Source organism: Manis javanica, chromosome 2, assembly GCF_040802235.1.
Source record: "Manis javanica isolate MJ-LG chromosome 2, MJ_LKY, whole genome shotgun sequence".
NCBI lineage: Eukaryota > Metazoa > Chordata > Mammalia > Pholidota > Manidae > Manis > Manis javanica.
This window is the reverse complement of record NC_133157.1, coordinates 32,022,799-32,166,977: the sequence shown is the minus strand read 5'-3', so window position 1 is coordinate 32,166,977 and position 144,179 is coordinate 32,022,799. Positions and strand designations below refer to the sequence as shown.

The window sequence follows — 144,179 nt, the reverse complement described above, 5'->3', positions numbered from 1 at the left end:
ATCTCAGGCCCTGCCCCAGATCTACTGGATCAGAACCTACCTTTCAACAAGACCCTCAGGTGATTCATATGCCCTGGGCAAAGAGGCAGAACTTCAGAGAAATGGAAAAAGAAAATGTGTTATGTGACTGAGATCACAGTCCCCAGAGTAACTTTGAGAGGCCTCCTGTTTCTGACCAAGAACCCCAACAAGTGATACAGTGCTACCTTGTGACTCTGGCTGCAGAGAGGAGAGAGGGCTGGGTGGCAAGGGGACACAGCTGGTGTGGAGCGCCTCACTTCCTCCCTGGGTGCACCTTCTGAGCCTTGGAATCCTAGTCCTTAGGATACATCTCACCTCATGTTCCCAGTCTATGGGTGACTCTGACAGTGACATGCAGTGAGAGTTTATCTGATAGCATCTTGAAAGCTGGGGTGCCAACTAGAGCCAGGCTAGGAACCAGGCTCCTGACTCCTAGCTGAAGCACTTTGGAAGCTTGGGTTCTGGTCTCCACACCCTCCCTATGCAGCGGTCATTTGCCCAAGTATGAAGAACTTGGCTGCTGATCCCTCAGCTCCAGCCCCAAGTCTGAGGTAGTTGAGGGTTTAGGAGGAAAATGAAGCTCTCTTCTCAGGACACAATAGCCAGAAGGAAGGGGCTTCTATCTCTGAGTCTGTCTGAGCAAAGGGATGCTCTAAAGAGAGCATTTTATGTGCCCCTTGGTCAGCCCAAGATCCTGGGTGCCTAACGAATCCTCCTCCACCCCAAATACATACACACACCTCTTAATAACTTGGTTTCTGTTCCCAAGAAATGCTGACACCTGGGTGGGGGTTGACATGACACAGTAACTGGGAAAAAAACGTCCCTGAGGAAAAACAGTTCAGACATGTAGGGGGAATGTACCAGGAAGAACAGGGCTGGAGTCCAGACTGGGCAAGCACTCCACCCAGGATCACACAGCAACTCAATGGGAGAACCAAGACTCATCTTAGCACTCACGTGAGTTAATAATAGGAATAAACAGTAATAGTGTGAGTGTGTGTAGAGCTTCTGTAGAGCTACAGAAGCGACACGTGGCTTACCCAAGATCTCATAGCTGTGAGTGTCCAAGCTGCACTAGAACATATGCCTCCTCTCAAGGGAAACTGCATTTGATTATTGTCTAAATAAAGGCGATGTGGAAATGGAAGTCAGTAGATGGGGTGAAGATGGGCATTGGGGGTTGGGGGTGGAGTGCAGCTTGGGGGACTTGTCTTTTATTGTATAGATGGGTAAACTGAGATCAGGACTGGTTAAATAGCTTAGAACTACCTAAACAGAAACCGGTGTGGCTAGTGCTTCCCAGCCCAAACTGAGCACCGAACTAAACAGGCTGGGAAGGAGGAGGATAGAAGGTACTTAATGAGTTTGGGTCTGGTTTCTCCAGCATCTCTCCACACTTGAGACTGAAACTGGCCTTTGCAAAGCTAATTTCCAGAGTGGCCCTAGCTGTCTACCTCAGGGCCGAGCTCCCTGTGCCCTCTGCCAGCCCCAAAATTCCTCTTCTGAGAGCTGAGCCTCAGATCCAGCTCGGCCCAGAGGGGTTAACCAGGTGCATAAGCACGTAGTCAGGGAGGCCCAGGGATCAGCTGTCAGTCCCTCCCAGGGTAAGGAAGAAGAGATTGGGAAGCTGGAATCAGGGTGGATCTCCACCCTGGTGTAGAGCACCAGTTTATCTTGATATCTGAGAAGCCGAAGCAGCTTCTCTCCAAGAGAGTGGGCAGAAAACAGCCTCAGCCATGGTTTCTCAGGCATGGAGACACTCAGTAACCAGAGATAAAGTGTGAGAACCACAGCCTCATAGAGACTTAACTCTCCGCCCTACTCTCACTCCCAGCAGCCAGCCACTGTCTCCCCATGGGTGCTTCTTTCTCCTCCCTCCATCCACTGTCAGTTTCACTTCCTGAAGCTGAGCTCCAGTCCTCTGGGAGCAGGCTCCCTGCTGTCTGCAGCAGGAAGCCCAAATTACTCCTCACCTGGTACTTAGGACCCTCTATGATTCCTATGCCAACCCTCTTCCCAGCCTCATCTCCCATAGCTGCTCTTGCTGCACCATTAGGCTCTAAGCTGCTTTTCCCCAGACGGCCCTATGTGTTCCTGTCACCATGAACTGCTCTGTCCATTACCTTTCCAGGAACCACCTAACCTCATTCTATCTGGGTACCTCCAAGGCCAACCCAGTCGGAGCTTCTATCATCTCTCTCCTGGATCATAGCACCAACATGCTAACAGGGCTCCCTCCATTGCTCCCCCCAGTTGTTCCACACAGCAGCCAGTGTGTGACCCAGCTTGAACATCAATGGATTATGTCACTCTCTCCCAGGTCCAAATCTCAGGACCAGGGAATGAGAACAGGAGCATGATATGTCCATAAACAGCCTTGCAAAGGGTTTCTTACACTATGAGAAAGTTATATTTAATATGAGCATTTTCAAAATTTCCCCCTCCCATGTTAATCACTTTCCTTTTACCCTAAATTTTCATCAAAGCCTTTTACAACTATTCAACCTTGTATGAAGTGTGGTCTGTCCACATTTTCTCTGCACTGGTTCTTAAAAGAAAACAGTGTCCTATCATGGGGACTGGATACAGGGGTCTTGATGGTGGAGCTGAGAGCACCAAAATGGGGCATACTGAAGACAACCATAAAGCAATACATGCTCTTTTTGGTATATATCCATGAAGAGGGTGTGCCAGACATTGTTAAGTTGTCTACCCAACCATTTCCCCCATTCTTTGCTCAAAGACCCTGATTTTGTTCAGATTTCAGTTGGTCCTGGGGAACTCTTATCCCTTGGGGTATGCCTGGGCTCAGTCTGGACTTTCTAAGGTAAAGGCAGTGATGATTCCATCACTCTTGCCAGTGATTATTTAGAAATGGGCACATCATACTTTCCAGGCCAATGAGATGTCCAGAAAAGTCTGCCAGAGGATTTGGGAAACATTTCTTTGTTCCTAAAATGAGACAGGGAAAGAGAAACAACCCCTTTCTTCCTCTGAATATTGTTTGATTGTAACTCCTGCAAGTGTGTCAGCCATGTTGGACCCAGAAGGTGCCAGCCTAAGAGAACAAACCAACCTGCTGAGGATGGCAGAACAGAAAGGTAGAAGAAGGTAGGCATCTGGGTGTCTGATGACATCACTAAGCTGCTGAAAGAACAAACCCTGGAACAATTCACTATAACTGTAGGTGCCTGTTGTTAGGAGAAAACAAATGTCCCCTGAGTTTAAGCCTCTTTTCCTTGGGTTTTCTGTTACTTGCAGCCAAAGAGATCCTGATACAGAAGGTGACCCTTACAAGGCAGGCAAAAGCTGATCCTTGGTTTATTCCCTGTGAGATGTTTTTGTTACTCTTATAAATAGTGCAGCTGTTCCACCCTAGTTTTATAAAAGGAGAAACCAAGGACTGGGGAAGGGGAACTTTCCATGGTCACAGAGTGAGCTAACATCATAATGGACCCAATGCAGGGCTCTCACCACACCATTGCTCTTCCCCAGCTTCAAGTGGCTCAGCAGTAGCACAGCTGACTGACTGCATCCCTGACATTATCAAAGAGTGGCTGTTCAAGATGTCCCAAGCACTTCCACATATGTTATCCTTTGGAGCCTCACTATTGCCCTTGGAAGCAGCAGGTCTCAGCTGTGTTTTTTCAGATGTAGAAACTAAGATTGCAGAAGAGAGGACAAACCCAAGGTCACATGACCTCTGCATGGGAGGGACTCAACCCAGGTGTAAAAAAAGTCCATAGAAAAATGAATCAGATGCCCAAAGATTTTTCCTCCCTGGATATGGGAATTGGAAAACTTGCTTTTGGGTCTGATTGGAGCTCTAGGGAAGTCCTCTCTCTTTGGGTCTCTGAATAGAGTGGACCCTCCATGCCCCTGACTATCTTTGAACTTTTGTTCATGGCTTAATTTTTATCATCTCCACAGGGTGTGTGAGGCTTAAAGATAATGTTTGTGAAGTGTGCAGGTCTGGTTGCTTCAGATCCTACAAAATGGGATGGTTAGTGCCAAAGCTGAAAGGGACTGGTGGTTGGTTAAAACAAGCCTTACCACTGTGGACAGTGGCTCCTGTCACTGCACCCCAACCCTCCCAACTTGAGCCTATGTTGGTCCCACTAAGGCAAAAGCTGCAGGAGCAGGCCCATAGTTTACAGAACACCTGGGGGAGGCTGTGGGCAGCTGGGTAATTTCCAATTTAATTGTAGGAGAAACCTAACAAAACAATCTACAGGTTAAGCATCCTGGGAGCTCTGCCGTGAGACTGACAACCTGGAATCCAGCAAGTACAATGCCACCAACCACAGACAGGAGGGCCCTTCCTCCTTGTGGGGAGGAGGGCTGACTTCCTTCCAACAAGGGCCCGTCTGGGCCTGTAGTGGGCCTGATAGGAGAGCAAAACCCCAGAACTGAAACAGTCTTTCCACCCAAATCCCAAACTACAATTAACATAAATAGCTTTTCCGAAACACTAGTGTAAGGTTGACTGGCCCAGTGAGTTATATGTCCTGGCAGATACCTTGCTTAGCAAGGTCTCATTTTAAAGATTTCCTCCTAAATTCATCCTCAGGAAACCTGGGCTGCCCCCCTGCCCCTGTAAACTAAACAAACATGCCCGAAATGAACCTGGAATCTATGATATATTATGAATAACAGTCAAAACTTACTTTTGTTTGGTACTTTCCTGTTTTCCAATAGGCTTCCTGCCTTTGTCAGAAAAGTACTGGTTCAAGTCCTAGTTCTGGTACCTTGGCAAGTCTCAACCTCAACTTCCCCAGCAATAAAATGGGCACAACACTGCCTTCTCTCTTTAATACCAATTACAATAGCTAACATTCAGTGAGATATTTGGCAGGCACTGTTTAGTGCTTTTCAGTCTCCACAGACTCTCCTGGGAGGTAGTAACCACAAACTAGGAAATAGTAGGAGTAAAGTCTGAAGTCCGACCACCAGGCTCCAGAGCTCCTAAGTGATAACATTTTGCAACATGAGTCTCCCAGTTCTCAGGGGGGCATAAGTCTAGAAGTCAAAAAACTCAGGGCCTCACCCTTCTACAGCCACCAACTGTGTGTGCGGCCTTGGGTAAATCCCTTACCTTTGGTAACCTCATCTGTACACTCCGTAGATGTGTGTGGCTGAGGACAATCAGATGGCCTCCAGTGCCCTTTAGCGTAACATTTGGTGAGTCTGAGTCCCCCTCCCCTGGTCACGAACATGAGGATAGAATAGCATAATGTTAAAGTTTTTTTAAATTGTAGTATAGTAGTTTATCTCCAAGCCCTTCCATGTCATTATTTCACGAAGTCCTCAAAACAACTCCAGAGTGAGACGGGAAAGTCTTACTGCACTTGTGTTTAAAGCATGGAGAACTAAAGCTCAAAGAGGGGTCATCAGCAAGTAGGGTAGAGGCTAACTAGACTTGTGATATGACTCCAGGCTCTGACCCAGTGCTATTGCCATTACACTGTATGATTTTTTGCAAATGAATGGATACCCACAGCACATTACTGACCCAGGTATAATGCTGTGCCTGGAATTGTGCCTTACCTGCAGTGAGTGCTCACAGCATGCAGACCTAGGAAAGTGGCTTGGTAGCATGAAGCGAAAGTGCCAATTCCCGCCTTGGTTACTTAGCCTGGGCCCAGGGGGCTTGGATTAGCACCCTAATCTTATCAGTTGCTCAGACCCAGAGTTCCCCAGGGATAACCTGGGTCCTCAAGCCCCTGCTCTCTGTCCACAACTTACCATGCTCACCTTCCAGATGGAGCACTGATGGTTGTCCCAAGCCTGACATGCCTCATACCCCATCTATCCCTCCCTTCTGCCAGCTCCATACAGTCACACAGTGTGGTTCTGACATGGCTCCCAACAATCCCCCATCCTTGTATTCACAGCCTGTGTAATCACCCCCCATTGAGTGTGGGTTGGACCTATGACTTGCTTCTGATGATCCAATCTAATATGGCAATGTGACAGGACATCCGTTCCTTCCATAATTAGGTTACAAGAGAATGTGACTTCTGTTCTGCTAGTGTTCTCTCTCTTTTTTCTCTGAATGAAGCAGACTACCATTTTGTAAGATACCATGTGGAAAGGCCTAGATAGTTAGGAACCAGGGACTTATAAGAAACTGAGACCTCAGTCCAATAGCCTGTGAAGAACTCATCCTGGCTGACACCACATACGTGAGCTAGGAAGCAGATCCTTCCCAATCATGCCTTGAGATGACTGCAGGCTTGTGAGAGATCATTAAGCAGGGGACCAGAGAAACTGTGAGATAATAAATGTTGTCGTTTTAAGCCACTAAGTTTTGGGATAATTAGTTATGCAACATTAGATAAATGATAGATAGGAAGTGATCTGGCCAAGGAATAGTTGCAGACTCTGGAAGTTAGAAGAGACAAAGAACAGATTCTCCCCTGGAGCATCCAGAAGCAGCCAGCCTTACCTATACCTTATTTTTGCCCAGTGACTTCGGACCTCCAGAAATGTAAAAGAATAAATATGTGGTATTTTAGGCCACCAAGTATGTAGTAATTTGGTTTAGCAGCTATAGAAAACTAATGTAGTTGTCTATAACACTCACTTCTAATATAGCAATATAGGCAAGTTGAAAGTAAAAGGACCAAAAATATTTATCACGCAAATGTTAATCAAAAGAAAGCAGGAGGACTGCAGTAATATAGATAAAGTAGACTTTGGAGCAAATAAAATTACTGGAACAGAGAGGCACATTATATAACCACAAAAGGGTAAACTCACAAAGAATACTTAGCGATCCTAAATCTGTATACACTAAACAACAAAGCTACAAAGTGTGTGCAGCAAAATAGATAGAACTGAAAGGAAAAAGAGACAAATTCACAATTATAATTGAAACTTCAACACCCCTCTCTCAATAATTGATAGAACAATTAAACAGAAAATCAGCAAGGGTATAGAACAACTCAATACCATCAAACAACAGGATCTAATCAGCATTGTAGAATATTTCACCCAACAATAGCAAAGTTTTCAAATGCCTATGGAACATGTACCAGATTAGATTATATCCTGGGCCATAAAACAGACCTCAAAAAATTTAAGAGAATTAAAATTATACGGAGTGAGCTCCCCAAAGTTCTCTGAGAATGATAAGAGGAAGACCTCTAAACACTTGAAAACTATACAGCATATTTCTAAATAGGCTATGGGTAAAAAAGAAAGTCTCAGAAAAAAAACTTTAAACCATGGAAGTGAATGAAAATAAAAATACAACTTATCAAAAGTTGTGGGACACAGCAAGAGCAGTACTGAGAGGGAAATGTATTGCACTAAATTCATACATTAGGAAAGAAGGAAAATCTAAAATCAGCACTCTAGGCTTTCACCACAACATGGTAGAAAAGGAAGAACAAATAAACCTAAATGGAATAGAAGGAAGGAAATAATAAAGTGAAGAGCAGAAATCATTGAAATTCAAAGTAGAAGAACAGAGACAATGCAGGAAACAAAGAGCTTGTTCTCTGAAAAGATGAATAAAATTGACAAGCTTCTAGCAAAACTGGTCAAGATAAGATACAAATCACCAATGTCAGGAATGAAACAGGGTAGCACTATAGAACCCACAGACATCAAAAGGATAGAAAGGAATTCTACAAACAACTCAAAACATAAACTTGACAACTTAAACAAAATTGGCCAATTCCCCCAAACAAAAACTACCACAACTCACCCAATATGAAATACATCATTTGAATAGCCTTGTAAGTATAAAGAAAATTGAATTCATAATTTTAAAAAATGCCCAAAAAAGAAATTTCCAGGTCCACATGATTTTACTGGACAATTCTACCAACATTTTAAAGAATTAATATCAATTACATAATCTCTTCTAAAAAACAGAAAAAGAAGGAATAGATCCCAGTTGATTTTATGAGGCTAGTGCACCCCATTCACAAAATGAGATGAAGTTAATACAGAACAACAATGGTAACAACAACAAATGAACAAAGGCCAAAATTCCTTATAAATACAGACAGAAAAGTCTTTAGTAAGATATTAGCGATAGAATTTAGCAATATGTAAAAAAAATTATACACCATGACCAGAGCTATTAGACACCATGATCAGAGTTTATTTCACATGCAAGGCTAGTTCAACAAACATTAATCATTGTAATCCTACTGACAGACTAAAAAGAAGAAAAAAAATCACATAATCATATCAATCAATGCAAAAGCACTTGACAAAATTAACGCCCATTCATGATTTAAAAAAGAAACTCTCAGAAAATAGGAACAGAGGAAAACTTCCTCAACTTGATAAAGAATATCTAACAAAAACTACAGCTAACATTATAGTCAATGGTGAAACACTGAATATTTTTCCCAAAGATCAAGATCAAGGGAAGGATGTCTTATTCAACATAGTACTGGAAGTTCTAGCCAGTGAAAAAAGACAAGAGGTGAAATAACAGATATACAGATTGGAAAAGAAGAAATAAAATTGTTCCTATTTTCAGATGGCAATATTACCACACTGAAAATCCCAAGGGCTCTATAGAAAAAAAAAAAGGCTCCTAGAACTCGTAAGTGAATCCAGCAATATCACAGGATACAAGGAAACATACAAAAAATTATATTTCTATGCACTAAAAGGAAAATGCTGACAGAATTACAAATAAAATATTATTTGCAATCATTCAAAAATAATTTAGATACAAATCTAATAAAACATGTGCATAACTTGCATGCTGAAAACTATAAAATACTTATGAAAAAATCAAAGAAAACCTAAATAAATTGAGAGATATATCATGTTCATGTTTGGAAAACTCAGCATATGAAGATATCAATTCTTCCCAAATCAACATACAGGTTTAATGTAATCCTTATTAAAGTCCCAGCAAGAGCTTTTGTTGATATAGAAAGATTATTCTAAAATTCATGTAAAGTCAATGGAACTAAACAATTTTGAAAAAAGAATACAGTATATCTTGGTCAGTTTGGATGGCTATAACAAAATACCATAGACTGGGTGGCTTGTAAGTAACGAAAATTTACATCTCACAGTTCTAGAAGCTGGAAGCCTAAGATCAGGGTGTCAGCATGGTCAGATTCTGATGAGAACCCTCTTCAAGACTGCAGACTGCCAACTTACTGTATTCTCACATGGTGGAAACAGGACAAGAGAGATCTCTGGCATCCTTTCATAAGGGCACTAATCTTACTCATGAGGGATCCACCCTCATGACAAAGTTATCTCCCAAAGGCCCCATCTTCTAATACCCTCACATTGGGAGCACATCAGGGGTTAGAACTGCAACATACCGATTTCAAGGGGACAGAAATATTTAGTCCATTGCAGAGGGAGAGGAATCATTTACACAATTTCAAGACTTCTCATATACTACAGGCACCAAGACTGTCGTATTGATAGACCACAGACATATAGATCAATGAAAAATAATAGAGAATCCAAAAATTGACCCACACAAATATAACCAAATGAGTTTTGAAAAAGTGCAAAAACAATCCAGTAGAGGAAAGGTAACCTTTTCAATAAATGGAGCTAGAGCAATCGGACATCCACAAGCAAAAAAAAAAAAAAAAATAGAACCTCAGCCTAAGTCTCATACTTTATACAAAAGTTAATGTAAAATGGATAATGGATTTAAACATAAAATACAAAACTATAAAACTGTTAGTAAAAAACAAAATTGTTGGGATGTAGAACTAGGCAGGCAAAAAATTCTTAGACTTATACTAAAAGCACAATCCATAAAACAAAAACTTGCCAAATAAGACTTTATTAAAATAAAAAATACTTGTCTGTGGAAGATCCCAATAAAGAAGAAAAGACAAGATACAAAGTAGAAGAAAATATTTTGAAACCACAGATTTGGCAAAAGACATAAGTAGAATATATAAGCAACGCTTAAAACTCGACACTAAGAATATAAAGAACCCAACTAGAAAATGGGCAAAAGAGATATTGTACCAAGGAGGGTATACAGATGGCAAATAAGCAAATGAAAAGATTTCCAACATCATTAGCCATTAGGAAAATGCGACTTAAAACCACTGTGAAGTATCACTGCATACCTATCACAATCACTAAAATTAAAAAAAATAGTGACACCACTAAATGTTGGTAAGGAGTCAAAGAGACTGGATCATTCCACACATCACTGGTGGGAATGTAAAAAGGTACTGCCCCTCTGGAAAACAATTTGGCAGTTCCTTACAAAGCTACACATGCAACAACCATAGAGCTCAGCAATTGCACCCCTGGAAATTTATCCCAGAAAGATAAAGACTTATGTTCACACCAAAACCTGTACATTAATGATTATAGCAGTTTATTCATAACAGCAAAAAAAAAAAAACTGGAAAAAACCCAGATGTCTCTCAATATTAAATCATGGGAATACTACTTAGCAATAATAAAAAGGAATTAATAACTGATACACACAATTTCCAGAGAATTATGCTGAGTGAAAAAAGTTAATCTAAACAGGTTACATGCTATATTATTTCATTTATATAACATTCTTGAAATGAAAAAATATATATATATATAGTAACAGAGAAGAGCTTAGTGGTTGCCAAGCAAGTGGTTAGGAGAGGATGTAGATATGAAAGCAGAGCATGCTGGATCCTTGTGGTGATTGAAATGTTCTGTATCTTGACTATAGAATGTTGCTGTTCTTGTATTATTATACTATTGTTTTACAAAAAGTTATTATTGGGGGAATTTGGGTAGAAGGAACTAAGGATCTCTCTACATTACCTCTTACAAGTACATGTGAATCTACAGTTATCTAAAAGTATTGAGTTTTTTTTTAAGTATTGAGTTTTAATAAAAAAATGTATCAGGTTAATAAAATAAGCCTTGTGTAGCTGTCCTGGTATCAGACAAAATATATTTCATGGCCAAAAAAAAAAAAACCTCACAAGAAATAAAGTAAGTCATTTTATAATAATAACCCATTCAAATCTCCAGGAATATAATTCTAACTTGTATGCACCTAATAGCATAGTTTTAGAACACATAGAGCAAAAGTAGACAGAACCCAAAGAAATCTTAACAAATATACCATCACACACATCTCTCTCAATTATAATAGATCAGGAAAATAAAAATATTAATAAGGATAGGGAATACTTGAACAGCTCAATTAATAAGCAGAAGGTCATTCATGGAATATGGCACCCAATGATAGAGGAAAACACATTCTTTGTTAGCACACATGGAACATTTCTAAGTATTGATCAGATGCTAACCCATAAAATGTGCCTCAAGGATTGGTGTCAGACAACTAACTCTGACCACAATGTATTTAAGTCAGGAATCAATCAATGAACTTAAAAAATAACTAAAGAATTCTGTGTATTTGGAAAATTCAAAACAATTCTAAACAAACCAAAGAAAATATCTTAATAGAAATTTTAAGATATTTAAGATCACACCATAACTAAAATATTGTAAAAACCAAAGGGATACAGTTAAGGAGGTATTAGAGGGAAAATTATAGCCTTAATATTTACCTCAACAAGAAAGTATCCTAAATTAATTAGCTAAGCATTCTGACATAAGAAATTAGGAATTATAATAATGATAAATCTAAAGAATGTAGGAGATAAAGATATAAGAAAAAATTAATTAAATAAAAAATACAATATAGAGATATTAACTAAAGTAAAATCTGTATTTTTGAAAAGCTGGGTGGCTGCTGTGTAGTGATTCCGAGACCTCAGGATCTGGGTTTTCATCTTACTGTAAACATAGACAGCAAAAGGGGAAAAAGAGCATGGAGAAGGCACCCCTCTTTTTCACAGCTTGGCCCAGAAGTGATACACATTGCTTATGCTCACCTTCCATTGGTGAGAACCACTCCCAAGGCTCTAGCTCACTGTAAAGGGGTCTGAGAAATGGAGTCTCTGGCTGGCCCGCTGCATTCTAGTGATTACTCAACACTGTGGAACAAGGTGCACCCATTTTTGTGGGCAGCTAGCTGGTCTCCTCCACAACACCCTATCATGTGATCCAGCTAACCACATCTCTGAGGTAGCTCTGAGTAGAGAAATTCTTATCTACAATGTATTTTCAAATCAGCATGCTCTTCTCAGCCCTCCCACTCTTTGCAATTAGACAAATGGTAAAACCGAGAGGAGAAAGACCTACTCAAGATTACCCACCAAGTCAGGGGCAATACAGGACTCTGAGCTGCCTGCACTAGGCTGGCAGCAGTGGGGCCCATCCACCCACCTTCCGTGGAAGAAGCCCAGGGAATTAGTGCTGATGCCAACACCCTGTTCTGAAGTTCCTGACACCTCTTCTTGGATCTAGGCCCTTTCAAAAGGAGCATTTCAAATAGGAGCCATCAACACTTACAGAGGGTGGGTCTTAATCCATAGAGGATCATTAGCTTCACCCAAGTGATGGGACATCCATCAGCACCTCCCAATCTTCCACCAATTATCTATCTGCTAATTATCTGGGATTAAGAATTGACACGGAGCGACATGGTCATTAACCACATATTTGCACAGCTTATTCATGTTAGTGGGGATGCTTGGTCTCACTGAGTCTAGTTAGACCCGCCCACAGCACTGCACAACAAATCGACATCTGCTGACAGCCAATAAAGGGCTGCAGGATGTGTTATTTCCAAAAGGACTTGGCTTTTGGCAAAAGCTTTTTTGCAGGCATGCTGGGTGTCTTGGCTTTCTGGCAGTATGAGAAGCTTAACTCAGAGTATGCATTCAATTATTTGTCAAACATTTGTTAGCTCTAGCACTGTAGCAGGCATGGCATTGGCCCCAGGAGGTTTACCAAGATGAATGAGACACTGTTGCTACCACCTTGGAGGTTTATCTCCAGTCAAGGAAACACATGCAAGCAGAAAGAGCTAAGAGCAACAAGAAAGAGAAAAGCAGTATGGCATGACAATGCAACACCAGGGAGAGATTGATTTGGTCTGAGAAATCAGGAGAGGCCTCACAGAGGAGGTGGCATTTTCAGCACAGAGCCAGATGAAGAGAGGAATTTTAGGCTGAAGGAATTGCAAAAGCAAGGGCAGAGAGATGTGTAAAAATGGGGGTGACCTGGTGTGGATGGCACACATGCCACAGGTGGGAGGGGGGTGACCTGGTAGACTGAATCATATCATAGAGAACACTGAATGTTTTGCTAGGGTTTGGAAATGTATCCTCTAGGTATGAGGAACTGGGAAGGAATGTTGTTTTGGTGTGTATGTGTGGGCAGGTGTGTTTCAGTAAACTGTTATTTCAGTATAATATACATACAGAAAAGTGCAAACATTTTCACAAACTGACTGCACCTACATAAATAGTACCCAGATAAAGAAACAAATCATTACTAAAACCTCAGAAATCCCCCCTGGCACCCCTTCAGGAGAAAGTGCTACCCAATTACAGGAGAAATCACTATCCTCACTTTAACACCATAAATTAGTTTTCCCTGTTTTCTTGCATTTGGCTTCTTTCACTCAAGACTCATCCATATCACTATACATAAATGTAGTTTGTTCTTATCATTGCTAATGTCTCTTTGTGTAAATGCATCACATTTATTAATAAGCATTGTATAGTTTCCAGTTTGGGGCTGTAAACCTTCTTGCACATGTCTTTTGGTGCTTTTATGGATGCATATTATTGGGTACATATCCAGAATTGGAATTGCAGGGTCATAGGGTATGTATATATCTACTTGAATAGTTAGTTTTCCAAAGTTTTTTTGTCCATTTATACCCATCCATAATGCATGGGAGTTTGGGTTGCTCTATATCCTCTCCAATACTTGGTATTGCCAGGCTTTTTATGTTTTATGCTTGTTTATTTGGAAGTGAGTGACATGATCCCACCTAAGCTGAAGGGCAGTCACCAGCAGCATGGAGTGTAGTGGTTAGAGAAGAGGGAGCTGGCACAAAAGGACCAGTCATGAGGCCAGGGAGAAGGGTAATGAAATCAGTGGCAATAGAACTGGAATAAAAAGGGCTGATAAAAAGAGGCGTTGAGGGGTAGAGTATGCACGATGAGTACACAGTGTGGAGGTGGACTTAGAGGGAGATGGAGTAAGGTTTCTGTACAGGGTGGCTGGCTAAGTGACAGGTGTCAGGTTTGAAGGCAGGATAAAACATCCTACTTTGGGACACAACATGTTTGAGATATAGGATGATGAGATGATGTCCAATAAGCTGTTGGTTATAGGAGTTTGTGACTAAGGGATGATGAGGTCAAGGCTAGAGACAGAGTTAGGATTTGCCATCAACAAGGTAGGGGTTGAAGCCAGTGGGTGGTTGAGATTTCCCAGAGGGGCTGTGTGGAATTAAAGAGAGGAGGGCAGAAGACCAGCCGCCTACAGTTAGGGGATAAACAGAGGAAGGAGAATGAGAGACAACATCGCTTCCCTCTGAAATGCTGGCAGGGGTTGTGAAGCGTGAGTCAGGCCCTTCAAGCCCCAGCAGCAGCCTGGGGTCTGTCTCACCAGCCACAGTTTTCTCTTGAATGAACTTGCATCACTAACCTCAAAGTAGCATTGCGAAATCCGCATCAGATTGTGTACATCTGGCAGCGTCCTAGGGACAGGGGGCACCAAAGACTCAGCATCTCAGGGCTGGGAGTCCTCCTCAGCACCTCCACAACATCTCCACCAATTAGTTATCCAGCACCCCAGGCAGGTAACTCATAACTTCCCACGGCAGCCCATTCTACCATTGAGCAAGTGAGGATTTAAGAAAACCTTTCCTTACAAATGCAGTCTCGAGATGTTAGAATTCAAAGGCAGCAATAAAGCTGCACAAGGTAATGACCTTGAATAGGGTAGGCTGAAAGGACTCTGTAGTCTGGAAAAACTGTTTCTATTAATGTACCCCCAGCATCTTCCTGCTGGTGCTGGGGTTGGGGTCATGGTGTTTGACTCCCCACCAGAAGCTGCAGTGATTTCACCCATTGGCACACTGGATGGGAATGTGCTCACCATTGCAACCATTTCTCTGGCTTCATCAAGCAGTGAGTACTGCCCTGGAGTGTGGCCAGTCTCTTGGGACTGAAGCAGTGCATGCTACAGCACAGACCCACCAGGCTGGATACATGGGAAGAATGAGCAGCTGCTAGCTGAGAGCGAGTCCACTGCAAGCAAGGTCGGCACAATGCCATTCTGATCAACACTTTTTTCTAAATATTTAACTGTACCTAGTCCTGTGTGGGCCTCTGGAGATCAGAAGAAGGAAGATAGATATACTTGGTAAAGTACTGGTTCCCTCTTTGAGACAACTGATGGAAGAAACAAGGATGCAAAAAGGAAAGGTGACTGAAACTTTTTTTTGTTTCTTTTTTACAAATATATTTACAATACACCCATCTAGAAGCCTCTGCCTCATTTGAAATATGGAGATTCAGTTTCTGGAGAAGATGTGGGAGGAAAACCGCCCTTGGGCCTCAGTGGGAAGGGTCTTATTAGCCACTATTAGCAACTGATATAACATAAAACTACAAAATGTGAATCCTTGTACACAGGTTTGCCAACTGAAAAGACATACCTCACTTTCTCCTGACTACAAAACATCCATTCCATTAGGAGGCCTCATACTGAGGATTCTTAGGAATTGTCCAGAATCTGCAGACAATGGAAATGAATAGCTTCTATCCAAGATAGGGGACAAAACCAACTTTCTGATTCTACAGAACCCTTTCTCTTTCCCTTTGCTTTACCACTCATCTTGCCTATTACTGTTCATTGACACCCTCTATTTTCTGAATATGATTTCATTATCTTCATCCTGTTACTTTTGACTCCCTTTGGTCATAAAGGTTGCCTGATCCACAGGCCATGAATCCCATTGAGCATAGCACATGACCAGGGGACTCCCTTCACAGTGAACAAGGTATTGGAATGAGCCCATGGGCATGGGATGTACTGTTTGATATCAGATAATGTACCTGGAGGCAACCGCTCACACAGAATGCTGACATGCCTTCTCAAGGCACAACTGATGTGCCATCCCTGAGGAACCACCCTGAAGGGTAGAGTACCAGCCTTCAGGGTTGCAGTGCATTGACTAAAAAATCAGAGGCCCCTGTATGGTGGTACACACCCAGGAGGAAGGATAGATGGCCCAGGAACCAAAGGGTAGAACCAGCAGTGGCTCCACTAATCACCAGTTTCAATGACCTAATGTAGGACTCTGTGTTTCACATCTCCCCATCTCTGGGCTCTGCAGGGCCACACTTTCTTGATCTCATAGGATTCTACCAGCATAGGAATACATATTACAGTTAATCAGTTGGACTTCTTCTTGACTGGAACTTACTGTTTTACTAGAAAATTTGTTGATTTGCTCATCTTCTTGATAGTAGTGATGGTTTCACTGGTATATGTATATGTCAAATCTCATCAAATTGTACGTTTTAAATAATTTTACCTCAATAAATCTGTAAAATTTTTAAAAGACAATTTGAATAGTTACATTAAATACATGATCTCAAGAGAAAAAAATACTGAGATTTCAAGATTTTGATAAAAATATAGAGTATCCAGAAAAATCAAGAAATCCTTCATAGAAGTAACCATACGTATGATTCAAAATTAACAAAATGTATTTCAATATATAACTATAACTGCTTTCTTTAAAAACTGGAATATCTTAAAAAGGTCTTTCCTACTCCTCAAATTAATGTGGGTTTGCATATGTGCAGATGTGGGTAGGGCCTTGGGAGAGAGGAATTGCTCTGTATAATAAGAGGGAAGAATCATGATGCTTGTAAAAGGGAGGCACCTGGAGACAGGAGAGAGGGACCAGCAGGGTGGGGCACTGCGTAGGCTGAGGAGGGAGGGCTGAGAGCCTTTGAGGGGCACAGCAACACAAAAAGGACTGGGAGAAAAGGAATTGGGATTTTTAAGTTGTTTGCCATGGTGTATGTCGTGGGCCTCTGTCTCTGTGGCCATGCCTGCACTTAGAAAAGGCTGCATTGCTCACTAGTTCTTTGATGTGAAAGTGGATCCTTCTGGGATATTAAGGGGTGCAAGGATGAGCTGTATGTCTGTGCTGGTGCAAAACAAACACAGATCAGAGAAGTTGGAGTTTAAGACTCCAGTATAAATCCCTGAAATGAGCAAAAATTTCCAGGTGAACTTCAGGCTTTCAAAGACTGTGGATTGGTGGGGTTCAAGCTGAGTTCTCTGAGGGGTGGAGAAGAACCCCACTAGTATATAGGTTCTAGGTGGGAGAAATAGGAAATAGCATAACATATATATTTGACATGATTTGGAAAGATGGGAGTGGAGAATAGGAAAGCCTAGAGAAAGGTGGAGGGATTTAGAAAGAGCTGGAGGGTTGGCAGATGTCCCAGGTTATGAGTTCACCTTACACTCTTCACTCCCCACCCCCATCCTAAAGAAACTGAGGACCAGCCTCCAGCAGAGGTACAGTCTTTGTTATTTCCTGACCCTCTTCTCATTTTTCTCAATCAATTATGTTGGATCAGAGAAACACCTGAGATGGGAACTCTCAGGAGTAGAGTACCATCCTTATAGGCAGGGAGGGGTCACAGTAGAGACTAAGGCTTCGATCCAGTGCCCACACCATCTGTCTGGGTGTTGTAGACGGGCTCAAGAAAACTGAAGAACACGTGCCCACCAGTCACCCTGCCATCCAGGTGCGTTGGCCCAGCCTTTGCTCTGTTACTGCTCTTCTAAGTAACAGTGCTGAGCCTCTGAAAGCTTCTCACCAGACACTGGAGCCCTCCTGCTGTCCTCATGGAGCCAAATCCTGTCAGATTTTGTACCCTTCCTCAGGAGTGGTCTTCTAATTGAAGAAAGTCAACAAAGGACCCCACTCAGAAAACAGTGAGGTTTTTCAAAAAAAAAAGAAAATAGAAAATATTTTAATGTACTTCACAAATGAATAAAAGGGAAGTAACACAGAGCTCCACTGATGCAATATAGAAAGACTAGAGAGAGGAAAAGATGGCGGTGTGAGTAGGGTGGCAGAAATCTCCTCCCAAAACCATATATATTTTGAAAATACAGCAAAACAACTATTCCTAAAAGAGTGACCAGCAGATACACCAGCCAGGCTACATCTGTGAGAAAGCAACATCTCACGGAAAAGGGTAAGGTGCAGAGCTGTGACCCGGCGGGACCCGAGCACTCCCCCCATCCCAGCTCACCAGCATGAAGAAAAGAATCAGAGTGGGGAGGGAGTGGAAGCACAGGACTGCTAAATAACCAGCCCTAGTAATCTGCCCCAGGAGCACAGACACACATTGTATGGTGCTCTGGATATTAGAGGAGCAGAAAGCAAAATTTGAGACTAAGACTGTGCACAGGTTCCCACAGCCAGCTGCCCTGGGACAAAAAAAAAGCAGGCACTTTAAAAGTCTTAAAGGGACAAGAGTTCAACAGGTGGACAAACACATCCTGGCACACTCAGCCCAGCAGGCTGGGAACGTTAAGGAACTTCAGGGGCCCTAACCCCTTGGTTGGCAATGCAGCTCCAAGGCCCCACACTGCGATGAGCTGCCTGCCATTCCTTTGTCCCTGCCGGCACTGCAAGAAAACTGGCTGACCCACCATTACTGCAGAGCAGCTGGGGAGCAGCCCTGCATAGAGCAACCACATAGCTTAACACAGAGGTTTCTCCCTACATGCAGCTAACTGGCCCAGACCCAGAGGCTGCCCCCTGCACACGGTTGACTGGCACAGACAGTGGAGAACGGTGCAGACTCTGGAAGGCACAAAGGGGATCTGTTCTCACAGCAGAACATGAGCTGCTCACCTGCAACCCCCAACAGTGTCCTAGGCCATCCCGCGGGCCACCCCACACATGGCGGCTTAGGGGATTAACCCAGAGGCTGCTCCCTGCATGTGGTTGATTGGCACAGACAGAGGAGATGGACGCAGAGTCAGGGAGGCATGAAAGGGCTTTGTTCTCGTGGCAAAACACACGCCACTCGGCTGTGACCCCCACCAGCACCCTAGGCCATCCCAAGGGTCGCCCTGCCCATGGCAGATTAGGGCATTAACCAAGAGGCTGCTCCCTGTGTGCGGTTAATTGGCACAGACAGCGGATACAGGCAAGGTGACTAGCAAGCAGGAAGGGACTTTGTTCTCCCAACTGACACAAGTACCACTTGCCGGTGACCACTCCCATCACCATGAAAAGGCAGAAGAACCTTGTTCAGTCCAAAATCCCTCAAACGCCAAAGGGCTTGGTGAGACTGAAATCACCAATCTTCCTGAAAAAGAATTCAAAATAAAAGTCATAAGCATGCTAATGGAGGCACAGGAAAATATTCAAGAGCTAAGGGATGAATTCAGGAGGGAGATAATAGAAATGAAACAAACAATGGAAGGATTTAAGAGCAGACTGGATAAGGTAGAAGAGACTGTTAATGGAATAGAAATCAGAGAACAGGAATACAGAGAGGCTGAGGCAGAGAGAGATAAAAGGATCTCTAGGAATGAAAGAATATTAAGAGAACTGTGTGACCAATCTGAATGGAACAATATCACATTATAGGGGTACCAGAAGAAGAAGAGAGAGAAAAAGGGGTAGAAAGTGACTTTAAAGAAATAATTTCTGAAACCTTCCCCAATCTGGGGAAGGAAATAGTCTCTCAGACCATGGAAGTCCACAGATCTCCCAACACAAGGGACCCAAGGAGGACAACACCAAGACAAATAATAATAAAAATGGCAAAAATCAAAGACAAGGACAGAGTATTAAAAGCAGCCAGAGAGAGAAAAAAGATCACATGAAAAGGAAAACCCATCAGGCTAGCATCATAATTCTCAGCAGAAAACTTACAGGCCAGAAGGGAGTGGCATGATATATTCAATGCAGTGAAACAGAAGGGCCTTGAACCAAGAATATTGTATCCAGTAAGATTATCATTTAAATTTGAAGGAGGGATTAAACAATTCCCAGATAAGCAAAAGTTGAGGGAATTTACCTTACACAAACAATCTCTACAATGTATTTTAAAGGGGTTGCTCTTGATGGAAGTATGCCTAAGGTGAAATAGCTGTCACCAGAGAAAATAAAACCACACCAAAGAAAGTAGACAAACTAAATACTAACTAAATGCAAAATAAAATCAGCTATCCACAATCAGTCAAGGGAAACACAAAAAGTACATAATAAAACACCTACATATAAAGAATGGAGGAGGAAGAAAAAGAAGGAAGAGAAATAAAGAATCATCAGACTGTGTTTATGACAGTGTAATAAGTGAGTTAAGTTAGATGGTTAGATAGTAAAGAAACTGCCCTTGAACCTTTGGTAACCATGAATCCAAAGCCTGCAATGGCAATAAGTACATATCTATCAATAATCTCCTTAAATGTAAATGGACTGAATGCACCAATCAAAAGACACAGAGTAATAGAATGGATAAAAAAGCAAGACCCGGATTCAAGACGGCAGCATGAGAGGTGAGACAGAGAATTCTTCCCCAAACCACATAGAGTGTGAACATATAGTTAATACAACTAGCCCTAAAACAGCAACAGGAAAGAAGGCTGCACCAGATTGCATACAGACCTCATGAACAGAACTGACCTCATGAAACAGGGTAACATACCAAGGCCTTCATCCGTCAGGACCTGAGCCCTTCCCCCACCCCAGCTCACTGGCAGGAGGAAGAGGAATGGAGCAGGGAGGGGGTGGAAACCTAAGACTAGGGAACACCCTACCCTGGAGGTCTGCTTTGGAGCACAAACCTACATTGTATGGTGCTCTGGAGGTTGGTGGGGTTGTGGAGCTGGGACAGATGGAGTGCTTGAGAGACTGAGATTCCAGCCATTTGCGGAAGAAGGGGATCCACATCCGGTCGCTCTGGGACAAAGGAAAGGCAAGCGGTCTGAGAGGCTTCCTAGCAGTGAGAAGGCTGCTGAAGGGGCGGGGTTTGCATGGAGTTTGCTATGCGGGAGAAGGGATAGGTGGACAAGGTTGTCTGGACACACTCTGCCCAGCAGCTTGGGAACCTTGAGGAGCTTCAGGTGCTCCAACCCCCTGGCTGCCTATTCAGCTCCAAGGCCCCCCACTGTGACACGCAGCCTGCTGCGCCTTCCTCCTGGCCTGCCAGCACCTGCTCGCAAACCAACAGTCACTGCACTGGCATCAGGTCAGTTGGAGGGAGGCTCCGCCTACAACAGCTAGAGACACCAAGCACAGAGGCATACACCTGTGTGCTCAGCCCACTGGCTCTGATACTGGAGACAGGCACTGCAGCTGGGAATCAGGAAACAGCTCTTTCCTCCCCCCAGGCACCAGCACCGCTCCCCTACAACCCCCCCACCTCACTCTAGGGGCTGAGAAGCTCCAGAGACTGGAGCTTCTGGGCACTAGAGGGCACCACATAGAATTATGAAATGTCAAAGGAACCTGGTTCAGAACAAAATCTCACAAACCCCAGAAAAAGGGTCAAATGAAATTGAACTCACCAATCTGCCTGAGAGTTTAAAATAAAAATCATAAACATGCTCATGGAGGTACGGAAAAATATTCAAGAACTCAGGGATGAATTTAAGACAGAGATTCAATCATTAAGAAATTCCATATCTGAAATGAAACATACAATGGAGGAACTTAAAAGCAGATGAGATGTAGTAGAAGTGATGGTAAATGGAATAGAAATTAGAGAAGAGGAATACAAAGAACCTGGGGCACAGTGAGAAAAAAGGATCTCTACGAATGAAAGAATATTGAGAGAACTGTGTGACCAATCCAAACAGAACAATATCCACATTATAGGGGTACCAGAAGAAGAAGAAGAAGAGAAAAAAGGATAGAAAGTGTTATTGAGGAGGTAATTTCTGAAAACTTCCCCAATATGGGGAAGGAGATAATCTCTCAAGCCATGGAGGTGCACAGATCTCCCAGCACAAAGGACCCAAGGAAGACAACATCAAGACACATAATAAATAAAATGGCAAAGGATACAGACAGACTTTTAAAAGCAGCTAGAGAGAGAAAAAAGATCACATACAAAGGAAAACCCATCAGGTTGCCATCAGATTTCTCAACAGAAACCTTACAGGTCAGAAGGGAGTGGCATGATATATGTAATGCAATAAAGCAGGAGGGCCTCAAACCAAGAATACTCTACCCAGCAAGGTTATCATTTAAATTCGAAGAAGATACTAAAACAATTTTCAGATAAGCAAAACCTCAGAGAATTTACCTCCCACAAACCACCTGTACAGTGCATTTTGTAGGGACTGCTATAGATGGAAGTATTCCTAAGGCTAAATAGATGGAAATAAAACCACAGCAAAGTAGAAAAATTAATTACAAAGCAGATGCAAAATAAAATCAACTACCCCCAAAGTCAATCATGGGATAGACAAAGAGTACAGAATATGATATGTAACATATAAAGAATGGGGGAGGCCCAAACTTCAGGCAAATGCCAGTGGCTAGGCTCGTGGCAGTTTGGTCTGCTCAGCTCCTTCTCTCACTGCAAGTTAGTAAGTGACTGTTGTGCTTGTTATTAAAGTCTTGATGAGTTTTGTTGAAAAAAAAAAAAGAATGGGGGAGGAAGAAAAAGGAGGAAAAAAAAAGAACCTTTAGGTTGTGTTTGTAATAGCATATGAAGTGAGTTAAATTAGACTGTTGGATAGTAAGGGAATTACACTTGAACCTTTGGTAACCATGAATCTAAAGCCTGCAATGGCAATAAGTACATACCTATCAATAATCACCCTAAATGTAAATGGTCAGAAAGCACCAATCAAAAGACATAGTCACCGAATGGATAAAAAAACAAGACCCATCTATATGCTACCTACAAGAGACTCACTTCAAACCCAATGACATACACAGACTGAACGTAAAGGGATGGAAAAATATATTTCATGCAACTAATATGGAGATAAAAGCAGGAGTTGCAGTATGTATATCAGACAAATTAGACTTCAAAACAAAGAAAGTGACAAGAAACAAAGAAGGACATTACATAATGATAAAGGGGTCAGCCCAGCAAGAGGATATAACCATTATAAATATATATGCAACCAGCACAGGATCACCGACATATGTGAAACAAATACTAACAGACTTAAAGTGGGAAACAGAATGCAATGCATTCATTTTAGAAGACTTCAACACAGCACTCACTCCAAAGGACAGATCAACCAGACAGAAAATAAGTAAGGACACAGAGGCACTGAACAATGTATTAGAACAGATGGACCTAACAGACATCTATAGACCACTTCATCCAAAAGCAACAGGATACACATTCTTCTCAAGTGCACATGGAACATTTTCAAGAATAGATCATATCCTAGGCCACAAAAAGAGCCTCAGTAAATTCACAAAGATTGAAATTGTACCAACCAGATTCTAAGATCACAAAGGTATGAGACTAGAAATAGATTACACAAAGAAAATGAAAAATCCCACAAACACATGGAGGCTTAATAACATGCTCCTAAATAATCAATGGACCAATGACCAAATAAAAACAGAGATGAAGCAACATATGCAGACAAATTACAACAATAATTCAACACAGCAAAATCTGTGGAACACAGCAGAAGCCATGTTAAGAGGGAAGTATACTGCAAAACAGGCCTACCTCAGGAAAGAAGAACAATCCAACATGAACAGTCTAAACTCACAATTAACGAAATAGAAAAGGAAGAACAAATGAGGACCAAAGTCAGTAGAAGGAAGGACATAACAAAGATTAGAGCATAAATAAAGAAAATTGAGAAGAATAAAACAATAGAAAGACTCAATGAAAGCAGGAGCTTGTTCTTTGAAAAAATAAACAAAATAGATAAACCCCTAGCCAGACTTATCAAGAAATAAAGAGAGTCTACACACATAAAGAGAATCAGAAATGAGAAAGGAAAAATCACTACAGACACCACAGAAATATAAAGAATTATGAGAGAATACCATGAAAAAAGATATGCTAACAAACTGGATAACCTAGAAGAAATGGACAATTTTCTGGAAAAATACAACCTTCCAAGACTGACACAGGAAGAAACAGAAAATCTGAATAGACCAATTACCAGCAAGGAAATTGAATTGGCAATCAAAAAACTACTTAAGAAGAAAACCCATAGACCAGATGGTTTCACTGAAGAATTTTATCAAATATTTAGTAAAGACCTTATACCCATCCTCCTTAAAGTTTTCCAAAAGTAGAAGAGGAGGGAATACTCTCAAACTCCTTCTACAAGGCCAACATCACTCTAATACCAAAACCACACAAAGATACCACAAAAAAAGAAAATTACAGACCAATATCCCTGATGAACATAGATGAAAAAAAACTCAACAAAATATTAGGAAACCAAATACAAAAACACATCAAAAAGATCATCAATCATGATCAAGTGGGATTCATCACAGGGATGCAAGGATGGTACAACATTCGAAAATCCATCAACATCATCCACCACATCAACAAAAAGAAGGACAGAAACCACATGATTGCCTCCATAGATGCTGAAAAAGCATTTGACAAAATTCAACATCCGTTCATGATAAAAACTCTCAACAAAATGGGTATAGAGGGCAAGTACCTCAACATAATAAAGGCCATATATGATAAACCCACAGCCAACATTATACTTAACAGCGAGAAGATGAAAGTGTTTCACCTAAGATCGGGAACAAGACAGGGATGCCCACTCTCCCCACTGTTGTTCAACATAGTACTGGAGGTCCTAGCCATGGCAATCAGACAAAACAAAGAAATAAAAGGCATCCAGATTGGTAAAGAAGAAGTCAAACTGTCACTATTTGCAGATGACATAATACTGTATATAAAAAAACCTAAAGTATCCACTCCAAAACTACTATATCTAATATCTGAATTCAGCAACATTGCAGGAGACATAATTAATACACAGAAATCTGTTGCATTCCTATACACTAATGATGAACTAGCAGAAAGAGTAATCAGGAAAACAATTCTATTCACAATTGCATCAAAAAGAATAAAATACCTAGGAATAAACCTAACAAAGGAAGTGAAAGACCTATACTCTGAAAACTACAAGACACTCATGAGAGAAATTAAAGAAGATACCAATAAATGGAAACACATCCTGTGCTCATGGATAGGAAGAATTAATACTGTCAAAATGGCCATCCTGCCAAAAGCAATCTACAGATTCAATGCAATCCCTATCAAAATACCGACAGCATTCTTCAATGAACTAAAACGAACAGTTCAAAAATTCATATGGAACCACAAAAGACCCCGAATAGCCAAAGCAATCCCGAGAAGGAAGAATAAAGCAGGGGGGATCTCGCTTCCCAACTTCAAGCCCTACTACAAAGCCACAGTAATCAAGACAATTTGGTACTGACACAAGAACCGACCCATAGACCAGTGGAACAGAATAGAGTCCAGATATAACCCAAGCATATATGGTCAATTAATGCATGATAAAGGAGCCATGGATATACAATGGGGAAATGACACCCTCTTCAACAGCTGGTGTTGGCAAAACTGGACAGCTACATGTAAGAGAATAAAACTGGATTACTGTCTAACTCCATACAAAAATGTAAACTCGAAGTGGATCAAAGACCTGAATGTAAGTCATGAAACCACAAAACTCTTAGAAGAAAACATAGGCAAAACTCTCTTGAATATAAACATGAGGAACTTCCTCATGAACATGTCTCCATGGGCAAGGGAAACAAAAGCAAATATGAACAAGTGGAACTATATCAAACTAAAAGGCTTCTGTACAGCAAAAGACATCATCAGTGGAAAAAAAAGGTATCCTAAAGCAAGGGAGCATATACTCATAAATGACATATCCGATAAGGGGTTGACATCCAAAATATATAGAGCTTACACACCTCAACAAACAAAAAACAAATAAGCCAGTTAAAAAATAGGCAGAGGAGCTGAAGAGACACTTCTCCAAAGAAGAAATTCAGATGGCCAACAGGCACATGAAAAGATGCTCCACATCACTAATCATCAGAGAATTGCAAACTAAAACCACAACGAGATATCACCTCACACCAGTTAGGATAGCCAGCGTCCAAAAGACAAACAACAACAAATGTTGGCAAGGATGTGGAGAAAGGGGAACACTCCTACACTGCTGGTGGGAATGTAAAGTAGTTCAACCATTGGGGAAAGCAGTATGGAGGTTCTTCAAAAAACTCAAAATAGAAATACCATTTGACCCAGGAATTCCACTCCTAGGAATTTACCATAAGAATGCAGCAGCCCAGTTTGAAAAAGACATGCACCCCTATGTTTATCACAGCAGTATTTACAATAGCCAAGAAATGGAAGCAACCTAAGTGTCCATCACTAGATGAATGGATAAAGAAGATGTGGTACATATACACAATGGAATATTATTTAGCCATAAGAAGAAAACAAATCCTACCATTTGCAACAACATGGATGGAGCTAGAGGGTATTATGCTCAGTGAAATAAGCCAGGCGGAGAAAGACAAGTACCAAATGATTTCACTCATCTGTAGAGTATAAGAACAAAGGAAAACTGAAGGAACAAAACAGCAGCAGAATCACAGAACCTAAGAATGGACTAACAGTTACCAAAGGGAAAGGGACTGGGGAGGATGGGTAGGAAGGGAGGGGTGAGGGGGAAAAAGGGGCATTATGATTAGCACACATAATGTAGGGGGGCACAGGGAAGGCAGTGCAGCACAGAGAAGACAAGTAGTGATTCTATAGCATCTTACTACACTGATGGACAGTGACTATAATGGGGTATGTGGTGGGGACTTGATAATGGGGAGAATCTAGTAACTGTAATGTTACTCATGTAATTGTACATTAATGATACCAAAATTTAAAAAAAAAAAAAGAACAGCAGCAGCCTCACAGAACCCAAGAATGGACTAACAGTTGCCAAAGGGAAAGGGACTTGGGGATGGGGGTGGGAAGAGAGGGATAAGGGGAAAAAGGGGCATTACAACTAGCACACATAATATAGGTGGGGGGGGGGGTACAGGGAAGGCAGTATAGCACAGAGAAGACAAGTAATAAGTCTATAGCATCTTACTATGCTGATGGACAGTGACTGTAATGGGGTATGTGGTGGGGACTTGATAATGGGGGGAATCTAGTAACTACAACGTTGCTCGTGTAATTGTATATTAATTATACCAAAATAAAAAGAAAAGTAAAAAAGAAAGACTATGCATGAATACTGATCTGTGTAGAAAGGGGAGAGAGAGAATTTTATCTCAGCCCCTCATTCCTCTCTTGTCTTTCAGGATCCATGCAGAGGGAAGAAGAGGAGCAAAGAGGGAGCAATCATAGGTAAGATTCTGCATATTCAGTGCAGAACAGTTAAACTTCATCTTCCTTTTCCATGTGACCCAGGTCCACAGTCTCTGAAGGTGTCAGCTGCTAGATGCACCCTTCTCAGAAAACTAAGCTCTCAGCAGAGAGACTGGTAAGAAGGACTGGGAACATGGAAAGCCCCTCAGGCTCTCTGCTAGGCCCATCCACGGGAAGGAAAGAATACTGGAGCTGGCCAGTGGGTCTTGCCCACTAGGTGACAGTATGAGATACGTGGAACGAATCTAGAAGTTGGTCTTTGGCTCCTGATTTGGGACAAATTGTTTAACTTTTTAACCTAACTGAAGCTCATATTCCTCCTGGAGATACAATTGGCCTGCTTCTCTCACAATGTAGTTATGAGGATCAGATGGGATAAAGTATAAAATGCTGTTCCACACTTGAGCCTGTTGATTGTTACTATTTGACCTTGTGTACTAATGCTTGGGGCTCTGGGTGTCTAGTCTCCCAAGGGGCTCCCCCAGAGGACCATTTTACTCAGCCTCCTATAAGATGCCTTTGTTCCTACCATCACCTCATGTGCTCCTGGTTTCTTTTGTTCCAAAGATCTCAAGAAATCTTTAATCCTCAGTAGAACATGGCCTCTCTGCTTCTTATTGGAGAATTTCCTGTTAGCAATAACATCTGGGGGCAGTTGGAGCACCACCTTTGAAAGAGCTTCGTCCAATAATGAGCCCACCTGGCACGGGCACAGTGTCAGGGAAAACTAGAAGGGACTTCATGACTAAAGGACAAACACAGACCTCAGGGCCCTCTGTGGTGGGGCCAAGGCAGCACGGAAGAAGCTAGGTCAGATGACACTGAAGCATTCAGAAGTTTCCATGTGATAAGCTCAACAAAGTGCCAGCTAGGGAACAGCCTACAAAGAGTGTGATGCATAGCCTGAGGAAGGGCCACAAAATTATCTATGTATTTAGAAAGCTGCCTCACATGGAGTCTAGGGTCTGACTCTGAAGAGACAGAGTCTCTTGTGAATGACTCATCAAGGGATTCAAGGGAGAACCTAGGCCAGAGCAGTTGGAAAAACCTTTGAGATTCACTGGGACAAGAAGTTGGGTAGATGTCTCCAGCAGGAGCCCTGTAGGTGTGGAGAATTCATGGCTTGTGGCCAGCTGTACACTGGCCCCTCCTGGGAGTCTATAGTCACCTGAGAACTGGAAATGTGATACCCTCAGTGAATCAGAAACACTGCCTAAATACCTCTTGGAAGTTTTCCTTCCTTGATCTAGGCTTTAGACAAGCACTAGGAAGCCCAGATGATAAAGGTTTGGGTGTGGCAGAGGTAGATTTTACCTCTCAAGGTCCTGGAATCCATACAGTTGTTCAGTTGATAGAGACCCAATCATGACCCCTTCCCCAGAATCTGACTTTCTCTCTCAGCCACCCATGATTCAGCAATGGTGGAACCAAGGTTGCTTAATTCTTTGAAAGAAACCCCTAGGCAGGTCAGGAGACAAGCTGATCACAACAAATTCAGTTCCTACCCTGGACAATCCTTTCCCTGCCTCATCAACTGTGCACAAGGAAGCCAGAGGGTCCTGAGATATTGGTCATGGTTCACTCAGGACCCTCAGTCCAAAGCAGAGACATTTTAACTCCTCACAACCATCATCCATGATAAATCAGAGCAGAGTGGCCTGTAGGGAAGACCAGAAAGGCAATCCAGGGTCACATCAAGTCAAACAATGGCAGGACATAACCCAAGGGATGAGAGTGGAGTTGTGTCCCAACGGACTCTAGCCATGGAATGGCCAGTTGATTAATTTTATTGATCTGAAAGAACCAGCTTTTGGTGTTACTGATTTCCTCTATTTTTTGTTTTCTACTTCACTGATTTCCACTTTGATCATCAGTATTTTCCTTCTGTTTACTTTTTTTTCCTCTCATTTATTGGGCTTTTAGCAGCAGAAACAAATGCCTGGGTTCACTGTTTATCCAGAGATCCAAGATGTGATTTAAGGGAGAGAGGCAGTGAACTTGGTTTTAGTTTAGCTTTCTGGCTGTTCCATTTGTATCAGGGAACTGCCATTTGTAAATTCTCCTAGACTAGAAACCTCGGAAGTAGTGTTTAAGGAAGTTGGTTCTGCAGTTTGAAAGACTCAAGATTTACATCCTAAGTCTTTCCCCTTCCTAGCTACATGATCTTGTAAGGTAACTTAATGTCCCTGAGCCTCAGTTTGATCCTCTGCACAAAGGAAATAATAGTATCTTTCCTTATAGTGAGATAATCCATGTAAAAACTCTTAGCTCCATACCTGACTCACCATGTTTGGTAAACATTAGCTATTATTTATTACTATTCCACCATGACTTTCATCACAAAAATCTATCCTGCCCTAAAAATACCTTTATCATTTAAGAATTTCTTCATGTTAACCCCTCCTGCTAGATAAGCTCAAGCTTTTTACTGGTCCTCTCAAGTGTGTGGTAGCTAAATGTATAAGCTACCTTTTGCTTTATAACAAACAACCCTAAAATCAGTGGCTTAAAATAACACTTTTTTCCTCAAGATTCTATGTACTAGCTGGACAGTTTTTCCAGCCTGGGCCAACGCAGATAGAGCTGGATGATTTAGGAGGGCGTCACTTGTCTGTCTGGTCACTGGTTCAATGCCCACTGAGATGCAGCTACATATCTCTAATCATCCAGCAGGCTAGCCCAGGCTTTTCCACGTGGTGGTAGGATTCCCAAGAGGAAGAGAGAGCAAGCTCTGATGACCAAGCTCCTCCCAATTTATGAACCAGTGGACATTTTGTGCATGGCTCCACTAATCAGTCCATTTTATGTTAATGGTTTTCCCCTTGTTACATCATATGCAAGTACTCCTTACTCATCTTGTCTTACTATATTGCAAGTATCTTTAATGTGACCTTTTATCTTGGCAAAGATAGGCTATTAGGCAAAAAACCAGGGAAGAAAAATCTCCAGCTCTGATATGAGGGGGTCCCTGCCTTGAAGTACCTCAAGTTCCCTGGATAACCTGCCTAAGCCCTCTTGGCTTTGCCAGTTCTCTCACGTTTGGCTTCTCCCGGAACCCAGGAAGAGCCTGAGCCTCCTAATCTGTTGACAGCCCCACTCAAACACTGTCCACAGGCTCTGCTCTGCCACCTGCCAGCATGTCAGCCTGCCCTTCCTCCTAGTCTGCCCCACCTCCACCTCAGCATAGTCCCCTACACAGTGGGCAAGCCTATCCCCAGTTCCAAGCCTCTTCTTTCCTGCTGACAGAGCTCAAAGTTCCCATTCTAACAGTGGGTAAGGGCCAGTCCTGGGGACACAGAGAGCAATCCTCACCAGTCATGACCTGTGAGCTCAGTAAATGCAAGTAGACAGAGAACCAGTGGGTGGGGCTGATGAGTGAGAGGATCTTGCAAGCAGAGACCCATCCCTTAGTCCAGATTGGATGAACTGCACAGGTTTGTGAATACTGGGCTAAGGTGTTCTCAGCAGCTCAACCTTCTGCCAGCAACACCATCAGCAAGGCTGCCTGTCTTCTGACTGGAGGCACAATGTCTTATCCAAATCCCTGTCTCTGGAAGAACAGAAAACATCAGTGCACCCTCAGGGTCAAGCTGCCCAGGCTCAGCCAGTTTACCTGCCCCAAACTGGCCCAGCTCACAGCCAATGTGTGACCTGGGTGGTTTCTGGTTTTGTGATCCACATGTGAGTGATGCTATAGAAAGGAGCAAAAATGTCTCTAACTATATTTTCCAGATTTGCAGGGATATATACTTATGTATTTAGATATGCAAATCTAATGTATTTGTTAAGTTAGGATATTTTACTCGCTTCATGTTCCACATATGAAAATAATGTGTGCTCATTAATAGATAAAAAATGCACAGCATACTGAAGGAACAAAGTAAAACGTTCCCTTCCCCACGAGCCCACAGAGACTATCCCCCAGAGTAACCATTATTAGCATATTTTTATTTATCCTTCTAGAAATTTTCTACATATATGTAAACATATATTTGTATAAACCTCACTTTACACATATCCTATATGAATAGGATAATATATTCTATTTATGTTCTATTTATAAGTTTTCTTACATAGCTACATGAATAAATCCTTTGAAAATATAGATAGTCCTTGACATAGAAGCATGTGATAATCCAAAACCTTAATTTGTAAACTTTTCTGGAACTCAAAATGCCTTTTCAGAGAAAGAATGTTCTAAATCAGGGTCAACAAACTTTTCCTACAGAAAGCCAGAGAGTATATACTTTCAGCTTTTCAGGCCACAGTCTCTGTTCTTCTTTGGGTTGTTTTGTTTATAATCTGTTAAAAACGTGATGACCAATCTTAGCTTTTAAGCTGTACAAAAACAAGCTGTGGGCCAAACTTGGCCTTCAGACTCTAGCATGCTGACCCCTGTTCTAAACAGCATTTAGGCCCCCAGCTTAGCTCCCAGAGGTGAAATTAATCCTTAATGTTGCTAAGATACCAAGTGAGATAATTTATTTAAAATTACTTTGTAAACCATAAACCAATGTGAAGAATTATTAGACAGTTCTTCAGTATTTAGTATTTGGGTAAACTTTAAAAATAAAAACTGTTAATATTGAATAAAAATGTCTTATATATCTTGAATTGCATGAGGAATTGGTGAAGAGCCTGAATAGAATTCTCAAGTCATCTATAAGGCAGAAGAGGTAGATAATACTATTCCCACCTTTTTTGGTAGCACAACATAAACACACATTGACTCAAATGTGATTGGTTCATGTGGTGTGAGTTCATAGGCCAAGTGGCCCCCTCTATCAAAAAATAGAGTGTATCACTGAGATTTTGCTCCATGGGCACTGAAAGCGCTTTTCTTGTGCTTTCTGTTCACAGTCACATGCTTTGACCTGAACCTTGAATCCTCTTTGTTACATCTGCTGGAACTGACAAAGGCAGAGAGTAGCAAAGAGAGGAGCTGGAGAGTCATCTGGTGACCACCTAAATTAGGAACCTTATTTTGAACACTGAAAAAAAAATTCCTATTATAGTTCATTGAGCTTTAATCCTATAGCTTTCTTCTGCCGCAGAGATAGAATTTACCTTAATTCACAGCATGTTACAATTTTTTTTCGTTTAAAAGAAATGCAGGGATTTTTCTGAAGAATCTGGGCTGGAATTGGGAAAAAAGGTAGAAAAGAAAAGGTGCTAAAGAGAATCATGCTTGAGAAAGGGACTGAGCTGGTGACTATGCATGGGCAGTGAAAATGCTTGTGGTCCCTGTGCAACTCCAGAAGGGAGAGAAAGTTGTTGTCTTGTGCATGCGACATAATGTCAATTAGGTCCTTTAATGCGGGCAATTTGTGATACCTCCTTTAGCAAAATATCATAACTTGCTCAAGTAAATCCTTTAAAAAAAATTCTGTAATAAGAAAGTAAACAGAAAAAGATGGCAGCGTGAGAGACAGAGGCTTCCTCCTAAAACTGGATACAATTAGAAAATATAGTTGGCGCAACTAATCCTGAGAGAGCAACGGGAAAGAGGACAGCATCAGACTGCACAGACCTGGAGAAAAGAGCAGACCTCAGCGAATGGGGTAACGTACCAGAGCTGTGGCTCTGCAGGACCTGAGCCCCTCCCCCACCCCAGCTCACCAGCAGGAGGAAGAGAAATGGAGCAGGGAGGGAGTGGAAGGCTTGAGACTGCTAAATACCTAGCTCCGGAGATCTGCGCTGAGAGCACAAACCTACATTTCATGGTGCTTTCATGAGACTCGCATGACTACAGGTTGGAAATACAGGCAGAGTTCCTGGGGAGACAGGGATTCCAGCCGCTTGTGGAAAGCAGGGATTCCGGCCACTTGTGGAAAGCAGGGATCCATATCCAGCTGCTCTGGGACAAAAACTTATACCTGTGTGACTGGCCCACTGGCTCAGGCAGTGGAGACAGGCACAGCAGCCAGGAATCAGGGAACAGCTCTTTCCTCCCCCCATGTACCAGTACTGCTCCCCTGCGACCCCCAACATTGCTTCAGGGGCTGAGAAGCTCCAGAGACTACAGCTTCTGGACACTAGAGGGCGCCATATACAAACATGAAATGCCAAAGGAACCTTGTCCAGAGTAAAATTATTAATACAACTCCTGAGAAAGATTTAAATGATATGGACCTCGTGACTCGTCCTGAAAGGGAGTTCAAAATAAAAATCATCAACATTCTAATGGAGGTACGGAAAGACATCCAAGAACTCAGGAATGAATTCAGATCAGATATCCAATAGTTGAACAGCATGATGGAGGGTATTAAAAGCAGGTTGGATACAGTGGAGGAGACAATAAATGAAATAGAAACTAGAGATGAGGAATACAAAGAAGCTGAGGCACAGAGAGAAAAAAGGGTCTCCAAGAATGAATGAATATTGAGAGAACTGTGTGACCAATCCAAGCGGAACAATATTCGCATTATAGGGATACCAGAAGAAGAAGAAGAAAGAGTAAGGGATAGAAAGTGTCTTTGAGGAGGTAGTTGCTGAAAACTTCCCCAATCTGGGGAAGGAGATAGTCTCTCAGGCCATGGAGATCCACAGATCTCCCAACACAAGGGACCCAAGGAAGACAACACCAAGACACATTGTAATTAAAATGGGAAAGATCAAGGATAAGGACAGACTACTAAAAGCAGCCAGAGACAGGGTAAGATCACATACAAAGGAAAGCCCATCAGGCTAACATCAGACTTCTCAGCAGAAACCTTACAGGCCAGAAGGGAGTGGCATGATGTATTTAATGCCATGAAGCAGAAGGGCCTGGAACCAAGATTACTTTATCCGGCAAGATTATCATTTAAATTTGAAGGAGGGATTAAACAATTTACAGATAAGCAAAAGCTGAGAGAATTTACAGTCTTTTTTGGAGGGACTGTTATAGATGGAAGTGTTCCTAAGGTTGAATAGCTGTCACCAGAGGTAATAAAACCACAGTAAAGAAAGTAGAACAGCTAATTACTAAGCAAATGCAAAATTAAATTAACTACCCCCAAAGTCAATCAAGGGATAGACAAAAAGTACAGAATTTGATACCTAATATATAAAGAAAGAAGGAGGAAGAAAAAGGAGGAGAAATAGAAAAGAACCTTTAGATTATGTTTGTAACAGCATACTAAGTGAGTTAAGTTAGACTCTTAGATAGTAAGGAAAGTAACCTGGAACCTTACGAATCTAAAGCCTGAAATGGCAATAAGTACATACCTATCGATAATCACCCTAAATGTAAATGGACTGAATGCACCAATCAAAAGACATAGAGTCACTGAATGGATAAAAAAACAAGACCCATCTATATGCTGCTTACAAGAGGCTCACCTCAAACCCAAAGACATGCACAGACTAAAAGTCAAGGGATGGAAAAAGATATTTCAGGCAAACAATAGGGAGAAAAAGTCAGGTGTTGCAGTACTGGTATCAGACAAAATAGACTTCAAAACAAAGAAAGTAACAAGAAATAAAGAAGGACATTACATAATGATAAAGGGCTCAGTCCAACAAGAGGATATAACCATTATAAATATATAAGCACCTAACACAGGAGCACCAGCATATGTGAAACAAATACTAACAGAACTAAAGGAGGAAATAGAATGCAATGCATTCATTTTAGGAGACTTCAACACACCATTCACTCCAAAGGACAGATCCACCAGACAGAAAATAAGTAAGGACACAGAGGCACTGAACAACACACTAGAACAGATGGACCTAATAGACATCTATAGAACTCTACACCCAAAAGCAACAGGATACACATTCTTCTCAAGTGCACATGGAACATTCTCCAGAATAGACCACATACTAGGCCACAAAAAGAGCCTCAGTAAATTCAAAAAGATTGAAATTCTACCAACCAACTTTTCAGACCACAAAGGTACAAAACTAGAAATAAATTATACAAAGAAAGCAAAAAGGCTCACAAACACATGGAGGCTTAACAACAGGCTCACAAACACATGGAGGCTTAACAACACACTCCTAAATAGTCAATGGACCAACAACCATATTAAAATGGAGATCCAGAAATATATGGAAATAAATGACAACAACAACACAAAGTCCCAACTTCTGTGGGACACAGCGAAAGCAGTCTTAAGAGGAAAGTATATAGCAATCCAGGCATATTTAAAGAAGGAAGAACAAACCCAAATGAATAGTCTAACGTCACAATTATCAAAATTGGAAAAAGAAGAACAAATGAGGCCTAAAGTCAGCAGAAGGAGGGACATAATAAAGATCAGAGAAGAAATAAACAAAATTGAGAAGAATAAAACAATAGAAAAAATCAATGAAACCAAGAGCTGGTTCTTTGAGAAAATAAACACAATAGATAAGCCTCTAGCCAGACTTATTAAGAGAAAAAGAGACTCAACACACATCAACAGAATCAGAAACGAGAAAGGAAACATCATGACAGACCCAAAAGAAATACAAAGAATTATTAAAGACTACTATGAAAACCTGTATGCTAAGAAGCTGAAAAACCTAGAAGAAATGGACAACTTCCTAGAAAAATACAACCTTCCAAGACTGACCAAGGAAGAAACACAAAATCTAAACAAACCAATTACCAGCAAAGAAATTGAAGCGGTAATCAAAAAACTACCCAAGAACAAAACCCCTGGGCCAGATGGATTTACCTCGTTATTTTATCAGACATACAGAGAAGATATAATACCCATTCTCCTTAAAGTTTTCCAAAAAGTAGAAGAGGAGGGAATACTCCCAAACTCATTCTATGAAGCGAACATCACCCTAATACCAAAACCAGGCAAAGACCCCACCAAAAAAGAAAATTACAGACCAATATCCCTGATGAATGTAGATGTAAAAATGCTCAACAAAATACTAGCAAACCAAATTAAAAAATACATCAAAAGGATCATACACCATGACCAAGTGGGATTCATCCCAGGGATGCAAGGATGGTACAACATTCGAAAATCCATCAACATCATCCACCACATCAACAAAAAGAAGGACAAAAAGCATATGATCATCTCCATAGATGCTGAAAAAGCATTCTACAAAATTCAACATCCATTCATGATAAAAACTCTCAACAAAATGGGTATAGAGGACAGGTACCTCAACATAATAAAGGCCATATATGATAAATCCACAGCTAACATCATACTGAACAGTGAAAAGCTGAAAGCTTTTCCTCTGAGATCGGGAACAAGACAGGGATGCCCACTCTCCCCACTGTTATTTAACATAGTACTGGAGGTCCTAGCCACAACAATTAGACAAAACAAAGAAATACAAGGAATCCAGATTGGTAAAGAAGAAGTTAAACTGTCACTATTTGCAGATGACATGATATTGTACATAAAAAACCCTAAAGACTCCACTCTAAAAATAGAAGTGATATAGGAATACAGCAGGTTGCAGGATACAAAATTAACACACAGAAAACTGTGGCTTTCCTATACACTAACAGTGAACTAATAGAAAGAGAAATCAGGAAAACAATTCCATTCACAATTGCATCAAAAAGAATAAAATACTTAGGAATAAACCTTACCAAGGAAGTTGAAGACCTATACCCTGAAAACTATAAGACACTCTTAAGAGAAATTAAAGAGGACACTAATGAATGGAAACTCATCCCATGCTCTTGGCTGGGAAGAATTAATATCGTCAAAATGGCCATCCTGCCCAAAGCAATATACAGATTTGATGCAATCCCTATCAAATTACCAATAACATTCTTCAACGAACTAGAACAAATAGTTCAAAAATTCATATGGAAACACCAAAGACCCCGAATAGCCAAAGCAATCCTGAGAAGGAAGAATAAAGTGGGGGGGGGAGCTCGCTCCCCAACTTCAAGCTCTACTACAAAGCCACAGTAATCAAGACAGTTTGGTACTGGCACAAGAACAGAGCCACAGACCAGTGGAACAGAATAGAGATTCCAGATATTAACCCAAACATATATGGTCAATTAATATATGATAAAGGAGCCATGGACATACAATGGGGAAATGACAGTCTCTTCAACAGATGGTGCTGGCAAAACTGGACAGCTACATGTAAGAGAATGAAACTGGATCACTGTCTAATCCCATACACAAAAGTAAATTCAAAATGGATCAAAGACCTGAACTTAAGTCATGAAACCATAAAACTCTTAGAAAAAAACATAGGCAAAAATCTCTTGGACATAAACACGAGCGACTTCTTCATGAACATATCTCCCTGGGCAAGGGAAACAAAAGCAAAAATGAACAAGTGGGACTATATCAAGCTGAAAAGCTTCTGTACAGCAAAGGACACCATCAATAGAACAAAAAGGTACCCTAAAGTATGGGAGAATATATTCATAAATGACAGATACGATAAAGGGTTGACATCCAAAATATATAAAGAGCTCATGCACCTCAACAAACAAAAAGCAAATAATGCAATTAAAAAATGGACAGAGGAGCTGAACAGACAGTTCTCCAAAGAAGAAATTCAGATGGCCAACAGGCACATGAAAAGATGCTCCACATCACTAGTCATCAGAGAAATGAAAATTAAAACCACAATGAGATATCACCTCACACCAGTAAGGATCGCCACCATCCAAAAGACAAACAACAACAAATGTTGGCGAGGTTGTGGAGAAAGGGGAACCCTCCTACACTGCCGGTGGGAATGCAAATTAGTTCAACCATTGTGGAAAGCAGTATGAAGGCTCCTCAAAAAGCTCAAAATAGAAATACCATTTGACCCAGGAATTCCACTTCTAGGAATTTACCCTAAGAATGCAGCAGCTCAGTTTGAAAAAGACAGATGCACCCCTATGTTTATCGCAGCACTATTTACAATAGCCAAGAAATGGAAGCAACCTAACTGTCCATCAATAGATGAATGAATAAAGATGTGGTACATATACACAATGGAATATTATTCAGCCATAAGAAGAAAACAAATCCTACCATTTGCAACAACATGGATGGAGCTAGAGGGTATTATGCTCAGTGAAATAAGCCAGGCAGAGAAAGACAAGTACCAAATGATTTCACTCATATGTGGAGTACAAGAACAAAGAAGAACTGAAGGAACAAAACAGCAGCAGACACAGAACCCAAGAATGGACTAACAGTTACCAAAGGGAAAGGGACTGGGCAGAAGGGGTGGGAAGGGAGGGATAAGGGCAGGGAAAAAGAAAGGGGGCCTTACGATTAGAATGTATAATGTGGGGGTGGGGGGCATAGGGAGGTATGTGCAACACAGAGAAGACAAGTAGTGAGTCTACAGCATCTTACTATGCTGATGGACAGTGACTGTAATGGGGTTTGTGGGGGGGACTTGGTGAAGGGGGGAGTCTAGTAACCATAATGTTCTTCATGTAATTGTAGATTAATGATAATAAAATGAATTTTAAAAAATACAATACTAACCAAGAAAAAAAAAAGGAAACAGAGGATATCCATACATTGGATTTTAGGGATCCCTTGATTCCCCTGTGTATCTGCATGGTAAGCCAGTGCAGTGACAGAGAAGGGTGTCAATGATGACAGGCACAATAAAAATATTACCCAAGTTTATAGGCCACTGAAGAGTTTAGAAAATACATCCTCGCAACAACTCTGTAAGGTCAGGGATTTGGAGCTGGAGGCAGTAATTTGCCCAAGGTCACACAGCTGGCAGGGCAAAGCAGAAAACAGCACTGGAACTTTCTGAGACCAAACTCATTCTCTGCATCTCCCAGCCTGCTTTCCAAGAGGCTCCAGGCAGACACGGTGGTAATGGGTGTTTCTGCCCTTATTCCTCTTCCTGTTCTTCACTTAGGGGTTGAATTCCTAAGAACACCACTCTGAGTAGTGTCCTGTGCTCATTAAGCATATGGCACTGCTGACCTTCAAACAAACCAGCCTGGTTTGCTTAGCATGTGCATCTGTGCTAGGAGAGGCAGGAAACCCAAGCTGGGAAGGAAGCCAACCCTGGGGCCAGATGGGGTAGGTTTAAATCCTCGCTGCATGGCTCACCAGCTGTGTAAGTTCGAGCATGTTACCTAACCTCTGATCGATGTATGAAAAGCATGTAGCCCAGTGCCAAGGACGTGATAAAAATTCAGTAACTGATACAGATTTCATTATTACTGAGTCCTCATCTCCCTTCTTTGGGACCATACCATAAAAAGAAAACCACCAACAAATGTTGATTTACACCTTCAACTTCCTTTTCTTCTCTCCAAAGAAAAAAGTCATGAACATATAAACAGAGTGAATGTCTTGTGCATGCACACTCGTGGGTTTGGCTAATGAGTCCATCTGGCTGTACACAACCCCCATGTGCTAGAATAACCCATCCTACTCCTTAAGCCAAATTACAATTTAAAAATTGAATGAATGGCACTCATCCTTCTACTTTCTTTTTATATGTGATTGACAAAAATCAGCATTTACTGTGGAAGTTACTGTTCTGGAAAGCTGGGCTTGCGCCCAAAACCAAAATTACCTGAACAGCCTGAACTTCTGAAGTTTACCTCCAAGCTAGTGAAAATAATCAGCTGCTAAGGGCTCCCTCTACCGGCACCAAAAAAACAAAGACTAAAATTTAAGATCTCATTTATGTGTGATACAGAAAATTGTGTCCCTTGCTGCTTCTTTGTGGAAAGGAGTAAGAGACTTACTTCAAGCTATTTTTCTTTCTGAGGGATGGAAGTTCATGACCTGGAGATCCAAATTTCCTTTTATGTACAACAGGAAACTGGAAATAATGCCGAGACAAAAGCTCACACAGGGGACTCAAGGATTCAGAGGTGGGGAGACCATGTTATATGAGATCATGCTTTATGAGATCATACTGTGTGAAAAACAGCTGAAGAAAATGGGGGTGGCTCAGCTGAGAGAGGACTGAGGGGTGGGGAGCTAGAATGGTATATGACAGGTTAACATGGGCATGCCATCAGCCTTATACTATGAGGCCCCACTAGAGAATAGAGTTATCAGAGAACAGATTTTATCTCATATAAAGGAAGAAAATTTAAATAATGAGCACTGTCCACACATAATGGGCTACACAGTGCAGGGGTGAAGGAACATCTCTGAAGGGTTTAAGCAAGGGCTAGAGCTGAACACAATATTGAGACTGGTGAGATGGCAGAGAACTAAACTAAACTGTATTTAGGATTTTAGTTCTAAAATCCTGAGGATATATATTAAACCCCTAAACAACTGAATAGTCCTCTTCCTAGAAGGCTGGTGGTATCTTTCTCAGCATTACCTTTTCCATATTAAATATCAACATTTTGTGCTTCAAGCCCTGATTCAGTCTCATAATAAATTTAAAAAGAAAAGAGATCAAAATAAAAATAAAGAGAAGATTATAGTAATATCAGCTTCCTCATTTTAACATTATTCTCTGGTTTACATAAAATATTACTGTAAGAAAAAGCTAGGTGAAGGGTACACAGGGCCTCTGCAATATTTTTTCAACTTCCTGTGACTCTATAATTAATTATCTCAAAATAAAAATCTTTGAATAATCAAATTAAAGATACTTTCACAAGAGGTTCCAAGTAACCTCAGAGACAACCCAGGTGGTTCAAGAGTGCAGTGTCATCAGCCACAAATGGCTCTGGGCAAGTACCTACAGGCAGTAAGGCTCGTTTCAAAACCATGATCAATCAGCTGTTAAGATTTACAGTTGTGATTAGGAAAACCTATGTCATGTTGACAGGTGTCTAATTTGGTTATCCTGATGATAAATCTTCAATTATCTGGGATCACATCATTAAAATCACCTATAGGCAATACATTCCTACAACTGCTTCTTACGTGGTACTATACGGGAACTATGTACAGACTTAATTACTGTATTTATCTAACTGTAATAGAATAACGTGCTTATGTCTCCTTCCTCCACTATGACCTGAAATAAGAACTGCATCTTGTTCATCTCATTTTGTCACTAAAACCGAACCCATAGTAGGTTCTCAGTAAACAAAGAATAAATAAGAAAAAAGCCAGTAATTAAGTAATTTTCTTGGACATTTGGGGATAACTTTCTTTTCTGATACCAAGGCATCCACAGAAATTATGGTCTCTACTTTAGAATCAAAATTAAATATATATATATGTACATATGTGTGTGTTTATGTGTGTGCATGTGACAAACTCTCTGAAACACAGGGGTTTAGTCTCTATAAAGATCTTTATAACCACTTGTTTTTGATTTGTTAGTTTCCTAAGATGCTGTAACTCAGTTTGATTTAGGATAGAATAGAGAGATCAGGCTTTTCCAGGAAAACCAGTAAGAATTGTTGACCAGATACCCTCAGCTCGAACATCCCTGCTAGCATGAGCTCTGCCCAATCTTACCAAGTGCCAAGAACAATTCACTTATTTCAGAAATCAATGAGATAGCATTACTTTTAGACTCCTCAAAATTAACCAATAAAAAAGCATACAATTTCTCTCTAAATTTTCTCCTTCTCAATTTATTAAAATATGTTTGTCTAATAAGTATTCTGAAGAACCCAAATCAATCAAAGCAGTGAGATCACAAAGTGTTGCTTCTTTCTACAAAGAAGGCATGTCATTAGCTTGTACAGAAAATCTAATGGCCACATTCAAAATCAATTAGGCTTCTAAAGACATGATGGAGGCTACTCACAATCCCAGAGACACCAAGGACTCCACAGGGTCAGCCATCTATACAGGCTCAGAAACTGGCTTGATCCTTACAACCTCTGCAAAGCCATCACCAAACCAGCAAGTTACATGTGCTGTATCTACAGTGAAGTAGAAGAGGCGATCCTGGCAGAGCTTCCGTCGATATACAGACCGAGGGTCAGCTGACAACACAGCCTCAATGGCATGCTTTGCTTCCTCTGCTGATTGAAAATATTTAAATGAAGCTCGACTGACATCTGCAATGAGAAGAACACACTTAATGCTCAAAATCACACAGGTCAGATTTCATTACAATAAACTTCAGTGTGGAGTTTGGTTGGTTCTTTGAGTATCACTTGAAATGAACAGGGTTTGGAAACCTATTTCGTCAATATAGAGAATGTCATGTATAAGTGGTATTTACTGTCATTAAAACTATGCATTCCCTAAATTTTCACTTGCTGAGCAAAAAAATCATGGTGATCTTTTTCCTTTAGTCTCCTAACTAGGAGAGATATGCTTCCATTTTTTGGCAACCTAAATGTCACTTATCTATGTTCAATGTAGACTTTCATTCAATTCCTTGTCATTTTCTTCTCAGAATGGAGGTATGATCAGTGCCAGTCCCAGCATTCTCACAATACCACAAGAAAGAGGACTAAACCCACACATACTGAGAGTATAACTACAGGCAAGGGAGAGAGCCTCAGAAAGCCAGGTCACAGCCCCATTTTAAAAGTATCACACAGTCCCTAAGGAACAAGGACATGGGTAAGTCCTTGTGAAAACAGTGGAACAGATACACTGAGTAAGTTCAGTGCCATCATTAGGGAGCAGGCCACCTCATTCCACTCAGATGTATATTTCAGGTAAACAGATATTCACCCTATCAAGTGGTAAACTTCCTACCTTTATATCATTGTGGGTGTACTTTAATTTTTAAAAATACCGTATGTAAAAAGCTTAAATAAAAAATTACCTGTGACCTCATTTCAAATAGCTACAACATAATGTACATCCAAATGAAGGCCTTCTTTCCAAGACATGTGCTCTAAAACAATGTGGTCCCTGTTTAAAATATTATCTGGAGTGGTGGTGGATGTTTATCCTTTTGAAAGTAAACTCAATTTTTAGAAAACAGCCAAAAATCACTCTGGGTTATGTCCAGTAAATAAGTTGGTAAGTAAAGCCATCAAGTTCAGTTTGTGGTCAGAAACCAAGGACCAAATACAGTACTAAGATTCTTTTATTGAATGACTCTAAAGCCACAAAGAGGAGTTTCAAGAATATCACACTCGTCAGTAACAGTGTGTCTGGTAAGAGCTCCAGGCCTTTGCTTGAATAGTCATTTGGCATAGGTGCCCTTCCCTCATTTCTCTGCCTGCTTATCTTCTAAGTTCAGCTCAAATACCTCTTCTTCCAGGAAGCCTTCCTAGATTTCCTCCCTGCTCTCCAAGTCAGAATCCTTCTCTCCCTTGTATGCCCACAGCACTCTATTCCAGCACCAATGTCCCCCACTCCCATTTCAGTATCTTTCATCTTTTCTAACTCTGAACTTTCAGAGGTCATTTCTTATTTCTGTCCTCGCTCTAAATTCTGCTGCCTATTATAAATGAGCCCCTGTTTTATATTTATGTTTCACAATTTCTCTTTTTAACCACTTTTAATCAGTAAGGCATATTGTAATCTCTCAAATATGGAGAACTGCAGTTTGAAACAAATAAAACTTTTCAAAGTAGGAAGCATTCAATGATAACCACAAGATAGGGTTTAAGTATAAATATAAAGTATCTTCTAGGCAGCACTTTGTTCTACCAAAACACCCTTGTCAACTGACTTTCTTCCTCCCAACAATTTTATACAGTGATGAAACAACCTTCATTAACAAAACTTTTTAACTAAAGAGATCAATTTAAAAATCAAATGCTTTGTTTAAATATAAAGCCTTAGGAGAGAATAAGCACAACCTTCAAGTGGCAGATGAAATTTGCCATCTCATTGGCAGCTAACTGGCTACTTCTCACTGTAACCACTGAACCCCCTCTTACCAGCCCCTCCCTTCATTCTGGATTGCTGCTTGGGGTCTGATGTGGTCTGGGGAACCAGATAACAAAGTTATATTAAGAGCCATGTGGTAAGGTGAAAAGGCTCCAAGGGAAAGCCCTATGGTTTCTCCTCTGTAGTGAAGTCTAGTGCCGGGACTTCATGGGATAATTTCTGTGCTAAGAGACTCTTTCTGTCTTACTCCTGGGCTCTGTGCTAGGGGCTGAGCTATCAGCCACCTGATGGAATAAGATGGGATATTTCTCTAGTCAGATAGTAAAAGCGATGAAAAACTTAACCTATGTAAGTATAGAACAATCACAACCTAGCTCCTGAATGCTGTTTGAAAACTCCAAGAACCATCATGACAGAAAGACAGGCCCTAAATTACAGGTCACGCACGTGCATCAGTCGTGAGGTAGCAGCCATTCTCAGTACTGGGACTCACTGTGCTGAGCAGTTGTTGATGAAAGTCACAGATGGTGGTTTTGCCCAGATAGTACTTTATACTCCCACATTTCTTTATAACCAATCATACTGACAAATACTCTACATAACTGCCCTCAGAAATAACAAAATTGGCTAAATATCCTAGCAAAAACTCATCTGTCATTCAGAAATAAGAAACTGAAAGTAACTGGCTCACCTTCTGAACTGAGGTGCCTAAGGTCCATCTCTGCATGAGGAGTAAACCGGACTTCCAAGGTGGCCACAGGGGCCTCTCTCACCCAGGCAGGTACCACACTGGCGTCAGACACCCTGGAAGGGCAGTGAAGAGCCGTGGGCTGCACCTCTGCATTGTTTCCTTCTGGGACTGCTGCCTCTTCCTGTCTTCTAAGCCTTTTTTCTGTACCTTCCTCTGAAAAGCTCTTCTCCAGGCAATATGGGCCAATTTGCTCTTCTGCTACACTCATACTCTGATCACTTCTTGATTCAAAATCTGCTGTTCTCTCCATGTAGTTAGGTGAGTTTTGCTGGATTTTTGCCATGTTGTGTTTCACGTAGTTTTCTCCTGAAGTTCTGTCTTCAGGACATTCAGGTTTCTCCTTAATGCAACTGTTGGGTTGTGGTTCATCACACCCTGAGAGCTGTTGTTGTTCACAGCTGGCACTCTTGCCATCAGATGGGGACATGGTTTCTGGTGTATATTGATTATTCTGTAAATTAAAGTCCCCTAGAGGCTCAATCAAATTTTGTGGTGAGTCATAATCAGCTATGTAGGGCTTTATGTCAAGTACGGGTGTGCCATGAATCATGTCAATTCCAGAAAGGTATATTGCTCCACCTATAATGTGAAAAACATCCTCTTAGAAATATTAACATGAAAAATAGCACATACAGAGCCCCAACACTGCTATGCCTTGCCAAGCTTACACCCAAATGTCTTACACTCCAGGCTTTCTTACCTCATAACTCTTTTCTTTCTGCCTGGAAACCCATTCTCTTCTTCACCTGTGAAACTCCTACTTGCTCTTCAAGGCTTTCACATTAACACCCCTTTTACAAAGCCTTTGTGGATCTTCCACACGTAAGTGTTCTTTTTTCTGAGTTCCACAAAGAAACCTGTGTATAAACCTCTACCAGAGCTCTTTTCACATGATCTGGCAACAACCTGCTTAGAGTCTCTCTCCCTAGACAGTGAATACGCCCTTGAGCACTGGGTGGAGCTGACTCATCTTCACATCACTGGGGCTCCTAACTCTGTTCCAGGCACATCAGAGTCCTCAAACTGTCCTTGGACCAATGAGGGCTTCCACTGCAGCAAAGAGACTCTAACATGGTCCCTAGGATGCCCACCTCTTGGTGTTCAAACCCTTGCACAATCCCCTCATCCTGACTGTCACCTGATATGATTCCAGAGACTATGTTTTGCTATCTAAGACTTCTGTGATTGCCGGCAAACTCACTCAAGACACTTCACCTGGCCTTGACAAATAAGCAGCTATGGTGGGAAAGCCCATGTGGCAGGGCACTGTGGGTGGCCTCTAGGAACTGAAGGCAGCCACCAGCCAACAACCAGCAAGAAGCTGGACTTTCCATCCCAAAACTACATGGAAGTGAATTCTGCCAATAACCTGAATGAGCCTGGAAGCAGATTCTTCTATTCAAGCCTCCAGATAAAATCTCATCCCAGCTGACACCTTAACTATGCCTGGTGAGACCTTAAGCAGAGCACCAGTTCAGCTGTTCCCATATTCCTGACCCACAGAAATATATTTCAGACATGTAATAAATGTGTTTTGTTTAAAGTGATAAGTGCATGGTAATTTATTACACAGCAGTGACAACCCAGTATATCCATTGAGAATCAAACAACTAAGCAGAATATAAGTCACTGTTACCAAATATTGAGGACAGGTCTTATATTGTCCCACTTATACAGCTGCATGTCTAGTTCAGTTTCTGCTACTGATGCAGAGTCTACTAACTTATCCTTGGGAAACTGGCCAAGTGAGAATCAAAAAATTGCATGTGGTCATATTCAATTCTGTCTCCACTTAAAAAAAAATTCAACTAACAAAGGACTCTGATTTCTAAAACACACTTACTGCTTATGAACCAGGAGCTTTGGAAAGACAATTTCTGGACTAAGTGATGGATTATGCTTAACAATGTCTTCAGAAGGAAGAAAGGACTATAGCAGAGGTAAAAGTTCATGGGATTTGGAGTCAACCACCTGGCTGGAAGCTAGTAGGTAAATTAGGTAACATAAAAGAGCCCCAGTTCTCTTATTCAAAAAATGAGGGCAGCTATCCTACCAAACCCACAGAGCCACTGTGAGAGGATGGACATAAACATGCTTTATAAACTGTGAAGCGCACACAAACACTGGCAGTGACCCTAACACGTGTTGTGTGTGTTGTCTAGAGTGGTCCCGCACTTGCCTTTCATCTAAGAGGGCCTCCCCCATGAGGGAACGGTAAGTCTTTCTGCAGGGCAGGGAATTTTGTCTGGTTTGTTTACTACTATATCTCCAGCACCTGGAACATGCCTGGCCCATATTCAGTGCTCAGAAAACAGGTGTGGGTTGTACGAATGATCATAAGATGTTCTTGTACTGTTAGCCAAGCTGGTTAGCCATCCCACATAGATAAAACAAGACAGAAAGGCTACAGAATTTTCCTGTAAAACCTGTCCAAGGCCCAGTTGAGCACATCCGACTGTTCAAGTTCTGGGAAAGAACAAGCACAACAACTACTCTCATCTGTTGAGCATGGAGTAGCCTGAAAAGTACTCTTAGAGCTTTTGTGTGGTAAGATCCTCAAACAAATCCTATGGAGTCCCAGAGAAGGCAGGTCCTACTCCTTTGCCCACTTTACAAACAAGCAAGCCAAAGCCTAGAATGATCTAACTCCTAATCCACCAAAAATTTCATCTCTGCCTCTCTAACAAATGTGCTTATTAGGTCAGAGTGATTCAAGAATGGGATGCTTTACTAAAAAACAAAATAGATGAACAAACAAAATGAAACAAAACCAAACTCACAGACACAGAAAAAGACTGGTGGCTGTCAGAGGGAAAGTGGGAAGGGGGGAAGGCAAAATGGGTGAAATGGATCAAGAGGTACAAACTTCCAATTATAAAACAAGTAAGTCATTGTGATGTAATGTACAGCATGGTGACTATAATCAATAATACCATATTGCATATCTGAAAGTTGCTAAGAAAGTAGATCTTGAAAATTCTCATCACCAGAAAATTGGTAACTGTATGGTGATGGATGTTAACTAGACTTACTGTGTTCAACATTTCAAACTGTATACAAATATTGAATTATTATGTTGTACACCTGAAATGAAGATAATGTATGTCAATTATACTTTATTAAAATAAAAAAAAAAGAATGGATGCTTTCCAAAAATATATGGCTTGGTAACTAGTTATGTATGAACACACAGTTAAATCTAACCTGGTTTCGGCACAGTCTGACAGATGTCAATCCTATGAGATTCATCCCAGACCCTCTGTCAGTTGATGGGTGCACTACAGCCACGAGCATATTCATTTCCTCAAGGCTACAATGAAGAAATGATATACCACCACCCTATGTGTTTATCATATCCATGTATACAACCAGTTACTGTGTTAAATTTTGAAAGTGTCCAATTATTTTTTAATCATTTTGTATTTATTGCATTCCAAGCCAGGGAAAATTTGGTTACTAATTTATTATTAAGTAATCTTAAGAGTTATTTTTAAATAATAGCTTCTGATAATGATATAAACAACCTCTGAGCATCCTAAGAGTTTATTTCAAAGTGTTTCAATGCTAACATTCTTTTAATCATTTCATTTTCTTCAGATGTCTGGTAGCTCTCAGGGGTTAACACTACTGGTACTCATCTAAGTAATAGCCAGTGTAGAAAACTATGCTGGTTTTATAAGACCTCTTTGGTAAGGAAAAAAGGGTAAAAGTAGAAATAAAATGTGTTACCTTCTACCTTTTCCAGCTTGGCCAGGGTCAGTCCTATTGCATTGGGACGATGCGGGCTCCTTGTGGAGAAAACTCCAGTCTTTGCACCATTCAGCCTGGGAGGCTGCACTTTGGCCTTACAGCTCAAATGACCGTTTTTGTGAAAAACAAACAAAATCCTATTGAAAACAAACCAAACCACTGAGTAAGAAAATAACACAGAATGATTTGAGGGGAAAATTTTTTAATCCCCACAAATTAAAACAGAAAAAATACTTTGAATGATATTAAAATATAATCAGTGGGGGAATAAAATAATACCCTTCCCATTCCTTGAAGGAAGGTAAGAGTCTTGTCTCTACATCCTTTGTCCCCAACACAATGACTGACATGTGGTAGGAACTTAATAGATGTTTGTCAAGTGCCTAAATAAGTAATATTTACTAAGTAAGTGCCTGCTATATGCCAGACATTTTTATGTATGCCAGACATTTTTATAGTAATTTCATTAAATCCTATTAACAACCCTAAGAAGTATAACTTACTACCCATTTTAAGGATGAGGAAATTGAGGCACAGAAATGTTAAATAACTTGATGAGGCTTTCCTAATAAACAAGATACAAAAGCAAGAAGCCATGAACAAAAACAGTAACAGACTTAAATTCACTAAATCATTAAATTTATGATTGCAAAACCTCATCCCAGAAGAAAATGTTTGCTACATGAATTATAGACAAGGGGTTAATACCTATAGCATATAAACCTATAAACCACAAAATAAAGGAAATTCAGTTTAAGAGACTAAGCAAAAAACATTAATAAGCAATTCACAAAAGAGTTAGAAATAACTAACAATCATATGAAAAGATGTTGAACCTTGCTAATAATTAAGAAATTAAACTGAAAAACAAAGTAGTTTTTCCCTGCCAGGCAAAAATGTAAAAAATTGGTAACATAGTGTTAGCAAGTGTGTAGGGAAAGGATCATATTTTTATATACCTTTCAAGCACAAATTGGTTAAGGTTTTTAGAGGGCAATTTGGCAGTAGGTCTCCAGAGTTACAAATATGCCTACTCTCTAACTCAGTATATTCACTTCTGATGTCCTAGTCATAAAACTATACAAGTGCCCAAGAATGTGTCTAAGGAGATTTGTTAGAGCATTACTGTAATAGCAAAATAACTCTCTGTAACAGGAGAGTGGTCAAATCATGTATAGTTGTGTTTTGCAATAATAGGCAACTATTTGCAATTAAAGCAAAAAGGTAAACCTGTATGTATTGTCATGCTATATGCTGTTAAGTGAAAAAATATATTTCATTGTTTGAGACAAACATCCACTCTCAGTATGTATATTTATGCTACTATGTGTACTAAAAAAAAGAGTCTGGCAGGATATACGCCAAGCTGTTAACAGTAATAATATCTGAAAAGTGTTAGTGGGTGGCAATGAGAGGGGAAAGCAATAGGAGGGATAAGGAAAAAATCTCTTTATATGTTTCTGGCCCATTTTTTATACTAACACTGTGTTTAACTTCAGTAGTTCGACCAAGATCATACAAACTAGGTCAGTCACTCATGCTCTTTCTACTTTACCTATTCCTCAAATTAACATAAAAATAAGCCATTTCAGAATAAACACTTTATTTTAGGGCTTCACCAGTAAAATCAGGCCAATTCAGACTGTTGGGAAGAGCAAGAATGGACAGACATAGGATGCCAAGTGATGGCAAGTAACACAAGTATAACACAAGCCCTAATATAAGTAACATTTTATTTAAAGTATACAGATTTCTAAGGTCTCTTTTGTCTTTTGGGAAGAGTAGACTTAATTCTTCATGGGTCTAAAGCAGGTTCCACAAACTTTTCCTGTAAAAGGTCAGACAGTAAATAGTTTAGGGATTGCAGGCCAACCAGTCTCATTGTAAGTATTCACCTCTGCTGGTGTAGCACATAAGCAGTCACAGCCAATACATAAATGAATGGGTGTGGCTGTGTTACCATGAACTTATTTACAAAAACAGGAGGTGGATGAATTTGGTCCACAGGTTGTAGCTTGCTGAGCCTGGCCTAGAGGAGAGAATAATGACCCATGAACAGAATCAAGAAAGTCTACAGTTTTAAGCTCAACAGCAGACATTTATCATAGTCATTGCTCACCACCTGCAAAAGGAACATACCCCTTAGTGGATTCTGAGCTTCCATGAGGGTGTCCAAGATAATCATGTGCATGAATGAGGTACAGGAATTCCATGCATTGTCTGGATGGCAGACTCCAAGGTTGCCTTCAACTGAAGTACTTTACTCAGGGGCAAGTTCTGGCCCAAAGCACTGCTAACTATAAAACAACTTACCAAACATGAGAAAATTGTTCTAAGCCCATCAAGGAATGTTCAGGATTATTAAAGATGCTCTTTCTAATCCTCAGACAAGCCCGTGAATGGCTACAAATGGATGGCTGCCTTGGAGTACCATTCTTGGTGGAGAAACAAGATTCCAAATAGCCAATTGGCTCAGTTAAAAGATTCCCTATAGAAGAAAATTAGATAAGAAATCATTAGTCAAAAGGGCAAATAAAGACATAGTAAAACATGTTTTCTTTAATGCATTAATTTCAGTTTTAAAATCTAGGTGCTATGCAACTATAAAAAATTATTCTTACAGTATTCATGAATACATATAAATATCCTCATCATTACATGCACATTGTTATATCCCTTTACATGATATACTGTGGGTCTAAGAAAGAAAGAAGGCATTTTTAGATGACCCACTATGATCTTAATTCAAATTCTATCATACAATTACTAAGTTATGTGACTTTGGTCAGGGCTAAGAGGGCATTTAAAATAGAATAACATGCACAAAGTTAAATGAGAAATGTCACAGCACTGCAGGAAACAAACTATTTTGATTGGCTGGCGTGTGACTTACAAGGTAGAAAATAATAAAAGATAACGAGACAGTGGTTGTATACAGGCATCCCCCCACTTTTTAAAAGTTCATGCCACACCACTTGGCTTTCATGAAAGATCTACATTAGCTCCTCTTTTCACTAAATGAAAAAAATCCAGAGGACTTTTTGATAAAGCAAAACTATCATTAAGCATTTATAGAGACAGCATCCACCCTGAGCAGCAAGAATATCACAGCCAACCACCTTTCCTGGAAACTACACTCAGCACCTCAGCATCAAACCGCCATAGCTTTCAATTGTATCTGTACCTGAGCTTTAGCTCAATTTATTTTGTGCATCTTTTAGCAAGATGTGTCCTAAGGTATCAGAAAAGCCGAAGAGAGGTTATTTTGGGGGGTCTGAGGCCACTAAATACTTTTTTCCATATAAAACAATGATGATTGCTTCTGCACTTCATTTTGACTTACGAAAGGTTTCATAGGAATGCTCCACTTTTGGATAGCAGGGAAACCTGTGTAATGTATAAGTAAGAATGCTTTCAAATGAAAACAACAGAACATATAAAACAAAGTTGTTTAAGCAATAAAAGGTCTGCATGGGATCATACTATTAAAATATCTAGAGCCTGAGTAGATTTCAGATTAGGCTTGGCCCTGTAGCTCTCTGCCTCTCTAGAATGTAAGATCCATGTGGGCAGGAGTTTTTGTCTTGTTTACTGCTGTGTTCACTGTCTGCTATATTGTATGCAAAGTGGTAGGTACTCAAAAAATTCTTGTTGCATGGAGAAAAGGATTATGTAAGTCTAAATTGATTAAAATGGAAAACACAAAGTGGAAGAAGACTATATATAGCACAATCCCATTTATGGAAATTTATTCATATGTGTACCTATCTAAATATGTACATATATATGTTTTGAAAGCTATCAATATTCACCAAAATGATAAGAGTGGTTAAAATGCATGGTGAAATTTTTGGATTATTTTTATATTTATTATTATATTTTAGTATAACTTCATAATTTCTATAATATCCCAAGTTTTTGCAATAATGTCTTTTTTTTTTTAAGCAGCAACTATTTTCAAAAGAAGAAAAACTAGCCAGCCAGCATCACTATAGGTTTAAAGTCCATGGTAATCACAAATACCTCTTTGTATTTACAGATAACTTTTTTTTCACATTTCATGAAAGCTTTATCAACTTCTTTTAAGGGTTGATATAAAGACATTCTAGACCATCATTTTATTTCCAGCTTCCATTAAATCTACCCTACCAGCATGGTGGTAAGACTAGAGGCCTGGAGTTGTCCCTCATAGCACCTTTCATTACTTTTCACTTACAAAAGCTGCATTATTTGTTACATATAAATATCATATGTAATATAATGTAAGTAATAATGCATCATATGAAATCCTGTGTACCCACTGCCCAAAGACCTAGAGCTTTAAGAAACAACTTGCAGCTTTTTATGCTTCTGTCCTACCCCACACCCTGCCTATCCCTCAGATAAACAGAAGCCAGTGTATGGTCTTTATCATTCACTTCCTTTTTTCATATGATTTTATCACATGGATATGCATGCCTAGGAAATAATTCATTTATTTTGTCTTTGAGCTCTATAAGAACTGGTATCAATTTGTTATCTTCTCAGACTTGCTTTTTGTCTCTCAATTCTAAGTTCCATCGTATGTTTTTAATGACTTAAAATTTTTTTCCAAGTTTGTTTACCGGCATTCTTTTATACCATATCCATACTCCTGTAGAATATATATAGTAAACATCTTAAGGATGAAGAAACAAGGCCAAATAATTTTTGTGGTATTCATTAAAATGGCATAAAAAATGGCCAAACTGGCCTCCTAACCTAGTCAGTTAGGATCCTTATGTCCTGTTTTCATTTGCTTAACAAACATTTCCCAAGTGTGTACAATTGCCAGACTTTGGGCTAAGTCTGGGAAAAGATGCAAAACAAAAACTCTTATCACAGTGGAGTTAACAGTTGGTTAGGAAGAATCTCACAATATGCTTTAATACCAATATAGTATTTGCAAGAATGATGAAAGATTTCTGCTCTGACTGGAGGCCTACCAGCTTATTACTGAGCTACACCACTTCACTGAATCAGTCTACACCTGTTTTTCACAGATTACACTTATGCTATGAGAAATATAAATTGTAACCAATTAGATTTACTCCAGTCCTCCTTGTACTTCTCTGTAAGAACATAAACAAGATAAGAGCGTGTTAGCAATGAACTGAAAGCATACTCAGGAGCTACACTGTAGGAGTCCCTCCAACTCTGTCACTATTAAATGTCTGGGACACTCTCTCAACATAGTACATGCACATTTATTAACCCAGTAGGCACTTACCATATTCTAATACATCTGAGCTCTTCTGGAACCTGTTTATATATTCTCTGTGCCCTCTTCTTGGGAACACAGATGCTATGAAATACAAATGCTCAGTAATTTCAAAATATAAATGCTACTTGAATGCTCTGCTTGTTGAGGCCTGAGAATGTCCACCCAGAGAAATCCTGGTATTTTTCCCTCTTGCCTCATATCTCAAAAAACAAACAAAAAACATTAAGCATCTACTATTTGGTAAGCACTGTGCTGAGAATCTGGGTACAGAGATAAGTAAGAACCAGTTCTCATCCTCAAGGGTTTCCAGAATATTGACAAGAGATGGACAAGTAAATCAGCAATTAAACCAAACTGCCTTACATGGGAGTAGATACAAGTGCAGGTATGTCAGACGGTACTGCCCTGAGAACCACATACAAAGGGGAAGAAGTGTTTCCCCAAAGAAGCATGAGAGAGTTAGACTGGTATTGGAAGAGAAAAAGGACAAAACAACAAAAGGGACTGTGTTGTTGTAGACATACATTAGCTGTGTGACCTTAGGCAAAACTGCCTTCTCAGAATTGTAGTTTTTTCATCTATATTCAGGATAATAACAACTACCTTGGAAAGTGTAAGATTACTAAAATACATAAAGCATCTAGTACAACAGAAGGTGTTCTCAAAGAGTGCTTTTTAAAGCCCTTGCTCAGGCTTTTCCCTCATTTTAACAATATTAGAGCTAGTAAGTAAATAAAATAATAGAGTGTAATAAGAAAAAACATTATTAATGCAGTTTTTTTGTATACAAGATTTATCTGAAAATCTTGTGCAGACAGAAAGTTCAGGTCCTTTTCGCCTCTTGCCTGAACTATTAAATTTCCCTTGTTAAAATTCCTTTTCCCACTATAGGTCCCTCCTTCATCAAGACACTACACCAGTCCTCCAAACAAGATGAGTTCCTTATGTTATGCTACCCTCTAACTGAAGTCTTTTCGTATGTATTTCCCACAGTTAACATAGTATCTCTTAGCCTGGCATTAAAGGTTCTCTACAATCTAAATCTAATCGTTTCTCACCTCCCCGTTCCATCCAATACTTCAGACTCACAGCTCCCCAATTGTAGGCTCTTTAGACCTTGTTCCTTCTCCTTCCTGCCTGTCAAAATATTAGACCTGCATTCTATTGTGTGCACCAATTTTTTTTAATGAATATAACCCAAACCAAGTAACAATATTTTAGTAAATTTCATTTAAGTTAAACATTTAGAACATACAGACTTGTTTCTAGAACTTTCATTTAGAACAATGAAAATTGGCAATAACCGAAATGCCCAACAATAGGGTACTGTTTAAATAAGAGCACATATTAAAACAGTGTGTAACCCCTTCAAATTAAAATTATTGCCATGGATTTATATATGAAACAGCTTTTAAAAATAAGTTATGACAGTGGGATTGTATATGAACTCATTTTTCTGGTCTGTATGCACTGAAACAAGTTGGAAGATAGGCACCAAGACATTAATGGTTTTCTCTGGGTGATAGCAGAATAATTTTCTTCCGTTTGATTCCTCTAGTTTCTAAATTTAATATTTCGCGCTATATAAGGTGAAACTAAAGAGAAACTCGTACCCACTTTTCCCAGTTCCAGTTCTAAACTACTTCCTGCCTCTCATTCCCAAACTTTCCCCCGTCGCCCTCCTCACTTCCTACAACACAAAATGCCTCCTTCTTATGGCCTTTATTAATTGCTAACCGGCATAACACCAGCCATACACATCTTCTCTTTCCCAGAGGTGCTAGAACTCCCTAAAAAGGGCCGTCATTGCAAGTGGCTGTTCGAACCACCGCGCCAAAGACAAAGTGGACGGACCATGGCCACCGACAACAAAACATGAACGATGACATCAACCCGCTAGTCTAAGCACATCACGTGGTCGTCGGAGCACGTGACCCGTGGTTTCGCAGTAAGTACAATGACATTCTTCAGTTTAAGTTCTCGCATTTCACGATCTTCTCACACTGAAGTGGACTGCCTGAGCCAAGGTCTCTTCCCAGTGCGGAACCTCCGGTCTCTTAGACGTTACCTGTCTCCAGAGCCGGTTTCACGCAGCCGCACGGGGTCGCTGTGGGCCGAGGCCCAGGTTCCTCCAAGCCGCGCATGGCTTCAGGTCACTGAGATACCGAACCGACGCGTAAAGCCTTCCGCTTCCGGTCTCCATTCCCGGCGCCTGCGCGGTAGCCTCCGTGTCGGGCTGATGCGGGCCCAGGTTCTTGGAAACTTGGGGCGCGCGCGGGGGAAGAGGGGGCGCGCGCGGGAAAAGTGGGACCGGCACGGACGGGCGGGAGACGCGGGCCCCTGGAAGGTTTCGAATGGGATGCGGAGGCCATACTTCGCCCTCTGTCCCTTTCCTGGACCGGTGTATGGATGCCTTTCGCAGACCCTCTGAGGTTGCCCACCGGTCAGTGACTCCCGAGCTCCCGCGCTTTCCAAGGAGGACACATCGATGAATACTTACGCGCCAAGATGACTCAAATATTAATAAGTAACTTACATGTCCAACGCTTGACGCTAATTTTTAAAGAAAAAGGATATGTATATGCGGTTAACACATGATAGGATGTTAGGAGACGTTAAAAATTCCCTCTGCCTGGTGGGAATATACAGATGTTTATTTATACTTATCTGTACACTCAAGTTTTTACATAAATAAAACGGTGTTTTGACGGAAAGGAACCCTAGGTAAACCTTACTTCAAGTCTAATGAATGGGGAGTCTCACACGTGATTAGGGGTTAGGAAGTAGGACTCATGCTTCACGGAAACTAAAGTAGAAAGGAATTGAGAGTCAACATGCCACGTACATTGGGGAGATAACGATCGTTATTTCTGGGCAGCTCTGAAAAATTGAGGGCCAGCAACAATCATTTTGTCATTTCCATGCGATGACCGTTATCCCTGCGCGGATAGCCTATCCTTTCACCCACTTCTAACGTCATCTCTCAACTCCATCCGTTTCTCTGTATACGTAATTCTGTTTCTGGGCATTTTATCCTGTTGGAGGATGGAGGGAGAGACATACTGCCTGCAATATAAAATATTCAAAATCATACAAGTCCACAGATTAAAAAACTTAACCACGCAAAGCTGTTTCTAAACCTGTTCAAAGACAAATTGATCAGAAAAAGCAACCAGCAGAAGCAGCCAGATTTTAATATTGTGATTTTTTAAAAAACATTCAAGTTGATCAGATTCATATATGTGTCCTAGTCTTTTCCACATGCAAATCTGGAAAACATTGCCATTAGTCTGTTTCCAGGAGGTACAGTCCTGCACAGTTGAAAAAACAAATTTGAGGATTGAGCAATATGTACTGTAAAACTGGGGCCGTAATAGCTGCATTTGCCACTAGATGGTGGTGTTGAAAGTGATAGTCTTGCTTAATCTGTGGACTGCCTAGTGTAGAAAACAGGCGGTTTTCGCCTTCCTGGCCTTTAATAGCATTATGTAATGATAAGCGTACAAAAAATACATTAATTACCAAGTGTGACAAGTATTGAAATACAAAGCAGACTTGGAGACACTGGTGAAGTACATTGCTAACTCTTTTAAAAGTAAAGGTGTTCTTTATGGAAAACAGGAATTTTAAAATGTAGCATGTTTATTACATGGTTTGGGGTTTTTATTACCTGTCTAGAGTTACATGTGATTATTTGTAGTTTATAAGACAACCCTTTCTCTGGAAGTAAGACCACGGAATATGCTTTTTTTAAAAAAACCTAAGTGATTCTAATACTGTCTTCAGCCTACACTTTGAGAAACACTTTCAATATGATGGCTCTTAATCTTCATTTGGGTGAAGAATTCCTTTGAAAAGCAACAAAAGCTTTGGGTCTCCTCACACAGTACTTTAGATTTAATAACATGGGATTCATGGATTTTTAAAGAACCACTATTGTACCTACCTTGAGAGCAGAGCAGCAAAAAGTAGAGCTAGATGGATTCTTACAAAACTTTAATTCTGTGACCGCAGGGTTCTAAGCCAAGAGGGAACTGGAAAATTTTTAGATGCACACTAATGTTTGAATGAGAACACTCAGACAGCAGAGATCGTATGTCTATAAGGAGTTGGAAAAGTGGGCATGCAGAAAGGGTCCTAAAAAGTAAAAAGAGAAGGTCCCTCTTCCTCTAACGTACTATATTCCTCATCCCATCTACTTCCCCATCTCCCTCGTGTTTATGCCCCCATGTATGGTACATATGCAAATCTCTTAAATTTCATCTTAATGCAGTGCTATTAGAACTTGAGATTTCAGTTTACTCTTTTTTCTCCATTTCTAACCCACTCTGGCTGCTCAAACTGAGACAAGATTTCCTAAGATGGAGACCCATCAGGAAATGCGTTAAGTTAGATGTAACTTAGGGTGAATTCCCTGTCTCTGTTAAGTTATTCCCTCATCTGTAAAATGGAAATAATCTCCACCCTGCCTATTTCAAAGACTCTTGTGCAAATCAAATAAAAAAAAATGTATGTGAAAGTATAAATTCTGAAGTGCTATCCACATGTAAGGGACTGTAAGTCCAGAGAAAGGAAATCTTGGGGCAAAATAGCTCTAAAAACCGAAAACAGTCAAAGGGAGAAATAAAGTTTAAAACCCGTTCATTGCTTACAAACTGCAGTCCAGGGTTCTGCCTCTGCTCCTGCAGAAGCAAGTGAGGAAGTAAGCCAGCCCCTCCCTTTAAACTCTCAGATTCAGACACACCCTCGGTTGCACAGGTAATTACCCATTGACATGGAGATGAACTCTCCACCCCTGAGGATATGCAAATGTACTAAAGCCAGGTGAGATACTCTGGAAATGGTACAATTTTACCCTCAGGCCGCCCTTCCAGAAATCTTGCCTTACGATCTACTCGTTCCCCTTCCACAATAGTGCCTGGGTGAGAAAACTGGAGCACTGTGACCAGACTAATGACATAACAATAGCAACAGCAATAAAATTATGACAATCCTCAAACCGGAGGATTCAGCTAGGTTCAAAGTCTTATGCACATTAAGTCTATAGCTCGTCCATTCCATAGGCAGGCAGTAGCTGAGGGTTCAGAGCAATCATCAGGTAGCAGTTGCAGCCAGGGGGCACATTCAGGCCATTAGGACTGTAGTAGAAAATAACCTTAAGGGCGATAAGATACATGTTTTACCAGCATAGGCAAATCTTGTCCATCAGGTACCATACATGCAAGAGAGTGGTCTTGTGATAAAACAGTGGCAGGAATGGGATCTCGTCCTGGTCTAGTATACCAGACTTTCACCCCTCCCTCCCTGTGGGGGTTACAGATGGGTCAATATATAGGGCTATGGGAATACATGCACTGGCCATAAAGATAAAACAAAACTTCCCTGTAAGATGCTCTTACCTCCTCGACATTTTGGGCACACTACCGTGACCTTTGGTTGCCATTCAGCTCTTTCTCCAGGAATACACACGAGGCCAGCTTCTAGGTCTTTCCCTCAAAGTGCCAGAAAGGCCAGCCATCCCTGGTCCATGTGTCAAAATGTCCAGGGCCAGGTCCATTTAACAGTCCTGGCTTCAATAGCTCTTTGGTTTGGACGTACAGTTATATAGGAGGCAGCAAGGTGTGTGAGCATATCCACAGGGCTCAAAGCTCATTCAAATGCTGCAGCACTGTCCACAGGCAAACCGACCAACCTGTAGACTATTGGTGCCTGACTTCTGGCCAAATTTGAACAAACCATTGTACCTCTCTATCATGCCTGCCCCAGTAGGATTATATGGTACATGAAATTTCTACTTTATTCCTAATTGCTGCACCCATTCTTGTAACACATGTTCAGTGAAGTAGGTGCCTTGATAGTTCTCAATCATCTGTGGCCGGCCATAGGCTGCAAAGAGATGCTCCAGGCCCCTCTTGGTGGTTTGCTGATCTGCATGATGTGCAGAAAAAGCAACCAATAGTCCAGTAGCCATGTCCACACAAGTCATGACATACGGATATCCTTCTGATATGGGCAGGGGCCCAATATAGTCTATTTGCCATCTGACAAGGGGTATTGGCCCCCTTACTGTTGTCCCATGTTGCTGTGGGACTTGGTGTAAGTCTCTCTTAGAGCACACAAGGCACTCCTTCCAGGCTCTACTGACTTCTTCAAAGGTCAATGGCAAGCCCCACCGACAGGCCACAGCCCACACTATTTTTTGCCCTGCATGCAACAAACACTGGTACAGCCATTGGCCCACATCAGAGGCAGGCTTTCTTTCTAGCTAGCACACCTGGGCCAGTGTGTCTGCTTCATCATTCCCTGGGGATGCTAAAAGGCAAATGGCCAGTTACATGATATACAGTAACAGTCTTAGTCTGAGCAGAGGCCCATAGGTCTTGCTACAACTTTTGCCCCCAAAGAGGCCAGTGACCAACATCAAGTTGGCATGATACCATGTCAGTAGCCACAGGGTCAAGCCCTGATAGATGGCCCAGCTGTCAGTGCAGAAAACTATGGGGGAAGGCTCCTGGATGATCACAAGCCATTCTGCCCACAACTCAGCCCATTGACTGCTCTTCCCCTCTCAATCCTCCATCCATATTGTCTCAGTCTTAGGATGTGTATCCTGTTGCTTTTGGATGGAGTGTTCTGTAGATGTCCATTAGGTCCCCTGTTCTAATACATTGTCCAGTGCCTCTGTCTCTTTACTTATTTTATGTCTGGCTGATCTGTCCTTTGGAGTGAGTGGTGTGTTGAAGTCTCCTAAAATGAATGCATTGCATTCTATTTCCCTCTTTAATTCTGTTAGTATTTGTTTCACATATGTAGGTTATCCTGTGTTGGGTGCATAGATATTTATAACAGTTATATCCTCTTATTAGACTGACCCCTTTATCATTATGTAATGTCCTTCCTTGTCTCTTGTTACTTTCTTTGTTTTGAAGTCTATTTTGTCTGATACAAGTACTGCAACTCCTGCTTTTTTCTCCCTGTTAGTTGCATGAAATATCTTTTTCCATCCCTTTACTTTCAGTCTGTGTATGTCTTTGGGTTTGAAGTAAGTCTCTTGTAGGCAGCATATAGATGGGTCTTGTTTTTTCATCCATTCAGTGACTCTATGTCTTTTGATTGGTGCATTCAGACCATTTACATTTAGGGTGATTATCTATAGGTATGTACTTATTGCCATTGCAGGCTTTAGATTCTTGGTTACCAAAGGTTCAAGGGTAATTCCCTTACTATCTAACAGTATAATTTAACTCACTTTGTGTGCTATTACAAACACAACCTAAAGATTCTCTCTTTTTTTTCCCCCTCATTTTTTTTCCTCCTCCATTCTTTGTATGTTACAAATCATATTCTGTACTCTTTGTCTATCCCTTGGGTGACATCTATTTAGCCTTAGGAACACTTCCATCTATAGGAGTCCCTCCAAAATGCACTGTAGAGGTGGTTTGTGGGAGGTAAATTCTCTCTGCTTTTGCTTCTCTGGAAATTGTTTAATCCCTCCTTCAAATTTAAATGATAACCTTGCTGGGTAGAGTATTCTTGGTTCAAGGCCCTTCTGCTTCATTGCATTAAATATATCTTGCCACTCCCTTCTGGCCTGTATGGTTTCTGTTGAGAAGTCTGATGATAGCCTGATGGGTTTTCCTTTATATGTGCTCTTTTTTCTCTCTCTAGCTGCTTTTAAAAGTCTGCCTTTATCCTTGATCTTTGCCATTTTAATTATTATATGTCTTGATGTTGTCTTCCTTGGGTCCCTTGTGTTGGGAGATCTGTGCACCTCCATGACTTGAGAGATTATCTCCTTCCTCATATTGGGGAAGTTTTCAGCAATTACCTCCTCAATGACACTTTCTATCCCTTTTTCTCTCTTCTTCTTCTTCTGGTACCCCTATAATGTGGATATTGTTCTGTTTGGATTGGTCACACAGTTCTCTCAATATTTTTTCATTCTTAGAGATCTTTTTTCTCTCTGTGCCTCAGCTTCTTTGTATTATTCTTCTCTAATTTCTATTCCATTTACTATCTATTCTACTACATCTAATTTGCTTTTAAATCCCTCCATTGTATGTTTCATTTCAGATATGGAATTTCTTAATGATTGAAACTCTGTCTTAAATTCGTTCCTTAGTTCTTGAATATTTTTCTGTACCTCCATAAGCATGTTTATGATTTTTATTTTGAACTCTCTTTCAGACAGATTGGTGAGTTCAGTTTCATTTGACCCTTTTTCTGGGGTTTGTGAGATTCTGGTCTGAACCATGTTCTTTTGACATTTCATATTTCTGTGTAGTGCCCGTAGTGCCCAGAAGCTCCAGTCTCTGGTGCTGCTCAGCCCCTAGAGTGAGGTTGAGGGTCATAGGGGAGTGGAGCTGGTGCCTGGGGTGAGGAAAGATGTTTCCTGATTCCTGTCTGTGGTGCCTGTATCCAGTGTCAGAGCCAGTGGGCCGAGCATGCAGGTGTAAGCCTCTGTGCTTTGCCTCTAGCTGTTGTAGGCAGGGCCTCCCTCTGGCTGGCCTGATGCCAGCACAGTGACTGCAGGGCTGTGAACTGGTGTTGGCAGGCTAGGAGGAAGGCCCAGCAGGCTGTGTGTCAAAGTGGGGTTCTCAGAGCTGAGAAGGCAGCTAGGGGGATGGGGCACCTAAAGCTCCTCAAAGTTCCCAACCAGGTGGACAGAGTGCACCCAGACAACCTTGTTTAGCTCTCCCCTCCCCCGCGCAGCAAGCTCCATGCAAACCCAGCTCCTTCAGCAGCCCTCTCACTGCTAGGAAGCCTCTCAGACCGCCTGCCTTTCCCTTCATCAAGAGCGGCTGGGTGTGGATCCCCTCCTCCACAAATGGCTGGAATCTGCCCCTCAAGCACTCCACCTGTCTGAGCTCCCCAACATCCAGAGCACCACACAGGGTAGGTTTCTGCTCCCAAAGCAGACCTCCAGGGCTGGGTGTTCAGCAATCCCAGGCTTCCACCCCCTCTCCCACTCCATTTCTCTTCCTCCCACCAATGAGCTGGGATGGGGGAAGGGCCTGGGCTCCCCCGGATAAAGGCTTTCGTATGTTACCCTGTTTCGTGAGGTCTGCTCTGTTAGTGAGGTCTGTGTGCAGTCTGGTTCAGCCTTCTTTCTTGTTGTTTTAGGGTTAGTTGTGTCATTTAACTACATTTTCACACTATCTGTGGTTTTGGGAGGAATTCACCATCTCACCTCTCACGCCGCCCTCTTGAATCTCTCAGGCTTAGGATCGAAAGCCACAGCCCTCCACTTCAGGGGCTGCCCATGGAGCCATCTGTGTACCAATCATCTTCAGGTATAGGGGCTTTTCCCTCCTGATAAGGAGTCTCAGCTACCAAGGGCTGCTTTCCACTGATATATGTCACTGGTCCCAATGAGCATTGGAGTTCTCCATTTAAGGAACTAGTAGAGAGGGTGCTGCACTGCTGTAAATATGTGCCCCATTTGGCCAGTGTAGGTGTAGGTGCCTCCTCCATGGCCTCTGGGTCCAGTCTCGCACCCACCCCACGATGGGATAGGTGGTTATTACCTTTGTTGGAGCTGTTCCAACAATGGGCTTCATAGCCAGCAAGGTGTGGTACACAGCAGCCAGTTGCTTCTCTATCAAGGTGTAGCAGATGTCTGCTCCTTTCCATAGTTGTGAGCAGAATCCAATAGGTTGGCATGTCTGTTCAAGCCACTGTCAAAGACCCCATCCATAACCATCTTTGGTTACATGAACATCTAGTTCACAGGGCCTTGATGAGTCCATTACATTCAAGGCTTGTATGGCTTTGCCTGCTTGGCAGCAGTAAAAGCAGCTGCACATGTCTCTTCCCAGTCCCACCTGATGCCCTTTCATACCAACTGGTATAAGGGCTTCAGAATTTGTGCCAAATGCGTGATAAATACTCTCCAATAGCCCAAAAGACCCCAAACTCTTGTAATACTGCCACAGTGGTAGGGGTGGGGAAAGCCTGGACCTTGTCTATAATTGCTTCAGGAACAACTCTAGTTTTACCTGACCAGACAACCCCCAAGAATTTCACAGACAAACCAGGTCCCTGAACCTTGGTGCTGTTTACAGTCCATCCTTTTTTCCTATAGATGTTGCAACAGTCTAGGAACTGCCCCTTCTAAATCAGAAAGAGAATCAGATATGAGCATAATATCATCAATGTAGTGATACAACCACGCTGTTTGCAGTTTCCTCCATGTGGCCAAGTCCTGGGGTACAAGTCCATAAGAGATGGTGGGACTGTGGAGGTATCCCTCTGGAAGGACAGTGAATGTCCACTGCCGGCCTTCCCATGTGAAGGCAAACTGTTGCTGGCTTTCCTGTGCTATGTCAATAGACAAAAAGGCATTAGCAAGGTCTACTACATAATGATAAGTTCCCAATCCATGGCTGAGGGTGTCCGGAATGTCTGCTATAGAGGGGACAGCAGCATGCAAAGGGTTTGTGACTTTATTCAATTCCCTGTAATCTACTGTCATATGCCAGGAGCCATCTGGCTTTCTCACTGGCCACCCTGGGGAATTACCTATGAGTGGGCTTTATGATACCCACCCTCTCCAACTCCTGTAGAGTTTCTCCAATTTCCTTGTGCCCCCCGAGGCAATTTATACTGTTTAATATTTGTCACCCACTGAGGTACAGGCAGAGCTACAGATGGGTGCTTAGCATGTCCCCTCAGAACTGCCTTTACCACATATACCCTCAGTCTGAACTCACCTGCAGTGGTCTGTAACCACAGGCCCTGCAGGATAACTACTTCCAAAATATATTCAGGAATGGGAGAAATGTACACAGCATACTCCTTTGGAGGTAAACGCCCTATCCCCAATGAGATCTGGGCTTTCTTCACTCTAATTGCCCTACCCTCATAGCCATCTATCACAGCAGGGGTCCCGGAAAAATGCTCAGGATTGCCATGAATCAAAGAACACTCAGCTCCTGTGTCCACCAGCACCAGGACATGTTGTGCATTCACAGGGGACCAATGAATTGCTAATTCTACATGTGGCCTCTGGTCCCCACTGTGTCCCCCAAGGTGGGGACTTTGACACCCCCCCTCAGTTGAACCATGGTGCCCAATCATCCTCCTGTGGGGGTAAGGGCTCAGGTGAATCCTGAGTACTATCTCCCATGAAGTTTTGCAGGGACACAGGCTGGGCATGAGGCCTTGACTCTGGTTTTTGTGTCCTGGACCTCAACGGCTGGAACTGCTGCTCTGGCTTTAATTGATGCCACAGTTCTAACAATATTCTATTGGGCTGCCCATTGAGTTTTTCTTTCACTACCCTGGACTTTATCAAATCAACCCACATCTGGGTCCTGGAGACCTTCACGGGGCCTTTTGCACTTCTACTTTCAGTCATGGCCCATACTTCCCTCCATACCCTTATTGTTTCAACCTCCCCCAGATATGCTAAAGTGTGAGTAGCCTCACTTATGGGTTGCCCTAGGTGGGAGGCAAGAGTATTCTCTAGGGACCCCAAAGAGAGATGTGGGAGCTGTATGCAGTACCAGGTTTCTCATTCCTATAGTGAACACCTCCTCATCAGGGCTCTGGGCGTCCATATTATAGATGATGTTTTTCATACCCATTTCCCACAGTATCTGTTGGAGCTCTGCATATGTTTTCCAACTACTGGGAAAATATGATAAATCACCCTGATTAGGCCAAACTATCCTGATGGCAGCTGTCAGCCATTCCAGGAGCGTCTGATTCCCTGAGGCATGATGGGCATTTTGCAACCACTGCTGGAGGGAAGGGTGAATCATCAAAGAAGCCATTCTACTCATCTCAGTATCCAACACAATGCTTTACACCCTCATATCCCAGAGACATAAAAGCCATGTAGGCAGAGATTCTAATGGCCTCTGCCTATACTGGACGCTCATGTCCACCAGCTCATCCTGGGTATATGGGCGGAGCATGGAGTGCTCCACAACCTGGGGAGGGGGCTGCTCCTCCCTCTGAGGAGCCCATGGTTGTTTCATTTTTATTTTCTTGATTACAGCTGGGTGGTCCATTAAAACAGAAGATGGTACCTCCTGTGGTGGCCTGGGTAGAAGATCCGCCGATGACCCCGCCTCCTCCTCTTCTTCCTCAGGCTTCTCCACCAATGGCTCTTCCTCCACCATTTCTGGGGCTGAAGGCACTACTCTTTCCTCCCCTTCCCCCACAGCCTCCTGCAACGTGGCTTTTCCTACCATCTCCCCCCTCGCTGTTGCTAAGGAATTTTCTAGGAGTGTGACCTGCCTTTTCAGTAACTGTCTCTCTTCTTTAACAGCATCCCATAGGTTATTGCCCAGCTCCTCCAGCGATGCTGAAGCCTCTCTCTCACCTAAGACCCTCAATAATCCTCTCTTTCTCCTGTATAACATTTTCCACTATCTGGATGAAAAGAGACCCTACAATGCCAGCCATTACACAGCCCCCTAAGGTCTCCAAGCAGTCTTCCAACTCATGGAGGGCTAATTCTGCAGTTTCCAGTGTTTCCACCTTTCCCCAGTTCTGGGGAAGGCTCCACCCCTCTAGGAGGTGCTTTACCCTAGGCCAATTCCCCTCTAGGGGTTCCCAACTTGGAAGCTCCATAGCTGGGGAGATAATAACAGGTGAAGCAGTATGCTCTGCCACTGCATCCACTGGGGCCTCCCCACCATCCACAGGAGCAGCCCTCCCAAAGGTCACATCCATTGTGACAGATTTTGGGTTCAGAGGAGTCCTGCCAACTATGCCAGATATAAGTCCGGGAAAAATACCTGGGGCAAAATACCTCTAAAAATCAAAACCAGTCAAAGGGACAAATAAAGTTTGAAACCCATTTATTACTTACAAACTGCAGTCCAGGGCCATCTCTCTCCTCCACTCCTGAAGAAGCAAGCAAGCAAGCAAGCAAGCCCGTCCCTTTAAACTCTCAGGTTCAGATATGCCCTTGGTTGCCCAGGAATTACCCACTGACACGGAGATGAACTTCTCTCCACCCCTGAGGATATGCAAATGCACTAAAGCCAGGTGAGATACTCTGGAAATGTTACAATTTTACCCACAGGGACTATCACAGTTATGCTGCCCTTGATACACTGAGTTATATAATGGGGTGTGAGTAATCATTGTGCCATGAATATCTCTTGAGGGGAAAAGGTTTTATGTTTGTGGGGGAGGAAGTGGCAAATATGAGGGAAACAACATTGTAACTTCCCACTATACCAGTGGTCCTCAACCCTAACTATACACTATAATCATCTGAAGAGCTTTTAAAATATCCTAAATGCAATGTTGTATACTAGATTGGATCTTGAGGCAGAGAAAAGAGCATTAGTAGAAAAATTATTGAAATCCAAATAAGATCTGTAGATTAGTTTGAGAATGGAACCATCTTAATAAGATTTTATAAATGGACCATGGTTACATAACATGCTACCGTTAAGGTATATTGGTTGAGGGGTATACAGGAAGTTCTGTACTATCATTACAACTTATAATCCTAAAATTATTCCTAAAAAACAGTATTTAAAGCAAAAACAAAAGAATAAATATATCTATGCCTGGATGCCACTGTAGACGATAAATCAAAATCCTTGGGGAGGTGTCCGGGAATCTGTAATTTTGAAATCTTCCCCAGCGATTCTAATATATCATGAGGTTGAGAACCATTGTTTTACACTGGGAATGCTTGAGAGTCTGGGATCCTGTTTTGTTCTTTGCTGTAGCCTAGAACCTAGCACAATGCCTATATGAACAGCTTTTGCAATTGTGCCCTTGCTGAACTGCACCTTTGTTTGCAAATATCTCCTTTACTTTGCATCCTCTGTAATAATAAAAGTAAAACTGAAAATAACCCCCCACCCCCACAAAAAAAATACTAGGGGAGATTTCAGACATCTTCCTGGGAATAATTCCTATTCCTTCCTGCAATCTCTCTTTTCAGTGAATCCTGACCATTATCACCAGATAATCATTCCTAAAATACTAAAACTGCCACTCCATTGTTCAAAAGTCTTACTTAGTTCCTTCCCCATTACCTAACAAGTGAAGGATATACTTCTTTGTTAGGTATGTAAAATTCTGTACATGCTGATATGAGATTTTTACCCTGCCAGCCTGCCTTTCCACATGGATCCTGTATTAACTGTAGTTTGCATGCAGTTCTCTTGAACATGGCCTGAATTCATCCTTCTCTGTGGCACATACAATAATGCTGCTATCCTTGCCTGTAATACAGGTCCCCTCCATCTTTCAAGGTTCCATTCTTGTGTAATTTTTTTCAGGTCATTCCAGCAAAAAAAGTGAGCATTCCCTTTATTGTATCTACTATTCAAATGCCACTAGCATAAACTACTTTCTTTTGTAATTATTTGTTTTCTGTTTTATCCTCCTTCCCCCACGAGACTAGATTAAACCCCTGGTGGGCAAGGACGATGTGTCACAGCTTCTAGCCCTCCGTGCTTACCATGATGCTGTCCATACAGTTAAGCATGTAATAATGATTTAATGTACATTTTGCACAAATACAATATCTAAAAAGTAAAAATAGAAAGTAAGAATTCAAATACACAAGCAAACTACATTCATCACTCCAAAATATATTTGAATTTTCTTATCTAGAATAAGAATTGTTAAAATTAACTAAAAAGCCAACTAAGCCTGAAGAAAATGTTGATGCTACTGTTACATTAATAACTGAACAAAGTTTACAAGAAAACAACATGTTCCCCCAAATTTTAAGTGTTCAGACAATAATTTTTCTGCTCTTAAGAATTAAAGAATGTTTGTTCTCAGAAGGAAAAAAATCAATTATTCAGCCCTCCCCTTTCCCATTTGTGTCTTTTCCCATCACTATCCTCATCCCAGTGTACACACACACACACACACACACACACACACACACACACACACAAGCAGTCTATTATCTATGTGGTAGAGCCTGAAAAAACATGATATGCTCTTTATCTGGGGAAAAAAGCCCAGATAAAATATTAATGAATATAATAGAGATTTCTATAGTATTTTGAGGAAAAATCACACAATAATATATTAAGATGTGTATTTTGTTGGACAACTATGATGGCTGAACATTGTTAAAGCAAAACATAACTATAGATGTCATTTTCTGAGTGAATCTCTTGAGGAACATTTGAAATTGCTGGTATCTCTGGTCCTTCTGCTTTGGGCTTTTCTTGCATTTCTATAAAATCAAAATATGAAAATAAGTTCAATAAATGGTATTGGGACAATTGACTATAAGTTTGGAGAAAAAAGAAACTCTACCTCAAAAACAAATTTCAGATAACATTTAAATATCAAAATACCATAAATATTATAGAAACAAGATAATGTTCTTATAATCTTAGAATTATAAAGGCCTTTCTAAGCAGGACAGACCAGAAACCATAAAAGAAAAGATTGACAGGTATGAATAATTAAATATTAAAATCATGAAGATTTGAATCACTAAAAATTAAAATTAAAATGTTTTCATATAGATGACAAAAACACTATAAACAAAGCTAAACCACAAACAACTGGAAAAATATAACATGTAGGCAAATGTTTATAGCTATTATTTATAGAGTTTTTTAAATCAAAAAGATCACAAATTTAAAAAGGAACAAGTAGTGAAACAGGCAATTCTCTAAAGAAAAAATTCAAATTCACAATGACTGAAAAGATGCCTAGTAGCATTAGTCCTTAAAAAAGTGAAAATTAAAAAAAACAGGTTTTTTTTTTTTAAACCTAGGACCATAAAAGATTTTAAAAATGTGATCATGTGCAGTGCTGGCAACAGCATGGGGAAAAGGCACTTATATAAACAACTGGTTTGTGTGGATTGCTGTATTTTTGGAGGCTATTCTTTTACAGAATATATCTAAACTTTAAATGCAGGCCCAGCATTTGAACTTCTAGGGATTTACCCAAAGGAAATAATCAGACAAACTTTAGCTTCCAGTGCCTCAATTTCTTTACCTATAAAATGGGCATAACATTATTTTTCCAGTAAGGTTTTTAACATTGAATAAAGTAATTCACACAAAAGGTTTAATACTGCATCTGCCACATGGAAAGTGCCAAATAAATGCCAGCTATATAAATGCTACTTCCAGTGATGTTCATTGAACACTGTTATAATAGCAAAACTTGGGCAGTAACCTAAGTGTTCACTATTATAGGGATTGGTTCTGTGGTACATACAACACAATACTACACAATTGTTACAAAAAATGTATTTAAGAGGCCAAGATATATATTGTATGTGAAAAAAAGCAGGTTATAGAATATTACACTACCTTATTTGTTGAAACAAACTCAACATTGGGGATCAGAGATAAGAGGTGGTATTACAGGGGAATTTTACTCTATATTTACTTACATACTGCTTTGTTTTACTATAATAAACATATAATTATGAATATTTTATAATCAGCAAAAAGGTAGATATTTTCATTTGTTTGGTAGGACAAAACCAAAATCAAAATAAGCATTAATTAACTGCTCATATTAACCTTACTGCATTACAATGAAACTCTTAGAATAGGGGCACTTTGTTGATTAGAGCAGCTTCTCCTGCTGAGGACTCCTGTCAGTGCAAGCTATGCTTCATGTGTCTGCTTTTTACTGTAATGTTCTTAAGGTATTTCCTCAAAACTTGTACTACTTGGAACCCAACTGACCCCATGTTTTTGTTGCACTCATATTTTAGGAGAAAAAGCAAATAAACTATCAAAAGGATTTCTTTAGAAAACAATTCTCTGGAGATAACTATGGTCTGATCCACTCAGTCCATTTCCTATACTGTCTGTAGTATTGTACAAGGAGAACAGAGGTTCTCAATTTTGTCTCCTGAGGCAAGTCACATTAAAGAAGGGTCACATTTTTCAAAATGTTATGTTTAAGGAGAAAGTTTTTCAGAAACAAATATTGAAATAGAAAGGGATTTTAGTAAACCTGATAAATCCTACAAGACTTGAGTTCCTTGGTAACAGGATAATATTTTACATCTTTGTATTATCTCCCTTGGGACCTTGCACTGTGAATTTACTTGCCTTTAGTTTGCCAGAAAATTTTAATTTCCAAGAAAAATTTTATTCATCAGGCTTTCTTGTTAATCTAAATTTAATTTTCCTTTAAAATGTTTTGTATACAATTCGTCCTGTATTGGGTTCATTTCTCTTCACTGGCTAAAGCTTCCCCAAATGGATAGTATGTCAAGTACACACTTATATTTTCAATTACTTTCTTTTAATTCTTTGGACATGTGCCAAAGAGACATTGGTTGACTGAAAAACATTTTCTATTTGAAATTAGCCGATACTATTAATGATACCCCTTGAGATAACTGGGGTATCCTATGATTTTCAAAGAAAGCTACAAATCACCACTGTGAGGGGATATACCTATGTTAGTGCTCTAGTTGTAAATGGGGAACACCATTAAGTGGCAGTGTCACTGACTTATCACCAATAAACAATCCTTACCTTGAGGAAAAGTATAAACATCCTCAGAATCTTTCAGCTGTGCTTTAGGATCTTGGTCTTGGGGCCCACCTGTTTCTTGGTATGGTTCTGGAAAGCATTCTTTAGATACATCTTTATTTTTATAGGTCTTAGTGGAGAGGTCTTCAGGCCCAGGTGTTTCTTGGTATATTTCAGGTGAACAGTCTTCAGGCTCAGGTGGTTCTTGGCATATTTCAGGTGGATATTCTTCAGGAACAGGTGTTTCCCGGTATATTTCTGGTGGATATTCTTCAGGAACAGGTGTTTCTTGGATTGTTTGATGAAAGGGAGCTCTAGTCACAGCAATTTCTGTTGTAGATGTTTGAGAAAAGTGTTCAACTGTTTCTTGGTATGTTTTAGTAGAAAGGTCTTTAGGCACAGCTATTTCTTGTTGTATTTTAGCAAAGGTGCTTTCAGTCTCAGCTATTTCTTGCCCTGGTTCAGAACTGTATTCCTTGGGTTCAGCATTTTTTTGGTATGTTTCAAGAGTGTATCTGTTAGGCACATCTGGTTTGGGGTATGCTTCAAGACAGCATCCTTCCAGGTCAGCTATGTCTTCAGAAGTTTTAGAAGGAAGGGCTTTGGCTACAGCTCTTTCTTGGCACATTTTAGGAGAGAGGTCTTCAGGTTCAGAAGGGTGATTTTGTACTGCTGTTTCTTGATACTCAGAAGAATTTTCCTGATGTATAATGCTTTCTTGACTGATTGCAAAAATCTCAGGCATAACTTCTTGGGGAGAGGCTACTGAAGGGAGAGCTTCAGTTACACCCCTGGGTGGCTCAATCTCTTTCTCTGGAGGTGCCAGTACTTCCTCCATCATTTCCTTTTCTAATTGTGACTGAGGCTCCGCCTTCAGTTCTGTATTTTGTTGTCTCTTTCTGCCTCTTTCATTTCCTTTTTCTGTTCTCTGCCGCCTGCGTTTTTTCTCTCTGTGGGGAGATCAAAATTAGCATCAGCAACAGGGCTACAGAATCAAAATAAATGGTTGGTAGTAAAGTCCCAGGATTGTATGACCTTAAAACAAGTCATTTAATCTATCTAGACTTCAATCTCCTTGTTTGTAAAGCTAAAGAGCAGAGCTAGATGCTCTCCGTTGTCAGGAGAGGAATGTCCCTCAGGGACCTTTTGTCTCTGACACCTTACTCAACAGGAACCTTTCTGGTGAGTGTGGAGTGTATATATATGTTGAAGAGCATATTCTTAAAGTGTAGTTACAGAAAATGTCTAATTGATGTTACAAATGAATAGATTGGCATTCTGATTTATACACTAGTCTCCCTGGTTTTAGTCTGTGTGGGCTCTAGGTAAACTAATACAACTGCATTTCTACATCCAAAATTCAGGCACAGCTCCTTGTCTCTGCAACCTGCAGGTTGATGATGTATATAGCTTGCTTATCTAATGCAGTGTCTTGTGTAAAGAATGCTAAGTAGCTGCAATACTTGTCAAATGAGATACTGTAAGCTGGGTTCGAAGGTACAAAAATGGTTCTTGAGGTAAAAAAGCCTGGTGGAAAGGCATTAGTGGCCATTTTGTATCTACCCCAAATTAATAGCTAGATTAAAGATCTAGAAGATGAAAGGATAGGCATGGAAATTTTAGCCAATGATCAACTGTTAGGTACTGCAACTAGAACCAAATACAGATGGCTAATACAGATGAGCTCAGGGGAAGAAAAGGTGCTATAAATAAGCCTTGCATCATTTTTCTAAACTTAATGAAATTCTGTTCCATGCTACCTGCTCCACGGAGCCTTCTCTTACAGGCTACAGGGCCAAAATGCTCTTCCTGCTTAGCACTCCTGTGGGATTTATTATGGGGACCATGCTTTAGGCAAGGAACATCAGCTGCCTCATACTATAGTTATTTCTGGAGAAACTTTTTTCTTTTAGTAAGTAGATGTTCTTTAGAGATAAAACCAGTGTCTTGATATCTGCAGTGCTTATAGTTCTCTACACACTTAACAAATGTGTACCCTCTTCTACTTTTGTTATGCTTGAAAATTTCCATAATGAAAATCTGTAAAATAATTGCTTCACCAAAAGCAGTTTGAAGTCAATGTAAAAAGGGTATATATGTAATAGGACAGTAAAAAATAACTATTAAACATAACATAGAAGAAAAGGTCATCTAAAAATGATGGTATAACACCTCAGCATTTTGAAGTATAATTCCAAGTAACCAAGATAACAAGATAAATTATAAAGCCTTTATTGTCAGATTTTAAAAGATCCTATATATGAATTCTTCAGAAATACTTATTTTGTCCTAGCTATTACATCTTAAAAATTTTATTATATAGATCTATATGAGGAAATCTGAGTAATGTTCCATGTTGTTCCTTGTAGTTTTTCTAAAAAAAAATACCAATATATCTATGTGGCCTAAAATTTAATCTGTACTCTATCACTTATCAGCTGTGTGATCACAGGCAAGTCACTTAAACTGGCTATGCCTTGGTTTCTTCTTAGGTAAAAAGGGAGCAAATAGTATTGGCCCATTTTTATGGTTCTTGTTAAGAATTGCATATAGTGACTTAAATGAACTATCCAAATACAAATTATTGCCCTTATATTAATACAGGAAACACAGTGCTTCCTATGTGCCAGGCACTTTTAAGTAACTTACTTATTCTGTTATTGCATATCATCTTCATATCAACTTATGAAGTAGATACTATTATTGTCTCCATTTTGCAGATGACAAAACTAAGCACACAGAGGTTGATTTAACCTGTCCAAACTCAAATGGCTAGAAGTGTGGGAGGCTTCAAATCTAGTCATTCTGCCTTTAAAGCCAGGCTCATAACCATTGTACTCTGTTGCTTCTCTCTGTAACTACTCAAGTTTCTCTGTGAGGTAGGCTATAGTGAGAAGAGCCCTCAGTAGTATGGAGATGTGTCCCAAGAGTATGGCCAGCCAGCTGCCAAGAGGCTCACCAAGGTGTCATCTACTGCAATGACTTCTACACCTTTGGCCCCCCCAGCCCAGCAAGCACAGAAACTCAATTCGGTCAGTACACTGAGACCAGCTCTATTTATTGGGGCAGAGCTCATCAATCAGCTCAAAGATACTGATATGTAAACCTAAAGACCAATTTTTAAGTGAACAGTGAGAAATGCAAAATCACACAGCAAAGAATGTGTGAGCTAACAAACAAATGCACTCTTTCTCTGTAGCAAGTACTTGGAAAGCCAAGTAATGATCAGAAGGTTACATGGCAAGTATGGATATTGTTCAACAAAGTCACCTGCCACAGGACGTGAGTACAGAAGTTTCACCTATATCATAATGTATGTATTCCTGAAAAACCTCAGTTTCTGCAAAATCATACACTAAAAGAGAGCTTGTGGGGGAAAAATAGAGTTGAGCAAATGACTCAAATCTTATGCAACTTTTTAATGCTAACAAAAAATACTTGGTTGTGGGGGACATAACTCAGGCCAGACAGGCAGCTTTCTATGGCTGAAGGCTGCTTCCAGGGTAGTAAAAATGCACAAAAACCACAGTGTAAATGCAGGCTTTCAGCTACTGAGATCATGCAAATAAGGATGGCACCCTAAGCCAGCAGGGCTGCAACTAAATTAGGCACAGGAGGAAGTGCAACCTGCTACCTGTGGAGAGCTGAGCAAAGCTAGTGGTGTCCTTCTCTGGGGAGGGAGTCTTGGATGCAGGCTGAAAAGGATCTTGCCTATGCAGCAGCCAAGCTGAAGGTTTTTCCCTTTCCTGCTGAAGGTTTTAATTCTATTCCTACTTCTGGCTCCTTTTGACTAGGAAAAATCATGAATCAAAACAATTTCCACATTTTACTGCCATCATTGTCCTATCTACCAATCATATGAAGCTGCTTGGTGTTGTAGAAACATGTTTTGTAGCAGAACAGACTATATACTCAGTCCTCAGGGAGACAGGTGCCCTTTCTTAAGAAGAGTGCTTAAAACACCTGCATTGCTATTTTTATTTTAATGCTGCCTAGAAAAATGTATACCTATGTCATCTTCATCATTGAAGGAATCATTTTTGCAATAATGAAGGAATATAAATCAAACTCCTAATAAATTTGTTTAAAAAGAGTGCTTAGATGAGAGGTTATCAATTGGGGACAGTTTTGCCCCCTCTACCCCTGCCTGAGGAGACATTTGACAATATCTAGAGACATTTTTTATTTTAAAGTTGGGGGTAGGGGCTATTAGTTTCTAGAGGCCAGAGATACTACTAAACACCTGCAATGCACAAAACAGCCTCCTTCCTGTGGGATTCTCCTGCCCCCAGGTCAATAGTGCCAAGGCTGAGAAATCCTGGCTTAGATGGGGGCTGCTCTCTTGGCTCCTTGGACTCCTTTTTTCTGTCTCCAAGCAAGCAACCTGTTTTTATAGTCATATTCTAAATGGATGCAGTTAGATGCTGCCTAATTTATAGTCATGTCTTGTATGCCCTCCCTGAAATCACATAAAGAAGACTCTGATTGGAGATTTAGGAACTCCCAAACTCTTCCATCACTCATTTTACAGTATTTTAGTTTCCTCCATCAGGGAGTTAAGCACACTCATTTGATAAGGATTTTATTGATAGAAAGTCTAGAGAACAGGCTTGGAAGTCTCCTCAATGATGTCTCCTGCTCCCAACAAGATGCTTGTATGTTTATATTACAAGAATAATTGAATACCAGGCCTCTCAATAATATAATTAATTGCCTGCTGTTTTAATTAAAAGAAGTCAAGGATAAAATTCTGTTCCCACCACTCTCCTAGCTGTGTGACTTTAAGCAAAAGATTTAACCCTTCAGAGACTTGCTTTCCCTTTTTTTGAAATATAAGGATAACAGCCCCTGATTTACTGGATTGTTGGAAAGATAAAGCATAGTGTGTGAACGTGCTTAGCACTACTTGACATGTAGCATATGCTCAATAAATATTAGTTCCTTTTCCCTTGCAGTGATACCATACCCAAACTGCCATTGCGAAGTTTGCCTTTCTTGTGCTTCAGCCTTTCTTTTTCTGAGTTGCTCTCTGTTTCGCAAACTCCAAGTTCCAATGACTTCTGTAGGATCAAAATGAAAGTTACAGGAGACAGTGATGAATTGTGGCATTTATCAGTAAGAGTCTGAGAGCAAAATGGTAGAATCCCTACAATAGGTGTGTAAGTCTTTCTCCAAGCTTCTTTAGGACAAGAACAACACCTTATTTATTCTTGTACCTCCAAAGAATGTCTAGAAGATACTCAGTAAGCATATTAAAATGTATTTTGTATATAAGTATTTGTACTTGTACAAATACATACTCAGTATTTGTACCTAAGTATGCTACCAACCAATTAATTTCTTCACACTTTTTATATATTGCACAAATATAAAAGAAAAAAAATCAAACCATGTTCTGCTATCTTTACTATAACCTGTTTTTTATTTTATTCCTTGTACCACCCAAATCCCCATGTTAAACAAAGTTATGATGCATACCACAATTTTATCATTAACTGAACATTTAATCAGAAATATTTTCCATGATATAGTCCTCATAATTATAGCTTTAATGACTACATGATACTTAATCAAGTTAATGCATTCTCTTTACCCATTCTACTCATAGTGAACATTTAGGTTGTTGCCAGTTATTTTTTGCCATTGTAGATCAAACAACAATAAGCATATTCATGCATACAGCTTTTCTTTCCTTTGAATTTTTTCTTTAGGATGGTGTTTTTCCAAGTTCTTTGGAATATTAAAGGAATTATCAAAAAAAAGGTTATATACCATCCAAGTTTGTGAAAAGTTAATGGATCTTTCATACAGAACTTCTTAGAACCTGTGAAGTGATTGTGAATTTGCAATCACTGGGACCCCCCAAAAATAGAGCATGCCCCTAGGACATGGCACCTTTCTCTTAGAACAGAGGTTCTTAATGGTGAACTTGAATGGGGAAAATTATACCTTTATTTTCTCATATCATTCCATTATGAACATAGGTAACAAACCACAGTAGTTGTAGCAGTATGTGACTTCATCACCAAAAGAAATGAGATTTTTTCATATCACATTGCAATTGTTGCAGATACCTTAAAATACCATTTATTTGAAATACATTTGATTTGATACAATGGTTATTAGACTCACTATTAATATAATTTTGCTATTTAATGCATCTATAAATAGGCACGTTACTGTATCACAATTTTTTATTCTGATAACTGTATCTTAATACAATTATTTCCTTTGTAATCCTATCTATTTTTATGTATTTTAGAAATTTATTACAAGAAGGGTCTATAGGTTTATCAGAATGCCAAAGGGAACCTTGGCACAATAAACTTTAAAGACACTGTCTTTCAAGGCCTAGGGTTCTGCAAAACATTTTGAGAAATGCTTCTTTAGGATAGATCTAACCAGCTCCATGTCCTAAAACAAGATTAAGATTGATGAGTCAAAAGAATAAGGACTAGTATAGATTTGACAATAGGTAGACCTTTCTAAAATTAATAGTAAATTTATGGTACCATGGAAGTATATGGGTGTATTTGCTGTGTATACAAACATCCAGTATTCAGTATTTTCATTGCCTTTCATTTAAATGTATTATTACTTATTATTTCCTTGTGTTTGTCTGACTTATTAGGATCTTAATGCACTAGAAGGCACCTCAAGAAGTTATACAGCCCCTTCTTCCCATCCAAATATATATGAATGAACTTAATTATGTCTATTTTCTTTTGCCAGGTCCATAAAAAAGGAAAATAATCATAGCCCAATTCGTCCCAACAACCACTAAGACTTCTTAGTGGCCACTAGAGACATCTTAAGAGCTCTTTCATTACCTGGAACATGGTTCTTTTCCTGAAGACGATCAGGTTTCTGATGGTGTGTCAAACGACAGTGGTCCTTTCCTAAATCCATCTTCCTGCAGAATCTTCCTGCTATTTGGTCTGACTTTCACAAGCAGCCTTTTTAAAAATATCAAAAGCAACTAACAGTTTAAAACACATGTACATACACAAGTTCACTTGTCACTTAACTTCCCGCCTAAAAATTTTATCTGGTTGAACCATGGCTGCTGGCCACTTCTACTGTCTTTATCACACTGCGCAGGTGTGAGCAGAGGGTGTGGCTGGTGCTACTATGTCCTCATCCTCTAGCGTCGTTGCTAGGTATACAAGGAGCCCCGCAGCCGTGGCTCAGCATGGCACAGCTCCAGTACAGCAGTCATTCGGTCCTATCCATCCAAAGGTGCCTGAGTCTGCTGTTCCTTTTTACGTTCGGAGGTGGCTGAGTGTAGAAAACATTAGGTCTAGGATCTAACCTGCTCCATGTCCTAAAACAAGTAACCTTCCCTTTCTGTGACTCTTTCCTCATTTGCAAAGTGGATAAATAATTCCTGACTTGCCCACCTCACAACAGTTCTTGTGAAAGTGAAACAAAATGAATGTAAAAGTTCTGAAGATGTGAAATTAATCTTGTATTGTTTTCCTGCAGGGGGCATTTTTCACCCTAATTTGTTACAAAATAATGTAAAATCTTGCTGTATATGCTGTTAGATTTAAATAGACACAAAGAACAAACACACACGAGGAATTCAAAAAACTTCAAACCCTTTTCTGCCTACTGCATCATTCACAAGTATCTCAAGGTAACTAATGAAATCCACTGTTACATATCTAGGGAAGGTCAAAAACCATTCCTTAATAAAAATGTGACCACCTCATGCCACAGAAATTAAGGTGAAACCAAAGGAATCACCCCATTTCCAGTCAGTGGCCTCATTTGTGAAGGCAAGGAGACTCAGAGGACCATGGTTGTTCAGCTAAGGAAGGAACACTGAACATTTCCTAATACCAGTCTGAGATACGCAGGGTTAACTGTGTTCTGGAGTCACAGACTGAAGTGAAGAGTTTGAATTCCAGTGTTGCTACATTCTCTAATTCAGTGACCTTAGGCAAGTTAGAAACCCCAGGGGCCAATTTACTCATCTCCAATATGGGGACAGCATGGACATCTACCTCATGGGGTTACTGGAATGATTAAACCAAGTGATCCACGGAAGACAGTTTATATGTGCCTGATAAATGGAACTTGCTTAATAAGTCTTGGATGCTTTTATTAAGAATAAAAAAAAAACAGCAACCAGATTTTGGTAAACCAAGCCTTAGTTTTAAGTGCACTAAAGAAACTTAGAGAAAATATGAAAGGAATCTTTTATAAAGAGAAAACCTTTAGAATATAGTCAGTGATTCTGTAACATCTTCCTATGTTGACAGATAGTAACAGCACTAGTGGGAGTGAGGATTTGATAATATGGGTCACTGTTGAACCACTGTGTAGTATACTTGAAACCAATATAAGATTGTATATCAATGATACTTCAATTAAAAAAGAGAAAAGCTTTAAAATGTGAACAGGTACCCCCTACTTTCCTAGCCTTTCTTAAGGCATTAGAAGTAGAAAGGCTCCCAAAACCATCTAGTCCCTTCCCTCTATTTCAATGTATAGAGAAACTGAAAGCCAAGAAGAGGATTTACCTGCCCCAAATTTTCTTACTTATTGCTGGCAGCATAAATATTTTTATGCCTGATCTTATCTGGGTATGAAAATGTATGTGTAGTACAAACATATGAGAGAAGCAAGTCTTTTAAAACATGCTGAAAAGTACTGAGAATTACATCACAAACAGTCAAGTACCCACCACCAAAACTTAATGTGGTTTTTAATTAGATCCTCATGCTCTAGCCTTAAGTTTCTCAGTCGTTCTTGTAAGAAAATTTCTATCTAAAAATTCAGATAACCTCAGAAAGTCCCTATTCAAGGGAGTCCTGTAGGAATGGAAGGCATAATTTATAATTTATCTCTTGATAAGTATTGGATTTTCAGATATAGTGTTTCACAAAATCAATACAAATTAAACTTTGAAAAATTATTAAAAAGTACTGTTTTATCATTTAAACAGGCATTTTAATATTTGTCCCTTTGAGATGTTTTATTTCTTGCTGGTGAGGTTGTTTAAGATAACTCAATAAAACAACCTTACAGACTACCTCTGGGGCACCTTACAGAAGACGGAGTACTTCTTAAATAGAATTATCCTTACTCAGAACTTGTAACACTCAGTTCCACAATTTAGCAAACCTTACTGAATACCCACTCTGTACTTGAGACAGTCAGGCTACAAAGATGGACAGAGGTAGGTCCTGAGTTCTGTGAACTGTAGGCTCATTAAGAGAGATATACTCATCTTTATAAGAAATATTTGAAATAATATTTATTGAAATGTATGAAATAATATTTAGATTCTTAATGCCCTGTTGCAACCTTCCTATGTTAATTCCACCCTTAGCTCATGTACTCTGTATCTAGGAGCAGAATGTGGAGGGACTATGAGAGGGTGGGGTCTCAAGTTAACAGTAATCAGGGGCAATATTGGGTGGAGGGGGCCAGAGGAGTCTTGGAGCAAAGCAGATTGGAAGTTAGGCAAGGTGTCCCTGGTGTGATAAGGCAGGCCAGAGCAAGAGCTCATATGGGACAGAAGTAGTCACACAGTAAGTCTACAAGCCATAGTTCACTGTCCCTTCTCTCTGTAAAAAACTCTGGAGTCATTACCTAAAGGTGAGATGTTAGGCATTAAAAGTTGGATACTTTTAACAAATGCTGCTTTGTTCTAGAGTTATTTGCATATACACATGAAACCACCCTACAAGCTACAAATGCTTAGAGAGGGTAGTTACTACTCCTGGTTCACGTTTCTATCTCCACCGTATAATGTAGCAGGAGGCTCGGCCCACAGCAGTCCCCATAAATGCCCTCAACTCCTGTATGCAGAGCTGGCTTTGTGGGTATGCAGCCTATGAAGTACTTCATACACTCAGAGGGGCTGATGAGTCTGTGACTTAATAATACCAATATCATCATCTGTTCCAGAACTCTTTCTACTGTCCTTCACCAGCTCTGTCCTATGTGCCAGACACACAGCAATTAAAAGACAAAAGTCCTTGCCGTAACAGAGCCTACAGTCTAATTGGGGAGAGATAAACAATAAGCAAATAAAATATGTAATGCATCAGATGGTAATGAGAGCTCTGGGGAAAACTGAGCGGGGATGATAGGATGGGGAAGGAGGGAAGAAGTTGGTAGAGGATGCTATTTTAAATAGGGTGGTCAGGGAAGGTTTGACTGGATAGGGTGACTACTTAGCAGAACTGGATGAGGTGAGTGGCCAGCCAGGCCGATACTGGGGCTGGGACGCAGGGTGAGATTTCAAGCAGAGTGGCATTGGCAAATGGCCTGACGTGAGGGAATAGTAGGAAGTGGGTTCAGAGAGGTAGCTTGTTGTCCCTTGTAGGGTATTCTACTCCGGTTGAGGTGAATCGTCACAGGATGGTTTTGAATAGAGGAGTGATATGATGTGACATATTTTCAAAGGAATTTTCTCACTGCTGTGTGGAGAACAGATCATTGGCAACAGGGGAGGAGGTGGAAGCGTGGAGACCAGTTAGAAGGATCTTGCAATATTCCATGTGAGAGATGATTAAGACTTTGACTGTGATGTAATAGTGAAGAAGTGGTTAGATTCTGGAATAGCTTGCCAAGTAGATATGGAATGAGAGATTTTAAAAAAGAGTCAAAAGAGTAGGATAAATGCTTGATTGCGGCAGCTGGAAGGATGGAGTTACCATTAATAGATGAGGAAGACTGGGAGGAGCAGGCTTGCAGGAGATGACTAGGAGTTTAGTTTTGGAGATGCTAGTAGATTAGAGGGAAAACAGAAAAGGAGCAGCCAGTGAGGCAGAGGGAAACCAGAAAAGTATAGTGTCCTGGAAGCCAAGTGGAAAAAATGTTCCAAAAAGGAGGGAGTGATCAACTGTGTCAAATTTTGCTAATAGAAGAAGGGTTGAGAATTGTCTATTCCCTAACAATTCAATTGAATTAACTATCGACTGTGGAACCTAAAGAGGTTGTACATGGCCAAGGGCACACAGGTGGGACCAGCTACATAACTTGCAGGGTCCAGTGCAAAATGAAAATACAGAGCTCTACCTTCAAAAATTAAGAATTTCAAGTTGGCTACATCAGAAAATTAAACCCAGCACAGGGCCCTACTTTCACAAATGTTTCACTAGATTCTTGTGGCAGGCTTATAAAATAACTATTCTTGTCATCGTTTTTCAGATCAAGACAATGGTGCTGAGTAGTGGGTGATTTAACTAAGATCACAGAGCTAGATTGATAGTTTGAGCCTAGAATGTGGGCCTTCAGCCTCCAAATCAGGCCTTCCACGTATCCTACTAGACCAAACTAGATATGAGGAAGAGAATTGCTTTCCTGCCTCCTGACCTACCTGGAGCAAGTTTAAGTATTGAGGCCTTGTTCCTGCATTTATGTGGCCCGATTGAACAGGGCAGATGGGGAAGGGAAGGAAACCTATTACAAAGAACTTCTGCCCCAGGGTGAAGAGGAAGTACTGGATACCATTTGGCCAAAACATAATCTGATAAAAGTACCCCAAAGCTAATGCAGTTTTAGGCTATATTGCTATAATTACAGAGCCCCCAAACCAGGGAGGTCAGAATACTACACTTTGGTTTGTCATACCCACTAGGAGTGTTTACGCTGTGAGGACCTTGAGAATGATACTTGAAACGTGTCCTAAAAGAGAAAAGGGCACGAGCCTCTACCGTTTACTGGCTCTGTAATTTGGGAAAGAATTGCTGAATTCTCTCTGATCCTCAGTTTCTTCCCTTGTGAAATGGAGAAAGATTAATCCTTCACAGGGATTCTGTGAGGACAGAAGAGATCAGGAGAGCTTTTTACAAAATGAAAAGCACTTTGCAGATAGATATGCCATAAACTTGGGTGGTGTTAATAGTATTATTAGAGCATTCTAATGATGCACCTGGGCATTTTCCCAGAGTGCATTTGGGTGGAGAAGTCAAGAAAAGGAAGACATTGTATGTCTATTTTTCTTAGCGTTCCCTTCCTTGCTAAAATGCTTTTTTAAGCTTTATAGTTCTTTTCAAAGAGTGGATCAAACTTTATTTTCGTAACTGGGGAAGGAGAATTTCTGGTTTCCCTCTCTCATGGTCTGTGGATGCATGATAAATGAGTTCTGTCTCTGCTAAAACAGACACTGCTGTACACATACAGATAATACGGTCTAGAATTTAGAATGGCTGTAACCTGATATTCAATCTAGTTTGTTACAAAGTCCCTCCTCTAGCCTCCTCCACCAAAATTGCTTTCTGTGCCTTATAGCATAGACCAATAAGCATCTCTGGATAAACTGTAGGGGCCCTTTATCTGGGGAAGAACAATCCTGCTCATATCTGGAGCTACCACCATATCCTAGCCTTGTATTCCTGAGCTTCCAGAACTAATAATGTACTCTCAGTTTACCTTTTCTTCCCCACACCACTTCTTCATTCCTTCACTTTGGAAATCTAGTTTTTCTTTTACATATTGTTCTCAGAAGTCACCAGTGATTTCCTAGTGGCTGAGCCCAGTGGTCCCTTCTCAGTTCTCTCTCTGTGGTGTATGATTCATTTGAGCACTTCTACCCTCCTTGAAACCTGCTTTGTTCCCGGCTTCTCTGGTAGTGTGTTCACCTCTACTTCCCCCTCATCCTCTTCCACAGGCTTCTCTTTCCCTCCTCTAGCTGTGGTAAGTATTTCCCAAGGATGACTCCCTGATTCTTCTCTCTTCATACTCCACTTTCAGGCAGTTGATCCAATTGTATACCTTTAGCTTTTACCTCTGGAACATAGCTTTTAAATAAATATCTGAGTTCTAAAGATCACATTTTCAAGTGTCTCTTGGATATCATTTGTTACCTGAATATCCACTGTATCTCAAACATAGCACAGCAAAAAGCAAATACATCTTTCCCCTAAAGCCAGTCTCTGTGCTTTATTTCTGCTAGAATAGTAGCACCATGCTGCTCCTGGTCACCCAGTTCTAAACTTTCAGAATTGTCTTTGATTTGCCTCTGCACTTTGCTTCTCACATCCAGTTGGACACAGTCCTACGAGTTCATTCTTCCCAGTGTCCCATATGCTCATTCCCTCTTTTTCTTTCCCATACCACCTTCCCAGAGAGGGAACTCAGCTTCTCACCAGAAGTACTGGAAGAGCTTCCCAAGTGGTTTATCTGCTTCCATCTCCCCTCATCTTGCCCAGACCATCCTGTACAAACAGCCAGCACATCCCCATGTAGCTGGTTCTGAACTTACCACTACACTATTTAGAATCCTGTAAAATTCCAGTATTACTGGCAGAATAATGACTAACTCTCCCAGACTGGCATTTAAAGCCAAATTCCTAATTGTCTCTTCCATTACTTTCCTGAAAATACCCAATGTTCCAATTAAATAGGGCCACTTGCCCTCCCTATTTGACCTTGACTCTTTCAAACACCCACAGCACCTTGGTTCATACCTCCTGGTTGCTGAGTGCTCTTGCCTGTCTGCCCATCCAGTGGGTGCCTCCATCACAAAAGCCTTTGATGATTATGATGATGTCAGCCACTCTACAAACATGCTCCCTGACATTTTACATATGTTATTTCATTTCGTTCTTCCTACTAATATTATCCCATTTCACTGATAAGGAAAACATTGTTTAAGGAGGTTATGTCCCAAGGTCATATAAGTGTCAAAGTTAGGGCTCAGAACCAATGTTCTGATGCTGAAGTTCACAAATTCAACTATTCTGTTCTGCTACTTTTTTTCATTTAATATAGAAGTGATCTCCCCTTTCTGAGCTATAATCACACTTGATTTGAACTTCTTGTATGGTAAATAACACATAATATTTTTTATTTTATTCACAGGTACACATATTTTCTACACTGTTTATTCAACAAACATTTATTGAACATTTACTTACATCATCCTCCTTGCAAAGGAGAATAAAACATGAATCAAACAGGAGTCCTTTCCCTCAAGGAACTCAAAGTCTAACTGAGAGTGACAGATATCAAGTAAATCTGAATTTAGAATATAAAGAGTGTGATAATTTTAGTATCAATATTTCCAAATGTTCTGAGGATACAAGTGACATTTTTAATTCTGCTACCATAGAAGTGGAAAGATAAATATATTGTGCATTCTATGGCTATAATTCTCTTTGTTCAGAACTGCCTTGGAATGAACCTGCATTGGTCAACAGTAAAACTGCGAAAATGAAGAGGCTCTATATGTATATAGTAATGTATGTATTTTTTCACTTTATAATAGTATTAAGTTTTTTCCCCTTTATTAATTTCACAGAAATAATAATAATGTCTAATATGTACTGGAAACCTGCTTACCACATCCCAGGCACTGTTCTAAAGGCTTTATATATGTAATAATTCATTTAGTCTATACAACATCCTGTAAGGTAGGTACTATTGATAACCCAGTTTTATAGATGAAAAAACTGAAGCACAGGCATTGACCCTGTGCCCTAAGTCATGCACCTAGGAAATGGTGGTTTGGACCTGGAAGACCTTTTTCTTAACCACCTTGCTCTCCTACCTCTCAATTTTACTTCTTTCATGCCTAATAAAATAAAGTAGCAATGTATTTCCTTTTCCAACTCCCTCTCTTCTCCTTTCCTCCTTTTCCCCCTCTCCTTCATGTTCTCCCTCTTTCTGAAATTTGTTGACTACTCTGTGCCCAAAACTATGCAAGGTGCTGGGGATACAAAGGCAAATATAAAAACCAGTGTACATAGGACATTAAGGGAACACAAAGGAAGGACATCTAATCAAGAGCAGAGATGGGGTCAAATAAATATTTCTGGAAAAGATGATCTAGGGCTTAGTTTTAAAGGGTGACTAGGAATTAACTAGTGCAGTCCAGCAAGGCTAAGAGGAGCAAACATAGGCTCTGGAGTCAGATTAAAGTTCATTCAAATCAGGTTCTGGGTACCCTTGGGCAAGTTACTTAAAATCTTCCAGCCTCAATTCCCTCCTACAGAGGATGGGCATTATAACACCTACTTTCATGATCATGATGAAAATTAAGAATGATGACTTATGGAAAGCATCTTTCAGAAGGAACATGGCAAAACACCCAACTTTTGTCACATAACAGACCTTACTGTACTGTTGTGATTGTTCATAATCTCAATAATAATAAGCAAAATAGAACCACTGAATAATAAAGCTAAGCAAGGCATTAGAGTTATTTTATATTAAGGAAATGGAGACCCAGAGAGAGGCTTGGTGGTAGGCTTAGTGGCCTTTGGAACTGGAATAGAGATCTTTTGAGAGTTCTACTGTTTTCCCTTCACCTGTCTGACACTCCAAACTCTTCTGTCTGTAAGTCAATCTACTTCATCCCCTGGCTTAATGAAGCATTTCCCAAACTTTCCAATTGTTTACATTCTATATTCATAACTTTTGCTATCTTCTTGCAGTAACATCTTCTGTACCTGTAATAGTTTTCTTCAAATAAACTTTTTACTTAAGTATTTAAAATGGAAATGTTATATTAGCATTGTATGTGGAAAACCAACATCATCTGTGACATCACAGGTTTGTGGTATAACAAATCATATTTCATCTAAGGCACATTAAATACACTAATGAACTATTAAATTCATCTAAAATTATCTGCACTTCCCCAAGTGGAATGCATGCTGCATCTTGGGAAACACTGGCCTATGTAATTAATCAGTGAATTTTTGTTATTTCACAGAACTTCCAAATCATGTCCAAATCTGTCCTCAAACCAAATTGCCCTTTTCAGTGCCTGTGTTCAGAAGGAACACAGCCAAAGACCCAACTCACTTCATGGCCTGTCACTGACCCAGTGTTTTGCATGTCAGCTACTCTCAATGACATCTCTAGCTGAATACTAGCCTCTCTATTATTTTCTGTTTCTTCACCCCTTGGAGTTTTAGCTACTCTGGCATAGAATATGTACTAGAACCTAACATGACACTTTAGTTCAATTTGTTTGGAAGCTTCAACTCCCTGCTTCCAGCAGATTCTATCCTCTGGACTTAAGAGTTTAGAGTTAGTATAACCCAGATCAGTTCCTGCCTGAAAAGGACTACTGCTGATGAATTGCAGCCTTCCAAATGGTGCAGCCCACAGGCCTGCGGAGGGCCTGGCACAAGGTATATGTTCAGTAAACAGTTGTCCCTGAACCAGCTGAGGGAGATGTGACTCGAGCTAGAACTGCTTGCCACTAGATGAACATAAAGGGCAATTGCACCATTCTCACCTGTCAGCAAAGTCGTGAGCTCTGGCTCTAGCACTTTACTTTGGAAGCAGCCTGCCTTGCTCCCTAATTCTGACACTCTCTGTTCCCCCTCCCACTAAGTCCTCCTCTGGGTGAGTTAGCACTGGGGATGTTTGCATACTAAACACTTAGCTAATTGATATTCTGTCACAATCTGCTCAACAAATGGTAGGCTTTTTTGTATTTGGGGTTTTTTTTCGTGACACTTTGTATTTTTAGCCAGGTTGGGGAGGGAAGAGAAGGAGTATTTAGCAAGCAGAAAATGTATTGCCAGGTCTTTCTTGCCTTGTATTCTCCTACGCGGCTGTGCGCATCTTTAACAGATGGAGCGCAGGATATGCTCAGATCTGACTTTATCAGCATATATCCTGGGCAAGTTCAATGTGAATATGAAGACTTCCTTTGTTCTTATGTTCTGTATTGTCACCCTTTATTGTTAATACTCTCATCTCTTTTTAAGGAAGCCAGCCTTGCTCAGCCATGATAGACACCTGTGTGGGAGTCACATAGCACAGTCTGATGCTCCACTGGAAGAAAAGAAGGTGGCAGGCCTGGCCCAGCACTTTGGAGGGAACCCTCCTCAGCCCTCTGCCTTAAGCAAGAAGTACATCTTATTGTTACATTTAAGTGTCAGAATGTTTTTGATAATCAAGAGAGAAATTAAAACAAATCCAGACAGAATAGACATCCTCAAAGACTTCCAGTGACGCCCAGAATTACCCATAATTCCTCTATCTGGAGAGCATTGGACTTCTTGATGAAAACAAAAATAGGGTGTTACATGCTATTATTGATATAGCCTTTATCACTGAAATTGGACACTGCTATTCACTTCTCATGAAACATTAACTAATAGGGGCAACTATCACCCTGAAGAATGCGTGGTGCAGCGGATAGAGCTTGGACTCTTGGATCACAAGATAGATAGGGTATCTGTTTCCACAGAGGTGTTATTAGCTTCTGTTTTTACTCAATTCAGTTTATACAATACTTTGTTCTCATGCAAGGAGGCTGGGGGAATCTTGTCAGATGGAACTTAAGTAACTTGGTCTATCCAACCAAAACAGACTTTCCTTTCTAGAAAATCACACACCTACCCTGACCTATGGAGAAAACTCCATTTCCATATTCCACTATCAGATACGGCACCTGAATGGATTTAGCCATCTCTCTGAGGAGGAACAAACAGAGTGAACTTTCACCAATCCAGTCAACTTAATTCCTCTTTAATGGGAATTAAATTAAGATCTCAGTAATACATGATAACAGTTCTGCTTTCTAGTCTTATATAGACATTGTCTTTAGCTCTAAATCCCAGTTATCTCCAACAAAGGAGGTGAACAATTGATCAAGTAATGGAGGTGCCACGTTGTAGGGAGTAGAAGGAGTGGAAAAATAGATTGATGACAAGGTGATGGAGTAAGTAAGTAATTTGCTTGAGACCTTCCATTAAATCAGACAGGGGTGCTGGGCTTTATTTTCAAAATTACTTGCAAGCTGATAATTGTCTTTTACAGTAACCTGGGATACAGTGGGCACTAAATTTCACAGAATTTCATAGCTGGAAAAACTCTTTAATGTCATCTAGTCAAATTTCCCAAGAAATGCCTAATAGCCCTCTAGACTCAATTTACTAGAAAATGTTTTTGATTTTAAACATTTTGTTAAAAGAAAACCCAGCAGAGATTGTTTTAGTTCTGCTTGTTATTTCATGACCCAGGGGAAGTACTTCATTTTTATGTGTCTTTGCTCAAAACATGACTTTGGGCAAGTCACTTCACCTCTCTTCTGAATATTAGTTTCCTTATCTATAAAAACAACCCCAGCTCTGTCTTGCCTTCCCGTCAGGGCGGATAACAGGCTAAATAAGATGATAGGAGTGGAAATGTCTTGGTAACCATAAAGTATGGGGTACTTTTTAAAAGATAAAAAAAATGTTACTATTAGCTCCTACATTCCCTTGCCAGCAACACCCCCATGCTGTGTCAGAGTAGCAATGTTTCATCCCTCTCCATCCTACTAAGAGATTTCTCCCCTTGCCCATAATTCTCTTCATAGAGTTATCCACCAATGGACCCCTACAAGAACATTCTCCAAGGGGTCCTGTGTTCTTTCACAAAAAAACAAGGAATGGGTCTGTGTGGGTCGTGGTCTCTGCTGCGAGAACGGCCAGCATACAGTGAGGCTTTTTCAGTGGGAACAGCTGCAGGCCTTTTGCTTTTCCCCACATCCTCAACTACCAGGGCCACTTGTCCATAGGCCTCTGTCAGCGTGGCCTCAGGAGCATGGATGGCAGCAGAAAACTACACAGAAGATGCTCACAGTTTTCGTTTTTGGCCCCAGCAGAGCCTCACAATGGCACAGACTGTTGTTCATTCTCACAGGCATTTAATAAGTGTTTGTTGAGTCAGGTCCTGTGCTCCCACTGGGGATGAGAGATGAGTCAGAGGTGCCGCCTGCCCTTGGGACCTCACAGTTTAGTGGGAGAAACAGACTCACGCGCGTCACACACAGGATGTGTTATGACCAAAGCCTGCGTGTTTGGGCACAGCCGATGGACCATTCAAGTCTGTCAGAGGGCTCAAGGCAGGCTCCTTAGAGGGGACGAGATTTAAATGAAAGCTTAACAGGGGTGGAGAAACTCCCCAGGGGAAATGGGGGCGGGAGATACATCAGACAGAGGGAGCTGCAAGTGCACTGGCACAGGGATGTGAGCAGACTTCTTGGTTCTGGGTCGCAGGGAGGCTGAAGCGTGTGCAGCACATCAGAGAGTGGAAAGATCCAAACCAGAAAGGCAGCTGGGGCTCGCCAAGCAGGCCTTTATGGTGTCATGTGGAGCCACTGAAGGGTTTCAAGGGAGGAGAGTGTCACGGTCAGGTTGGGTTCTTAGAGCATTTAAGTGGCAGTGTGGGAGATGGGTGAGAAGAGAGAGAGAAGATAAATTAACTCAGAGCACAGATTCTAGAGAGATTTAGAAGGTAGAATTGATAGCTCTTATTATGAGAAATTGTAAGAGCTTCTTGCACAGGAAATTAAAAGAGAAAGAAGGCAGACTGAAAATTCAGTGAGGGCCAGCAGGTAAGATTGTTACAAGATATCCTGCATCAAGTAAATCAGATGTTGACTTCTAGCTCTTGACTGCCTGGCCAAGATGGCCCATGTAATGCTTGTGAACAGGAGCTCAAAGGCTTTCTTTCTTTTTTTTCTGTCAAAGGCTTTTTTTTTTTTTTAGTGTCGAATACCTCTATTTTATTCACTTAAAGAAACAGGTAAAAATATGTAATTATAACTTAAATCTGAAACAAATACTATTAAAACTACATGCACAGTATTCATTTTGCTGCAAACAGTATTTTCTGTTCATAGAACCGGCAATCAAAGAAGACTACAAGGAGGCCTTCTTTCTTTCTTGGAAAAGCATCAAACAGGATGGGGGTACCATTACCAATAGGTTTACAAGGGGTGAGAGAAGCTGTTCTCTCCTTAGTCCATTTCCATATCAACAGGTGTTTACAAGGGGGGAGAGGTGAGTGAGGGTCAAAGGCTTTTTTTACAAATTATTTTTACAGCTACAGAGGTGGATTCAGCAGATCTGGCCGGCTGGGCCAGTGTTCCCTTCCTTCATCATTTCTGACAAACGTCTTAGTCCCAAAGCTAACTGCTTTAAGGAGGATTTCATCCCCAGATAGAAAAGGGCCACATTTTGATTTAGGATTGAGAAATGCTGTGCTAGGATCATACTAAGTCCGTGTGGCTCCATGCATTATCACTAACACTGTGTAAACTCATAATGCTCTACTGCCTCTCACCTATAATTACAGACCAAGCCTGGATGGTGGTGGGGGAATTCCCAGAGGAACTGATATTTGAGCTGGGTCTTGAAGGAAAGCAGAGGAAAAATAGAACTTTCTGCAGTGATGGAAATGCTCTGTACTATTCAATATGGTAGCCACTAGGCCCATGTGGCAACTGAACACTTGAAATCTGGCTATGTGCCTGAGGAACTGAGTTTCTAATTCAATTTTTATTCATTTAAATTTAAATAGCCACCTGTAGCTAGTGACTACCATATTGGACAGCACAGCTCTGGAGTTCACTTAGCATGCCCAGATTCTGTTTCACATGCTCATTTTTTGCTTCACTCTTCTTCTAATGCTCACCTGTTTCTGTTCTCTGCTTTGTCACTCCAGTTTGATGTACTAACTGATTACCTTCCATCTTCCATCTTTGGTTCTATTTCCTGGTTACTGATTTACCATCTCTTTCTCATCACAGCAGAACCCTGGATCTTCTATTTGATTCATGCCTTAATACTTCCCCAACCTGTGCCAGTGTGTAGGCCTAGATGAAGCAGCTTTAGGGAATCCTGTCCTGCCACGTTGAGCCCTTCACTAGGCCTTATTCAGTCCCTTCCTTCTTTTCCTCAGTTTCGTTTCTAGGTTGCTTTAAACAGCCAGTTATAACCTGGGATACTCTTTGATATTTTCCCTCTCTAATAATTGGAGTTAGAGGATGGAACAGTTGGACTGGAGGTATGTATTGCGGGGTGGGGAGGAAGTGTTGTAACTGTTTAAACGCATATTTTGATTTGATGTTTCTGGTAGTAAGTGAAGGGCTCCATTTGAGGCCTTTTATGTCAGGAGTGTTTAACTTCATTTATATAAACATAGCAATGTTGAAAGATTGATTACACGTGTGGACAGAAAGGGTAGACTCAGGATATAAAAAAGGATCTTGAGGCCAAAGGATTGGACCAAATTAACATGATGAAATGTAATAATGACAAATCTCAGATCCTGTATTTGAGTCTAAATGGCTAATTGCCTAAGCACCAATATATGGTCTAGAAGACTTGGTGGTTTTGGCTGATTATGAATCAGTGATAGATAACAAGGTAATATACTCTTGGAAAGAATTGATAGAATCATATCCAACAGGAGAGTTCTTATCCAAAAGAGATCTGCTTATTTCACACTGATTAGACCACACCTGGATCACTGTTTCAGGTTCTGAGAGCCTCACTTTTTTTTTTTTAAAAGGGCATTGACAAACTGTATGACCACAGTGGTAAACAGATAACCTGGTAAACTCGTAACCTGTTATATAAGGACCTGGGATCACGGTCACTGTCCTCAGTATCTGAGGGAAAGTCACAGAGCAGAGAGCAGGCATGTTCTAAGTGGCTCCAGAGGGCACAGCAGAAACAAATGAGTGAAAATTTGAGATTTCAGCTCAGTATGAGGAAAATGTTTCCAATTGTCAGAAATGTGAATTTGCTGCTTTAATCTGCAGAAGCAGTTTGTTAGAGACCCTGAAGGAATGATGTTAAACATGACCCAAAGCCAGTCTGCTCAAATATTGTCTCCACAGCGATGGATAGCTAATTCAAAACATGTAGGCCCTATTCTTGATGATTACTGACCCTGTTTAGCTTACGGGTCCTATATTAAGTGTTAGACTTCTTATTCTAGGTCAGCATTCTAATTAAATAACCTTGGCTTCTTACATGTGGGAAACAGGTTTCAGGCACAGAACCTCTAGCACCGAGCAGAATGGCAACATAATTTTAGCTCCTGAGCAAAATGGCTCTCACAATAGCGTCAGTACAGTGTGCACATTAACATTTGAATATGCTGTATAATAAGCATGATAATTACTCTGAGAAGAATACTTGAAGAACAAAATAAGCTGTGATCATTAGAGAAGAAAGGGGCTAACAATTTATGGCATGGCTCCTGCTTGATATTCAAAAGGACATGACAATTCTCATCACGGCTGAAAAGGTAGTTACTGTGATTATAAAATATAATGATAATGGTAGAAAATGATCAGAATTGTATTGGAAATAAGTTTGAGGTATAGTTTTTTACCATGTTCAGATTTATTACTAATAAAAATTTGTCCCCATTTGGTTGTTTGGTTGCCTTGAGCAGTTTAAATGTGAAGCCATTGCTATATTACTAATCTCAACTTTGCAGGAAATGGCTGGCAGAGTTTTCACGGAGATGAGAAGCTGAGATGGGGAGGTGTCCGGTTGAACATGCAGACATGCTAATCACCATGTGCTGGAAAAGAAGCTGTAATGAGGAGCTGGCCCCCCACACCTTGGGTGACTTAGACCAGTTATTCTCAAAGTCTGGTCTGCAGACCTCTTGCAGATCCTGATACTCTTTCAGGGGGAATATAAGATCAAAATTATTTTCATAACAATATTAAGGTCTTATTTTGACTTTTCACAATGTTAAAGACTACATATTATATGACTCAATTTATTTTTAAATGTCCAAAATAGGCACATCTATAGAGACAGAAGGCAGAGAAGTAGCTGCCAGAGACTAGGGGAGGCCAGGAGGAGAAGTGACTGCTTAATTGGCATAGGGTTTCCTTTTGGGGTGATGAAAATGTTCTGAAACTAGGTAGTGGTGGTGGTTGTACAACACTGTGAATGTACCAAGTGCCACTGAATTGTGTACTTTAAAATGATTAAGATGGTGAACTTTATGTGAATTTTACTTCAATAAAAAAGACAAAAAAGAAAAGTAAAGGTAGCATATTGTACTACATGGGAGGTTCTTCCCATTCAGAATTTTGAAGCTTCTTAAGGGTTTTCTAATCCTAGACATTCTCTTCTTTGCCAGGTGTTTCAATAGCTACAATTCTTAACAAATGTCATGAGACCTTTTCCTTATTCCCCCACACATGCTAGGCCCTTTAAAACCACTTCCTTGTACTATGCCCCCCGACCCCAGGGTGAAGCCTGAGGCCAGTGACTGGCTCATGTGGCCCCATTAGTTCAATTTGGGATAACTCTGAACGGCCACCCCCTTCTCCAGGTCCTGGTGGGATCAGCTGAGGCCTTGGTTGTCACTGCACTGCAGCTATTTTCCTGGCTAGCTTCTCCCACGCCCATCCTGTCTTTAGTCCCCACAGGTGTGTGCCCCGAGAACACTCCTCAATAAGCCTTCTGCATGCATCTCTTCATCTTGAATTGTTTCCAAGGAACCCAACCTAAGACAGTGCTTGTTTCTGAATCAGTAAAGGTGACAGGAGTTGGGACTATGCTGATGGATTAAGACTAATTTGCATGCCCCATCCTAGAACTGGGGGTGGAATCAACCTCTCCTAACACACTATAGGCTAACCCAAGGAGGACAGGGGCTGGAATAAAACTTTGAATTGTTAATAAAAAAGGGAAGAATCATATTGAGGAGGCAACCACATAGATCTTTTGATCTTTCAAGAGAAACCAGAAATATTTTATGTAAAAACTCATGATGTTCAATTTTAAAAATGAATTGAAATATTTTTAAATGCGGTAAGAGCCAACAAGACATGGTCTGATACTGGCCCATGTTTCAGCAGTTTGCAACCTTAGCCAGAGAGAACACAGGTGTAGTTTATAGCCACAGAGAGCAAAGCTAGGACTGATAGTTATGTGAAGGCAAGATTGCAGCTCAACCTAAGGAAATTTGAACAATATAAAAATAGAATGAAGCACCTCAGGAGGGGGTAAGTTCCTTGGTACCAAAGTTCATGTTTGAGTCTTGTTAGAATCTCAACTATGTGATCTTTGAGATCATATTCACTGACATCCATAGAAAGTGGCATATAGTCTTAAAATATTATTGATAGATCCTTACTCTGATATCAAAAGCAAACAGAATTGGGATTGTAGCCAATGGTACTACTGAAACACAACTCAATTTCCTTTTCCGGGAATATACAGTCCACTTGACTCATGACCTCTGGTATTTATTTCAGTATCAAAGAAAATAAAAAGTGAAAATAAAATCATGTTATTCCCTAGTCTTTTCTTAGCTATAAAATGCCACTAGCAAATCCTTTACAGATATCACATCATGATAACTCTGCTGCTTAGGAATTAGCATTATATTCTAGTATGTCAGAGCTGGAAGCATCCCAAAAATCATGCAGTCTTGCTCCTCCATTCAATAGGAGAGAAAGAGAGAAGGAAGAAACCCATTGAAATTACACAGCAAAGCCAGGACCAGGATCCAGATCTCTTTACTCTTACAGCAGAGTTCTTTCCAGTGCAACCCAAAGCCCATTTTTTTGTCATTAAGCTGAAATAATTCCCTATTGTCTAGTTAGCCAATGACAGGACTTCTGGGCTAATGGACTTCCAAGATTCTCACTATAGGAGGTAGCCAGTCTCTCGTCCCCATTGCCTTTCAGCAGCCTAAATTGCCTAACCATTTGTAGGGTTAGTTTGATATCGTTTAGGGTGGGTTTTTTTTAAGTAGTATGTTCACATAGTTTTAAAAAAGGTATGCACTAGAAGTTTTGCTCCTACTCCTTTCCCCATTCCTCTTACACCCTCCTAGAGAGATTTTTCTGCAATTCTTATGAACCACTACAAGAGATTTGGAGTCAATTCTCAAAACAATCTGGTAGGGCAGGGATATTTATTCATCTTCATTTTACTTTTGAGGAAACCAATACTGAGACCCTCAGTGAGTAAAAGAATGGAAAACTAACTGAGTCCACAATGTTCTTTCCACAAGGTCATGATGCCTTTAAAAAGCCTTGTGGTAAGAGCTCAGCTACTAGGAGCAGGATGAAAGGTACTAGGGGCCTGAAAGGCAGGTGAAGCCACAAAACAGGGCTCCTTAAATCCCCTAAGGACAGAGCCTGCACAGGGGCTGACTGGCCCAAGTTGTAAAGAGAGGGACTCAATAGGCAGATGTCCACCTTGAAACAGTATTTGTTTCATCCTGCTCCTTCATCCCATACATCTACTCTGTCATGAACTCATGTCAAGTCTTCCTGTGAAATATCTGTCTTGTTGGTCCATCTTTCTCTTCTCACAGCAAAAAAACTTGATCCAGACTTCAGTTGCCTCACAGGTGGGTTATGGTCATAGGCTTTTAATAGGACTTTGCATGCAGAAATAGCTTTAACCTAAATGAGCATATAATACATCCAGTGAAAACAACCCATAGTGGTTTAGTAAAACGAGCCACACAAAGAAGATTTGCTCTAGCTCAGGGGCAAGGCTGGTCACCAGAAAGAAGAGACTTGTTCAGAAGATGGATAAACGAATTGTGGTATATTCATAAGGTGGAATACTACTCATTAATAAAAATAAATGAACTACCCATGCACCTAACAACCCAGATAAATCTCAAAAACATCACATTGAGTGAAAAAACTCAGATACAAGAGAGTACATGTAATATGATTTCATTTATATTAAGTTCAAGAACATGTATGGGGATGTAATGTAGAATAAGGGTCACCTCTGATGGGGCATTGGGAGGGATACAGGACAATGTGATAACCGTGTTTCTTTCTGGACTGGGGTGTTGGTTATACAGATGTATGACTTTTTGAAACACACCAACTATGCTTAACATCTATGCATTTTACTGTATGTAGTTATTGCTCAATTTAAGAGTGGGAGAGAGACCTGCTCAGGCTGTTGTAGAAAAACCTGGATGTCTGGTGAAAACACTGGCTTTCTAGTAGCCCCCTGCCCTCTCTCAGCTGCTTGCTAAAAAAATCTATAGAAATGGGGAAATTAGGAATCTCCCGACACCATGCAAAATCTGACAGAAAAAATGAAATGAAGGGTCAGAGACTTGGCAACATCTTTACTTACTTTTAAAGTGCATGTTGCAGCTGCATTAAGAAAATCTGATCCAATTTTGAGCTTGTATCATACCCACTTTCATTCTATGAGCAGACTGCCTGAGAAAAGGTAGGAAGGCCCTTGGTCCCTCCCACACCATCTGCCTCTGTCACTCTGGGAACAATCAGCCCTTGGGGAACAGATCTCTCTTCTGTGGGCAGATCACCTTTTCCCAGCAGCCAAAGCCACCATCAGAAACCTCCTTTGCCAACTTGCTTGCTTTTTAAACTTCATTTGTTTCAGCGTAATACATGCAGAGTTTTAAACAACAAATCCGACTACAGAGCTCGGTGTCAAACAGTGGTCTTGTACCCTGCCTCTCCTGCTTCCCTCCCCATGCTCCAGAGACAGCAATTCCAATTCTTTCAGCTGTTGCCACTGGCATTTGCTTCCTTTTATATAAATAATGTAGGTATATTACTCTTTAATTTTAGACAGTAACTGTTACCATTAAGTGTTGACTTTCCACTACCAGAAATAGGAATTTAGCTCTCCTACACCCTCACTCCCACAGAGCTTTGATTCCCCCATCCTTTCCTTATTGGTTATTTATGTGACTGCATAATTTTCACAGATGAGTCTGATAATATACTGTATATTTCATGTATATTTTATTTTTCCTGGAGTTAGGAATTGCCTTCAATTATTTTCATTTCTCTATCAGAGCTGTAAAATCCCTGCTCAGTGTAGTTATACTCAGGAGGTAATGTTCATTTTTATTCTCCAATATCCCTCCTAGAGCCCTCTGTCTCCATGTTCGCTCAGTATTGGTTTGCTCAAGGTCTGCTTTATAGCTATCCCTATGGGAGTGTATTCCCCAATAGCTTCCTGAAAATGGGTGCATGGAGGGTTAATATTTTGAGATCTTAAAATGTCTGAAAATATTTTTTATTCTACTCTTACTATTGAATGATTGCTTGGCTACATGTGAAGTTCTAAGAGGACCCTTTTCCTCAGGTTTCCCTCAGAAGGCATCAGTTGCTCCACTTTCACTTTCCTGTATTCTATTGAGAAGTCTCATACCATTTCGATTTTTCACCCTTTCATTAAGGCCTTTTTTTTCCCCCTCTTAGGACACTCTGAGAATCTCTGGTTTTCTGATATCATCATAATATGCCTTGGTGGGTCATTTCAACCTGGAAACCTAGGGAATTGTTTTATATTATTGCTTGATAATTTCATCATTCACAGCTATAGGTACTTAAAATACTGACATTTGGGGGGCTCTCAGTCAAAATCCCAGCTTGTTTCCTAATCACCATAGGGAGTGATGCCCCCTAGTCTCTAAGACCCACCAGTGCACAAAGAGTTCCTAGTCATCTTTATAGTGCCTCTCTCGTAAATATGGATGGATATTCAAAGATGATAAGATATTCAGGAAACACAAGAACCAGTAATCTGAGTTAGTAAAAAGATACTTTGGGGAATATGGAGGCAATTCAGATATCAGAATAAGACTTTATCTCCTCAAAGCTAAAAGAGATGATATTCAGTGGAAAAAAAACAGAATGCTATGAAAAAGGAACAATTAAGAACCAAGAAATAACCCTTGGAAATTAAAAATATATCTAAAATAAGACAAATTTGGTTATCTTAAATAGTTTCTCATAAATCAGTCAGTTTCCCCAGAAAAGAATCCTTGCCTCCTGCCTTTAGAAATTAGCTATTAGCATTCTGGAACTAAGTGGGGGAGGGGGAATTGGAGGGGCACCTCACAGTTAAGGATATAGATTTCCACTTAATTCCCTCCATTTGATCTTTTCTCTCTTACTGAACTCTGATTAGTCAGATATTGGACTTCCTGGATTGATCCTTTAATTTTAATTTCCCCTTTAGTATGTTTATCTTTTTGTTCTACTTTCTGGGATATTTTCCGTTTAATCTTTAAATCCCTTTAAGAATTTGGAAGGGTGTAGAATAAGCAAATGAGTTAAATCTATCACAACTAACCAGAAATCCTTTTATCACTCTACACATAGACTGATAGTACATTCTTTTGGGGGGAAGAGAGACAAGAAATGGAGAGGGAGACATACGGGGGAGAAGCATAGGACTAGTGGTGGCACGTGCATTCCGAAAGGTATATTCTCCACTTCGCATGGTTAATGTGGATGCACCTTCATCTGGGCCTGGTGTCCTGAGTTCAGACTGCTCTGAACCCATTTCTCCAGAGAGTAAACTAGTCTTCTGCCATTTATACACTGGCTTTCCATTTTCTAACGTCTCCCAGAGGGGTACTCGTAAGGACAGAGACAGAAAAATAAATTAACAGAGGAGGTCCAGAAATAGACTAAAAATATGTAAGAATTTAGTATGCCATAAAAGTCACATTTCATGTTCATTGGGGAAATATGGTTACTAAATGGTATTGGGACAACTAGCTAACCATTAAAAATAAAGAATAATTAGACTTTTACCTCAAACTATACATTAAAATATTAGTCTACACAGGTTAAACATTTCATATAAAAATGAAACCGGAAGTATCAGAGGGAAATATTAAAGAACATTAATAAAATCTGGGAGGTGGGAAAAGTCATTCTAAGCATGACATAAAGATTAGTTCTATCCTAAATAAAAATAAAAAATTTTTCTTCCTCATTCTCCCCAGTGTGTTTGAGTATCTACATCCCATAAACAAAATTTAAAAGGCAAACAGCAAATGGGGAAAAATAGTTTGAAAATGAGTATCAGACTAAGGGTTAATATTCTCAATATATACAGAGTACTTATTAATAAGTAATTTTAGAATACCAAAAGGATATGAATAGGCAACACACAAAATAAATTATAAATATCTGAAATAATACTCAGCTCTGTTAGTTATTACCCAAGTACAAATTAACATAAGAATGGGATATCACTGTCAACTGACTGAACTGATAAAAAAATTTTGGTTTTACTGAGATGTAATTCATATACACTTCTGAAGTGTACAGTTCAGTAGTTTTTAGTGTAAATTTAGAGTTGTACTACCATTACTACTCTCAAACTCCAGAGTATTTGTTACTCCAAAAGGAAACCACATACTCATTAGTGGTCACTGATTATTCTCAGTCCCTGGCAACCACTAACTTACTTTCTATCTCTATGGATTTGTCCATTTTAGACTTCTACATAAATGGAATCATACACTATATGGCCTTTTGTGTCTGGTTCCTTTCACTTAGAGCATTCTCACACCATGTTATAGTATATATTGGTACTTCATTTCTTTTTGTGGCCCAATAATGTTCCATTGTATGATGTACTTTTTTCCTATTTGCTGCTGTAACAAATCACCACAAATTCAATAGCTTAAAACAACCAAAGTTATTATCTTAGAGTTACTAGGTTAGAAATCTGCAACAGGTGTCTCTGGGCAAAAATCAGGATATTGACAAAGCTGCCTTCCTTTTTGGAGGCTCCAAGGGAGAATCCGTTTCCTTCCTTTTTCCAGTTTCCAGAAGCCATACACATTTCTTGGCTTACGGCTCCCTTTCTCCATGTTCAAAACCGTCATTGACCTCTTTTGTAGTCAAACCTCCCTCTTCCTTTCTTTTCTGCATATTCTGTCAACTTTTAAAGGCCTTTGTGATTAGTTTGGCTGTGGGTAAAATTGTAATATTTCCAGAATATCTTGCCTGGTTTTAGTACATCTGCATATCAACAGGCACTCAAGGGTGGAGGGAAGCATTTGCGTATCTTCAGGGGTGGAGAGAAGTTCATCTCAGTGGGTAATTACCTAGGCAACTGACAGTGTGTCTGAACCTGACAGTTTAAAGGGAGGGGCTTGCTTGCTTGCTTCTTCAGGAGCAGAGGAGAGAGATGGCCCTGAACTGCAGTTTGTGAGCAATAAACGGATTTTAAACTTTACATCTCCCTTCGACTGATTTTGGTTTTTAGCAGTATTTTGCCCTGGGATTTTCTCTCCCTGGATTTATGTCGGCCTACATGGATAATCCAGGATACCTCATCTGAAGATCTTTAATCACATCAGCACAGCCTGTTATGCCATATCAAGTAACATACTCTCAAATTCCAGAGATTGGGGTGTGGACATTTTTGGAGAGCCATTATTCTCCCTTCTACATAGATACACCACATTTTGTTTAAGCGTTCTTCAGTTTATGAACATTTAAGTGATTTCCAGTTTGGGGCTATCATGAGTAACGTTGCTATGAACATTCCTGTATAAATTTTTGTGTGGGTTTACATTTTCAATTCTTTTGGGAATATACCAGGAGTAGAACTGCTATGCCACATATATGGTAGCTCTATGTTTAATTTCTCTTTTAAGTATACAATTCAGTGGGCTTTAGTAGCTCTACAAAGCTGTGCAACCAAATTATCATCACTATATAATTCCAGAATACTTTCATCAACCCCAAAAAAAACCCTATACCTATTAGCAGTCACTTCTCACTCTCCCCTTCCTGCAACCTCTGGCAACCACTAATTTGCTTTATGATTCTACAGACTCACCTTTTTCTGGATGTTTCACATAAACAGAGTCATATAGTATGTGGCCTTCATGTGTCTGGCTTCTGTTATTCAGCATAACACTTTTAAAGTTCACCCATGTTGTATCATGTATTAGTACTTCATTTCTTCTTATGGCTGAAAAAAAATCCCATTGTGTGGATATATTATATTTTATTTTATCCATTCATCACTTTAGGGACACTTGGGTTGTTTCTGACTTACAGCTATTATGAATAATGCTACTATAAACTTTCATTTACAAATTTTGTATGGACATATATTTTCATTCTTTTGGGTATATACTAAGGAGTGAAATTGATGGCTCTATGTTCAACTCTTTGAGGAACTGCCAAGTTGTTTTTCAAAGCAGCTGAACCATTTTATATTCCCACCAGCATGAACAGGGTTCGATTATCCTCACCAACACTTGTTGTCCATTATTTTTACTACAGCCATCTTAGTGAGTGTGAAGTGGTATCTCCTGTGGTTTTGATTTGCATTTCTCTAATGCCTAATGATGTTGAGCTTCTTCTCATGTGTTTACTGATCACCTGTATATCTTTTCTGGAGAAATGTCTATTTACATTCTTTGCTTAATTGGGTTGTCTTTCTGTTGTTGAGTTCTAATAGCTCCTTAAATATTCTGGGTACAAGTATTTAATATCTTTTATTAGATATATGATTTGCAAATATTTTCTCCCATTCCATGCATTGTCACTTCACTTTCTTGATGGTATCATTTGAAGCAAAAAGGTTATAATTTTTATTCCAATTTATCTCTTTTTTCTTCTGTTTGTTGTGCTGTGTCTTATCTAAGAAAGCTTTACTTAATCCAAGGTCATGTAGATTTAGCCTTATGTTCTCTTCTGAGTCTTACAGTTTTAGCTCTTATATTTAGGTCTATGGTTCCTTTTGAGTTAGTTTTTGTATATTGTGTGAGGTAGAGGTTCAACTTCATTCTTGTGCATGTGGAATATATATAGTCCCAGCACCATTTGTTTAAAAGACTACTATTTTGACATTGAATTGTCTTGTCAATCTTAGGTTTTCAACCTTCTCATTCATTAAAAACTGACTGACAAAGATTTTTAAAAGATAATGCCTAGTTTAGGCAAGGGAGAGGAAAAGTCTTATACACTGCTAATGGGTATAAAAGAAGCATAGCCTCTCAAGGCAATTTGATATGCATATCCAAATTTGAAACATATATACTCTGATTCAAGAATTGTACTTCCAGGTACTTATTTCAAGTACCTAATTGTACGAATATGTTATGTACAATGGTGAACAACTGGAAGTAACCTAAATATCAGTAGGAGACCAGATGAATAAATTACACTAGATCCATACAATGAGATATGATGCAAATGTTAAAAACGATGAAGTAGAGTTGTATTTATTGACTTGGAGCAAGCCCTGTGACATACTGCTAATTGAAAAATAAAAGCATGTTACAAAGCACCATTTATAGTAAGATTCCATTTATATATTACATATTTTATACATTCACATTTATAGAGATAGCCCAGAAAATACTCACAGAAATGTTAACAGTGGTTGCCGCTAGGTAATGGGGTTTCGTTGGCTTTTATTTTCCTCTTTGTTCTTTTTGCATTGCATGAATTTGCTAAATGCATATGTATTATCTTTATATTCAGGAAAAGAAAAGCTATTTTCATTTTGTGTAAGAATGTCCTTAAGGAATATATATTCAATGGTGTGGAAATATGTTCATAATATATTTGTTAACTGAAAAAAAGCAGGTAACAGTCTCATCACACTTGAAAAAAAATGAAAAAATATATACAGCAGTTCCTAGGTACTTGAATGTTTTTTCACTACTTACTATTTCTGAAATAAGGATGTCTCTATAATCAATATGAATATTTAGTAAGTGGGTTTCCCCTCCCTAACTCTTTGAGAAGCTATTATTAATGAGATAATGCTTCTGGCAATCTGAGACTTAAGGAAGTGTCATATGTGTGTAGAGAAAAGACTGGAGGAATAGACTCCATAATGTGAGCAGTGCTTAGCCCTGAATTGGGATTTTTATTTTCTTGTTAAGTATAGTTTCCAAATTTTTTGGTACGTGCATAGATAAACATAAAAAGAAACCAGGGACCTGGCTACCCTGCTTCTCAGGGAAGAAGCAGAGGTGAGGGTATCTGGGACTTTGGGCCTTTACCAAAATAAGAGACTAGCATATTAGGGAGCACATGAACAACCTCAGTAGTGTCAGAGTCTAGAATAAGTGAGGTCTACCTTTCATGCCCACTGAGGGGCCCCTGGCAGGCAGGAGCTGGCAAAGTAAGCTTGAGAACATATGGGAGAATTCAGTCAATAGAAGCAGGACTCTTGGATCAGTTTTAGTTCTGTGTGGACAAGGAAATCCCTGTGAGGCAGGAGAGTGTCCAGTTGGTGGGCACATTGTCTGATTATGAAGAGAGATGCCTAACACTGTGGGCCACTAAGATATTTTCCAGACTAGACCAGAAGCACATTCCCAGTTCCCATGAGACCAAAGACTGTGAAACAGAAAATGAGTCCACCCCGTTTAAAAGTCAACCAAGTCTGGGCAGAGGAGCTGAACAGACACTTCTCCAAAGAAGAAATTCAGATGGCCAACAGGCACATGAAAAGATGCTCCACATTGCTAATCATCAGAGAAATGCAAATTAAAACCACAATGAGATATCATCTCACACCAGTTAGGATAGCCAACATCCAAAAGACAGACAACAACAAATGTTGGCGAGGATGTGGAGAAAGGAGAACCCTCCTACACTGCTGGTGGGAATGTAAACTAGTTCAACCATTGTGGAAAGCAGTATGGAGGTTCCTCAAAAAACTCAAAATAGAAGTACCATTTGACCCAGAAATTCCACTCCTAGGAATTTACCCTAAGAATGCAGCAGCCCAGTTTGAAAAAGACAGATGCACCCCTATGTTTATCGCAGCATTATTTACAATAGCCAAGAAATGGAAGCAACCTAAGTGTCCATCAGGAGATGAATGGATAAAGATGATGTGGTACATATACACAATGAAATATTATTCAGCCATAAGAAAACAAATCCTACCATTTGCAACAACATGGATGGAGCTAGAGGGTATTATGCTCAGTGAAATAAGCCAGATGGAGAAAGACAAGTATCAAATGATTTCACTCATCTGTGTAGTATAAGAAGAAAGAAAAAACTGAAGGAACAAAACAGCGACTCACAGAACCCAAAAATGGACTAACAGTTACCAAAGGGAAAGGGACTGGGGAGGATGAGTGGGAAGGGATGGATAAGGGGGAAAATGGGGCATTACAATTAGCACACATAATGTAGGGGGAGGGGACACAGGAAAGGCAGTATATACAGAGAAGACAAGTAGTGATTATATAGCATTTTACTATGCTGATGGACAGTGACTGTAATGGGGTATATGGTGGGGACTTGATAATATAGGGAGTCTAGTAACCATAATGTCGTTCAAGTAATTGTACATTAACAATATAAAAAAAAAGTCAACCAAGTCAACTTACCCTGGTTTGGGGTGAGCCCTTCCCTCAGTCAAAGGCACAGGTTAACTACAGTAGATGAAGGGCGTGGAACAGATGTGGAGGACTGATGGCCACAGCAGAACTTCAACAGCTCCTACAGAGGCCAGCAAGCCCTGGGCCTTTGCTTAGGGTAAGGGAGCAATTCAGGCTTGCAGGTGCCTATGGCCAGGGCACAGAGGAGAGTGCCAGGCAATTTGCCAAGTAGGGACTTCACCCACATGATCACGACTAATCCTCTCAGCCTCACAACAGGCCTGAAATGAGCAGCCTGAGGCTCAGAGAGGTTACGCAATTTGTCCAAAAGCACAGAGCCAGTGATGGAATGGGATTCCCACCTCATTAGGGTCCTTTTCTAAAGAGGTAAAAACATTGAGCAAAGAAATATTCATATTTATCATGAGTATTAACTCACTGTCATATTAACTCACTGTCATAATGGTTGATGGAAAAAAGTTTCAAAAAAAATCTTCAATCTGATCCCTAGATATATATTTAAATATGTGTAATATAGAGGGGGAGCTGTAAGGATATACATCTTCATGGTAGATATGTCTCAATGGTAGGAATTTAATTTTTAAATTTTATTTTGTGTGTGTGTGTGTTTTACTTTTTCCCCCACAATGAGCACATAAACCTTCTTAAAGCAGAGAAACCAAGTTTTTTCAGTAGTAGTTGCGGAGCCTAGTGAATCAAAGTGATGAGAATGAATTACAGTGAAACCTTAATGACAGAGAAATCTAGGTTCTTACTAGTTATGTTAGTTTCACTTGGCTTCGATAAACCTGTTTCCTAAACAATAATAGGGGATTATAGTTTTGTCCCAGTGAGCTGTTGCCAGGATTAACTGAGATGCAGTGTGCATGAAAGTACCAAGCACAGTCCTTGGCATAAGATAGTGCTTCATAAATATTAAACCTGACTCTTGGTAGCCATAGCTCTTCCTTGCTGCCCAGGAAGGCCTAGCACCTACAGCTGTCTCACATAGAAGAAAGGAATCTGGTTCCCTTGGCAGGGGCCTCTTACTAAACCAGCAGCTGCCTACATACCTGGCACTCTACCCTCCTCTGTTTTTACCATCTGGAGACTAATAGGATCTCATTGCTTAACCTATTTATGTGTGTCTCTCTTCCTTTCTCTCAACAATCTCAGCTGCCTAGGTAGTATTTTTGAGTACTATAATACTCAAATAATAATGTGACATTATTTTCAACATAAAACACATTTACAGAGCACCTATATTCTAAAGATTGCCCCAGGCTCTTGCTCTACATTCATATCATCCAGAAATGTTTGTATGAGCTCACAGTCTAGTTGAGCATTTAGATCCTTCAACAACTCCTATGTGTTGCCAACTCCTAAGTGCGTAACAGGTACACACACCATGTGTGGAAACTCAAAGGGCTAATTTACCAGTGTATGCACATGTGCATGAGAGAGGAGAAGAATGGAAAGCAGTTAGTATTTAAAGAGTAAGGATTTCCTCACCCTATATTATATATCAGCTTCATAGACTATCTTTACTAAAGAGAAAATGTGCCCAGTTTGCTAAACTGGTTTCACGGCCTGCTAAACCAATGCCTGAGTGGGGCTGTCTCTCATCTTAATTTTTATTGAAGTATGTTCACAGCCACACAGCGGGTCATCTGATGATGTTGCTGAGGCAGTGGGGTGGAAAGCAGGTCCAAGGAGTTACAGACTAGCTCCGAGTGTTCTCAGATGTTTTTGAGCTTAATGGAATATACACGTATTTTGATTAACCAGCAGTTTTAAGACTAAAAGGGGTGCCCAAATTGAGCATTATTTGATATTTTCATTACTTATTAGGCAAACATTAACATTAATGGGAGTAAAAAGAGATTCACCCACAGTTCAGATTCCCTAACAAACTAAACTTTTTTCACTTTTTCTTACTCCCTTCCAGCCTTTGTTCAAATCCATAAATCCATGAATATGATAATAGTTGCTAGTTAGATACAATTCTATATTCTAATTCTTTATCATATGCATCTTTTCAGATGCATACCAGAGTGATGCTAAGCACAGCAATATTCAAAACCAGGGCACTGTGACAAGAGCCCCTTCAGGCCTGCGGACAGTCCAGTGGAAGACATTGGCAGGACAGTGAGACACACCCTGTTCTGCCTGTGTTATTTATGCCTCTGGCAGTGAAGCCCCTGACAAAGAGGCATGTCACTGGAACACATACTCTTTGTTCACAGAGGTGCATGCCAACACCGGCTGTGTCAGAGGGACAGTATCGGGTCTGTAGTCTCTCCTCCTTTGGCTCTTTTGCTTTCTTTTTATTTGCTGCACATTGTGGCTATGTTTATTAGTTACTTGTAGCTTAATATTATAAAACACAGATTTGTCTTGTGAGCTATGTATCACGGGGAGAGTCCTTCATACCCTTAAGTTGGTCATAAAAAAGAGGACAGGATCCCAAGATTTGCCGTTTCTCCCTAACAATCAATACCAGCTCCCCGGTGAGCCACTAGGTTACCACTCTCTCTAGCGCACAGCTATCACATTCCAGTGTCCTTCAGCATCTCCGCTTTACCTTCTAGATGGCGCCTCCATGCTGTTTGGTATGACAGGCCCTCCACAACTGTTCCCAACCTACTGTTCCAATGGAGGCTCCCATGGTATGACTTCATGCCAGTCAGACTAATGGTGTAGCGGAAAAGATAGGCTTTGGAGTCAGACCCATCTGGATTTAAACCTTGGCTCCACCTCTTGTTGGCCATGCAGCTTATGGCTCCTGAACTTTGGTTCCTCATCTGCAAAATGAATAAAATACAATCTATTTCACAGGGTTGTCCGAGGATTAAATGAGAAAGAACTTAACAATCCTTAAAAGTAGATGCTCACTCATTGCTTGTAAGCTCAGGCAACTGATTTGCTAGTTTTCATACAAGGCTTCATCTATGGGCCTGTGCTTCTAAAAACTTTATAGCTACAGGCCTCCTGTGTGACATCCTGAAGAGTATTTCCCTCACCATTTTCCCTCACAGAGTCGTCTGCTGAAACTAACATTTTGAACACAAGATTCAGGAAACAACTTACTAGAAAGTTTTTGTATTTCTTCCATAGTCCTTCTAAAACTTTCTTTTGCTTAGAAGTTTTAATTCATTCAATATTTCAAAAATTGATATAGGTGGTTTTGTTTGCACAAAATGAACTTAGGTAAAGTGGGAGTGGGGGGTCTTTCTTAACTCTAAAAACCTTAGAGTGTAAGTTATTCTCTATTCATATTCATTCATTTTTTCAATCTTTGGAGCCTCTTGTCTGTATAAGAATTAAGATGGCATCTGATTTGCCACAGGACACACTTATTTTACGCCGAATGTACCATTACCTTACTCCCCAGGGGTCTGCAAAGCAAACTTAGGGCTCTAACCCTGTCAGGGTGCTTTCTGAGCCAGGCCATTACAAAGGCTACCTGCCAAGCTTCATCGGAAACGGAGACCATTAAGAATTCACACACCTCACAGGGGGTGCCCTAAGGAACAAATGAGATGAAAGTCTGCAGGAAAACCCAGTGAAACTCCAAGGCTCCATTAGAAATGCTAATTGCTGCGTTCCTAGTCTATATTTAAATGTTAGAAAACCCAGGGAGACTCTCCTGAACTCAGGGACGCTGGGCTCCTCGGTGGCTTGGGCAAGCGGCCGGGGATGCCCTCATCCTCGCCGGCCACGAAGGCCGACTCCGCCCGGTGCCACGCGCAACCACGCGGGCCTGCCGAGATTCCGCCCCTGACGGGGTCCTCGAGGCCTTTCCACCGCCATCGGGCTGAGACAGCGGGGTTCCGGCTGGCGGCGGCCCCACACTGTTTGAGGGAGCTAAGGTGAACCCGAAAGCCCCCGTCCCACGTTCCCTTCATGCCTCCCGCCTTCGCGGGCGTCCGGCTGCTTGGTCGCCTCCTGCCGACTGACTTGGTTTTCCGGACCGTAGAAGCGGGACTGTAACACTTCCCCCAACCCTCCCGGCCAAAGTCCCAGTGTGGGCCGGAGACCCGTCTCCGGGCGCGGCGAGGTGGGCTTCGGGGGTCTCAGCTCCGCCCCGACGGGGAAGCCCCGAGAAGGTCTTACATCAGCCGCCCCACGTGCAGTCGGAGGGAGGGAGGAAGTCGCTCCTGTCCCCCGGGCTGCGCCTTTCCCCGAGCCCCCGCCCCTCCCGCCGCGCGTCTCCCCGCCCCGTCCTTGGTGCAGCCGCGGCCGCCGAGCCGAGCGGCGCCGCACGGGGCCGAGTCGAGCCGAGCCGAGCAGCTGCCCGCGCCGCGTCGCCGGTTTAAGCGCAGTGAGGAGCCGCGACCGGGGGCGGCGGTAGTGAGACCGGCGCTGCGCTCCAACCCCCTTTTCCCTCCATGGTTTCTCTCCGCTCCCGTGAGTAACTTGGCTCCGGGGGCTCCGCTCTCCTGCGCGTCCGCTGCCCGCCGCCCGCGACCGCGTCTCCGGCCTCTGCCGCGAGCAGACCCCTTCCGACGGCCCTCGCTGTGCAAGCCGGGACGCCTCTCCCCCCTCGGCCCCCGCCGCGGAAAGTTAAGTTGAAGAGGGGGGAAGAGGGAAACATGGACATGAAGAGGAGGATCCACCTGGAGCTGAGGAACCGGACGCCGGCAGCTGTAAGCAGAGCCCCTTCGGGCGCCTTCTTCCCCCGATGACTTGCACGTAATGGTGGCTACCTGAGGGGCCCGGGCCGCGGGTTCGCCGGCCCCGGCGCGGGGAAGGGCACAGCTCGCGGGCTCCGATGGGGAAGGCGGGCGGGCGGGCGGGCGGGCGCGGAGGGGGGGGAGCGAGCGCGCGGGGATTAACTCTTTGCCGCCCGCGAGCCCTCTCGGCCGTCCGGGGAAGGCGGTGGGATGGGGGAAAGAAAACTTTGATCTCCAAGGCTGCCGGGGTCTTTACCCGGAGGAGAGCGTGTGCGTGCGGCCGGCGGCAAGGGAGGCAGCAGTGGGTTGTGTAACGCTGGGAGCCATGTTTGCAGCCTCCCGGGATGCGCGGCCAGGCGCAGGCCCGGCCTGCCGAGGAACCGCGCAGCCAGCTCGGACTGGGCCCGCCGCCGGCCAGGCCGGGCTTCGCGCGCCCCAGCCTGGCGGTGAAGAGGCTCGGGCGGGGCGGGGACTTCTCCAGCCAGGATTTGCGGTTGGCGCCGGCCCGACCGAAGACAAGGTTGGAGGGGCGAGAAAGGGTCTTCGCCTCCAGGAGGGCGAGGAGCCCCGGGGGCTCGAGCGGGCGCGGCCTGGCGCGCGCGAAGCGGGGGAGGGGCGAGCCGGGCGGCGTAGGTGGCGCAACACCGCCCCTCTCGAGGCCAAGTTTGAAAAAAAGAACGTGGTTCCCGCCATTTTTCAAGCCTAAAAATAAAACTTTTCCCCCCATCTCTCTCGCTCCCCTTTAGTCTTCCTGGCCTTCCCCACCCTGTCTTCCAGGGCGCGACCCGGTCCATCCGGGCCAACCGTGGTGGTCGCGGCGGCGTCGCCCCCCCCACCCCCACTGCCGCGGCGGCGGAGTCCGGGGGCCCCGGCCCGAGAGGCTGGCCCCTCGGTGTGGGCGGGCGGCGGCACCTCGCGCCAGCCCGGGCGCGCCACAGGCCGACACAGCGCCATGTTGGCGGGTGCCCGTCTACCGACGCCGAGTAAGCCGGCAGATAGGCTTGGCCCGCCGGTCCCCGGCGCGGGCTGCTGGCTGCCGCCTCCTGGGTCGAGGTCGCGGCTAGGTTTGCGTCCGCCTCGCCTGGGCTCGGCTCTCACTGGCCGGAGCCGTGCGCTCCGGCGGCCGCCGACTCATCTCTCGAGTGCGCTGCCGCCCCCTCCCCCTTCTTAAAAGGGCAACGCCAGTTGGCCGCCTCCTTCCCGGCCTGGCGCTGGGGGTTCCGCGGCCTCGCTAGGCTTGCGGGCAGAGTGGCCTCGGTGGCCTCTGCCCCCGCACGTGCTCGAGTGCAGCCCAGTGAGGCTGGCACTCGCCCGCCGCGGTTGCGTGAGCGGCGGGCGGGCCTTTAAGAATCGCCTCCTCACCCGTGCTCTCCCCGCGTTCGCGAGCGGTTTCCAGCAGCCGGGCGCGGGGCCATATTTCCTGGCCCTCCCGCGGGGAGGCCGCGCCTCCGCCAGTCCCCGTTCCCGGGTGAGCGGCGTTCCCTGGCCGTGGGTGAGCTCTGGGCAAGCCTTCCCACCCCGCTTCGTTCTGGTTTCCTGCAGTCAGGTAGCTGTGGGTAACAAGTTGCCAACTTGTGGGAATTGTCAACCGCGGTTAAGCTGGTGTGCTCGAGGTTTCGATTCTGTGAGGTCAAGGCAAATGAGGTCGGCGAGGGCCACACCACGTGGCAGCCCCTCGCGTCTTTGGAAGACTAGATGGGGTGGGCATCTCTTCTCGCCCTGGGGGTTTTAATGTCGAGGTTTGACCAATGCCCGTCCTTTCCGCCCAGTCAGACATTTTGTGTTGGCCACGTGCTAGGATGTATTGAACCGTTAAGACTAAACACTGTAAAGCTTGTGCTCTAATTTTGAAGAGTTGTTAATTTCAGACGTTTTCGTTAGTATGTGTAGTTGCAGATCAGTAGGAGTGGAGTTAAATTTTGACAAAATTTCTAAAAGTGTGCGCCTGGATCTCCAAAATGCTTTAAAATGTGGAATTTAAATTCTTTGTGTGCCAACTGAAGTAGTTAATACTAAGTTAGAGCAGTGCTGCTCCCTTTGGAGTAAGTAGGCTGTTGTTCCCAATAACTAATGTATTGCTGTTTAAAATATGTATATATGTGCAAGTGTTAACGTTTCAAGTAAATAATTTAGGCCTTACCCTCCTGCAAAGGCAGGCCAGAGTCTTGTGGTCATTTAATTAAACGCTCAGTTTGTTAGTTGCATTATCCACATTTCAAATGCTCAAAAGCCGCAAGAGACTGGTGGCTATACTGTATTGGATAACTCTGGCCTATAGTAATCCACTCGTTTATTAAGTAAATATTTGAGTACCTGCAGTATTCCAGGGCCTGGAAAAGCATTGTGAATATGATGGAGCAGCCACTTCCATCCTGAATTCAAAACCCAGTGGTGCCTGTTGCACCGGTACAAGTTAGGGGCCTTGCGAGAGTGTCATAGGAGTAAGTCAAGATTGTAGGGGTAAAGACAGGCTCCCCTAGGACTCTGAGACCAGAAGTTAGGTTCTTAGGAGAAGAAAGCTTTCACCTTAAACTGAGGGCTTTTTAGAAAAACAATGCTGTAGATTTTGAAGGAAATTTTAAAAGGGGTTAAGGAGTGAGTTGCACAAAAGCACAAGGCAAGGCAAATGAGAAGTCCCAACATGACTGCTTTAAAACCAAACTCATTTAATCATGTGGTTCCTTAATGTTTGTAGTGAGGCCAGCTACTAGAGAGTAGGCTTGGCCTCCGGGATCCTGCAGACTTTTGTCCTTTGGGGAAAGAACCCTTTCATCACTGAATGAACCAACTGTAACCCATGGTTGGCCTTAATGTCATTCATTGAGTTCTGCGAGTGTTTCAGGAGGGTAAGTGGAAGTTTGGTCATAATTTTTTTTTTTTAAGACCAGAAGGGCTTTTATTATATATATGGCCTTTTTGTTTTTATTTTATTTTGAGGTTTGATGAAGGCCGTGGTAACACTTCACTTTCTTGTGTTCTTTGGCCAACAGGTTCAGTTCACCTATTACTCTTACCTTTATTCCTTATAAATACAGGTATGCCCATAAAGAAATCGATAATTCGATTTTTTGAGTACAAACAGTTCTTTATATCAGAAGTGTGTTCTCAGTGGAAAAAATGGCCCAAGGTGGCATCTTAAAGTAATCTTCATAAAGAATGGTGATAATCACTTGAAAACATAGCAAGGGTAAGAAATTCCTTATCTTAGCACAGTGCTAGAATATACCATATACACCACAGAAGTTGGTGGTATTGTCAGGTGTGAAGAGACACTGATGTGCCGTAGTGAAATATAAGCCAAATATAGTTATATTCCAGAATTAGAAAAATACCTGTTCTATATGTGAGGCTTTCATCCTTCCATTACACCACATATGCCATTCTGTTCACAGTAACTCATTAACTATGCATCTAGGGACTGCTAGCTTTGATATTAGCTGTTACCAGTTTTTGGATCAAAGTTAGAAAGCCAGGCAGTTCCTGTTGTTCATAATCTATGCCTCTGGAACATTGGTGGGCTATATGCTAGACTGAGACCTTTCATGACCCATAATATGAGTAGTCTTTCCTTAGTCCTAACTTAACTGAAGAAAAAATTTAGGTCTTCCTTACCCTACATTTTTCTAAATCCCCATCCCCCCACTAAATGTAAATGTAAAATCACATTTACATTACAAAATGTGATGTAATTTTGAGTTCTTTGCGATATTCTAATTGGTTGTATAAAAATGAAGTGATTTTTGTCTTTATATAAGTAATACATTTTCACTGAAGAAAAATTGGATACAGATAAGCCAAAGGAAAGTAAATACATATAAGCAAAAATTTTAAAATAGGGACTCTCTTGTCCCCCTCCTGGTTTGAGCCAGGATCTGTCCTCTCGTTTTTCTCTCTAAATAAAAGCCTCTGCCTTGCTCTCCTTTAAAAAAAAAAAAAAAAAAAAGCTTTCTAAAAAAAAATTTTTTTTTAAATAAGACGTGGGTGTGTGTGGGGTTACCATCTAGAAATTCTGGTGTGTAGTTTGCCAAAATGTTTAGTTGTTTCCAAACTTAGATCATACTATTAACATGTATACTATTTCATTGCATATAAAATATATTTACATAAAAAATAAACATATTTCTTTCCCTGTCACTATTTATTATAACATCATTGTTAATGTCGGTATAGATCATTTAACCGTCCCCAGTGGGGAGGTTAAAAGGTCTTTTGCTGTTTTAAATAGAACTGAAATGAATGTCTTCTAATGTGAATCTCAGTCTTCTGACAATTTGCTTTTCCAAGTGGTTCTCTTGCTTACCTAACCTACCCACTAGTATGATATGGGTGTTTCCTTCTTCATGTGAACAGTTCTACCACCTTTCCAAATGTGTTGTGTTCTCTAAATACTTTTGTTCTCTCTAAACACTTGAGACCCACTGGTGCAGTTCTGTTGTACTGTCATTTTGAAAACAGTCTTTTAGAATAATAGGGCAGAAGGTTTGAACATTGGTTAACCCGGGATAGAAATTGGCAAGGATGATGGAGTTACTTTTTCTTTCTACATTTTTGGATTTTACTTACTACAATAATTGTCACTGTTCTGATTAAAATAATTGATAACTCAAAATGATCTTTATATCTCCATATCTTTTTCTCTTCCTGTTATATCATGTTTGTAACTTTTAAATTTGGGAAAGGTCACAAACCAGGTAAAATTGTTTTTTATTTGTTTTGTTTATTTTTTAGTAGCCAGGGCAGTGGTGAGGACAGGTTGGAGGATGGAAGGAAAATATCTTCATCTCCTCTGCGGCACTTAGCTCTAATCCTCTTAACTTGGCTGCAGTATAATTCAAATTTTTCAATGAAAAAGTAGTAGAAAACAGTACTGTTTTTCTGATAGTTATAGAAAACAAAAACAACAGTTAAGTAGGAAATGATACGGGTTTAGTTTTTAAATGTCTATCTTAAATTTGTTTGAGGGGAAAAAAAAACTGGTTCAATTGGAAAATGAGAGTGTGTATTTGGCCCCAAAAGTTAAACTGTCTGTCTTGGAGCAGAAGGCCAGCTAACTAACTCTGTCTTGGACCACATAGCTTCCTAAGTTGTACACATAAATGTACAAGTGTCTGCCCAACTTTCCATCCTTAGATAATAGCCCTGGGAGGATTTGGGGACACAAGGAAAAACTAGAGCCATTTTGCCTTGATTAGAACTTCCTGTTTATTCTGGATCTAGAGTGGAAGACTATAGGCACCCTTTTCCTTTGCCCGGGTACCCTCTTCTAAGTTACCTCACTCGCAGGGCGATTTGGATCCCTTCATACTTAGGAAGGATTCGGGAAGGAGGAGGCTTGGTTGTCTCATGGCTGCTGACACAGTACCTGAGAGTAGATACCTTTGTACCACAGTCCTGTTTACAACTTTATAGACAGGCTATATAAAAAGTTCAGACCCGTCATCCTCAGGCACAGCCCTGGAGTCTTCCATGGTCTCTGCTTTCTTCAGAGAAATTCTCTTTTCTGGGCTTATTCCCCAGTGGTTCATCTAATTGACTCTGCCTCTCAAGCTCTGTTCTGGGGGTAGCACATTTACTACATCCTCAGCTTTCCTATAAAAGAAAAAAATGCCTCTCTGCTGAGCCATACAGTGCTTTGCCCTACTCACCCCAGTAAATTCTGTTGCCTTCCACTCATGGAGAAAATTAAAGGTCTCAGGTGTACATTCCCTGAACTTTTTGCTCTCCTATTTATAAACTCACATCTGTACCCATACTAGCTGTATCTTCTCCACAGAAAGAGCAGCCCCACTTTTAACACGAGTAGAATGATATCTCTTTCTCTTTTTTTTTTTGATTGATGGAAATACATATATATTTTTTAAATTTTATTTTGGTATCATTAATCTATAATTACATGAGGAACATTATGTTTACTAGACTCCCCCCATCACCAAGTTTCCGCCACATACCCCCATTACAGTCACTGTCCATCAGCATAGTAAGATGCTATAGAATCACTGCTTGTCTTCTCTCTGATGTACAACCCTCCCAGTCCCCACCCCACATTATGTCTGCTAATAGTAATGCCTCCTTCCCGCACCCCCCATCCCTCCCTTCCCACCCATCCTCCCCAGTCCCTTTCCCTTTGGTAATTGTTAGTCCATTCTTAAGTTCTGTGAGTCTGCTGCTGTTTTGTTCTTTCAGTTTTTTCTTTGTTCTTACTATCTCATTTTCAATATGTATCTTTATTACTTGTAGTTAAACAATTGTTTACTGACAATTTGTATTTTTTATGACTTCTCTGTTTTTTGTCAGTCTTTCTTTTGGTTGTTTTTTTTTTTTTCCTTCACAGGGTAAAAACAATATTCTCAAGGAAAAGATAAATAAATGCAAATGCCTAGAAATCTCCATATATCAAGATAAGGTCACAAAAAGCTATTATGGCATTATTTACATAGTAAATTGGAATCATGTTCAACAGGGAAGATTGTAACTTCGGTACATCCATACATTTCAATTTATTTAACCATTAAAAAATACTCAGATTCCACTCCTAGGAATTTACCCTAAGAATGCAGCAACCCAGTTTGAAAAAGACATATGCACCCCTTTGTTTATCGCAGCAGTATTTACAATAGCCAAGAAATGGAAGCAACCTAAATGTCCATCAGTAGATGAATGGATAAAGAAGATGTGGTAATTGTATACACAATGGAATATTATTCAGCCATAAGAAGAAAACAAATCCTACCATTTGCAACAACACAGATGGAGCTAGAGGGTATTATGCTCAGTGAAATAAGCCAGGCGGAGAAAGACAAGTATCAAATGATTTCACTCATCTGTGGAGCATAAGAACAAAGAAAAAACTGAAGGAACAAAACAGCAGCCGACTCACAGAACCAAAGTCAAGAATGGACTAACAGTTACCAAAGGGAAATTTCAGAACTGGGGAAGTTGGGTGGGAAGGGGAGGGATAAGGGGGAAAAAGGGTTATTACGGGGGAAGGCAGTATAGCACAGAGAAGACAAGTAGTGAGTCTATAGCATCTTACTACGCTGATAGACAGTGACTATAATGGGGTATGTGGTGAGGACTTAGTAATAGGGGGAGTCTAGTAACCATAATATTGCTCATGTAATTGTACGTTAATAGCAAAATAAAAAACAAGAACAACAAAGAAGAATAAATGTAATAAAATACGTGCAAGGAAAAAAATATTAACAGTGATCATTAGTGGGATTATGTGTGTATTTCTGAATTTTTTGAATGATTACATATTTCCCTGAAAAACTGAAAAAATATATTTTATGTTGAAAATCAAAAAAAGACTCACTTTTATTTTAAAGTATGCTAATATGTTCTATATCGCTTAAATTTGAAACATACAAAGAAAGACAGTAAGCACATCATTATTAGTAGTGACATTTGTATGCTTCGTATCAGTATGATTTAAGCTTATGATCAAAAAGCAGGTTCTGTTTATATCCAGGTTTTCTATTTCATCATCTGTTCAGCCCCCTACAATCCTGACACAAATTCCTGTGCAGTACTCTGACAAACCTGTGACCATTTGTTCCTCTTTTAGCAGTTCTGAAGGCTGTTTCTCATACTGGGATATAGTGGTCATTAAAATAGAACTTGACTCTGCCCATCATGAAGCTTGATGAAGCTTAAAGGCTAATAGTGACTTTATAATAGACTAATATTCTCATTGTTAAAATACTAAATAAGTTTATACAGGAAAGTCTTCCAGCCACTTACTTTGTCTTCCTGAGTGATTTTATGTACTTACAAGAAAGTGAATGTGTGATATATTACATAAATGATAACACACTACACACTGTAACATTTTTCATTCCATGGTATGTCCTGGAAATGAGTCCCTTGTTGATGGGCATTTAGGTTGTTTTCTAAGTTTTTCAATCCTTTTTTCAGTAACTTCTTGTACCTTACTTCATAAGCCTTTCTAGGTGTTTGAAACTAATGTTCTACCTGTGGGTACCACTCCTGATTCTTCGGTCTCTTTTTTTGCAGAATTCTCCCAGGGTTCTATCCTTGGTGTTCTAGGAATTCCATCCTTCCACTTCTGCCTCTACCCCATTGACTCCCAAATATAGAACTTAAAACACCGATCTCCTCTGAACTCCAGACACAAGGTCTAGCTGCCATGGCATACTTTAATCTGGACATCCCATGGGAACTTTAAGCTTGGTATCCCTCACAGTAGTCATACATCCCCCCTCAAAAAGCTACTCCATCCTTATTTCTCTTGAGCTTCACAGTTTCCATTTCTCTAAATCAGAACCTCAGTTCCTCTCCATCATCCTACATATCCAAGAACTAAACCCATTTGAACCACCTTAACATCTGTTTTTCCCTCCTGGTTTCCTCTTCTTGATTGCTATTCTGCTGTTTGGTTCAGCAAACATGTTCTAACTCACATTTGAATGCTTTATGGTAGTTTTAGATTACCTTAGTTAAAGTGGAATTTTACCACTTTAGTTGGCTTGAGGCAGTATGGCTAACAATAATTCCTCCTCTTGGCTTTTGACATATTAGTGTCATTCTTGTCATTCTGCATAATTTTGACTTCTCTGTAAGGTAGAGTCACAGAAAATCCCCAAACCAAATGGAAACATTTTAGTTGCATTGCAGTATCCTGTGTAGGTAGGTGGACGATTACACTTAGAACCTTTTTTTTAATGGTTTGTTGGTTTTATTTTTATTTTTTAATACAGAAGAAATATATGCTTGTAAAAAACTTAGTACAGATATGAATAAACAGCAAAGGTCCCTGTCATTCCCTTACTCCCTTTCTCCAGAGGTTACTTTCTCAGCATTTACTATGTTCCAAGCCTTACTCTCTGCAACTCCATGAGGTCTTGGGTACTTCACAGATGAGGAAACTGAGGCACAGAGAGGTTAAATGACTTGCTCACGGTCACACGGGTTGTAAGTGGCAGAGCTGGAATTTGAAGCCAGAGCCCAGCTCTCCTCAGTTCACCTCTCAAGTTTTCAGATGGGCTGATTTTCATCAGAAGAGGGAAGAATGGCAAAGGCATTTTGAGAAAAATAGAGGGAAGTAAAAGGTTTAAGAGCCTGGTATGCCTGCTAACTGTGACCAGGGCTTCTGAGGAGGAAGTAGATGGGGTGGGGGGAGAAGTGTGAAGCAGCAAGTGAGATGACGTGGTGGTGGTGTGGGTGTCACTGACTGTCCAAATCTGTTTCCTTCTCTAAGTGTGGGGAGGGTGTGTTGGGGTGAAAAAGGAGTAAGTTCTCCATACAAGAAATTGTTAGAGTAGTATCCTTGGATTTGATACTGAAAGACCAGCTCCTATCCTCATTTTAGAACTGTCAGCATCTCCTTTCCGTATATGTGCTTGATTAATGTTACTAAATGTGATAGGTTATAGCAAGAATGCCTTTGGCAGTTAAAACTATAGTCTGCCTCACTGTAGTAAGTTGGCCAAAATGTGTTAAGAAGTTGCAAGTTTCAGTCTCAACCACAGAAGGAGAATGGTGATAGGGATTATCATGGTAGATAATAACACAGTAGACTGTTCATTAAACAATCAGTATGCAGAACCTTCAGAGGTGATATCCTTGGATGGATCAAACTCAGAATTTCTGGAGTTTTTATGGCCTGAAAAAGAAACTTAATTTAATGTCTTAACAGTTCTCTCCCCTAGAAATATATTTCTCACATGTAATCCAAATTGATCTTTGTTTTGTATTAAGACCTCTTGCATCTTGACCCCTCCCGGGGTCAAGATAATCTTAATAAAGATTAGTAAAACCAGAAGCGGAAATGTGCAGTGCAGAAATCTGTAGCCAGAATTTACTGTTAGTGATCTTTATAGTAAAAATAAAGCTTTCCTCTTTCCTTTGTGTCATCCCCGGGCCTTGAGGTAGACTGCCTAAAAAAGGTATCTTCATTCTGCATTTGTACTTAAAGCCATCCCTTGGGAAACAGCCTTGGGGACGAGGAAAAGGGTGAATATAGTTTCTTCACTTACATCTTAAAAACTGTAGTTTCTGTCTCTGAAAGTGAAGAGTGTCTTTATTGTGGTATAACATTCCACCTTTGGTATCTATTAGTATACTATTACTAAAGGCTTAATTATTTTTCATTTATTTGTAACTGGTCTAGGTCTGAGTCAAGGCTATCACTATTATGTAGGTGTTTTTGCTGGGGATTTATGGTTGAAGTTTTGCCTTGTTGTTTATGTTTTTGAAAGCTTGTCTCCTCCCCCACCCCCTTTTGTCATTTACAGGTTCGAGAACTTGTCCTGGACAATTGCAAATCAAATGATGGGAAAATTGAGGGCCTAACAGCTGAATTTGTGAACTTAGAGTTCCTCAGTTTAATAAATGTAGGCTTGATTTCAGTTTCAAATCTCCCCAAACTACCTAAGTTGAAAAAGGTAAGTGTTGGGTTTTTTTTGTTTGTTTTTGGTTTTTTAGCAGTAAAAGAGAGAACTATCCTGGAAGGGAAAAATGTGTGAATCTATGTGTAAGAAGTCATTCAGTGAAGCAGAAAGTCCATGGCCTTTGGAACTGGGCATATCTGGGATTAAATTCCAGCACTATCATTTCCCTGACGGGTGATCTTCAACAGGTTACTTAATCTAAGTCTCAGTTCCTTGCCTGTTAACTGATGATATCACATACCATCACAGATTGCTGTGAATTTTGGAAATAATACATATTGGATACTTAATAAGTAGTAGTTATGAAAAATAATTGTCTTGTAAATAATTTGTTATGAATCTGTTGTAATGTTAACGATGGTTTGTTTTTAGTATGCTCTGGTTTAGGAACCCTGGGTGCCTGCCACTCATGTTTTATGTTTATTGATTAATGGAGAATTTCAGTAAAAACTTCAGATTGGTAGTCTATACTTATTCAAACCCATTTTGTAACTTTGAATGACTAGGAAATTTTAAATGTTGACAGTAAGAATTGTAACAAAGCCACTGTATTTCCTGATGGCCCATTGTTAGCACTTTATTGATCTAATTATAAATCATAAACCAATCACTGTCCTCCACCATACACCAAAAAGAAAAAAACTCAAGAAAAATGTTTTCTCATTTCCTGTACATTTAACTGTCACACAGCCCCAGATGTCAAAAAGGGAAGAAACTTTGATCTTCTAGCCTTAGCCCCTTGTTCTTTGGGCACAGCAGTAGACCCAGAAAGGTAGAGTAATTTGCCTATAGCCACTCACGAAAGTGGTTATTATTAGAACCACAGCTATAATCCGTGTCTTTTATTTCCTAACACAGTATATTTTCTGTTACATATGAAAAGGCAGGTAGGTGGTCATGTAAGTGTGCAGAATTCTCCACTGTTTCAGTGTTTGCTTTATTAGGGAATTTAAGTTGAACCTTTATCTAAAAAACACAGGTATACATAGAAATGTAATTAAATTTAGACAAAGGGCAGGTAGGCTGTTCCTGTAGTTTGCTTGAGGATTTCTTAAGGATTTGTTTTTTTTTTTTTTTTTTTTTTTTTTTTTTTTTTTTTTTTTTTTGAGAGGGCATCTCTCATATTTATTGATCAAATGGTTGTTAACAACAATAAAATTCAGTATAGGGGGGTCAATGCTCAATGTACAATCATTAATCCATCTCAAGCCTAATTCTCGTCAGTCTCCAATCTTCTGAAGCATAACGAACAAGTTCTTACATGGTGAACGAATTCTTACAGAGTGAATAAATTCTTACATGGTGAACAGTACAAGGGCAGTCATCACAGAAACTTTCGGTTTTGATCATGCAATATGACCTATAAACCATCAGGTCAAATATGAATATTCATTTGATTTTTGTACTTGATTTATATGTTGATCCCACATTTCTCCTATTATTATTATTATTTTTATTTTTAATAAAATGCTGAAGTGGTAGGTAGATGCAAGATAAAGGTAGAAAACATAGTTTAGTGCTGTAAGAAGGCAAATGTAGATGATCAGATGATCAGGTGTGTGCCTATGGACTAAGTATTAATCCAGGCTAGACAAGGGCAGCAAGACATCCACGGATGCAGAAGATTTCTCTCAAAGCAGGGGGGGTGAGGTTCTGAGCCTCACCTCTGTTGATCCCCAAATTCTCACCTGATGGCCCCCCTGCGACTGTGCCTGTCTTAGGTTGTTCCTCCCTTGAGGAATCTTACCCGTCTCTGGCTAACCAGTCATCTTCCGGGGCCATACAGGGAAATGTAAAGTTGGTAAGTGAGAGAGAAGCCATATTGTTTGCAAAGGTTAGCTTTTTACTTCTTTGCAGATTTATGCCCTGTGGCTTCTATGCCCAGCACTTGTCTCGAGGTATCTTTACCACCTGGAGGAATTATGATACTCGGTAAATTCGATATGAGGCACGAATTCTATTTAAAGTTTGTAATTAGGAAGGAAGAAGAAAAGCTATAGATGTAGCATATGAAGGAAACTTGGGAGGATTGATCATTTCTTTGACATATCTTCTTGTATAGTACCTTAAGTATGTATAGGTTTTAAACTACTAACTAATTTGCACACACATATTGACATAATAGGAATACGGTGACATAAACAAAGCAAATCTATAATTACCAGCCATCTCCAGTGAAGCCAAGAAAACCATTTAGGCACCCTAGGCATTTGTGAAAATTTATCTATGATATGATGGATATTTTCCAACTGTACTTGAACCATCAGACAAATTAAAGCAGCCCATTTCTGGGATCTGTTCACATCCCATATGTTCTTTTAACCATAGATAGTCTATAGTCATGAGATTTTGGGGTGCTACAACTTGCACCCCTCCCAACTCCTGGTTGAGTTCCAACAGTACAGATCCAGTCAAATTCGTTGTCTCACTGTATGCACATGCCAGCCTAGACATCTCCCTCCTCCTTCTTATGGCAAGTCCAGGAGATGGTGGGCTGGATGCAGCCACAACCGCAGCATCGTCCGGATCCCTGTGGAGGCTTTTTGATGATCATCCCCCGGCACGAGTCCTCCAGAGAGTGCTGATGCCGGAAGCTCCTCCTCATATCGTATCTTAGTTCATTTTCTGGGTATCCAAGCTAGGCCTTGATCTTCTGCGTAGAAACAAACAGAACCTTTGCCCACACTTTGACATGCCCTCTATACCACTGTGCAGAACTCATTGGAGGTCAGCACACAGTAACTGCTTTTTTTTTTTTTTTTAATTAAGAGAAAGGAATATCAGAAAAGAGTACCTCCATAGCTGATCATCTGACACCCTTTAAGTGATCAACATTAAGGATATTTAAAGCATGCGTTGATCTTTGATTTACCAATAGTTTTATCCTGTTAAGGAGTAATCCCCCTTTTCTTTCTTTCTTTCTTTTTTTTTTTTTAAATTTTTAATCTACACTTACCTGAAGAATACTATGTTTACTATGCTCTCCCCTATATCAGGTCCCCCCTAACAACCACATTACGGTTACTGTCCATCAGCTTAGCAAAATGTTGTAGAGTCACTACTTGTCCTCTCTGTGTTGTGCAGCCCACCCTCCCCTTTCTCCCTCCCCCCCATGCATGCTAATCTTAATACCCCCCTTCTTCTTCCCCCCCCTTATCCCTCCCTGCCCACCCATCCTCCCCAGTTCCTTTCCCTTTGGTACCTGTTAGTCCATTTTTGGGTTCTGTAATTCTGCTGCTGTTTTGTTCCTTCAGTTTTTCCTTTGTTCCTATACTCCTCAGATGAGTGAAATCATTTGGTATTTCTCTTTCTCCGCTTGGCTTATTTCACTGAGCATAATACTCTCCAGCTCCATCCATGTTGCTGCAAATGGTTGGATTTTTCCACTTCTTATGGCTGAGTAGTATTCCATTGTGTATATGTACCACATCTTCTTTATCCATTCATCTACAGATGGACATTTAGGTTGCTTCCAATTCTTGGCTATTGTAAATAGTGCTGCGATAAACATAGGAGTGCATCTGTCTTTCTCAAACTTGATTGCTGCGTTCTTAGGGTAAATTCCTAGGAGTGGAATTCCTGGGTCAAATGGTAGGTCTGTTTTGAGCATTTTGATGCACCTCCATACTGCTTTCCACAATGGTTGAACTAATTTACATTCCCACCAGCAATGTAGGAGGGTTCCCCTTTCTCCACAGCCTCGCCAACATTTGTTGTTGTTTGTCTTTTGGATGGCAGCTATCCTTACTGGTGTGAGGTGATACCTCATTGTAGTTTTAATTTGCATTTCTCTGATAATTAGCGATGTGGAGCATCTTTTCATGTGTCTCTTGGCCATCTGTATTTCTTTTTTGGAGAACTGTCTGTTCAGTTCCTCTGCCCATTTTTTAATTGGGTTATTTGTTTTTTGTTTGTTGAGGCGTGTGAGCTCTTTATATATTCTGGACGTCAAGCCTTTATCAGATCTGTCATTTTCAAATATATTCTCCCATACTGTAGGGTTCCTTTTTGTTCTATTGATGGTGTCTTTCGCTGTACAGAAGCTTTTCAGCTTAATGTAGTCCCACTTGCTCATTTTTGCTGTTGTTTTCCTTGCCCGGGGAGATATGTTCAAGAAGAGATCACTCATGTTTATGTCTAAGAGGTTTTTGCCTATGTTTTTTTCCAAGAGTTTAATGGTTTCGTGACTTACATTCAGGTCTTTGATCCATTTTGAGTTTACCTTTGTATATGGGGTTAGACAATGGTCCAGTTTCATTCTCCTACATGTAGCTGTCCAGTTTTGCCAGCACCATCTGTTGAAGAGACTGTCATTTTGCCATTGTATGTCCATGGCTCCTTTATCAAATATTAATTGACCATATATGTTTGGGTTAATTTCTGGGGTCTCTAATCTGTTCCACTGGTCTGTGGCTCTGTTCTTGTGCCAGTACCAAATTGTCTTGATTACTATGGCTTTGTAGTAGAGCTTGAAGTTGGGGAGTGAGATCCCCCCTACTTTATTCTTCTTTTTCAGGATTGCTTTGGCTATTCGGGGTCTTTGGTGTTTCCATATGAATTTTTGAATTATTTGTTCCAATTCATTGAAGAATGTTGCTGGTAATTTGAGAGGGATTGCATCAAATTTGTATATTGCTTTCGGCAGGATGGCCATTTTGACGATATTAATTCTTCCTAGCCATGAGCATGGGATGAGTTTCCATTTATTAGTGTCCCCTTTAATTTCTCTTAAGAGTGACTTGTAGTTTTCAGAGTATAAGTCTTTCACTTCCTTGGTTAGGTTTATTCCTAGGTATTTTATTCTTTTTGATGCAATGGTGAATGGAATTGTTTTCCTGATTTCTCTTTCTATTGATTCGTTGTTAGTGTATAGGAAAGCTACAGATTTCTGTGTGTTGATTTTGTATCCTGCAACTTTGCTGTATTCCGATATCAGTTCTAGTAGTTTTGGAGTGGAGTCTTTAGGGTTTTTTATGTACAGTATCATATCATCTGCAAATAGTGACAGTTTAACTTCTTCTTTACCAATCTGGATTCCTTGTATTTCTTTGTTTTGTCTGATTGCCGTGGCTAGGACCTCCAGTACTATGTTAAATAACAGTGGGGAGAGTGGGCATCCCTGTCTGGTTCCCGATCTCAGTGGAAATGCTTTCAGCTTCTCGCTGTTCAGTATAATGCTGGCTGTGGGTTTATCATATATGGCCTTTATTATGTTGAGGTACTTGCCCTCTATTCCCATTTTGCTGAGAGTTTTTATCATGAATGGATGTTGAATTTTGTCAAATGCTTTTTCAGCATCTATGGAGATGATCATGTGGTTTTTGTCTTTCTTTTTGTTGATGTGGTGGATGATGTTGATGGATTTTCGAATGTTGTACCATCCTTGCATCCCTGGGATGAACCCCACTTGGTCATGGTGTATGATCCTTTTGATATACTGTTGAATTCTGTTTGCTAATATTTTATTGAGTATTTTTGCATCTACGTTCATCAGGGATATTGGTCTGTAATTTTCTTTTTTGGTGGGGTCTTTGCCTGGTTTTGGTATTAGGGTGATGTTGGCTTCATAGAATGAGTTTGGGAGTATTCCCTCTTCTTCTATTTTGTGGAATACTTTAAGGAGAATGGGTATTATGTCTTCTCTGTGTGTCTGATAAAATTCCGAGGTAAATCCGTCCGGCCCCGGGGTTTTGTTCTTGGGTAGTTTTTTGATTACTGTTTCAATTTCTTTGCTTGTAATTGGTTTGTTTAACTTTTGTGTTTCTTCCTTGGTCAGTCTTGGGAGGTTGTATTTTTCTAGGAAGTTGTCCATTTCTTCTAGGTTTTCCAGCTTGTTGGCATATAGGTTTTCATAGTAGTCTTTAATAATTCTTTGTATTTCTGTGGAGTCTGTCGTGATTTTTCCATTCTCATTTCTGATTATGTTGATTTGTGTTGACTCTCTTTTTCTCTTAATAAGTTGGGCTAGAGGCTTATCTATTTTGTTTATTTTCTCAAAGAACCAGCTCTTGGTTTCGTTGATTTTTGCTATTGTTTTATTCTTCTCAATTTTGTTTATTTCTTCTCTGATCTTTATTATGTCCCTCCTTCTGCTGACTTTAGGCCTCATTTGTTCTTCTTTTTCCAGTTTTAATAATTGTGATGTTAGACTATTCATTTGGGATTGTTCTTCCTTCTTCAAGTGTGCCTGGATTGCTATATACTTTCCTCTTAAGACTGCTTTCGCTGCATCCCACAGAAGTTGGGGCTTAGTGTTGTTGTTGTCATTTGTTTCTATATATTCCTTGATCTCTATTTTGATTTGTTCATTGATCCATTGATTATTTAGTAGCATGTTGTTAAGCCTCCATGTGTTTGTGAGCCTTTTTGTTTTCTTTGTAGAATTTATTTCTACTTTCATACCTTTGTGGTCTGAAAAATTGGTTGGTAGAATTTCAATATTGTGGAATTTACTGAGGCTCTTTTTGTGAGCTAGTATGTGGTCTATTCTGGAGAATGTTCCATGTGCACTTGAGAAGAATGTATATCCTGTTGCTTTTGGATGTAAAGTTCTATAGATGTCTATTAGGTCCATCTGTTCTAGTGTGTTGTTCAGTGCCTGTGTGTCTTTACTTATTTTCTGCCCGGTGGATCTATCCTTTGGGGTGAGTGGTGTGTTGAAGTCTCCTACAATGAATGCATTGCAGTCTATTTCCCTCTTTAGTTCTGTTAGTATTTGCTTCACATATGCTGGTGCTCCTGTATTGGGTGCATATATATTTAGAATGGTTATATCCTCTTGTTGGACTAAGCCCTTTATCATTATGTAGTGGCCTTCTTTATCTCTTGTTACTTTCTTTGTTTTGAAGTCTATTTTGTCTGATATTAGTACTGCAACCCCTGCTTTCTTCTCACTGTTGTTTGCCTGAAATATGTTTTTCCATCCCTTGACTTTTAGTCTATGCTTATCTTTGGGTTTAAGGTGAGTTTCTTGTAAGCAGCATATAGATGGGTCTTGCTTTTTTATCCATTCTATTACTCTATGTCTTTTGATTGGTGCATTAAGTCCATTTACATTTAGGGTGACTATTGAGAGAGATGTACTTATTGCCATTGCAGGCTTTAGATTCGTGGTTACCAAAGGTTCAAGGTTAGCTTCTTTAGTATCTTACTGCCTAACTTAGCTCGCTTATTGAGCTGTTATATACACTGTCTGGAGAGTCTTTTCTTCTCTCCCTTCTTATTCCTCCTCCTCCATTCTTCATATGTTGTGTGTTTTGTTCTGTGCTCTTTTTAGGGGTGCTCCCATCTAGAGCAGTCCCTGTAGGATGCCCTGTAGAGGTGGTTTGTGGGAAGCAAATTCCCTCAGCTTTTGCTTGTCTGGGAATTGTTTGATCCCACCATCATATTTAAATGATAGTCGTGCTGGATACAGTATCCTTGGTTCAAGGCCCTTCTGTTTCATTGCATTAAGTATATCATGCCATTCTCTTCTGGCCTGTAGGGTTTCTGTTGAGAAGTCTGATGTTAGCCTGATTGGTTTTCCTTTATAGGTGACCTTTTTCTCTCTAGCTGCCTTTAAAACTCTTTCCTTGTCCTTGATCCTTGCCATTTTAATTATTATGTGTCTTGGTGTTGTCCTCCTTGGATCCTTTCTGTTGGGGGTTCTGTATAATTCCATGGTCTGTTCGATTATTTCCTCCCCCAGTTTGGGGAAGTTTTCAGCAATTATTTCTTCAAAGACACTTTCTATCCCTTTTCCTCTTTCTTCCTCTTCTGGTATCCCTATAATACGAATGTTTTTCCTTTTGTATTGGTCACATATTTCTCTTAGTGTTGTTTCATTCCTGGAGATCCTTTTATCTCTCTCTATGTCAGCTTCTATACGTTCCTGTTCTCTGGCTTCTATTCCTTCAATGGCCTCTTGCATCTTATCCATTCTGCTTATAAATCCTTCCAGGGATTGTTTCACTTCTGTGATCTCTTTCCTGACATCTGTGATCTCCTTCCGGACTTCATCCCACTGCTCTTGCATTTTTCTCTGCATCTCATCCCACTGCTCTTGCATTTTTCTCTGCATCTCATCCCATTGCTCTTGCATTTTTTTCTGCATCTCTGTCAGCATGTTCATGATTTTTATTTTGAATTCTTTTTCAGGAGGACTAGTTAGGTCTGTCTCCTTCTCAGGTGTTGTCTCTGTGATCTTTGTCTGCCTGTAGTTTTGCCTTTTCATGGTGATAGAGATAGTCTGCAGAGCTGGTACAAGTGACCGCTGGAAGAGCTTCCCTTCTTGTTGGTTTGTAGCCTTTTCCTGGGAGAATAGCGACCTCTAGTGGCTTGTGCTGGGCAGCTGTGCGCAGACAGGGCTTCTGCTTCCTGCCCAGTTGCTTTGGGGTTTATCTCCACTGTTGCTGTGGGCTTGGCCTGGCTGGGGCTGTTCCTCCAAAATGGTGGAGCCCCGTTAGAGGGGGAGCAGCCAGGAGACTATTTATCTCCGTAAGGGGCCTCTGTGCTCCCTGCTGCCCAGGGGGTTAGAGTGCCCAGAGATCCCCAGATTCCCTGCTTCTGGTCTAAGTGACCTGTCCTGCCCCTTTAAGATTTCCAAAAAGCACTCTCCAAACCAAAACAACAACAGCAACAATGAGAGAGGGAACAGAAAGGAAAAAAAAAAGAAAAAACACGCGATTTTTTTTTTTTTTTCCTCAGGTGCCGGTCCCAGGCACCCGCGCACTGGTCCTGCTGCCCTGTCTCCCTAGCACCAGGGTCCCTGTCCTTTCAAGGCTTCCAAAAAGCACCCACCCACCGGTCCCGCAGGGAAGGAACGCTCAATATTCTTGGTCCTCAGGCACTGGTCCCACGCACCCGCTCACCAGTCCCGCCGCCCTGCCTCCCTAGCACCGGGGTCCCTGTCCCTTCAAGGCTTCCAAAAAGCACTTGGCAAAAAGAGAGAAAAAAAAGGGGAAAAACGCGCGATTTCTTCCGTCCTCAGGTGCTGGTCTCAGGCACCCACCCACCGGTCCCACAGGGAAAAATGCGGGATATTCTTTGTCCTCAGGTGCCGGTCCCAGGCACTCGCTCACCAGTCCCGCCGCCCTGCCTCCCTAGCACCGGGGTCCCTGTCCCTTTTAGGCTTCCAAAAAGCACTCGCAGAAAAGAGAAAAAAAAAAGGGGAAAAACGCGCGATTTCCTCTGTCCTCAAGTGCCGGTCTCAGGCACCCGCCCACCGGTCCCGCAGGGAAAAACGGGGGATATTCTTTGTCCTCAGGCACCGGTCCCAGCCACCCGCTCACCAGTCCCGCCACCGTGCCTCCCTAGCACTGGGGTCCCCGTCCCTTCCAGGCTTCCAAAAAGCGCTTGCCAAAAAGAGAAAAAAAAAAAAAAAAGGGGAAAAACGCGCGACCTCCTCCGTCCTCAGGCACCAGTCTCAGGCACCCGCCCCCAGGTCTCGCAGGGAGAAACGCGGGATATTCTTTGTCCTCCGGCGCCGTTCCCAGGCACCTCCTCACCGGTCCCGCCACCCTGCCTCCCCAGCAACGGGGGCCCGTCCCTCTAAGGCTTCCAAAAAGCGCTCGCCAAAAAAAAAAACTGCTCCGGTTTCTCTCCACCCGCCGGGAGCCGGGGGGAGGGGCGCTCGGGTCCCGCCGGGCTGGGGCTTGTATCTTACCCCCTTCACAAGGCGCTGGGTTCTTGCAGGTGTGGATGTGGTCTGGATGTTGTCCTGTGTCCTGTGGTCTCTATTTTAGGAAGATTTTTCTTTGTTATATTTTCATAGCTCTATGTGTTTTTGGGAGGAGATTTCCACTGCTCTACTCACGCCGCCATCTTGGCTCCCCTTCTTAAGGATTTGTTTTTGGTTGAGTACATGAATTAAAAATCAGAAATGCTTTTTACTTCTTTGTCTTCTTTAGGTAATTAATGTTTAGGCAGTCCTCATGACTTTCAGCTGACCTTGCTTTAGAAGTTGAAGTGTAGTCCTTTTATATTTGCATGGGTTATTGGTAACATTGGAAGCTCAGATTGGCCCATTAAACAACTGATGGCTTTTTAGCATCTATCTGCATAAACCTGAAGCTAGCAGATCCTAGTATGTGTTTTGTGTTCTGTTTTCCTAGCATTCTGATCAATTTTCCTGAACTTACTGTGGTCTGTGTACTGTTAGAATTACTCAGAATGTAAATGTACAGGAGACATCTATATAGAGGGGGTTGGTCAAATCCTTCTGAAGTCTTGTTAATCACTTACTTGCAGGGTTAGTGAGTGCAGAAGAGTGGCGAAAGCTATATATCAAACTCAAAGGCAGATTAGATATTCTCACAACTGATCAGGATTTTTCTTCCTACCCTAGAGCACAGATTGTCTTTCAACAGGAAACAGGTTCTGAAAGAAATTTTGGTGGATAAGGGTCACAGGTTTCCTAAATTTACACATTGACTTCATTTCAAAACAAATATGCCACTAAATGCTTTGGCAGGCATATTACTGTTATCTATACTCCCTGAGATATTCATGTTGAAAGGATGTGACTATGACATGTGTAATATTTTAACCAACCAACCAACCAACCAAGACAAGTGGCCTCTGTTTTTATTTTGATTGACTAAAACCTCAATAACACTTAGTTTTTTTATAAACGCTGATTATAGACTTGTATTTTTAAATCTAGCCCATGACTAGATATTTGAATAGAATATCCCATCAGAAGGAAAAATATGTTTGAAATGTTGTGTTTTCCTCTTCTGAAATATTGAATGACACCTAAGCAGCAGACTTGAGTTGTTTTTTAAACTCATTCCTTCAATGAATATTTAAATTTTTAAAAATTACGCTATCCTAGGTATGTAGCCTAGTGAGGGGGCATGGATTCTTCTTAAGTTAGCCTGTCTGGCTTCATATCATACTTCTACCACTGTGACAGCTGTGTGATCTTGGGCAAGTTACTCAGTCTCTTTGTAGTTCGTTTTCCTCATCTGTAAATAAGGGTAAGAATTCTACACACCCCATAGGGTTTATTGTGAGATGCAATGAGTTCATGTATTCCTAGTACTCTGAACCTTGCCTGACACTTAGGTACTATGTAAGGGTTAGATAGAGTTACCGTTACTGTTAGCACTTAAAATAGAGAATTGAAACCAGTTGTGTGGCCTGAGTTTTCTCATCTGCAAAAAGAGGTTCAGTCAGTTGCTGTCAACCATCTAATTTTTCCAGGCTCCAGTTTCTCTAGAACTCTAATGCTCCTTGGTGAACATACCACATGCTGTGCTACTTGACCTGCAGCTGAGAAATTAGAGTAGGTTCTTAAAGAGGCTAATGCCAGGTTTACTCAAGAAGTGGCCTCCTCCTGGGAGTTGGTTTTGTTAGCCTCGAAGCTGTTATACCCCACTTTCTTTCTTGAGGTCACAAAGCTTCTTTAAGGGCTTGTTTTGGGCCCTGTACCTCTCCCATAGCCTTCAGAGCAATATTCCCAATAGCTTCTAGATGTAGAACCCCACAGTGTGTCAGCACTGTACAAAACCAGATTAAGTTTTAAATGGGCATAGTGCATCTTTGCTTGGCACGTGGAATAAGCTCCTTAAAATGCACAGACCATTTACCCTTCCTGGCAGGTATAGAGTATTACAACTTCTCAAAGAATTCTAATTTGCTTTGACCTACTTTTTAGGTTAGAAATGTATTCACTGGTGTAAGGGGCCAGTTCTTGAGCAAATTAAAGATTAGCAGCTGGACACAACTCTCCTCTTCCTACCCTGTTTTCTCCTCTGCCTCAAATATTCCTAGGATCTGTGAACTACTTGGGTTTAATCAAACAAAATGAACATACATGCCCTAATAAAAACAGAGATCATTTGATCTTGATAAGTCTTGAAGAACTGTATTTGCTATGTATAATACCTTAATAATACGTGTTTCTCTGGGTGTATGCTATGTGCATTTTCTCTTGCAGCTTGAGCTCAGTGACAATAGAATCTTTGGAGGTCTGGACATGTTAGCAGAAAAACTTCCAAATCTCACACATCTAAACTTAAGTGGAAATAAACTGAAAGATATCAGCACCTTGGAACCTTTGGTAAGTAAATTGAGACTTTGGAAACCAGGACTATTGGTCATTTTCATTTTCATATTACTTTATAGTGAGGGAAATTATTGGAAATAATAGTAGATCAAGAAAGTAGTGGTTTTTTATTACAATACTTTTCATAGAAGGAGTCTAGTTTTAAAGATTAGGGCCTCTCTATGTTTGTTCCTGAATCTTTGCTCTCCCTCCCTGATAATTGTGGTGATTTCCTTCAAATGGGAATTCTTTTCTTTTTTGTCCTTTTTAAATTTCATATACTGACTATAGCCTTAAGCATTTATTTAAAAAATTTTTCCCCAGATTGGCGAGGCTATTCTATACTAAATTTTACATAAAAAAGCTATTTATATTGGGTGGCATATCTGCATTGTAGATGGAATAGTCCAAGGACAGCTCTCAGTAAGTTTGAAGTCTTCTAATTCATGATCTTGTGCCCTAACTGGATCACTGTTGCCTAATTGCATGGGAACCCCAAAATCCTCCTTGGTCTTATATATTATATAATGAGCTAAGTTATGGAAAGTTAGGTTTAAGTGCCAGTTGGGTTATAGACTTGCTGTGTGACCTTGGGCAAATTGCTTCTTCTCTCTGGGCCTCAGTTTCCTCACTTAGGAAGCAGGGAGGATAATCTGTGCCTTCCTTCACTCAGGAGTTCTGAGAATAAGATGCACACTTCCTTTGCTTTGTTAAATTGGGAAGCTGTGCTAATGGGATTGAGTCAATGTGAAGTCATAATGGCCAGAATAGAGCTTCTGGAGGTAGAGGTTAATGCAGGGTATGAACAGCTGCACAGGCTGTGGAGTGGCTGCCACCTGAAAATTTCTGTGAATTCAAGATTGTTAAATGATTAATAGAATACCATAGTTAGGTAAATTAGTCATTTAACATTCTATTAATTGGGCAGAGAGGTAGAATTCAAATGAAGCTAATGGAACTCTAAACTTATTTCATACTACACAAAGAAGCCTATGGCTTCTTTCTGTTGTTACTGATATGAGTAAAGTCAGTATTTCCATTTGACTTAACTTGGAGACTTTGATTGGATGGGGTTATGCAGCATATGGGAGCTGTCTTGCAGAATCCAAAAGGGCAGAAGCCAGGAGGATAAAGCATCCTCTGCACTCTTACCTTTTCTGATGTGGTACTACAGTAAAATACTTGGATTTGACATCACTTGTACAGAATGCTCTGTTGATTATTCTAGGGAAAGTAGAGTTAAATTGTGATTCTTTTAATGAAGAGTATTTCCTGCTAGAAATAATAGGCTCTTCTCACTCTTAAGAATTGAGATTCTGCCTCAATGTAAATTCAGTCACCTTTGACCCATTTTATTTTTATGCTTTATTAAATGGACCACTTTAGCTCATATTTCTCATAAATTTGGGGAGCCTGTTTCTCACCTTTGCTCCATGAAGATAAGCCCAAGAGTTTTGCCCCTTTTTTCTCTTCTAGGTACACCCAGATACTTGGGCTCCTCCATTTTCATTAGTTCTATTCTCCTCCCAAACAGTCATTTCCAGTGTTTAAGCACACATTGTATTTATTGCATTTTGCTATGTTCAAGGACATTAATGTGTGTCCGTTGTATACTCACATAACCCAGAGAAGAGAGAATGTCCTCTGTTTGGAGATGAGAAAACCGAGTTTAAAGAGCTTAAATAATTACTCGACAGCCACAGGATAAATGGCAGAGTAGGATCCAAATCCAAGTCCACCATTCTTTCCACTGCCCTTGGGTCCTTTTCTTCTCTTTTTACCTACAAAACTGATTACATACCCAGGCCTGTTAGGGTTTCTGGCCGGAGCACTAAATTAAGTGCTGATGGTCTCCTAGTCAGATGGGCTGTATTAAGCTGTTACTATTCATGTCTTAATGCCAGGCCTACCAATTGAGGGTCACTGTAACATAGGAACCCACTTTTTCCTAGATCACAGTACCAGGCATTACCTTCCCATGCTGGATCACTGGTTACTATCTAATTCTCATTGCAACCTGAGGCTCCTTTGAGGTTTCCTCAGAAGCGTTTGTCAGTGTCCTAGCACACAGAGGAAGATCCGAAGCAAACGTTGTGTGGACGTTGTGTGCTTGGGTGTTCCTGACCTAGTCAGTGATGTACAAGGGTCCTTTGGTGGCTGCAAAAGCCTCAGTATCCTAGGATAGTGAAGAATGAGAATCAATCATTGTTGTATTTACCATATTTAGGGAGTCTGCTATGTACCATGCACTGTAGTTGGATGCTTTGTGTATGTAATCTCACTAGTAATCCTCAAAAAACATTTCTGCAGAATGGATAGAAATAGTATGGCCCTCATTTTACACATGAGGAAGCTGAGGCTTAGGAGAGGCTGAATCCCTTGTCCAGAGTCACACACTTGGCTAACCAGTGACAAAGCCACAGCACTGCACACCCAGGGCTATTTAGAAAAGCCTGAGCGCCCACCATTCTCCTGAACTTGCTGTTCAGATTCCTGGGGATGCTAGGTAGGTCTCCTGAAGTTACAACTTGGAATAAAATAAAACTATAGGAAGAGGTGGAGGGGGGAAATGTTGGGTCCATGTTGACTTCTGAAAGGATTCTTCAGTGGGAAGAATACCATCCTCATCCTCATTAATCACATACATTTTGAACACCGTCTACTTTGAGCCCAGTTCTTACAGTCAATGCAATGATTGTGAATGCCTCTGCTTGCTACAGGGACATTAATCGAGAGACAAAGAAGGCATCAGTTCAAACTTCCTTGGACACGTTTTTTAAGAGACCTGGGCCATCCAATCCATCCCCCAAAGCCCTTCTAAATTCTAAGAAGGCAAGCAAAATTATTGTTAATAAAATGTTTAATGTTTATTATGGCTAGCCTATTAGTTTTAGGCTGAATTTCTGATATGGTAGAGTTATGATTTTTTTAAGCACTATTTTCACATTACATTGGGATCCTGAATAATTTGTGTATAGTGTATTTTGGGCCTTAATGCACAATTTTACTACTTGAAACAGTTCTAGAGTACTACAGTTACTTGGGATTTTATTGCTGTTTGCTTTTACTTCATTTTCCAGCATACTATTTGGCATGTCAGGATTATTCATAATGGGTCCTTTCTCAAGAAGTAACCCAAAAATGTCACAGATTCATCAAGTTTCAGAAACAGGAGAGCCTTGGAGGCCATGTGTACTGGGAAGGTTGATAGAACTAGAGAAGGGGCTTGAGGCACTATGGAGCACTAAAGATCAGGAGTTACATGCATTTTTGTGCATCCATTACTAGGGAATAATTTTGAGAAGTAAATGGCTCATTCCTTTGATTGAAGAATTTTTAGACTTCAGCCTCTTTGGAAAAGCTGCCTAAATTTTCTTGTGGTTTTATCTTAGCTGGTATAGAGTCAGCCTTTTTGTGAAGAGTCCCCAGCTAGCTAGTTGTTGGGATAGTATTTCAACATTTTTCCCTCTTTGGCTAGAAGTCATACCTGGATTTCTGGAGGTGAGGGCTTGCCCAGTAGGGAACCTAATCTGAAAACTACACAACATAAAAACAGTTCTCCCTATGATTAGAGGGCTAGAGACAGTTTCTTAAGACTTTGGGGGACTTAGATAAAACACAGTATTTAATCCACAAACTCTTGGATCATTGTACATTGGTGTTTTGAAGGACTACATTTCCCTATTGCCATACCCTGCTCTTTGTTCCCAAGGCTGCTAAGTGCGAATAAAACACATATGGGAACCTCTTCTTTAACCAGCAAGATGAAGATTCTGTAAGTGGTAGGGGTCAGCATCCCTTTCCTCTAAAGGGCCAGTTAGATCTTTTAGGCTTGGGAGGCCATACAGTCTCTTTCACAGCTACCCAGCTTTGCCATTATAGCACAAAAGAAGCCATGTATAATATATAAACAAGTGTGGCTATGTTCCAATAAAACTTAGTTTACAAAAACACGCAGTGGACCTGAATGGGCCAGCAGACAATCTTTTGCCAAGTTCTGCTCTAGAGTAAAGATTTTCAAATCATACTGCAACTCCCCAGAATTACACAACTCCCATAAGACTGTGAAGACAAGGTTTTGTTTATCTGCGTTTCTTCCCAGGTCCTTGTGAATGTTGAAATAGCCTTTCCAGTAAAGCACCAGAGCCTTTATACATGAATATTTATTTTTTGCAACTACGTGGAGATCCTAAGATATTTACATATATATATGTATGTATGTGTGTATCTATGTGTGTGTGTGTGTATATACTTAGTACTGCTTTCATAGAGAATACCAAGCCTTTTCTCATGATTCAGAACCATTAAAAGTGACATTTATGAAGTTACATGCCCGCTGGGCTTATTGCCCCTATTCTAGAAAACACCAGGCTACATAGTACTTAGTGTTTTGTGTTTCCTTTTTGTGCAATGGCCCCTTCTCCCTAAGAGGGTCTGCTGTTGCTTTCTGTTGCTGTCTACTTACTTGCCTGTAGTATTACCTCTACCCTCCCAATCTCTTAGTTTTACCCTTAATCAAAACTTAATAGAACTGGGATTGAAATATTAGTATGCTCATATAATAAATGAAGATCTGAATAAAATACCTGGACATTTTCTTACCTGCTTTGGCTACTCAAAACTTCTCTTGGGCAGAGTTTTTAGATCTTAACTATTTTATGGATAGATGAAACTGAGGTTCTAAACAAATGAGATATTGCAACAAATTTTCAAGGTATGGTAAAGTAAGAAGAATTTTACATCAGAAAGGTCTGGTAATAGAGTCAGTATTTTCACCCAGAATTTAAAAAAGAAGAAAAGAGTGTAATGTTTCTCTCCTTCTGAAGTTTCAACTCTAAATCTCCCTTCTTTTCCCAGCCTGTATTGACTCCTGTCTTCCTAGAAAATATCTGCATACCACACTTCATGCTTTATTATATTCTGTCTTCTAATATTTCACATCTGTGTCCTCAAGTAGAAATCTCAAGCACCTTGAGATTGATTGATTTCTTGTCTCCATACTGGCCTCAGAGCACTGAAGACTATGCTTGATACCCAGCAGGCTCTTAGTGGCTGTTTAATTACTCTACATTAAAACTTAATTTTGAACCATAATACTAAATTTCCTGTTTGACTTGTCTCATATTGTGAAAAGATTCAGTTTAATAAATATTATTCCAAATTCATATTTCTTAAGACTACTCTGCCAGAAAAAGTTGTCAGAAAAATAAAGATGTAGAAGGAAAAGACCGGCTGAAAACTGGTGTCTTATTATAATACAAAGGTTGCTAATGCAAAGGTTGCAAAGGGCTTGGAACACTTTCCCGTGTTTAAGGCTGATTGGGTAGCAGCTGACTGAATACAGAGCCTAGAATTTTACCTTTTCAGAAGATGGGTTTTGTTGCTTATGTTCCTTTGGGTTAGAAGGTGTTTTCTTTGATCCTTTTCTTCAGAAAAAGTTGGAATGTCTGAAAAGCCTGGATCTGTTTAACTGTGAGGTTACTAACCTGAATGACTACCGAGAGAGTGTCTTCAAGCTCCTGCCCCAGCTGACCTACCTGGATGGCTACGACCGAGAGGATCAGGAAGCCCCTGACTCAGATGCTGAAGTGGATGGTGTGGATGAAGAAGAGGAAGATGAAGGTGAGTGACTGTACCAGGAAGAGAACCTGATTTCTGCCTTAGAAACATCCTGACACTTGCTGTGAAAAATAATTTATATTTTTGTAAGCATTCCATTAGATTTGGAGCTAGGACCTCTTTAATTGTAATAAGCTCTTGGAACATTGAAACCTTCAAATGACTCAAAATAGAAATGATTTTTTAGTTAATTATTCTTGAATTCGGAACCTAGGGTCATAGACTGTGCTCCAACTCATTGAAGTATTTGTGGTTTACCATTTACTAAGGACCATGGTCTCATGTCTCCCGGGAAGCATTTCCTGATACCCACAAGCTAGGTTAGGTTGCTGTGCATGCTAGAGCATCATTCCCTCACTGACTACTTATCATGCTCTGCTGTCCTTGTCCCTTTCAGCTATGCTATGATGATGTTCTTGAGTAGAGACTGTCTTTTCTGTCTTTATCAGAGGACCTAGCACTTAGTAGATACCTAGTATATGTTCATTATATGCAAATGTAAGTAAAATAGCTTGCCTGTCTTCAGTGGACAACTAGAGTTTAAGAAAGTGATGATTTTTAAATCCTATGTGTTGGATTCCATTTTTCACTAATAAAGAAAGTAATCTCTGGCCATACTATGGAATTAGTATATAGTTTTTATTTTTTACATTTGGTCAAGGTTTTTAACATCCAGTTACCTTTAAGAATCTTTATGTGTTTTCTACCCAGAATGTCTCTCCTCATGAACTCGTGCTTTCCTTGCATCGTGACTCAACTCTGAGTTACTCTCAAGACAAAGGTTTCTTGCCTCCCAAGTAGCTCAGAGGAAGCAGAGTGATCAGTTTTCATGTCAGTCAGCATGAGAAAACTTATTCTCCTAGTACCCCTGACGTTGCTGGAATTCATATTACTGTATTCAAAGCATTATTTTAAAGCTCTCTTTTTTTTTAAAGATAAAAGTATACAAGATGGAAATGGTCAAGAAAAGTAGAGGAGGAAAAACATTAGGCACCTTGGGTACAATTAATGGTGTAGTATTCTGGAAGCATTTTTACAGTTTTGTACTGTATTTTAGACAAGGCAAAATGATGAGATGTGCGGTGGTAAAGTGGACACAGACTAGGACATCTCACTTGTTCCAAATGTTTATGTGACTTACTCCATTCACTGCAGGTTTTTATTCCTGAAAACTCTTTGTGCCACTTATAGTCTAAATTCACCTTGACCAGGTCAAAGGGCCGCATGTGAGGAGCCTGTAAAGGAAATTTCTTGGAGGGTAGAGGGCAGTTCCTGAGAGGGAAGATGAGTCATGCAGCAAATATTTGCACATCCTTAATGTGCTAGGCACTGGGGAATATAGTTTTGAAATTAAAAAATAACAGACATGGTTCCTGTCCTCTTGGACCTTACTGTCAACTAAGGAGAGATATATTAGTCATAATTAAATAAATAATCTCAAGCAGAGTATGTGATAATGGAGAAGCAACAGGTCCTCATGTGAGAGCATGTGAGCTAGGATTAGGAGACCGAGGAAGTCTGCCTGAGGACATGTTTACCTGAAACTCCAAAGTTGAGTCAGTGTTAACCCAGGTAGAGAAGAAAGGGAAGAACATGCAGGGGCAGAAGGAGCACAGAGAGCCCTACGACGGGGAGAGGGCTTGACTAGAGGCCTGCAGCGAATGGAATAGAGACAGAGGACATCAGTGCCTCTCAGCCTGCCTCCCCCAGTTACAGTGCTATTTGCACCCAGGTTCCTGATTTGGGCAGCTGGCTTTGTTGTTGTACCCTTAACTCAGATAAGGATCTGACTTTTGCGGGGGGGGGATGTCTTCTTAATACACAAAATCATAGATATACAGAAAGGTAGAAATAATAGTAAAACTAACTTTCATATTCCCTTTACTGAGCTTCAGGAACTTTGGTTCATGGCTGATCTTGTGTTATACATACACACCCCTATGTAATTTGTCCTCCTTTATTTTGAAGCAAAATTTCATCAGTATTGTATACATCCAGTCCACCGCAACTTCTGGCCTCCAGATTTTATGGGATTCTGTTGAGCAAAGGCACTGAGCTGTAGCAGCTTGAGAGAAAGAAGATGACTGTGGTTTGTGGTTTGCCATGACATTGGTATATCCCAGCATTTGTCCTGTGGAATAACCCAAATCTCCTCATCACCATTAGCCGGTGTGCCCCCGGGATATCAAGGGTGTAATGAATCCCTTTTGGACTCTTTCAGAAGGAGAAGATGAGGAGGACGAGGAGGATGAGGATGGTGAGGAGGAAGAGTTTGATGATGACGAGGACGAAGATGAAGACGAAGATGTAGAAGGAGAAGAGGATGAAGATGAAGTCAGTGGGGAGGTCGGTGCAATTGTTTGCTGCCCTGCTTCCTATTTGTAGTTAAAACAAAAGTGGATTTTTTTTTAAAAAACAAGGAAAAGAGGAAATGGCCTTCTGAAGACATTGTATGTTTGTGACTAGATTGATGTCAGCCAGATTAATTTAACTCTTGCTGCCTCCACTTTTTAATAAAAATGCTAAATGCAGTGCTTACTGAGTGTTAACTAGACACAGTGCTTGACTTGGCAAGATTTGTCTTGACTGTTTAACCTGGGAGGAAGCTTCGAGTTGAGTATTCATTGACAAGGGTAAGAAAACTGGAAACATTGAGAACTGATGATCTGTCCTCCCCTTTGCTGTATTGAAGGGGGTAAGGGTAGGTTTACCAAGTGTGAGCTTGTTCTTCTATATTCAGCTTAATTCTGTAAGTGTATTATCATGCTTGCTGTGTTAAAGAGTTGGGGATACAAAAATAAGAATGTGGTCCTACCTGCACAGCCCAGAGAAGACAAGTAATGACTATGGCATCTTACTACACTGATAGACAGTGACTGCAGTGGGAGGGTGAGGCCTTGATAATATAGATGAATTTTGAAACCACAATGTTGTTGATGTGAAACCTTCATAAGATTGTGCATCAATGATACTTTAATAAAAAATTTAAAAAAAGAAGAATGTGGTCTGCCTTAAAAGAGCAGGTAGTCTGACCATTTCTTCATCTTCAGTCTCTGCAGCTTTCACAGAGCTTCCAACAGCTCTATGTTGGGACAGAGCATCTGAAGTTTCACAGTCTCTGTGGTCTGTAGGAACCACTATGAGGAGGGTTCAGGGAAGAACTTGCCATTTTCAGTGGAAAGCAAGTGGCGGTTACTAAATATGATGACACTATGTACCTTGGGTCTGGATTTGCTGCACCTTTCACTATAGTAAAACACCAACTCCTTAAGAAAGAAGGATGTTTTAGTTCATGAAACAGATAGGAAGAGAAGCATTTTAAGAGGTGCAGTCTCTTTGAATATGGATCAGACTTTGAATTCAACATACTTATTAGATATGTCTATAAATAAATGGCATGAATCCTTACTGCTGCTTCTCTGAAAAAAAAAAGAGGCAGTAATATACTACTGCCTAGGAGCTGAATGCATCAGGACAGGAAGACAGGAGGGAGAAGTGACTTTTTTTCTCTCGAGGTTTGTGAAAATAGGCAAAGTAAATGAGATGCTGTCAATGCATTCTTTTGATAGAACAAAACTAAGGTTGAGTACTTTTTGTAATCTCATAGGTGTTTAATGAAATTAAGTTCCTGAATGAAGCTTTTTATAAGAATGGGCATATAGAAATCTTTGTCAGGACTTGATTTGAAATTCAAGATTTTTAGGTCATTTCTTGAATTATCCATTGTAAGTGTATTAACATCTGGCAAATAAAATGCTTATTTCTGAAAAGCAATTTTTAAAGAAAATTTTAAATTAAGCTTAGGAAAAATCAACAGATCTCAGTACATCAAAGTAGATAAAAATAACATTATAGTTTTCTCCTTGATGAATTGTTAAATTTATTGGCAAATTGTATTTTTCTTTGTACTTCTCAGTTTGGCAGAATTAATCTTAAAATGGTACGCTGTTTACCATTCTTTAGGAAGAAGAATTTGGACATGATGGGGAAGTTGATGAAGATGAAGATGATGAGGATGAAGATGAGGATGAAGGTGGGTCTAATGCATGATGCATTTTGGTCCTCGTCAGCTCAGAATTGGGGTGAAATGTCCATTAATTTAGAATTTGAAACCACAGGGAAGAAAATAAAATGCCATTTACCCTGGTGATCTTCACAGGCACTTGTGTCAGCCCCATCAGTGTGTCTGTTGGTGCAGCCTACCTGCTTGCTGTACAGTGATTACTAATCCCTGTCTGAGGGCAGAAGGCCCCAGTACTTCAATATGTTTTTAGACCCCATAATTTGGGTAACTGCCAGGCTTGAGATTTCTGTGTTTGGAATTCTTTCATTTAAAGTTTTAATTGGATCATAGTTTTTGCAGGATATAAAATAGCACCTTTCCAATTTTATTAGTGTTAACTCCTTTCCCTTCTACAACCAAAACCAATGAAACATCTGTTTATTTCTTTTTCGCTCATTGAAAGTACAGATTCTCAGATTTGTGTGGATTTCAGAGTACCAGATTGTTTGTTGTGCTTTCTGTTGGTTTGTACTTTCTTAGCATCTGCTCTGTGTGTGTCAGGCACTGGACTAAATTTATACTGGATACAATGGTAGGACCAGGTCCTTGCTTTAAGAAGCTTTTTGGAACATAATGCAGGTTTACTTTCTTTGAAATAGTCATCAAGTTTTACTAGTTGAAAAAAACAGGAGGATGTGTTGTTCTCTCTGGCTCAAATATGTAAGGATTCTAAGAAATAACCTTTTTTGTTAACATAACTTGCTACAATTGAGTCTTTCTGTGTTCTAGGCTGAATACTTTGTATCATCTTATTTAATCCTCAGACTAACCCTATAAAGTCAGTACCATTGTCCCTATTTTACAAATGAGGAAAGAGGGTTAAAGAGGTTAAGTGGCCTGCTCAAGGTCACTTGTTAGTAAGCCTGGTTGTAAAACAGGATAGCTAACTATAAAAGTCCTTGCTATACATTTTAATAACTGCTAATGTCTAATTATTGAGACCAACAGTGTAATAAAGATAAATATTTGGAAGATGGAGACTTTAAAACAAAACTGAGTTAACTTTGCTGTGATTTGAGATAGTAATGTCCATTTGCTCTTCTTGGTTCAGTGGTGGCCACTATTAATGCTTTAACCATCTATCGGTCTGATCAAGCTTAACATCTTTTTAATCTGCAAACCATCAAAAATTCCTTTTTGTTGCCTCCATTAGCAATAATTTAGGCAAAGTACCTTTCCAATTTTCTCAAAGCGAATTTTTGTTATTGTACAGAGGAGGAAGAAAGCGGAAAGGGTGAAAAGAGGAAGAGAGAAACAGATGATGAAGGAGAAGATGATTAAGACCCCAAATAACCTGCAAAAAAAGAACTGTTCAGTATTGGTTGGACTGCTCATATGGATTTGGTAGCTGTTTTTTAAAAAGGTAGCTGTGATACAAACCCCAGGACACCTGCCCACCCAAAGAGCCAAAGAATAGTTCCTGTGACATTCCACCTTCCTTCATTTAGTCCCCTTGGAAATCCACCACCAAGCTTGGGGACTTCACCCCAACAAAATTGTAAGCGTTGTTAGGTTTTCATGTAAGACTCTTGCTGTAGCATGGATAGCTGGTGAATCAACAGTCTGTGGCTGCCAGTTACACTGAGATTGTAACAGCATTTTTACTTTCTGTACAACAAAGAAGCTTTGTAAATAAAATCTTAACATTTTGGGTCTGTTTTTTCATGCTTTTCTTTTCAATGACATTTTTTTACATTAGGACATTTTATGTGACAACTGCCAAAAAAAAGTATTTTTAAGATTTAAGTGAAATAAACATGTTCCTCTTTGGTAAAGCCTAGTTGTATGCTTACCTTTTTAAATTAGACTTTAATTGTAAGCCCAGGTTAAAACACACTGAAGAACTGGTTTCTTTGGTGTTTTTATATGAGTGGTTGTTTAGGGGGAAAGCATAAGTATGTAAAACCTTTGAGCAATTTAAAGCAGATTCTCATTCTAGGTGACTGGGAGTCAATGAGGTAGACTTTTTAAAAGGAATGTTTGAAATTCAGTGCTCTGGAAGCCAGTAAAAATAATGTTAGATTCCAATAATAAATGAATTAAGAAAAAGATAATACAAAGGAAAAAGCCTTACCCTGAGTTCTAGAAGATACAAATTCTAGTTCTGGCTCTGCCACTGGTTTCTTGTGTGACCTTGTGTTGAACTCTGGATCACTTTCCAGTCTGTAAAATTGAAGGGGTGTGACCAAATGGCCTGAAGTCTCCTATACATGGAAGGTCTGTGACCCTTACTGACAGAAAGGTCTAAGTTAAAAAACAGGCTTTGCATCAAGGCTGAAACGTGTAGAGTTTGACTGACAGGTGAACAGAGTATGGTCTGTTACCAAGACAGCCGTGCTAAGGAGGAGCGACGTG

General features: G+C 40.7%; 4 protein-coding genes and 1 pseudogene across 9 annotated transcripts in view; 3 read left to right on the top strand and 2 right to left on the bottom strand.

Moving 5' to 3' along the window:
* FOXE1 (forkhead box E1) overlaps positions 1-1,157 on the top strand; it is a 7,490-nt gene extending 6,333 nt beyond the window's left edge. The window contains exon 1 of the mRNA XM_037004177.2: positions 1-1,157. This exon is cut by the window's left edge and continues 6,333 nt beyond it. The gene's annotated coding sequence lies outside the window, so the exon portion shown is untranslated.
* A 40,611-nt stretch (positions 1,158-41,768) lies between these two features.
* On the bottom strand, positions 41,769-56,231 carry TRMO (tRNA methyltransferase O). Of its 3 annotated transcripts, none has more exons than XM_073227229.1 (5): positions 55,769-56,231; positions 50,772-50,946; positions 48,438-48,595; positions 44,649-45,287; positions 41,769-42,216 (listed from the first exon to the last, which is right to left on the bottom strand). In XM_073227229.1, exons 1-5 carry the CDS (start codon positions 55,842-55,844, stop codon positions 41,999-42,001), a joined length of 1,266 nt encoding a protein of 421 aa, XP_073083330.1. In that variant the 5' UTR covers positions 55,845-56,231; the 3' UTR covers positions 41,769-41,998. The 3 variants fall into 3 exon arrangements, with proteins under 3 accessions (XP_073083330.1, XP_073083335.1, XP_036860060.2); XM_073227234.1 differs by lacking the exon at positions 55,769-56,231 and adding an exon at positions 53,707-54,771; XM_037004165.2 differs by lacking the exons at positions 48,438-48,595; positions 50,772-50,946; positions 55,769-56,231 and adding an exon at positions 45,409-45,612.
* A 12,488-nt stretch (positions 56,232-68,719) lies between these two features.
* Positions 68,720-111,204, bottom strand: HEMGN (hemogen). Of its 3 annotated transcripts, XM_037004143.2 has the most exons (7): positions 111,065-111,204; positions 107,611-107,830; positions 101,504-101,638; positions 77,990-78,115; positions 76,126-76,219; positions 71,163-72,109; positions 68,720-68,875 (listed from the first exon to the last, which is right to left on the bottom strand). In XM_037004143.2, the coding sequence occupies exons 4-7, from the start codon at positions 78,066-78,068 to the stop codon at positions 68,769-68,771; spliced, it is 1,227 nt and encodes a 408-aa protein (XP_036860038.2). In that variant the 5' UTR covers positions 78,069-78,115; positions 101,504-101,638; positions 107,611-107,830; positions 111,065-111,204; the 3' UTR covers positions 68,720-68,768. The 3 variants fall into 3 exon arrangements, with proteins under 3 accessions (XP_036860038.2, XP_017499627.3, XP_073083315.1); XM_017644138.3 differs by lacking the exon at positions 101,504-101,638; XM_073227214.1 differs by lacking the exons at positions 101,504-101,638; positions 107,611-107,830; positions 111,065-111,204 and adding an exon at positions 84,590-85,151.
* Positions 109,416-143,477, top strand: ANP32B (acidic nuclear phosphoprotein 32 family member B). 2 transcript variants are annotated; one of them, XM_017644141.3, is made up of 7 exons: positions 109,416-109,675; positions 119,959-120,108; positions 132,035-132,157; positions 137,575-137,764; positions 139,983-140,107; positions 141,725-141,794; positions 143,038-143,477. In XM_017644141.3, exons 1-7 carry the CDS (start codon positions 109,622-109,624, stop codon positions 143,103-143,105), a joined length of 780 nt encoding a protein of 259 aa, XP_017499630.3. In that variant the 5' UTR covers positions 109,416-109,621; the 3' UTR covers positions 143,106-143,477. The 2 variants fall into 2 exon arrangements, with proteins under 2 accessions (XP_017499630.3, XP_073083324.1); XM_073227223.1 differs by lacking the exon at positions 109,416-109,675 and adding an exon at positions 109,741-110,222.
* On the top strand, positions 140,114-141,718 carry LOC108386334 (cytochrome c oxidase subunit 7C, mitochondrial pseudogene; annotated as a pseudogene).
* Positions 143,478-144,179: the final 702 nt, after the last annotated feature.

What these genes read in the sequence shown, in the direction of transcription:
- ANP32B (XM_073227223.1), top strand. Translation starts at nt 110,028, where the DNA reads ATGTTTGCAGCCTCCCGGGATGCGCGGCCAGGCGCAGGCCCGGCCTGC. An exon ending in TCAGCACCTTGGAACCTTTG is followed by an intron (nt 132,158 to 137,574) that starts GTAAGTAAATTG and finishes CCTTTTCTTCAG; the next exon opens with AAAAAGTTGGAATGTCTGAA. An exon ending in GGATGAAGATGAGGATGAAG is followed by an intron (nt 141,795 to 143,037) that starts GTGGGTCTAATG and finishes GTTATTGTACAG; the next exon opens with AGGAGGAAGAAAGCGGAAAG.
- HEMGN (XM_037004143.2), bottom strand. Translation starts at nt 78,068, where the DNA reads ATGGATTTAGGAAAGGACCACTGTCGTTTGACACACCATCAGAAACCT. An exon ending in ACTTCGCAATGGCAGTTTGG is followed by an intron (nt 72,110 to 76,125) that starts GTATGGTATCAC and finishes ATCTCCCCACAG; the next exon opens with AGAGAAAAAACGCAGGCGGC. An exon ending in TGTTTATACTTTTCCTCAAG is followed by an intron (nt 68,876 to 71,162) that starts GTAAGGATTGTT and finishes TTGATTTTATAG; the next exon opens with AAATGCAAGAAAAGCCCAAA.
- TRMO (XM_073227229.1), bottom strand. Translation starts at nt 55,844, where the DNA reads ATGCGCGGCTTGGAGGAACCTGGGCCTCGGCCCACAGCGACCCCGTGC. An exon ending in CAAGCTGGAAAAGGTAGAAG is followed by an intron (nt 45,288 to 48,437) that starts GTAACACATTTT and finishes TTCACATTATAG; the next exon opens with GTGGAGCAATATACCTTTCT. An exon ending in TAGGCACCTCAGTTCAGAAG is followed by an intron (nt 42,217 to 44,648) that starts GTGAGCCAGTTA and finishes TTCTCATTGCAG; the next exon opens with ATGTCAGTCGAGCTTCATTT.